This window comes from Apus apus, chromosome Z (genome assembly GCF_020740795.1).
Source record: "Apus apus isolate bApuApu2 chromosome Z, bApuApu2.pri.cur, whole genome shotgun sequence".
NCBI classification, from domain to species: domain Eukaryota; kingdom Metazoa; phylum Chordata; class Aves; order Apodiformes; family Apodidae; genus Apus; species Apus apus.
In genome coordinates, this window is record NC_067312.1 from 52,124,407 (window position 1) to 52,246,302 (window position 121,896).

Below are 121,896 nucleotides of genomic sequence, written 5' to 3' on the forward strand. Positions count from 1 at the left end.
ATGCCTTCCCCAGAGGCAGCAGGGTGTGCTGTGAGGTGCCCCGACGCCTTCGGGGCTGCATGCTGGGGTGCAGGGCTATTTGGGCAAGGACCGAGGGGGAGGACAGGCTGCCATGAAACCCTGCGAGCTGATTGGTGAAGACCCAAGCGACAGGTGCTGGAGCCACCCAATCAGGTTGGCGTTCCAGTTACCGGCACTCCGGCTGAGCCGTTGGTGAGGCTGGAGCGGTCAGCGTCCCTTGGAGCTGAGCTTGTGATTGTGGAGCTTGTTCCTCAGAGATCTTCACCCTCGGCGCCAGAGCCAGTGAAGGCTTCTCCCCGGCCCTGCCAGCTGCAGGCAGCCGGGGCACCAGGAGGCACGCTCGCAGCAGCAGAGGTGAGCTGGCAGGGGAAACCTCGCCCTGGGGAGCTGGGAGGGTTTCCTTCTGCAGGGACTTGGGCATTTCCTTGCCCCCTGCCCAGGCCAGCCCATCACCAGGGCCTCTCTTCCTTTTCTAGGGTGACACCGGCCTCTACAGAGCTGTTGGGAGGGAGCAGCTCAACATGCCCACCTCCCCCCCCCCCCCAGCCCAGGGGGAGCAGGGCTATGGAGCTGGACAACGGCTGTCCCATCTGCCTGGGCAGCCGAGAGGGCACCAGCTACGTGCTGCCGTGCCTGCACCAGTTTTGTTACAGCTGCATCCTGCACTGGGCCCGCAGCAAGCCCGAGTGCCCCCTCTGCAAGAGGAGGATCTGCTCCATTGTGCACTCGGTGCAGGCGGATGACAACTTTGAGGAGCACGTCATCTCGCCCCCTGCATCTCCATCAGCTGGCCACCGCCAATCAGGAGGAGATCCTGGCCGTCCAGCTGCCACAGCCCTGCAGCATCAGGACAAGAGCCTGCGGGGCTGGTGCCCGGGGCTCCTCCAGGTGACCTGCAGCCCGACATCTGGGCAACTCTTTTCCAGCAACGCCCAGCTCTCCTGCCGACCCTTATGCCCTGGATCCTGGAGGAGCTGGAATTGTCCATGCAGAACGAGCGTTCTGTGGCAGAGGCGGTGGAGGATTTTGTTGTGCCCCTTCTGGTCCTCTTCAGGCTGGAGGAAGGCACACTGAACCAGCTCTTGGGGGCCTCCCTCCAAAACATCAGGGCGACATTTTTGGAATCAGCTGTTCAGGCCGACATGGAACGGGCCATCAGGGAGGCCTGCCAGCTGCTGGGCCTGCAGAGTCGCCCTCCTGCCGAGAGGCGGGAGCGTCCTGCTGCCTCCCGAAGGCATCCTCCTCTCAGCAGGCCCCGTGCAAGAAGAGCACGAAGACGCTCAGCCCCTCCGCGCTCCCCTCCCGCTGTGCCAGCCCAGGCACAGCCGGTAGAGTCGGGGCCCAGGGCTCCAGTGGGTGGCCTCCAGCCCGACACCTGGGCCACCCTGTTTGACGACCACCCAGCCCTCCTGCAGCGCATTATGCCCTGGGTCCACCAGCAGCTGGGGCAGATCTTTGCGGAGCACCCTTCCGTTGCCGTCACCCTGGGGGAGCTCGTCATGTGTGTCCTGGGCCTCTCCGGGCTGGACCAAGAGGCCCTGCTCCGGCTGCTGCAGGACAGCCTCCAGGATCGCGCTGCCAGGTTTGTTGAAGACCTCCTCGACGTGGCTGTGCAGCGCTGCGGCAGGGAAGCTCACCAGCTGCTGGGCCTGCAGGGCCGCGGGGCTGCCGAGAGGCGGGAGCGTCCTGCTGCCTCCCCAAGGGGGCCTCCTGACTCCGGTCCAGGCCCCTCCAGCAGCCCTGCTGGAGCCCCTGAAGAGGAGCGTCCCACCACCTCCACTGCTGCTCTTCAGGGGTGTCCCAGAAGCACCACCAGCGTCCCCATTCCCGCCCGTGGGGAGCAGGAAGAGCAAGTCGAGGATCCGGAGGAAGCTGTGCCCGGTCCCTCGACTCCCAGCCAGGGCAGGGACTGCTCCCCTGGGATGCCACGGCGAGCCCCGAAGAGGAGAGCCAGCAGTCCCCAGGACTCCTCCCAGCCCCCCAAGAGGCCACCCCGCCAGCAGCAGTAGAACGAGTCAGGCTGGCTGGGTTGGGCTTTCTCTGGCTGTCACCTCTCCCTCTGCTGCTGCTGCTGCTGCTGCTGCTGTTCCAGCAAGCTGTTTTCTTGCCAGAGAATATCATCATCCGTCAAGACAGGTGGCCTTGCCCTGCCCCCCTGAGTAGAACTGACGCAGCTCCTCCAAGGCTTTTCTGGACTCACCGGGACCCTGGACTCAAACACCCCATCTGCTGCTGGGTCCAGTTTGGGACTTTTCTGTGCGGAGGCAGGGATGGGTACTGCCCACTGCACCAGCCTCCAGTGGTACCCTGCCAAGGCAGCACGCCCAAGAACTTCAGCAAGGGGAAGCACAAAGTCCTGTACCTGTGGAGGGATGACGCCAGGCACCAGCACTTGCAGAGGGCTGCCCAGATAGAAAGGAGCTCTGCAGACAGAGCCCTGGAGGTCGCGGTGGGTACCAAGCGGATCCCCAGCCAATGACCTGCCCTTGCCACAGGGAAAACTAACGGTGTCCTGGGCTGCATTCAGAAGACTTTGGCCAGCCAGACGAGGAAAACAAGTGAGCTGGAGCTGTTAGGCTGGTGAGGAGAAGCTGAGATCCATGTTGAAAAAGGCCTGAAGGGAGGAGGCTGAGAAGAAGATGGAGCCAGGCTCTTTCCAGTGGTGTATGGTGACAGGAGAATGGAAACTGAAGAGGAGTCTGGACCTGATCCTGGGTAAGTGATCCTTCTGAATACCATAATTATGCTTCATAGAAATACAGAAGACACTTCTCATGAAAAAATTCAAAAGTACCTACGGGAATGCAACCAACCCCAGTCTATTTAGCAACTTTTCAAAAGCTATTCAGCTTATAATGTTGTGTTTCAGAAATCACAGACTTGGTCCCTATGAGTGAAGTATTTAGCCAGCAGTGGTACACCCCTTCCTGCCTTCACGTTGTCTCATCTCCAGTCTCCACCAATTAGGAAGCAAGTGAAACCTGGGAGAGCTTGCCCGTGAGCAAGAAGAAGAGGAGGAGGGAGGCAGCAATGAGGACATGATCCCTCTCATCTTCACCTGGCCCACCGGCTCCTGCACTGCTGATCTGGGGTGAGTCCTGCTGCCACGTCCCATGGCCGGGCAAGAGAGGTTCCCAGCCATGCCCCTGCCACCCTGTGTGTGGCTCTGCCCGAGGCTGGGGGGCAGCAGGGCCTGATGCTGGTTCTCCTCTCTTCCTGCAGCTCCCGGCTGCCGGGCACCCTGCAGGGTAAGACGTGGGGAGGCTGCAGGCGCAGCCGGACGGGGAAGCACAGCTCCCAGCAGGGGAGAGGTGCCCCTCTGGCTGCGGCAGCTCTTGGGCAGCGGTGCCTGGCGAGAGAGAAGGGGCAGCTGGGGGCTCAGCCAACTCTCTGGCTGTCCGTGCCTGGTGCACAGGAGAGCAGAAGGAGCCAAGGGAGCCACGGCACCTGCCTGCCACTGCTCGGAGGCTTGGAGAAGGAGCTCAGCTGCTGCCATGCCGTGTCTCTCTGGTCTGGGCTCTGTCCCCCCAAGCACTGCTCCTGCAACCCAGCAGCAGAGGTATCACTGCTCACCTTCTTCCCCTCCTTCTCTCTTGCCCAGTGGAGGACCTTCAGCGACAGGAGCCTGGAGAGGCTGTTGGAGGACCAGGCAGAGGTGAGCATGGCTGCCTTTCACCTTCCTTGGGCTGGTACGGGTGCCAGGGAGGAGCAGTGAGAGGGATCAGCTTGTGCAGGAGGGGAGGGAGGTTCCTGTGGTGCCATTCGTGGAGCAGAGAGGGTTGGGGAGCCACCAGGAACACCAGCATATCCAGGCTGCTGGTGCTGAGAAGAAACCCGCTGTGTGGGGCAGGGAGCCTGGGAGGACAGAGGGTCCCAGCTGTGCCAGACTCAGGCTGCTGGTGCTGGTTGCCCTTACTGCTGCAGGGCTGCTCTCTAAGCACAGCCTGGTTCTTGCAGGCTGATCCCAAGGAAGGGCCTGAGACATCCCCATCCAGCAGCAGAGGGGGACTTCTCCGTGTACCAGGTGAGTTTTGGAAAGAAAGGCAACCTCCTGCAAGCAGCTGAGCTGCACTCACTTGTCTCCTGAGTGTTGCCATGCAGGTTGAGCAGCCCAAGGCACAAGGAGGAGGAAGGAGACCCTCTGAGCAGCAGCCACTGGACCTGGTTCTGCGGGACACAGCTTGGAGGAGGGCAGGATGATGAGGGCTGGGAGAGGCTGTCCTGCTGTCATATTGGCTCTCAGGAGCCTCTGAGCCAGAGCCACAGCTCCAGCCACTGGCTCCCTGCCTGTGCTTCTGCAGTGCTCAACACAGAGCTGCAGGCAGGGCAGGTTCCAGGAGTGTTGGCCTGGTGGTCTCCATTGATGGACTCTGAACGGTTTTCCTTTGCAGCAGGAGAGAGCAGCAGCAGCAGGAGGAAGAGCAGGGGGCTGCCCTGGCCCTTTGCTCTGCAGCAGAGCCCGTCCACTGCCCAGGCTGCAGGGCAGGCGGGCTCTGGCTGCAGCAGGGCACTCTTTGGGCAGCCCGCGGCAGCGCTCTGTGGGGAGAATGACGTGCTGCCCCAGCCAGGTCAGCCAGCCTGGACGGGGGGTCCCCACCCTCCCTCTGCCTGCTCCACAGGCAGCGTCCCCAGCGCGGATGGGGGATTGGGTTCTCCAACCCCAGCAAGGAGCCAGGTCTGGAGCAGCGCTCTGGCCACTGCTGTTGGAAGGCAGCTGCTCAGCCAAGTCACTGTCCTCCTGCCTCTGCTGCAGGAGCTGCTGGACGTCCTGCAGTAGCAAGGACCGACGGAGGAGGGGATATTCAGCAGAGCTGCCAGCGGGATGGAGCCGTGGGAGCTGCGGGAGGCTCTGGACCATGGCGAAGACGTGGACCTGAGACAGCCTGTGCTGCTCTTGGCCGTCATCATGAAGGGGAGCACTTCTGACCTGCAGCTGGAGGAGCTCCTGGCTGGGCTGGAGTATGCAAAGGATCAGGTGGAGCCCTTGGCCTTGCAGGTCACTGAGAAAGGACACTGTCTAGAGCAGTTTCTGGATGCAGCCTTCCTGGCCCATCAGAGCTTGACGGCTCAGAGCTGTCTGGAGGCCTCTTGCCTTGAGCAAAGGAATGCTAGTGGGATAGAACCTGGAAGAGCAGACACCACCACTGTCTTCTGAGCAGCAGGCAAGGGTCAGGATCGGGAAGGGCTGGTTGGTCCATTTTCAGGGAGCTGGCTTGAGACTAAGGCTTTGAGGTGTGCAGGTGAAGCTGCTGGTGGAGTTTCTGGTGGAGAACTGCAGGGATTTCTTTGGAGAAAAGACAGGTGCAGCTGAGGAGTGTCCAGCCCCCATGGAGAGATCCAGCGGTCAGGGAATGGACTGAGGGTTGTCACAAGTTGAGACACCAGGAACCTCAGCCCATCTTGTCCTGTGGCCTCTGCTTGGCAGCTGCCCCTCGGGGCAGGAAGGTTTTGCTCTGGAAGATGAGGGGAAGCCTGCAGATAGGGCACCAGAGGGCTGAAATTAGAAGTGGTGTAGGGCTTTGGGTGGGTTTTGCTGAAGCTGTTGCTTACTGCCAAGAAGTCCCTTTGCTGCACATGCTTTTTTCTTTCTAGATGTGCCATTGGAAGAACCAAGTGTCCCTGCAGGCACAGAAGACCGAGCATCAGGCAGAAGCTTTACCACCTGCACCCCTCTCTCTGCTTGGTGTCCACAAGGAAGCAGGGGGGAGAACCAGTGGTGGAGCCTGACATGCCAGAGGTGTGTCAGGTCCCCAGACCCTGTGACAGCATGTTTGGTGTGGGAGGGGAGTTTCTGAGGAGGCCAAGTTGCTGCTGTGCCTCTGCCTGGCAGCAGAGCTGCTGTGTATCCGGGTTCTTCTTTCACCCTCCTAGGATGATCCAGGGTAAGGAAAACTGGCACTGCACTTTCTGCAGTGCGCTAGGCCTGGCTTTCATCAAACCCAATGTCCACAGAACACCTAAAGAGTCAGAAGGGAGCAGCTGTCAACTTCAGAGGGGTTTTGCTCAGGCCCTACTTGGCCAGATCATCTTCAAGTTCATTTTTTGGGGGGGGCCTCACACGAAACCGAGCAAAATGTGGCTGATGCAAACCAGCCAAAGGGGGTCTCCTCAGGAGAGCTAAAGCTGCCATTGGGCAAACAGGCACTTACAGCCCAGGTTCTCTCTTGCCACCTTCCAACTCCAACATTTCTGTCATAGGCACCTCCAGCTTTTCCTCCAACCACCCACAAGAGCACAGCAACCTCCCAGGGGTGCCCAGAAAACCTGGGGAGCCTTTCAGAGGACAGCAGGTAAAATCCTCTCCCTTTAGCTAAAATCAGAACAGACTCCAGGGGATCGTGACTTCCCCAAACTAATATCATGGCAGAGTGGAGGCTCTCCCCAGGACAACAGAAGAAACGGAAAGAGAAAACCAGCATGGGGAGGGTAGAGACAAAGCCTTGTGGAGCAGAAAAGAAGCAAGAAAGAAGTTCTTGGCATTGGACCAAGGAAAAGATGCGGGAAGTGCACGTGAGTACCAGGCTCTGCTGCCCACCTTCCCCAACCTTCCCCACTGCTCCAAGTGAGTCCAAGTCACTGGCAAAAGGCATCAAGGAGCAACGCTGCTGAACAGGGCTTGGCAAGAGCCCCATGGCAGCTACTCCAGGGCTCCCCATCGGGCCCTGCTGCATGGCACAGGGGCACTGGGCATCTCTGCACTCACACAGCTCTCCAAGGAAATTCCCATGGGGAATTTCAACCCCTGTGGTTCCATGATTCTATGATCAGGCGCCAGATCCCACCTGCAGCCAGTGCCAGCAGTAGCTCTCTCTTTGGGGTCACCAACAATTCCTTGTCAATTCTGTTCCCCCAAGGAAGGGGAGCCAAGTCCTGCCTCTTCCTGTTTGTGTGGGTTCATCAAAGCTTTCTGATGCTGTCGTTGCAGGTGCCATTTTACTGTTGCTGCTTGACCTGCTGTGATGCCTGGGCTCCCACAGTTGCTGTTCACAATAAAAGGGTGTTTTCTTTCTTCTGACTGTGGGTGCCGTGGATATTGTGGAGTGGGGAGCTGTTGACTGGTGATGAACCCTAGGGAAGGAGTTTGGGATGGTTCCTTGTCCCAGCATCCTTTCCAGCAGGCATCACGGCTGAGTTCAGAGGCTTCAGGAGTCAAGCCAAAGCCCACAGTCGCACATAATGTCTGAGGCTGAAAGGAGCCTGTGGAGGTCTTCTGCTCCAGCTGTTGTTCCAAAAGTGGGCTCTGTCACCTGGTGAGGAAAAAGCCCATCCACAGTTCTGTGCAGAGAAGGGAGCTAGGTGCTATTCCACAAATCTAGCTCAGCTTCTCAAAACCTAAGTACTACTTTTATACACAGAAACACATAAAACGACTTGAGTTCTGTTGTATCACTCACACACATGATTGGTTAACTAGTTCTTCTCTTACATTTGAAGTGACAGTGCTTAAAAATTGGCCTAGGCATGCTCAAAGAGTAGGGGGCTTTTTGTTACTAGGGGTCCCCCTTGCCTATGAGTGGGTATTCTAGTATGTTAATAGGACACTAATATGCTGACGATACGGTAACTGGGTGTGTCCCACTAGTCAGTGTTTTCTACCTTGTGCTCAAGGCTATAGCCAAGGTAAGTTGTGGGGAGTACTCCTCTCCGTCCCTTTCATGGGTCTTGCAGGTTCCTGTCTCAAGGATGGGCTGTTGACTACCTGGGATGTAGTTTTCCCTAAATCTTGCTGTTTCAGTGTAAATAAAATCTCTCTTTTTATTCTACAATGTCTTTGTTCTCTTTCTTGTGATTTTTCCCCAAATTTTTTAGCCTGCAGGGCTATGATCTCGTTGGTATCACTGGGACGTGGTGGGATGGCTCCTATGACTGGAGCATCAGAATGGAGGGCTACAAACTCTTTAGGAAGGACAGACAGGGGAGACAGGGTGGGGGTGTTGCCCTCTATGTCAAAGACCAGCTGGAGTGCATCCCTGGGGATGGATGAGGAGCCAACTGAGAGCGTATGGGTTAAGATCAAGGGGAAGAAAGGCCAAGGTGACATCACAGAGGAGGCTCCTAGAGTGCGAGGATGACAACTTCCTTTTCCAAGTAATGGAGGAACCAACAAGAGAGGTGTTATGCTGGACCCCATCCTCACGAGTGAGGAAGGGCTGGTGAGGTATATTAAGCTCAAGGGCAGCCTAGGTTATAGTGACCACGAAATGGTGGAGTTCAAGGTCCTTAGGGCAGCAAGGAGGGCTCACAGCAAGCTTACTACCCTTGACTTCAGAAGGGCAGATTTCAGCCTCTTCAGGGATCTGCTTGCGAGAGTGTCTTGAGATAACATCCTGGTGGGAAGAGGGTCCCATGAAAGCTGGCTGATATTTAAGGATCACCTTCTCCAGGCCCAAGGGCAATGAATCCCTATTAAGAGAAAGTCAGGTAGAAACTCCAGCAGGCTGGTGTGGATGAGCAAGCAGATCCTCAAAAAGCTCAAACTGAAGAAGAAAGCACACGGGGTGGAAGCTAGGGCAGGTATGCTGGCAGGATTACAGAGAGGTTGTCTGAGCAGCTAGGGATGAGGTGAGGAGACACAAACCCCTGCGAGAATTAAATCTCGCCAGGGATGTTAAAAACAATAAGAAAAGGTTCTTTAGGTATGTTGGGGAGAAAAGGACATTCAACGAGAGTGTAGGCCCTCTCCTGAAGGAAATGGGTGAGGTAGCAACCCAGGATATTGAGAAGGCTGAGGTTCTCAAGGACTTCTTTGCTTCAGTCTTCTCTGGCAAGTGCTCCAGCCTCAACACAAAGGCTACAACAGGTGAAAGCAGGGACTGGGAGAGTGAATCACCCCCCACTGTAGGAGTAGAGCAGGTTCGTGACCATCTAAAGAACCTGAAGGTGCATAAATCTAATTTTTTTTCCCATTCCCCCAAATACTTATTTCCATTGATAAATGACATAAACACCTCCCCTCATACCACAAAGGTTTCAACCATGTCACCTGTTTAATTGCAGCACGTCTCACAGTCATGGATCACCTGTGCAACAGTGTCCATGGTTAAATCCACCCCTCCTCGGTCATGAGCCCATTTGTATGTTACATCTCTGCCCTGATGACCTGAAGTGTCATGGGCCCATCGAGCCAGAAAGAGCTCACGCTTATGTTCCCAGTCTGAGGCTCTTTGGAACACTTGAGCAGCCTCATCAGCTCGTTGGTTGTGTTGATGTTCCTCAGGGGCTCGACTCAGAGGCACGTGTGCATCTACATGACACACTTTCACCACCAGTTTCTCTATCCAAGCCGCAATGTCTTTCCACAGCTCAGCACCATGTTAATGAGCTATTAACCTACTAAAATTCACACCCACAGGCTGGAGGGAGCCCTGCTAACAGCAAGCCCCTTACTCTTTGAGCAGGTGCAGTGAGATTCCTGAGCGCTGCCACTTGAAATGGAAGTGAGGAATGAGTTGACCAATCGTGCGTACTAGTGGTAAAACAATGTTAGAGATAAATGTTCTTTCTCATGTTTTTGCATATAAAAGGAGCACTTGTGTTTTGGGAAACAGAGCTGGCTTTGTGGAATACCCCGCGGCTCCCTGTACTGTGGCAAAATGGATATTAAAGCAATTACCTCAACTCTGTGGGTTGGCTTCTTGCACACTAGGTGACAGATACCACTCTTGGGACAATACTCTGGGTCAAGGCCTCTGCTCCAGCAGGATCGCCTGGAGCTGGGCATCCAGCCCTGTGTCAGCCAGCTTGTGAGTATCTCCAAGCATGGAGACTCTACAGCCCTCCTGGGCTGCCTGTATCAGTGCTCTGGCATCCTCACAGTAAAGATGTGTTTCCTGATGTTCAGAGGGAATCTCCTGTGTTTCAGGTGATGCCCATCACCTCTTGTCCTGTCCCTACACACCACTGAAAAGAGCTTTGGACCCTCCCTTCGGGTGTTTATATGCATTGAGATCCCCCTCAGCTTTCTCTTTTCCAGGCTGAACATTCCCAGCCCTCTCAGCCTTTCCTCATGTGACACCCTCCAGCCTCTTCATCAACTTGGTGGTCCTGTGAGGCGACTTTCTGCAGTATGTCCGTGTCTGTCTTGCACTGAGGAGCCCAGAACTGCACACAATGCTCCCCTCACCAGTGCTGCATAGAGTGCAAGCAGGACCTCCCTTCACCTCCTGGCAATACTTTGTCTACAGCAGCCCACAGTACCATATTCCTTCTTTGAAGCAAGGACACACTGCTGGCTCATGAGCAACTTGGTGTCCAACAGGGCCCCTGGGTCCTTTTCTGCAAAGTGGTTTTCCAGGTCAGTGGCCCCAGCAAGTACTTGTGCCTGGGATTGTTCCTTCCTCTGTGCAGGACTGTCCCTTGTGGAACTGCAGGAAGCTCCTGTCAGCCCACTTCTCCATCTTGTCCAGGTCCCTCTGGATGGCAGCAAAAGCCTCTGCCATTACCAGCCACTTCTCCCATTTTTGTGTCACCAGCAGACTTTTGTGTCATCCCGGGTTTAGTCAGCAGAGGAGTGGCTGAATGCTTCATCCCAAGATGGGTCCAGCAACCATTGATACTCTGTGCGAGGCAGAGCCACATGTCCCCTGGGTCTCTTTTAAAGGCCCCTCCACACATTGCGGGAGAAGCATCCTGACTGCTGGTAGCCTCTGGGACAGCATCAGCTCGTGACATTCTGGTGTCAGAAGTGGGATGCGAGGGTGTATTAGAGCCTGCCACACCACCCTCTCAATTGCTACATTGCTAAATTAATAATTGGGAAAGCAAACAAATAAAGAAATTGAACAATCGGGGTCAAAATGAGTACCAATGCTGAAGCTGCTTGTGCAGAAGATGCCACTCGTGCAGAAAATACCAAGGTTCAGGAAAGGCCATCTTCATCATCCTCTCAGTTCAAGGAGGACCTGCACAAATGCACGTTCGTGCACCCCTTCTGGGAACACCTTAAAAAGCCTAAGAATATTCCAGCCAGGGAGCATTATACGTCTGTTGGTGATGCATACATGAGGGGAGACAATCGCATTGTAGAAGACCTCATGGTTCTGCAAAGTGGTACATTTGTGTCTAAAGAGATTAACAGCCAAATTAAAAAACATGGAACTGGTTTCTTTTATGCCCACAGTTGCTTCACTCTGGCCACTGTCATGTGGCGAGATAAGGAAGAGCAGCAGTGAGAAAATGAAGAGCTGCAGTGAGAAAATAAAGTGCTACAAAAGCAGTTAAAGGAGAAAGAGACTGGTACCACTCCTCTTTTTCTGCAGGAGGAATGTGGGGAATTTGATGAGGATTCCTTAGATTCCACCAGCCAGGACCTTGAAATCTCAGGTGACCTTAAGATACTCAAAAAATGAAAGCCTGCAAGCACAAAGCAAGCTCCCTTCCCCAAGCAGCCAGTTAAGAAACGTGTGCATCTTCATCCCAACATGGAATTACTCCATCCTTCCATTTCAGAATCAAAGTGGTGGCCACCAGAGCAGCAAGTCCCCACACAGAACCTCTCTCTCCCCTCTCCAGCTGATAGTGAGCCAAAGGGCACAGCAGCCAAGACAAGGGCACTGCGTGAGTTTGTTACTGAAAAGTTTAAATAACTGGGAAAAAAAATTCAACCAGCTCTCCACAGGTGTGGAAGGAACTTCAGCCCACTCATCTTCTTACTATAGCTCTGAGGATGAGGAGGAAGGGAGAGTGGAGCATAAACAGTTACGCCCCCGACATCATGCTGATGACATTTATGAACCTGGTACCTGGCAGAGAAGCAAAGTGAATATAATAACTCCATGTACCCCACTGGAATTGTCACAATTAAAACAACAATATTGCAAGTTGCCAACAGTGACTGATACTGAAGATGTCATTAGGGTGTCTGCCACTGGAGGTGACAGCATTCAGCTTTCTGAGCTAGTGGCATCAGGGTATTGGGGACCAGGAGCTGTTCTTACCATGGGCAACTACTCTGGTTCCTGGTCTCTTACAAAAGAGCTGCCTATAATGCTGGTTTTATTGTCCCTGGTTTAAGGGTAGAACCTACTAACTTTAGTGGAGATGTCTTCCAAATCACAGAAAATGTCCACAAGACCAGTGTAACACAAATGACTCAGGATCATGTATTTGTTCCCCACAGAGCTGTGCGCGTGTCTGTGCAGGAGATCATCAGCAGGTGAGTGAGAAGGAAATTGAGAAGTGTTGCATCTGTCCAATGCTATGGTACCTCCACGTTTCAAAGGGATTTTCTCACTTGAAGGGAGGAATCAGCCAATTCAGGGAAATGCAAGAAACATCAAAAAAAGTCAAACAAATACATGCCTGTTATCTGAATACACTCGGCCACTCAGGCAAAGACAGGTTAGATTTCTTCCAAAATAAAAGCTTGAGATATTCAATGTCAGTCAGTCTGTATATTTCTTATAACATTATGGAATTCTTTCCCTAATACTGATTTTCTAAACACAGAGGTTTAAAAAGGAAAATCATAATGGGTGACAACATAACGGGTGATGTCATAATAGGTGACATCATAAAGGGAGACGTCATCATGAGTGACACTGTAAAGGGAGATGTTGTAATAGGTGATATCATAATGGAAGTTGTCCTCATGGCTGACATAATGGCGCAATGGTCCCTTGGTATGGAGGACACATGGTCTGCCTGTCCTTTGGAACGTGCCTGCTTCAGAAACGCACACCGCTTAAGAAAGCTTGTGCTTCCTCTTAGCTACTTGGTGGGGACAGGCCTCTGATTTTATGCATCACATCTGTTGGGATCTGACAATGCCCATCTTGCCATTTTATTCCTACAAACTGAATCTCCTGTGCAGGACCCTTGACCTCACTAGGTTTTGCAGAAATCTCAGAAGGATTTGGATTGTTTTCTTGCCTTTCTCAAAGACTTCTTCTGTGTCTCCCCATCCAGCAATGTCATCAGCATATTGCAGGTGTTGCAGAGATTCACTCTGTTCCAGTGCAGTCTGGATCACACCATGCCGGAGGGCAGGAGCTGTGTTTCCACCCCTGGGCAGTCATTTCCAGATGCACTGAATGCCTCTCCAAGTGCAGTGTAGGGAGCAGAAAATAAACAAACACACAGGTAGTGTCACGGTTTGACTCAGGACTGGCAATAAAAGCAGAAACAACAATGCTCTTGATCCCCTTCCCCAACCACCAAGGTAGGGAAGAAGCGAGAAAATGAGGGATAAAGCCTCTCTGGATTGAAAACTATAGTACTACACAACTTTAATTAAACACTCGTGACAAAAGAAAATCTGTACAATTATATACAAATGTTTTTAGAAGAGTGCAAAACCGTATCACCTCCCCCCACCCCCAGCAACTCCCACAGCATCTCCTGAGCTGTGAACAGTCCCAAAATGTCCTGGAGCTGCCAGAGAGAGCGGCAGAGCAGACAGGAGCTGAGGGGAGAGTGATGAGGGTCAAAGGATGCACAGCCCAGGGGTCGACGGTGCTGGATGGACGGAGTCCTCCCCGGATGACGCCCATGGACGGAAGAGGAGGGCTGAAGAAGCAGGGAGGAAGTTGTCTTCTGTGATCTCTGACCTTCCTCTGAGCTTACATAGATACATGGAATGGAATATCTCTGGCCAGTTTTGCTGGCTGTCTAATTCAGCCTCCTATGGGGGGTCATAGATCACCCCATAGTGAAGATGTGACCTTGAAGACCCAGCAATTACAAAAACATTCCAGCATTAGCAGCCTTAGTTGTAAGGCTCTTGACTAGTTAAAAGAAAGCTTCCTGAAGGAAAAAAAAAAAACAATAAAAGGAAAATTGGCTTCATCCTGACTCAAACCAGGACATTCCACCCCTTATTCCATACCATGTATTACATACAGTCTCTGCATTTTACCAACTGTCAAATTAAGGATTCTCCCCCAGAGTCAAGTTGCCTTGAGGTACAAATTGTACTTCACCATCCTCCGTCATCACACACCGGGTATGTCCAGGTCCCTGAGCAAAAGCAACACCCCAGACAGGTTTGCCTTTGCCTGAAGCAGGGTAAACCCAAACACTTTTACCCAACAGGGTTCTTTCACATACCACAGGGACTTTATCCCCATCTGCAGTGTGTAAAAGGTCTGACTGAGCAGGACCAGCCCGATTGATGGATCCCCTGGTATTAACTAACCAGGTGGCCTTTGCCAAATTTTTGTCCCAGCTTTTGGAAGTTCCACCACCCATTGCCTTCAGGGTAGCTTTTAATAGACCATTGTGCCTTTCAGTCTTCCCTGAGGCTGGTGCATGGTACCAGCTTAAGTGCAGCACACGTCTCACAGTCGTGGATCACCTGTGCAATAGTGTCCATGGTTAAGTCCACCCCTCGGTCACGAGCCCATCTGTCTGTCGCATCTCTGCCCTGATGACCCAGTGTCACCTGCTTGGTGTTCCGAGAAGGAGCACGTAGATGTGATCCTGATGAAGCGCTAGTATGAGTGCCATCAACACCTGCCCCCCTCACAGCCCTGTTCTGCCTGTCCTGAGGGTTTCATGCTCAGATGTTCCTCTTCATCCCTGGTCCTACCAGTCACACCAAGAACCGCTTCTACTAGATGGGGACAGAGGAGGTCTCTTGTCCAGCGACTGGCTCAGGGCAGGGTCAGCAATGAACACAGACCTGACTGCTCTGGGTCGCGGCCACTCACTCAGGTCTTGAAGGCTGACCTTTGGGCTCAGGGACCCCACAGTCTGTCTGGGCAACCCACCCGAGTACTTCCTGATGCTCACAAGGCTTTTGGTTTGGATTCTTTGTCTCCAGCCTGAACCACTCTAGTTTCAGGAGGTGCCACCACCTCTCTCCCTCCCACCAGGCAGTGCTGGGAAGAGCCTTGATGCCTTCCCCAGAGGCAGCAGGGTGTGCTGTGAGGTGCCCCGACGCCTTCGGGGCTGCATGCTGGGGTGCAGGGCTATTTGGGCAAGGACCGAGGGGGAGGACAGGCTGCCATGAAACCCTGCGAGCTGATTGGTGAAGACCCCAGCGACAGGTGCTGGAGCCACCCAATCAGGTTGGCGTTCCAGTTACCGGCACTCCGGCTGAGCCGTTGGTGAGGCTGGAGCGGTCAGCGTCCCTTGGAGCTGAGCTTGCGATTGTGGAGCTTGTTCCTCAGAGATCTTCACCCTCGGCGCCAGAGCCAGTGAAGGCTTCTCCCCGGCCCTGCCAGCTGCAGGCAGCCGGGGCACCAGGAGGCACGCTCGCAGCAGCAGAGGTGAGCTGGCAGGGGAAACCTCGCCCTGGGGAGCTGGGAGGGTTTCCTTCTGCAGGGACTTGGGCATTTCCTTGCCCCCTGCCCAGGCCAGCCCATCACCAGGGCCTCTCTTCCTTTTCTAGGGTGACACCGGCCTCTACAGAGCTGTTGGGAGGGAGCAGCTCAACATGCCCACCTCCCCCCCCCCCCCAGCCCAGGGGAGCAGGGCTATGGAGCTGGACAACGGCTGTCCCATCTGCCTGGGCAGCCGAGAGGGCACCAGCTACGTGCTGCCGTGCCTGCACCAGTTTTGTTACAGCTGCATCCTGCACTGGGCCCGCAGCAAGCCCGAGTGCCCCCTCTGCAAGAGGAGGATCTGCTCCATTGTGCACTCGGTGCAGGCGGATGACAACTTTGAGGAGCACGTCATCTCACCCCCTGCATCTCCATCAGCTGGCCACCGCCAATCAGGAGGAGATCCTGGCCGTCCAGCTGCCCACAGCCCTGCAGCATCAGGACAAGAGCCTGCGGGGCTGGTGCCCGGGGCTCCTCCAGGTGACCTGCAGCCCGACATCTGGGCAACTCTTTTCCAGCAACGCCCAGCTCTCCTGCCGACCCTTATGCCCTGGATCCTGGAGGAGCTGGAATTGTCCATGCAGAACGAGCGTTCTGTGGCAGAGGCGGTGGAGGATTTTGTTGTGCCCCTTCTGGTCCTCTTCAGGCTGGAGGAAGGCACACTGAACCAGCTCTTGGGGGCCTCCCTCCAAAACATCAGGGCGACATTTTTGGAATCAGCTGTTCAGGCCGACATGGAACGGGCCATCAGGGAGGCCTGCCAGCTGCTGGGCCTGCAGAGTCGCCCTCCTGCCGAGAGGCGGGAGCGTCCTGCTGCCTCCCGAAGGCATCCTCCTCTCAGCAGGCCCCGTGCAAGAAGAGCACGAAGACGCTCAGCCCCTCCGCGCTCCCCTCCCGCTGTGCCAGCCCAGGCACAGCCGGTAGAGTCGGGGCCCAGGGCTCCAGTGGGTGGCCTCCAGCCCGACACCTGGGCCACCCTGTTTGACGACCACCCAGCCCTCCTGCAGCGCATTATGCCCTGGGTCCACCAGCAGCTGGGGCAGATCTTTGCGGAGCACCCTTCCGTTGCCGTCACCCTGGGGGAGCTCGTCATGTGTGTCCTGGGCCTCTCCGGGCTGGACCAAGAGGCCCTGCTCCGGCTGCTGCAGGACAGCCTCCAGGATCGCGCTGCCAGGTTTGTTGAAGACCTCCTCGACGTGGCTGTGCAGCGCTGCGGCAGGGAAGCTCACCAGCTGCTGGGCCTGCAGGGCCGCGGGGCTGCCGAGAGGCGGGAGCGTCCTGCTGCCCTCCCCAAGGGGGCCTCCTGACTCCGGTCCAGGCCCCTCCAGCAGCCCTGCTGGAGCCCCTGAAGAGGAGCGTCCCACCACCTCCACTGCTGCTCTTCAGGGGTGTCCCAGAAGCACCACCAGCGTCCCCATTCCCGCCCGTGGGGAGCAGGAAGAGCAAGTCGAGGATCCGGAGGAAGCTGTGCCCGGTCCCTCGACTCCCAGCCAGGGCAGGGACTGCTCCCCTGGGATGCCACGGCGAGCCCCGAAGAGGAGAGCCAGCAGTCCCCAGGACTCCTCGCAGCCCCCCAAGAGGCCACCCCCGCCAGCAGCAGTAGAACGAGTCAGGCTGGCTGGGTTGGGCTTTCTCTGGCTGTCATCTCTCCCTCTGCTGCTGCTGCTGCTGCTGCTGCTGTTCCAGCAAGCTGTTTTCTTGCCAGAGAATATCATCATCCGTCAAGACAGGTGGCCTTGCCCTGCCCCCCTGAGTAGAACTGACGCAGCTCCTCCAAGGCTTTTCTGGACTCACCGGGACCCTGGACTCAAACACCCCATCTGCTGCTGGGTCCAGTTTGGGACTTTTCTGTGCGGAGGCAGGGATGGGTACTGCCCACTGCACCAGCCTCCAGTGGTACCCTGCCAAGGCAGCACGCCCAAGAACTTCAGCAAGGGGAAGCACAAAGTCCTGTACCTGTGCAGGGATGACGCCAGGCACCAGCACTTGCAGAGGGCTGCCCAGATAGAAAGGAGCTCTGCAGACAGAGCCCTGGAGGTCGCGGTGGGTACCAAGCGGATCCCCAGCCAATGACCTGCCCTTGCCACAGGGAAAACTAACGGTGTCCTGGGCTGCATTCAGAAGACTTTGGCCAGCCAGACGAGGAAAACAAGTGAGCTGGAGCTGTTAGGCTGGTGAGGAGAAGCTGAGATCCATGTTGAAAAAGGCCTGAAGGGAGGAGGCTGAGAAGAAGATGGAGCCAGGCTCTTTCCAGTGGTGTATGGTGACAGGAGAATGGAAACTGAAGAGGAGTCTGGACCTGATCCTGGGTAAGTGATCCTTCTGAATACCATAATTATGCTTCATAGAAATACAGAAGACACTTCTCATGAAAAAATTCAAAAGTACCTACGGGAATGCAACCAACCCCAGTCTATTTAGCAACTTTTCAAAAGCTATTCAGCTTATAATGTTGTGTTTCAGAAATCACAGACTTGGTCCCTATGAGTGAAGTATTTAGCCAGCAGTGGTACACCCCTTCCTGCCTTCACGTTGTCTCATCTCCAGTCTCCACCAATTAGGAAGCAAGTGAAACCTGGGAGAGCTTGCCCGTGAGCAAGAAGAAGAGGAGGAGGGAGGCAGCAATGAGGACATGATCCCTCTCATCTTCACCTGGCCCACCGGCTCCTGCACTGCTGATCTGGGGTGAGTCCTGCTGCCACGTCCCATGGCCGGGCAAGAGAGGTTCCCAGCCATGCCCCTGCCACCCTGTGTGTGGCTCTGCCCGAGGCTGGGGGGCAGCAGGGCCTGATGCTGGTTCTCCTCTCTTCCTGCAGCTCCCGGCTGCCGGGCACCCTGCAGGGTAAGACGTGGGGAGGCTGCAGGCGCAGCCGGACGGGGAAGCACAGCTCCCAGCAGGGGAGAGGTGCCCCTCTGGCTGCGGCAGCTCTTGGGCAGCGGTGCCTGGCGAGAGAGAAGGGGCAGCTGGGGGCTCAGCCAACTCTCTGGCTGTCCGTGCCTGGTGCACAGGAGAGCAGAAGGAGCCAAGGGAGCCACGGCACCTGCCTGCCACTGCTCGGAGGCTTGGAGAAGGAGCTCAGCTGCTGCCATGCCGTGTCTCTCTGGTCTGGGCTCTGTCCCCCCAAGCACTGCTCCTGCAACCCAGCAGCAGAGGTATCACTGCTCACCTTCTTCCCCTCCTTCTCTCTTGCCCAGTGGAGGACCTTCAGCGACAGGAGCCTGGAGAGGCTGTTGGAGGACCAGGCAGAGGTGAGCATGGCTGCCTTTCACCTTCCTTGGGCTGGTACGGGTGCCAGGGAGGAGCAGTGAGAGGGATCAGCTTGTGCAGGAGGGGAGGGAGGTTCCTGTGGTGCCATTCGTGGAGCAGAGAGGGTTGGGGAGCCACCAGGAACACCAGCATATCCAGGCTGCTGGTGCTGAGAAGAAACCCGCTGTGTGGGGCAGGGAGCCTGGGAGGACAGAGGGTCCCAGCTGTGCCAGACTCAGGCTGCTGGTGCTGGTTGCCCTTACTGCTGCAGGGCTGCTCTCTAAGCACAGCCTGGTTCTTGCAGGCTGATCCCAAGGAAGGGCCTGAGACATCCCCCATCCAGCAGCAGAGGGGGACTTCTCCGTGTACCAGGTGAGTTTTGGAAAGAAAGGCAACCTCCTGCAAGCAGCTGAGCTGCACTCACTTGTCTCCTGAGTGTTGCCATGCAGGTTGAGCAGCCCAAGGCACAAGGAGGAGGAAGGAGACCCTCTGAGCAGCAGCCACTGGACCTGGTTCTGCGGGACACAGCTTGGAGGAGGGCAGGATGATGAGGGCTGGGAGAGGCTGTCCTGCTGTCATATTGGCTCTCAGGAGCCTCTGAGCCAGAGCCACAGCTCCAGCCACTGGCTCCCTGCCTGTGCTTCTGCAGTGCTCAACACAGAGCTGCAGGCAGGGCAGGTTCCAGGAGTGTTGGCCTGGTGGTCTCCATTGATGGACTCTGAACGGTTTTCCTTTGCAGCAGGAGAGAGCAGCAGCAGCAGGAGGAAGAGCAGGGGGCTGCCCTGGCCCTTTGCTCTGCAGCAGAGCCCGTCCACTGCCCAGGCTGCAGGGCAGGCGGGCTCTGGCTGCAGCAGGGCACTCTTTGGGCAGCCCGCGGCAGCGCTCTGTGGGGGAGAATGACGTGCTGCCCCAGCCAGGTCAGCCAGCCTGGACGGGGGGTCCCCACCCTCCCTCTGCCTGCTCCACAGGCAGCGTCCCCAGCGCGGATGGGGGATTGGGTTCTCCAACCCCAGCAAGGAGCCAGGTCTGGAGCAGCGCTCTGGCCACTGCTGTTGGAAGGCAGCTGCTCAGCCAAGTCACTGTCCTCCTGCCTCTGCTGCAGGAGCTGCTGGACGTCCTGCAGTAGCAAGGACCGACGGAGGAGGGGATATTCAGCAGAGCTGCCAGCGGGATGGAGCCGTGGGAGCTGCGGGAGGCTCTGGACCATGGCGAAGACGTGGACCTGAGACAGCCTGTGCTGCTCTTGGCCGTCATCATGAAGGGGAGCACTTCTGACCTGCAGCTGGAGGAGCTCCTGGCTGGGCTGGAGTATGCAAAGGATCAGGTGGAGCCCTTGGCCTTGCAGGTCACTGAGAAAGGACACTGTCTAGAGCAGTTTCTGGATGCAGCCTTCCTGGCCCATCAGAGCTTGACGGCTCAGAGCTGTCTGGAGGCCTCTTGCTTTGAGCAAAGGAATGCTAGTGGGATAGAACCTGGAAGAGCAGACACCACCACTGTCTTCTGAGCAGCAGGCAAGCGTCAGGATCGGGAAGGGCTGGTTGGTCCATTTTCAGGGAGCTGGCTTGAGACTAAGGCTTTGAGGTGTGCAGGTGAAGCTGCTGGTGGAGTTTCTGGTGGAGAACTGCAGGGATTTCTTTGGAGAAAAGACAGGTGCAGCTGAGGAGTGTCCAGCCCCCATGGAGAGATCCAGCGGTCAGGGAATGGACTGAGGGTTGTCACAAGTTGAGACACCAGGAACCTCAGCCCATCTTGTCCTGTGGCCTCTGCTTGGCAGCTGCCCCTCGGGGCAGGAAGGTTTTGCTCTGGAAGATGAGGGGAAGCCTGCAGATAGGGCACCAGAGGGCTGAAATTAGAAGTGGTGTAGGGCTTTGGGTGGGTTTTGCTGAAGCTGTTGCTTACTGCCAAGAAGTCCCTTTGCTGCACATGCTTTTTTCTTTCTAGATGTGCCATTGGAAGAACCAAGTGTCCCTGCAGGCACAGAAGACCGAGCATCAGGCAGAAGCTTTACCACCTGCACCCCTCTCTCTGCTTGGTGTCCACAAGGAAGCGGGGGGAGAACCAGTGGTGGAGCCTGACATGCCAGAGGTGTGTCAGGTCCCCAGACCCTGTGACAGCATGTTTGGTGTGGGAGGGGAGTTTCTGAGGAGGCCAAGCTGCTGCTGTGCCTCTGCCTGGCAGCAGAGCTGCTGTGTATCCGGGTTCTTCTTTCACCCTCCTAGGATGATCCAGGGTAAGGAAAACTGGCACTGCACTTTCTGCAGTGCGCTAGGCCTGGCTTTCATCAAACCCAATGTCCACAGAACACCTAAAGAGTCAGAAGGGAGCAGCTGTCAACTTCAGAGGGGTTTTGCTCAGGCCCTACTTGGCCAGATCATCTTCAAGTTCATTTTTTGGGGGGGGCCTCACACGAAACCGAGCAAAATGTGGCTGATGCAAACCAGCCAAAGGGGTCTCCTCAGGAGAGCTAAAGCTGCCATTGGGCAAACAGGCACTTACAGCCCAGGTTCTCTCTTGCCACCTTCCAACTCCAACATTTCTGTCATAGGCACCTCCAGCTTTTCCTCCAACCACCCACAAGAGCACAGCAACCTCCCAGGGGTGCCCAGAAAACCTGGGGAGCCTTTCAGAGGACAGCAGGTAAAATCCTCTCCCTTTAGCTAAAATCAGAACAGACTCCAGGGGATCGTGACTTCCCCAAACTAATATCATGGCAGAGTGGAGGCTCTCCCCAGGACAACAGAAGAAACGGAAAGAGAAAACCAGCATGGGGAGGGTAGAGACAAAGCCTTGTGGAGCAGAAAAGAAGCAAGAAAGAAGTTCTTGGCATTGGACCAAGGAAAAGATGCGGGAAGTGCACGTGAGTACCAGGCTCTGCTGCCCACCTTCCCCAACCTTCCCCACTGCTCCAAGTGAGTCCAAGTCACTGGCAAAAGGCATCAAGGAGCAACGCTGCTGAACAGGGCTTGGCAAGAGCCCCATGGCAGCTACTCCAGGGCTCCCCATCGGGCCCTGCTGCATGGCACAGGGGCACTGGGCATCTCTGCACTCACACAGCTCTCCAAGGAAATTCCCATGGGGAATTTCAACCCCTGTGGTTCCATGATTCTATGATCAGGCGCCAGATCCCACCTGCAGCCAGTGCCAGCAGTAGCTCTCTCTTTGGGGTCACCAACAATTCCTTGTCAATTCTGTTCCCCCAAGGAAGGGGAACCAAGTCCTGCCTCTTCCTGTTTGTGTGGGTTCATCAAAGCTTTCTGATGCTGTCGTTGCAGGTGCCATTTTACTGTTGCTGCTTGACCTGCTGTGATGCCTGGGCTCCCACAGTTGCTGTTCACAATAAAAGGGTGTTTTCTTTCTTCTGACTGTGGGTGCCGTGGATATTGTGGAGTGGGGAGCTGTTGACTGGTGATGAACCCTAGGGAAGGAGTTTGGGATGGTTCCTTGTCCCAGCATCCTTTCCAGCAGGCATCACGGCTGAGTTCAGAGGCTTCAGGAGTCAAGCCAAAGCCCACAGTCGCACATAATGTCTGAGGCTGAAAGGAGCCTGTGGAGGTCTTCTGCTCCAGCTGTTGTTCCAAAAGTGGGCTCTGTCACCTGGTGAGGAAAAAGCCCATCCACAGTTCTGTGCAGAGAAGGGAGCTAGGTGCTATTCCGCAAATCTAGCTCAGCTTCTCAAAACCTAAGTACTACTTTTATACACAGAAACACATAAAACGACTTGAGTTCTGTTGTATCACTCACACACATGATTGGTTAACTAGTTCTTCTCTTACATTTGAAGTGACAGTGCTTAAAAATTGGCCTAGGCATGCTCAAAGAGTAGGGGGCTTTTTGTTACTAGGGGTCCCCCTTGCCTATGAGTGGGTATTCTAGTATGTTAATAGGACACTAATATGCTGACGATACGGTAACTGGGTGTGTCCCACTAGTCAGTGTTTTCTACCTTGTGCTCAAGGCTATAGCCAAGGTAAGTTGTGGGGAGTACTCCTCTCCGTCCCTTTCATGGGTCTTGCAGGTTCCTGTCTCAAGGATGGGCTGTTGACTACCTGGGATGTAGTTTTCTCTAAATCTTGCTGTTTCAGTGTAAATAAAATCTCTCTTTTTATTCTACAATGTCTTTGTTCTCTTTCTTGTGATTTTTCCCCAAATTTTTTAGCCTGCAGGGCTATGATCTCGTTGGTATCACTGGGACGTGGTGGGATGGCTCCTATGACTGGAGCATCAGAATGGAGGGCTACAAACTCTTTAGGAAGGACAGACAGGGGAGACAGGGTGGGGGTGTTGCCCTCTATGTCAAAGACCAGCTGGAGTGCATCCCTGGGGATGGATGAGGAGCCAACTGAGAGCGTATGGGTTAAGATCAAGGGGAAGAAAGGCCAAGGTGACATCACAGAGGAGGCTCCTAGAGTGCGAGGATGACAACTTCCTTTTCCAAGTAATGGACGAACCAACAAGAGAGGTGCTATGCTGGACCCCATCCTCACGAATGAGGAAGGGCTGGTGAGGAATATTAAGCTCAAGGGCAGCCTAGGTTATAGTGACCACGAAATGGTGGAGTTCAAGGTCCTTAGGGCAGCAAGGAGGGCTCACAGCAAGCTTACTACCCTTGACTTCAGAAGGGCAGAATTCAGCCTCTTCAGGGATCTGCTTGCGAGAGTATCTTGAGATAACATCCTGGTGGGAAGAGGGTCCCATGAAAGCTGGCTGATATTTAAGGATCACCTTCTCCAGGCCCAAGGGCAATGAATCCCTATTAAGAGAAAGTCAGGTAGAAACTCCAGCAGGCTGGTGTGGATGAGCAAGCAGATCCTCAAAAAGCTCAAACTGAAGAAGAAAGCACACGGGGTGGAAGCTAGGGCAGGTATGCTGGCAGGATTACAGAGAGGTTGTCTGAGCAGCTAGGGATGAGGTGAGGAGACACAAACCCCTGCGAGAATTAAATCTCGCCAGGGATGTTAAAAACAATAAGAAAAGGTTCTTTAGGTATGTTGGGGAGAAAAGGACATTCAACGAGAGTGTAGGCCCTCTCCTGAAGGAAATGGGTGAGGTAGTAACCCAGGATATTGAGAAGGCTGAGGTTCTCAAGAACTTCTTTGCTTCAGTCTTCTCTGGCAAGTGCTCCAGCCTCAACACAAAGGCTACAACAGGTGAAAGCAGGGACTGGGAGAGTGAATCACCCCCCACTGTAGGAGTAGAGCAGGTTCGTGACCATCTAAAGAACCTGAAGGTGCATAAATCTAAATTTTTTTCCCATTCCCCCAAATACTTATTTCCATTGATAAATGACATAAACACCTCCCCTCATACCACAAAGGTTTCAACCATGTCACCTGTTTAATTGCAGCACGTCTCACAGTCATGGATCACCTGTGCAACAGTGTCCATGGTTAAATCCACCCCTCCTCGGTCATGAGCCCATTTGTATGTTACATCTCTGCCCTGATGACCTGAAGTGTCATGGGCCCATCGAGCCAGAAAGAGCTCACGCTTATGTTCCCAGTCTGAGGCTCTTTGGAACACTTGAGCAGCCTCATCAGCTCGTTGGTTGTGTTGATGTTCCTCAGGGGCTCGACTCAGAGGCACGTGTGCATCTACATGACACACTTTCACCACCAGTTTCTCTATCCAAGCTGCAATGTCTTTCCACAGCTCAGCACCATGTTAATGAGCTATTAACCTACTAAAATTCACACCCACAGGCTGGAGGGACCCCTGCTAACAGCAAGCCCCTTACTCTTTGAGCAGGTGCAGTGAGATTCCTGAGCGCTGCCACTTGAAATGGAAGTGAGGAATGAGTTGACCAATCGTGCGTACTAGTGGTAAAATAATGTTAGAGATAAATGTTCTTTCTCATGTTTTTGCATATAAAAGGAGCACTTGTGTTTTGGGAAACAGAGCTGGCTTTGTGGAATACCCCGCGGCTCCCTGTACTGTGGCAAAATGGATATTAAAGCAATTACCTCAACTCTGTGGGTTGGCTTCTTGCACACTAGGTGACAGATACCACTCTTGGGACAATACTCTGGGTCAAGGCCTCTGCTCCAGCAGGATCGCCTGGAGCTGGGCATCCAGCCCTGTGTCAGCCAGCTTGTGAGTATCTCCAAGCATGGAGACTCTACAGCCCTCCTGGGCTGCCTGTATCAGTGCTCTGGCATCCTCACAGTAAAGATGTGTTTCCTGATGTTCAGAGGGAATCTCCTGTGTTTCAGGTGATGCCCATCACCTCTTGTCCTGTCCCTGCACACCACTGAAAAGAGCTTTGGACCCTCCCTTCGGGTGTTTATATGCATTGAGATCCCCCTCAGCTTTCTCTTTTCCAGGCTGAACATTCCCAGCCCTCTCAGCCTTTCCTCATGTGACACCCTCCAGCCTCTTCATCAACTTGGTGGTCCTGTGAGGCGACTTTCTGCAGTATGTCCGTGTCTGTCTTGCACTGAGGAGCCCAGAACTGCACACAATGCTCCCCTCACCAGTGCTGCATAGAGTGCAAGCAGGACCTCCCTTCACCTCCTGGCAATACTTTGTCTACAGCAGCCCACAGTACCATATTCCTTCTTTGAAGCAAGGACACACTGCTGGCTCATGAGCAACTTGGTGTCCAACAGGGCCCCTGGGTCCTTTTCTGCAAAGTGGTTTTCCAGGTCAGTGGCCCCAGCAAGTACTTGTGCCTGGGATTGTTCCTTCCTCTGTGCAGGACTGTCCCTTGTGGAACTGCAGGAAGCTCCTGTCAGCCCACTTCTCCATCTTGTCCAGGTCCCTCTGGATGGCAGCAAAAGCCTCTGCCATTACCAGCCACTTCTCCCATTTTTGTGTCACCAGCAGACTTTTGTGTCATCCCGGGTTTAGTCAGCAGAGGAGTGGCTGAATGCTTCATCCCAAGATGGGTCCAGCAACCATTGATACTCTGTGCGAGGCAGAGCCACATGTCCCCTGGGTCTCTTTTAAAGGCCCCTCCACACATTGCGGGAGAAGCATCCTGACTGCTGGTAGCCTCTGGGACAGCATCAGCTCGTGACATTCTGGTGTCAGAAGTGGGATGCGAGGGTGTATTAGAGCCTGCCACACCACCCTCTCAATTGCTACATTGCTAAATTAATAATTGGGAAAGGAAACAAATAAAGAAATTGAACAATCGGGGTCAAAATGAGTACCAATGCTGAAGCTGCTTGTGCAGAAGATGCCACTCGTGCAGAAAATACCAAGGTTCAGGAAAGGCCATCTTCATCATCCTCTCAGTTCAAGGAGGACCTGCACAAATGCACGTTCGTGCACCCCTTCTGGGAACACCTTAAAAAGCCTAAGAATATTCCAGCCAGGGAGCATTATACGTCTGTTGGTGATGCATACATGAGGGGAGACAATCGCATTGTAGAAGACCTCATGGTTCTGCAAAGTGGTACATTTGTGTCTAAAGAGATTAACAGCCAAATTAAAAAACATGGAACTGGTTTCTTTTATGCCCACAGTTGCTTCACTCTGGCCACTGTCATGTGGCGAGATAAGGAAGAGCAGCAGTGAGAAAATGAAGAGCTGCAGTGAGAAAATAAAGTGCTACAAAAGCAGTTAAAGGAGAAAGAGACTGGTACCACTCCTCTTTTTCTGCAGGAGGAATGTGGGGAATTTGATGAGGATTCCTTAGATTCCACCAGCCAGGACCTTGAAATCTCAGGTGACCTTAAGATACTCAAAAAATGAAAGCCTGCAAGCACAAAGCAAGCTCCCTTCCCCAAGCAGCCAGTTAAGAAACGTGTGCATCTTCATCCCAACATGGAATTACTCCATCCTTCCATTTCAGAATCAAAGTGGTGGCCACCAGAGCAGCAAGTCCCCACACAGAACCTCTCTCTCCCCTCTCCAGCTGATAGTGAGCCAAAGGGCACAGCAGCCAAGACAAGGGCACTGCGTGAGTTTGTTACTGAAAAGTTTAAATAACTGGGAAAAAAAATTCAACCAGCTCTCCACAGGTGTGGAAGGAACTTCAGCCCACTCATCTTCTTACTATAGCTCTGAGGATGAGGAGGAAGGGAGAGTGGAGCATAAACAGTTACGCCCCGGACATCATGCTGATGACATTTATGAACCTGGTACCTGGCAGAGAAGCAAAGTGAATATAATAACTCCATGTACCCCACTGGAATTGTCACAATTAAAACAACAATATTGCAAGTTGCCAACAGTGACTGATACTGAAGATGTCATTAGGGTGTCTGCCACTGGAGGTGACAGCATTCAGCTTTCTGAGCTAGTGGCATCAGGGTATTGGGGACCAGGAGCTGTTCTTACCATGGGCAACTACTCTGGTTCCTGGTCTCTTACAAAAGAGCTGCCTATAATGCTGGTTTTATTGTCCCTGGTTTAAGGGTAGAACCTACTAACTTTAGTGGAGATGTCTTCCAAATCACAGAAAATGTCCACAAGACCAGTGTAACACAAATGACTCAGGATCATGTATTTGTTCCCCACAGAGCTGTGCGCGTGTCTGTGCAGGAGATCATCAGCAGGTGAGTGAGAAGGAAATTGAGAAGTGTTGCATCTGTCCAATGCTATGGTACCTCCACGTTTCAAAGGGATTTTCTCACTTGAAGGGAGGAATCAGCCAATTCAGGGAAATGCAAGAAACATCAAAAAAAGTCAAACAAATACATGCCTGTTATCTGAATACACTTGGCCACTCAGGCAAAGACAGGTTAGATTTCTTCCAAAATAAAAGCTTGAGATATTCAATGTCAGTCAGTCTGTATATTTCTTATAACATTATGGAATTCTTTCCCTAATACTGATTTTCTAAACACAGAGGTTTAAAAAGGAAAATCATAATGGGTGACAACATAACGGGTGATGTCATAATAGGTGACATCATAAAGGGAGACGTCATCATGAGTGACACTGTAAAGGGAGATGTTGTAATAGGTGATATCATAATGGAAGTTGTCCTCATGGCTGACATAATGGCGCAATGGTCCCTTGGTATGGAGGACACATGGTCTGCCTGTCCTTTGGAACGTGCCTGCTTCAGAAACCCACACCGCTTAAGAAAGCTTGTGCTTCCTCTTAGCTACTTGGTGGGGACAGGCCTCTGATTTTATGCATCACATCTGTTGGGATCTGACAATGCCCATCTTGCCATTTTATTCCTACAAACTGAATCTCCTGTGCAGGACCCTTGACCTCACTAGGTTTTGCAGAAATCTCAGAAGGATTTGGATTGTTTTCTTGCCTTTCTCAAAGACTTCTTCTGTGTCTCCCCATCCAGCAATGTCATCAGCATATTGCAGGTGTTGCAGAGATTCACTCTGTTCCAGTGCAGTCTGGATCACACCATGCCGGAGGGCAGGAGCTGTGTTTCCACCCCTGGGCAGTCATTTCCAGATGCACTGAATGCCTCTCCAAGTGCAGTGTAGGGAGCAGAAAATAAACAAACACACAGGTAGTGTCACGGTTTGACTCAGGACTGGCAATAAAAGCAGAAACAACAATGCTCTTGATCCCCTTCCCCAACCACCAAGGTAGGGAAGAAGCGAGAAAATGAGGGATAAAGCCTCTCTGGATTGAAAACTATAGTACTACACAACTTTAATTAAACACTCATGACAAAAGAAAATCTGTACAATTATATACAAATGTTTTTAGAAGAGTGCAAAACCGTATCACCTCCCCCCACCCCCAGCAACTCCCACAGCATCTCCTGAGCTGTGAACAGTCCCAAAATGTCCTGGAGCTGCCAGAGAGAGCGGCAGAGCAGACAGGAGCTGAGGGGAGAGTGATGAGGGTCAAAGGATGCACAGCCCAGGGGTCGACAGTGCTGGATGGACGGAGTCCTCCCCGGATGACGCCCATGGACGGAAGAGGAGGGCTGAAGAAGCAGGGAGGAAATTGTCTTCTGTGATCTCGGACCTTCCTCTGAGCTTACATAGATACATGGAATGGAATATCTCTGGCCAGTTTTGCTGGCTGTCTAATTCAGCCTCCTATGGGGGGTCATAGATCACCCCATAGTGAAGATGTGACCTTGAAGACCCAGCAATTACAAAAACATTCCAGCATTAGCAGCCTTAGTTGTAAGGCTCTTGACTAGTTAAAAGAAAGCTTCCTGAAGGAAAAAAAAATCAATAAAAGGAAAATTGGCTTCATCCTGACTCAAACCAGGACATTCCACCCCTTATTCCATACCATGTATTACATACAGTCTCTGCATTTTACCAACTGTCAAATTAAGGATTCTCCCCCAGAGTCAAGTTGCCTTGAGGTACACATTGTACTTCACCATCCTCCGTCATCACACACCAGGTATGTCCAGGTCCCTGAGCAAAAGCAACACCCCAGACAGGTTTGCCTTTGCCTGAAGCAGGGTAAACCCAAACACTTTTACCCAACAGGGTTCTTTCACATACCACAGGGACTTTATCCCCATCTGCAGTGTGTAAAAGGTCTGACTGAGCAGGACCAGCCCGATTGATGGATCCCCTGGTATTAACTAACCAGGTGGCCATTGCCAAATTTTTGTCCCAGCTTTTGGAAGTTCCACCACCATTGCCTTCAGGGTAGCGTTTAATAGACCATTGTGCCTTTCAGTCTTCCCTGAGGCTGGTGCATGGTACCAGCTTAAGTGCAGCACACGTCTCACAGTCGTGGATCACCTGTGCAATAGTGTCCATGGTTAAGTCCACCCCTCGGTCACGAGCCCATCTGTCTGTCGCATCTCTGCCCTGATGACCCAAAGTGTCACCTGCTTGGTGTTCCGAGAAGGAGCACGTAGATGTGATCCTGATGAAGCGCTAGTATGAGTGCCATCAACACCTGCCCCCCTCACAGCCCTGTTCTGCCTGTCCTGAGGGTTTCATGCTCAGATGTTCCTCTTCATCCCTGGTCCTACCAGTCACACCAAGAACCGCTTCTACTAGATGGGGACAGAGGAGGGTCTCTTGTCCAGCGACTGGCTCAGGGCAGGGTCAGCAATGAACACAGACCTGACTGCTCTGGGTCGCGGCCACTCACTCAGGTCTTGAAGGCTGACCTTTGGGCTCAGGGACCCCACAGTCTGTCTGGGCAACCCACCCGAGTACTTCCTGATGCTCACAAGGCTTTTGGTTTGGATTCTTTGTCTCCAGCCTGAACCACTCTAGTTTCAGGAGGTGCCACCACCTCTCTCCCTCCCACCAGGCAGTGCTGGGAAGAGCCTTGATGCCTTCCCCAGAGGCAGCAGGGTGTGCTGTGAGGTGCCCCGACGCCTTCGGGGCTGCATGCTGGGGTGCAGGGCTATTTGGGCAAGGACCGAGGGGGAGGACAGGCTGCCATGAAACCCTGCGAGCTGATTGGTGAAGACCCAAGCGACAGGTGCTGGAGCCACCCAATCAGGTTGGCGTTCCAGTTACCGGCACTCCGGCTGAGCCGTTGGTGAGGCTGGAGCGGTCAGCGTCCCTTGGAGCTGAGCTTGCGATTGTGGAGCTTGTTCCTCAGAGATCTTCACCCTCGGCGCCAGAGCCAGTGAAGGCTTCTCCCCGGCCCTGCCAGCTGCAGGCAGCCGGGGCACCAGGAGGCACGCTCGCAGCAGCAGAGGTGAGCTGGCAGGGGAAACCTCGCCCTGGGGAGCTGGGAGGGTTTCCTTCTGCAGGGACTTGGGCATTTCCTTGCCCCCTGCCCAGGCCAGCCCATCACCAGGGCCTCTCTTCCTTTTCTAGGGTGACACCGGCCTCTACAGAGCTGTTGGGAGGGAGCAGCTCAACATGCCCACCTCCCCCCCCCCCCAGCCCAGGGGGAGCAGGGCTATGGAGCTGGACAACGGCTGTCCCATCTGCCTGGGCAGCCGAGAGGGCACCAGCTACGTGCTGCCGTGCCTGCACCAGTTTTGTTACAGCTGCATCCTGCACTGGGCCCGCAGCAAGCCCGAGTGCCCCCTCTGCAAGAGGAGGATCTGCTCCATTGTGCACTCGGTGCAGGCGGATGACAACTTTGAGGAGCACGTCATCTCGCCCCCCTGCATCTCCATCAGCTGGCCACCGCCAATCAGGAGGAGATCCTGGCCGTCCAGCTGCCCACAGCCCTGCAGCATCAGGACAAGAGCCTGCGGGGCTGGTGCCCGGGGCTCCTCCAGGTGACCTGCAGCCCGACATCTGGGCAACTCTTTTCCAGCAACGCCCAGCTCTCCTGCCGACCCTTATGCCCTGGATCCTGGAGGAGCTGGAATTGTCCATGCAGAACGAGCGTTCTGTGGCAGAGGCGGTGGAGGATTTTGTTGTGCCCCTTCTGGTCCTCTTCAGGCTGGAGGAAGGCACACTGAACCAGCTCTTGGGGGCCTCCCTCCAAAACATCAGGGCGACATTTTTGGAATCAGCTGTTCAGGCCGACATGGAACGGGCCATCAGGGAGGCCTGCCAGCTGCTGGGCCTGCAGAGTCGCCCTCCTGCCGAGAGGCGGGAGCGTCCTGCTGCCTCCCGAAGGCATCCTCCTCTCAGCAGGCCCCGTGCAAGAAGAGCACGAAGACGCTCAGCCCCTCCGCGCTCCCCTCCCGCTGTGCCAGCCCAGGCACAGCCGGTAGAGTCGGGGCCCAGGGCTCCAGTGGGTGGCCTCCAGCCCGACACCTGGGCCACCCTGTTTGACGACCACCCAGCCCTCCTGCAGCGCATTATGCCCTGGGTCCACCAGCAGCTGGGGCAGATCTTTGCGGAGCACCCTTCCGTTGCCGTCACCCTGGGGGAGCTCGTCATGTGTGTCCTGGGCCTCTCCGGGCTGGACCAAGAGGCCCTGCTCCGGCTGCTGCAGGACAGCCTCCAGGATCGCGCTGCCAGGTTTGTTGAAGACCTCCTCGACGTGGCTGTGCAGCGCTGCGGCAGGGAAGCTCACCAGCTGCTGGGCCTGCAGGGCCGCGGGGCTGCCGAGAGGCGGGAGCGTCCTGCTGCCTCCCCAAGGGGGCCTCCTGACTCCGGTCCAGGCCCCTCCAGCAGCCCTGCTGGAGCCCCTGAAGAGGAGCGTCCCACCACCTCCACTGCTGCTCTTCAGGGGTGTCCCAGAAGCACCACCAGCGTCCCCATTCCCGCCCGTGGGGAGCAGGAAGAGCAGGTCGAGGATCCGGAGGAAGCTGTGCCCGGTCCCTCGACTCCCAGCCAGGGCAGGGACTGCTCCCCTGGGAGGCCACGGCGAGCCCCGAAGAGGAGAGCCAGCAGTCCCCAGGACTCCTCCCAGCCCCCCAAGAGGCCACCCCGCCAGCAGCAGTAGAACGAGTCAGGCTGGCTGGGTTGGGCTTTCTCTGGCTGTCATCTCTCCCTCTGCTGCTGCTGCTGCTGCTGCTGCTGTTCCAGCAAGCTGTTTTCTTGCCAGAGAATATCATCATCCGTCAAGACAGGTGGCCTTGCCCTGCCCCCCTGAGTAGAACTGACGCAGCTCCTCCAAGGCTTTTCTGGACTCACCGGGACCCTGGACTCAAACACCCCATCTGCTGCTGGGTCCAGTTTGGGACTTTTCTGTGCGGAGGCAGGGATGGGTACTGCCCACTGCACCAGCCTCCAGTGGTACCCTGCCAAGGCAGCACGCCCAAGAACTTCAGCAAGGGGAAGCACAAAGTCCTGTACCTGTGCAGGGATGACGCCAGGCACCAGCACTTGCAGAGGGCTGCCCAGATAGAAAGGAGCTCTGCAGACAGAGCCCTGGAGGTCGCGGTGGGTACCAAGCGGATCCCCAGCCAATGACCTGCCCTTGCCACAGGGAAAACTAACGGTGTCCTGGGCTGCATTCAGAAGACTTTGGCCAGCCAGACGAGGAAAACAAGTGAGCTGGAGCTGTTAGGCTGGTGAGGAGAAGCTGAGATCCATGTTGAAAAAGGCCTGAAGGGAGGAGGCTGAGAAGAAGATGGAGCCAGGCTCTTTCCAGTGGTGTATGGTGACAGGAGAATGGAAACTGAAGAGGAGTCTGGACCTGATCCTGGGTAAGTGATCCTTCTGAATACCGTAATTATGCTTCATAGAAATACAGAAGACACTTCTCATGAAAAAATTCAAAAGTACCTACGGGAATGCAACCAACCCCAGTCTATTTAGCAACTTTTCAAAAGCTATTCAGCTTATAATGTTGTGTTTCAGAAATCACAGACTTGGTCCCTATGGGTGAAGTATTTAGCCAGCAGTGGTACACCCCTTCCTGCCTTCACGTTGTCTCATCTCCAGTCTCCACCAATTAGGAAGCAAGTGAAACCTGGGAGAGCTTGCCCGTGAGCAAGAAGAAGAGGAGGAGGGAGGCAGCAATGAGGACATGATCCCTCTCATCTTCACCTGGCCCACCGGCTCCTGCACTGCTGATCTGGGGTGAGTCCTGCTGCCACGTCCCATGGCCGGGCAAGAGAGGTTCCCAGCCATGCCCCTGCCACCCTGTGTGTGGCTCTGCCCGAGGCTGGGGGGCAGCAGGGCCTGATGCTGGTTCTCCTCTCTTCCTGCAGCTCCCGGCTGCTGGGCACCCTGCAGGGTAAGACGTGGGGAGGCTGCAGGCGCAGCCGGACGGGGAAGCACAGCTCCCAGCAGGGGAGAGGTGCCCCTCTGGCTGCGGCAGCTCTTGGGCAGCGGTGCCTGGCGAGAGAGAAGGGGCAGCTGGGGGCTCAGCCAACTCTCTGGCTGTCCGTGCCTGGTGCACAGGAGAGCAGAAGGAGCCAAGGGAGCCACGGCACCTGCCTGCCACTGCTCGGAGGCTTGGAGAAGGAGCTCAGCTGCTGCCATGCCGTGTCTCTCTGGTCTGGGCTCTGTCCCCCCAAGCACTGCTCCTGCAACCCAGCAGCAGAGGTATCACTGCTCACCTTCTTCCCCTCCTTCTCTCTTGCCCAGTGGAGGACCTTCAGCGACAGGAGCCTGGAGAGGCTGTTGGAGGACCAGGCAGAGGTGAGCATGGCTGCCTTTCACCTTCCTTGGGCTGGTACGGGTGCCAGGGAGGAGCAGTGAGAGGGATCAGCTTGTGCAGGAGGGGAGGGAGGTTCCTGTGGTGCCATTCGTGGAGCAGAGAGGGTTGGGGAGCCACCAGGAACACCAGCATATCCAGGCTGCTGGTGCTGAGAAGAAACCCGCTGTGTGGGGCAGGGAGCCTGGGAGGACAGAGGGTCCCAGCTGTGCCAGACTCAGGCTGCTGGTGCTGGTTGCCCTTACTGCTGCAGGGCTGCTCTCTAAGCACAGCCTGGTTCTTGCAGGCTGATCCCAAGGAAGGGCCTGAGACATCCCCATCCAGCAGCAGAGGGGGACTTCTCCGTGTACCAGGTGAGTTTTGGAAAGAAAGGCAACCTCCTGCAAGCAGCTGAGCTGCACTCACTTGTCTCCTGAGTGTTGCCATGCAGGTTGAGCAGCCCAAGGCACAAGGAGGAGGAAGGAGACCCTCTGAGCAGCAGCCACTGGACCTGGTTCTGCGGGACACAGCTTGGAGGAGGGCAGGATGATGAGGGCTGGGAGAGGCTGTCCTGCTGTCATATTGGCTCTCAGGAGCCTCTGAGCCAGAGCCACAGCTCCAGCCACTGGCTCCCTGCCTGTGCTTCTGCAGTGCTCAACACAGAGCTGCAGGCAGGGCAGGTTCCAGGAGTGTTGGCCTGGTGGTCTCCATTGATGGACTCTGAACGGTTTTCCTTTGCAGCAGGAGAGAGCAGCAGCAGCAGGAGGAAGAGCAGGGGGCTGCCCTGGCCCTTTGCTCTGCAGCAGAGCCCGTCCACTGCCCAGGCTGCAGGGCAGGCGGGCTCTGGCTGCAGCAGGGCACTCTTTGGGCAGCCCGCGGCAGCGCTCTGTGGGGAGAATGACGTGCTGCCCCAGCCAGGTCAGCCAGCCTGGACGGGGGGTCCCCACCCTCCCTCTGCCTGCTCCACAGGCAGCGTCCCCAGCGCGGATGGGGGATTGGGTTCTCCAACCCCAGCAAGGAGCCAGGTCTGGAGCAGCGCTCTGGCCACTGCTGTTGGAAGGCAGCTGCTCAGCCAAGTCACTGTCCTCCTGCCTCTGCTGCAGGAGCTGCTGGACGTCCTGCAGTAGCAAGGACCGACGGAGGAGGGGATATTCAGCAGAGCTGCCAGCGGGATGGAGCCGTGGGAGCTGCGGGAGGCTCTGGACCATGGCGAAGACGTGGACCTGAGACAGCCTGTGCTGCTCTTGGCCGTCATCATGAAGGGGAGCACTTCTGACCTGCAGCTGGAGGAGCTCCTGGCTGGGCTGGAGTATGCAAAGGATCAGGTGGAGCCCTTGGCCTTGCAGGTCACTGAGAAAGGACACTGTCTAGAGCAGTTTCTGGATGCAGCCTTCCTGGCCCATCAGAGCTTGACGGCTCAGAGCTGTCTGGAGGCCTCTTGCCTTGAGCAAAGGAATGCTAGTGGGATAGAACCTGGAAGAGCAGACACCACCACTGTCTTCTGAGCAGCAGGCAAGCGTCAGGATCGGGAAGGGCTGGTTGGTCCATTTTCAGGGAGCTGGCTTGAGACTAAGGCTTTGAGGTGTGCAGGTGAAGCTGCTGGTGGAGTTTCTGGTGGAGAACTGCAGGGATTTCTTTGGAGAAAAGACAGGTGCAGCTGAGGAGTGTCCAGCCCCCATGGAGAGATCCAGCGGTCAGGGAATGGACTGAGGGTTGTCACAAGTTGAGACACCAGGAACCTCAGCCCATCTTGTCCTGTGGCCTCTGCTTGGCAGCTGCCCCTCGGGGCAGGAAGGTTTTGCTCTGGAAGATGAGGGGAAGCCTGCAGATAGGGCACCAGAGGGCTGAAATTAGAAGTGGTGTAGGGCTTTGGGTGGGTTTTGCTGAAGCTGTTGCTTACTGCCAAGAAGTCCCTTTGCTGCACATGCTTTTTTCTTTCTAGATGTGCCATTGGAAGAACCAAGTGTCCCTGCAGGCACAGAAGACCGAGCATCAGGCAGAAGCTTTACCACCTGCACCCCTCTCTCTGCTTGGTGTCCACAAGGAAGCGGGGGGAGAACCAGTGGTGGAGCCTGACATGCCAGAGGTGTGTCAGGTCCCCAGACCCTGTGACAGCATGTTTGGTGTGGGAGGGGAGTTTCTGAGGAGGCCAAGCTGCTGCTGTGCCTCTGCCTGGCAGCAGAGCTGCTGTGTATCCGGGTTCTTCTTTCACCCTCCTAGGATGATCCAGGGTAAGGAAAACTGGCACTGCACTTTCTGCAGTGCGCTAGGCCTGGCTTTCATCAAACCCAATGTCCACAGAACACCTAAAGAGTCAGAAGGGAGCAGCTGTCAACTTCAGAGGGGTTTTGCTCAGGCCCTACTTGGCCAGATCATCTTCAAGTTCATTTTTTGGGGGGGGCCTCACACGAAACCGAGCAAAATGTGGCTGATGCAAACCAGCCAAAGGGGTCTCCTCAGGAGAGCTAAAGCTGCCATTGGGCAAACAGGCACTTACAGCCCAGGTTCTCTCTTGCCACCTTCCAACTCCAACATTTCTGTCATAGGCACCTCCAGCTTTTCCTCCAACCACCCACAAGAGCACAGCAACCTCCCAGGGGTGCCCAGAAAACCTGGGGAGCCTTTCAGAGGACAGCAGGTAAAATCCTCTCCCTTTAGCTAAAATCAGAACAGACTCCAGGGGATCGTGACTTCCCCAAACTAATATCATGGCAGAGTGGAGGCTCTCCCCAGGACAACAGAAGAAACGGAAAGAGAAAACCAGCATGGGGAGGGTAGAGACAAAGCCTTGTGGAGCAGAAAAGAAGCAAGAAAGAAGTTCTTGGCATTGGACCAAGGAAAAGATGCGGGAAGTGCACGTGAGTACCAGGCTCTGCTGCCCACCTTCCCCAACCTTCCCCACTGCTCCAAGTGAGTCCAAGTCACTGGCAAAAGGCATCAAGGAGCAACGCTGCTGAACAGGGCTTGGCAAGAGCCCCATGGCAGCTACTCCAGGGCTCCCCATCGGGCCCTGCTGCATGGCACAGGGGCACTGGGCATCTCTGCACTCACACAGCTCTCCAAGGAAATTCCCATGGGGAATTTCAACCCCTGTGGTTCCATGATTCTATGATCAGGCGCCAGATCCCACCTGCAGCCAGTGCCAGCAGTAGCTCTCTCTTTGGGGTCACCAACAATTCCTTGTCAATTCTGTTCCCCCAAGGAAGGGGAACCAAGTCCTGCCTCTTCCTGTTTGTGTGGGTTCATCAAAGCTTTCTGATGCTGTCGTTGCAGGTGCCATTTTACTGTTGCTGCTTGACCTGCTGTGATGCCTGGGCTCCCACAGTTGCTGTTCACAATAAAAGGGTGTTTTCTTTCTTCTGACTGTGGGTGCCGTGGATATTGTGGAGTGGGGAGCTGTTGACTGGTGATGAACCCTAGGGAAGGAGTTTGGGATGGTTCCTTGTCCCAGCATCCTTTCCAGCAGGCATCACGGCTGAGTTCAGAGGCTTCAGGAGTCAAGCCAAAGCCCACAGTCGCACATAATGTCTGAGGCTGAAAGGAGCCTGTGGAGGTCTTCTGCTCCAGCTGTTGTTCCAAAAGTGGGCTCTGTCACCTGGTGAGGAAAAAGCCCATCCACAGTTCTGTGCAGAGAAGGGAGCTAGGTGCTATTCCACAAATCTAGCTCAGCTTCTCAAAACCTAAGTACTACTTTTATACACAGAAACACATAAAACGACTTGAGTTCTGTTGTATCACTCACACACATGATTGGTTAACTAGTTCTTCTCTTACATTTGAAGTGACAGTGCTTAAAAATTGGCCTAGGCATGCTCAAAGAGTAGGGGGCTTTTTGTTACTAGGGGTCCCCCTTGCCTATGAGTGGGTATTCTAGTATGTTAATAGGACACTAATATGCTGACGATACGGTAACTGGGTGTGTCCCACTAGTCAGTGTTTTCTACCTTGTGCTCAAGGCTATAGCCAAGGTAAGTTGTGGGGAGTACTCCTCTCCGTCCCTTTCATGGGTCTTGCAGGTTCCTGTCTCAAGGATGGGCTGTTGACTACCTGGGATGTAGTTTTCTCTAAATCTTGCTGTTTCAGTGTAAATAAAATCTCTCTTTTTATTCTACAATGTCTTTGTTCTCTTTCTTGTGATTTTTCCCCAAATTTTTTAGCCTGCAGGGCTATGATCTCGTTGGTATCACTGGGACGTGGTGGGATGGCTCCTATGACTGGAGCATCAGAATGGAGGGCTACAAACTCTTTAGGAAGGACAGACAGGGGAGACAGGGTGGGGGTGTTGCCCTCTATGTCAAAGACCAGCTGGAGTGCATCCCTGGGGATGGATGAGGAGCCAACTGAGAGCGTATGGGTTAAGATCAAGGGGAAGAAAGGCCAAGGTGACATCACAGAGGAGGCTCCTAGAGTGCGAGGATGACAACTTCCTTTTCCAAGTAATGGACGAACCAACAAGAGAGGTGCTATGCTGGACCCCATCCTCACGAATGAGGAAGGGCTGGTGAGGAATATTAAGCTCAAGGGCAGCCTAGGTTATAGTGACCACGAAATGGTGGAGTTCAAGGTCCTTAGGGCAGCAAGGAGGGCTCACAGCAAGCTTACTACCCTTGACTTCAGAAGGGCAGATTTCAGCCTCTTCAGGGATCTGCTTGCGAGAGTGTCTTGAGATAACATCCTGGTGGGAAGAGGGTCCCATGAAAGCTGGCTGATATTTAAGGATCACCTTCTCCAGGCCCAAGGGCAATGAATCCCTATTAAGAGAAAGTCAGGTAGAAACTCCAGCAGGCTGGTGTGGATGAGCAAGCAGATCCTCAAAAAGCTCAAACTGAAGAAGAAAGCACACGGGGTGGAAGCTAGGGCAGGTATGCTGGCAGGATTACAGAGAGGTTGTCTGAGCAGCTAGGGATGAGGTGAGGAGACACAAACCCCTGCGAGAATTAAATCTCGCCAGGGATGTTAAAAACAATAAGAAAAGGTTCTTTAGGTATGTTGGGGAGAAAAGGACATTCAACGAGAGTGTAGGCCCTCTCCTGAAGGAAATGGGTGAGGTAGTAACCCAGGATATTGAGAAGGCTGAGGTTCTCAAGGACTTCTTTGCTTCAGTCTTCTCTGGCAAGTGCTCCAGCCTCAACACAAAGGCTACAACAGGTGAAAGCAGGGACTGGGAGAGTGAATCACCCCCCACTGTAGGAGTAGAGCAGGTTCGTGACCATCTAAAGAACCTGAAGGTGCATAAATCTAAATTTTTTTCCCATTCCCCCAAATACTTATTTCCATTGATAAATGACATAAACACCTCCCCTCATACCACAAAGGTTTCAACCATGTCACCTGTTTAATTGCAGCACGTCTCACAGTCATGGATCACCTGTGCAACAGTGTCCATGGTTAAATCCACCCCTCCTCGGACATGAGCCCATTTGTATGTTACATCTCTGCCCTGATGACCTGAAGTGTCATGGGCCCATCGAGCCAGAAAGAGCTCACGCTTATGTTCCCAGTCTGAGGCTCTTTGGAACACTTGAGCAGCTTCATCAGCTCGTTGGTTGTGTTGATGTTCCTCAGGGGCTCGACTCAGAGGCACGTGTGCATCTACATGACACACTTTCACCACCAGTTTCCCTATCCGAGCCGCAATGTCTTTCCACAGCTCAGCAACACAAACAGGTTTACCTTTTTGCTGCCAGTTGTTCTGCTGCCACTGCTTTAGCCAACCCCACAAGGCATTTGCTGCCATCCATGAGTCAGTGTAGGGACAGAGTCTTGGCCACCCCTCTCCCTCAACAATGTCCAAAGCCAGCTGGATGGCTTTTACCTCTGCAAACTGACTTGATTCACCTTCTCTTTCAGCTGCTTATGCAACTAGTTGTGTAGGACTCCACATGGCAGCTTTCCGCTTCCAGCGGTTCCCTACAAGATGGTGAAAAGAACAAATTGTTTCTCAGTCTTTGGTAAGCAAAGAAAGGAATGAGACTTGCCTGACTTCAGTCACAGGCAGTGGGCATGTTTTTGCATCAAGAGGAAGAAATTTCCCATAAAAGGAATATAAACAGTATCACTTAGCTAAGCTGATAGATAACCAGTGCTTTTGCCAGCATCTGAATGACAAGTAAAGAAAACTTTTCTTACCAGCTTGTTTGGTTTTCCATTGGTATGAATGTCCTGTTGTCAGTGGAGTCATTCTGCCTCTCTGCATCACTCCCAGGAAGGTTGCATGGGTAACTCAGGTCTGTCAGTTGCACCTATGTAGATGTTCCCTTGAAGCTCCCCACCCACAGGGTGGCCCTGGGGACTGTGTGCCTGGACACACAGCTAAAGCCTCCTTTGCACATCCTGCACGTCCCAGATCTCCTGCTCTGTAGCTTCTCAGCTTTGCAGCTCTCTTCAGGTCTGTGAGGGAAAGGGAATCAGACATGGGATCTTCGAACACGGTGTGCTTGCTGACTGGATGGCCAGTTAATTGTTACAAGAGAAATAAGTCAGTTCTGCTCGGCTGGTTCCTATGCTCAGAAGGACCATAAGCAGCACAACAGAAAGTTCTACCAAAGGAAAGGACTCATCCTTTGAAGTGGCAGTGTCAGTGTAACCGAAGCAGCTAAGCCATGTCTCCGTGTGCTCCTGAATACAATACATTCAGTACAAGGTAAACATTTCTCCAGCATTTCGCTCCCATTGTCATCTGTTTTCTCCAATAGGTACAAAAAGCCTTATTGGGTTGACCCATATTTCCTGATGATCATGTTTTTTAAGCTTAGTCACACAAACTTCAGGGGATGTTCTTGTTGTAGAAGGTAAAGGCTGAGAAAGGACACTCTCCCAGGTTTCACTTGCTTCCTAATTGGTGGAGACTGGAGATGAGACAACGTGAAGGCAGGAAGGGGTGTACCACTGCTGGCTAAATACTTCACTCATAGGGACCAAGTCTGTAATTTCTGAAACACAACATTATAAGCTGAATAGCTTTTGAAAAGTTGCTTAATAGACTGGGGTTGGTTGCATTCCCGTAGGTACTTTTGAATTTTTTCATGAGAAGTGTCTTCTGTATTTCTATGAAGCATAATTATGGTATTCAGAAGGATCACTTACCCAGGATCAGGTCCAGACTCCTCTTCAGTTTCCATTCTCCTGTCACCATACACCACTGGAAAGAGCCTGGCTCCATCTTCTTCTCAGCCTCCTCCCTTCAGGCCTTTTTCAACATGGATCTCAGCTTCTCCTCACCAGCCTAACAGCTCCAGCTCACTTGTTTTCCTCGTCTGGCTGGCCAAAGTCTTCTGAATGCAGCCCAGGACACCGTTAGTTTTCCCTGTGGCAAGGGCAGGTCATTGGCTGGGGATCCGCTTGGTACCCACCGCGACCTCCAGGGCTCTGTCTGCAGAGCTCCTTTCTATCTGGGCAGCTCTCTGCAAGTGCTGGTGCCTGGCGTCATCCCTCCACAGGTACAGGACTTTGTGCTTCCCCTTGCTGAAGTTCTTGGGCGTGCTGCCTTGGCAGGGTACCACTGGAGGCTGGTGCAGTGGGCAGTACCCATCCCTGCCTCTGCACAGAAAAGTCCCAAACTGGACCCAGCAGCAGATGGGGTGTTTGAGTCCAGGGTCCCGGTGAGTCCAGAAAAGCCTTGGAGGAGCTGCGTCAGTTCTACTCAGGGGGGCAGGGCAAGGCCACCTGTCTTGACGGATGATGATATTCTCTGGCAAGAAAACAGCTTGCTGGAACAGCAGCAGCAGCAGCAGCAGCAGCAGAGGGAGAGGTGACAGCCAGAGAAAGCCCAACCCAGCCAGCCTGACTAGTTCTACTGCTGCTGGCGGGGTGGCCTCTTGGGGGGCTGCGAGGAGTCCTGGGGACTGCTGGCTCTCCTCTTCGGGGCTCGCCGTGGCGTCCCAGGGGAGCAGTCCCTGCCCTGGCTGGGAGTCGAGGGACCGGGCACAGCTTCCTCCGGATCCTCGACCTGCTCTTCCTGCTCCCCACGGGCGGGAATGGGGACGCTGGTGGTGCTTCTGGGACACCCCTGAAGAGCAGCAGTGGAGGTGGTGGGACGCTCCTCTTCAGGGGCTCCAGCAAGGCTGCTGGAGGGGCCTGGACCGGAGTCAGGAGGCCCCCTTGGGGAGGCAGCAGGACGCTCCCGCCTCTCGGCAGCACAACAGCCCTGCAGGCCCAGCAGCTGATGGGTCCCCCTGATGCCCCGTTGCATGGCAGCCTCAACAGTTGGGTGCAAAGATGTCAGCACGAGGTTTTGGAGGGAGGCCTCCAGGAGCTGGTTCAATGTGTCTTCATCCAGCCTGAAGAGGACCAGAAGGGGCACAGCAAGATCCTCCACCACCTCTGCCACAAAATGCTGGTTCTGAATGGACAATTCCAGCTCCTCAGGGATCCAGGGCATAATAGCACTGCACCCCAGCATGCACTATGCTGATCATAATATTATGTTTAAAAACAAGCTTTAATTAAAACTACAACTTAGTGCCATCATAATTTTCTAAGGATCCTCAAAATATTGTTTCTCTTATAGTTTCAGGTAACAACAGCTTTCGGTTTTGTACGAATAGTGACATCTCAGTAGGGTACCCAGTAGGCTTATCCATCTAGAAAATGACTGTGTCATGCTAGTGCAGGTTTTTGACTCAGACCACATCCTGCCTTATGCAGTATGAGAAATGCTACAACAGCCAACAGCAAAGCCTCAGATAGACTCCTCAGGGAAGCACATTTTACTTACGTTCTTGCAAGAGGGGGTGACCCACAAAGCAAGCACACCGGCGGGACACTCAGCCCACCTTTTTATTCCCTAATCCTGACCCAATTCTCCCCCCTTGGTTTCCCCATTGGCTGGGTACTCCAAGGTTCACAGCCCATCCAGTATGCCTAGCATAACCACCTGATGTCCTGTCCCTCTTTACTTGCTACCATACCCTGCCTATAAGGCTGGCTCCATCTTCTTTGTTTCTCCCCTTTCATTGTAGGGTTGTACAACCTTCTTTCCTTGGGTTGAGTACTTGACCAACTTGCTAATCACTCTTCTGGTATGAATCGGGGGTTTTTTGCCCAAATGTTGAAATATTGCCACACAAGCCTTTGGATACATTTCACTTCTAAGAAATTGTGTTCTCTGCAGTAATACCTAATGGAAGACAGCTGTAGCTTCTGCAAAAATAGTATTAAGTCTTCTCATCATTTCCTTCCTTTTTCTTTTCATCATTGTATTGCTTTTTGCATTTTATGGCATGGTTTTACCTGATGCTTCTAGAGCAGATAAAATTATATTACATTCTCCTTTCCAGGAGATTTCATCATCTTCCAGAAGACATACTTTCTCTGGCAGGGGAGTAGGATCTACTGGAGGTAAGATTGGATAAAACCATCCCTTTCTGCTTGCCTAACCAAGAATCTGACCACCCAGTTAGAAAACTATTCCAGAATTCTCAGCTACCTCTTCTGCTAAGGTTCTAAGTCCTTGAAGAGCATTTGCTGTGGTACCATCTGGTGCTGTATAATTGGGTATGAAGGTATGACATCTATTCCCTAACATTACACATACTCGTCCTTTTTCAGCTAAATCATTTCTAGGGCTATTCGGGTTTCCCAAGCCATTCTACTAGTAGCCTCTAACTGTTCTGGAATCCCCTTTACTGCATCTCTGGTAAAATTGCTAAACCTTTGCTGATTATAATAAATGTAATTCATCCAATCCACATTCTTCTTCACTGTTACCCACCAAAATTAAAAATATTCAAACCCTGCTGCTATTTGGTTTCTCACCTTACGCTCATCTAGAACTCACCTAGGAACTCCAATTGAATCAATGTATATTCACGCATCAAATGATACTCCTAAACTTCTCTTAATCCTTGTGTTTGAGATTGAGGGCTCTTTTTCAAATGCCAGGGTGAATGGAACTGTCAAATGAACAACAGCACATGTGCCTCTTCCATTTGCAGGCAATACAGATTGCAAGATTTTCCCTCAGCAGCACCACCACAGATCTGCCCTGGGGATTTATAGTGAAGCGTAGTTCCCTGCATCATTCTCAGTGATATCCAAGGAACTAACACACAATTCAAATTTGCCTGAAAACTTGGTATCCTTTACCTCCTGTTGTGAAAGACAAGCTGTATGGTTACCAGTCATGGAGGAGAAAACTCATGATATCTTTAGTTTGCAGGGCAGGAAATAGCAGTTAGAGAGACTTGCAGATTTTGCTTACCCCATGCAGCCTTTTCTTGGTACAGGGCAGTCATACACCACATCCCTTGTGGATCTTTTGTCCATCCCAGTGGGAAGAGAACAATATGTGCCATGGGTATCTCCGAGGCACAAGCATAACAATTGCTCCAATTTTAACTCTGTACTCTCTGTTTAACCCATTCCACCCAGGCATTGGTATCTCCATACCCTGTTTCAATTTCAAAAGTTTGTTTCAAATCTTCTACATCCTTTAAACTTGGGTTTCCATACTCCTATTTTAAACCGACCCACCATATCAGCGCCAGTTACATCTGCCCCAAGTCCATAAATAAAATTAACTTCTTTATCAGCCCTCCAGATAGCGATTGCTATAGGGTTACACTGCAAATGCTGACAGTTTGGATCAGTTGTTCCCTTGAAATTTATGAAGTTGTTTCTTCAGAGCCTCTCCTTGACCTCCTATCCATCCCTGAAAAGTAATTGTCCACCACACATTACTCCATCCAGGACACAGCCATCCCCTATGCACTTGTGTAATGCTTCAGGGCACAAATACTTTTTTTCACTACTGACAAGCATCTAACTGTATAGCTTGTGGTGTGTTTCCCTCGTTTACATTTACCCACTGCTTGATTGGGTATCCTGCAGATCCCCTCTACTTGTCATCAGCTCTCAAGTCTTTTCCTTGACTCTTCATCAGGCTGAAAAATAGCACTAGTGTTATCATGAGTACTGCCATTATCTGCTCTTCTTTCATTTCCCAAAACCTGCGTTTTTCTAAACAACAACAAAAAATTAGTCCAATATGAATAATAACAGTTGCAACCCCCACTCCCAAGAGTTCATGAGTTAACCTCTAAACTTAAATGTGTGCAGGTTGCTGCTTCTTCAGTGTGAGGTGCAAGGGATTGTTGGTGGGACCTATATCCCACTGTTGAGTTGCAGCTGGAGGATCCACTGGTCCCGTGAGTTGAGTGTAATGACTCCAGCCTCTCTCAACCATCCTCACTGCTGTGTCAGTAGTGAGCAACACTTGGAACAGACCTTCTCATCTGGCTGCAGCTTGGTTTCCTCCTAGGATTTAATCAGGACTCACTTTCCTGCTTTGATTGCATGCACTGCAAATGCTGGAGGAGGAGTGTGAGCAAGGAGGCCTTTATTTCTAAAGCTGCTGCTATCCATGAACAGCTCCACCTGGGCCTTTTCCCAAGGGTGTATCCTGCCGGTCTGGCCAGCTAGAATATACCTGCTCAACTGTTTGCAAACAGGCATGAGTTAACTTTTCTTTCCCTGTCCCCCCACCATCTCTTCCCCCTCCTCCCCCACCTCCCCCTGCTGCCACTGGTAACAAAGTTGTCAGGTTTAACTTTCCATTCAATGACCCCCTGTTCTACAAAGACAGCTTGACAGCTTGATAAGGTGTTATCGTACTGCATGACAGCCAGTGGTGTCCCTCTTGTTCTAGTACAGCAGTTACTGCTGCACAAATACATGTTGACCCATAGTTTGTTTTCATGCAAGCAAGCAGGCCAGCCCTCACCCGATCTTTTTTCTGTTATTTCAAACCCGATTGCACAGCTTTTGCTCTCCCTGGTACTTCAGTGACCCATGCATAAAAAGGGTTAACAGCATCTTCACATCCTTCAGGACAGAGTTCAGGTTCCTTTTTTTTTTTTTTTTTAGTCAATCTGTAAAAAATACTTAGGCCTCCATGATGTTTTCTTAAAACAAAAAAAAGTCAACAAATATGTTTATGTATTTATTTATTAATAATTTGAGCCCTTATTTTGGTCAAGAGATCCTTCCTGAAAAACGGTAACAGGCATTTAGAGATACATAAAAATTCATGAGTAAAGGCCCATTTTCCCAACTTACACCAGAAGGGTTGGAAAAAGGGCTTAACCTCTTTTCCCTGTCACACCAACAACTCGCATAAAAAACTTCTTTAAAGGACTCTTACAAAAATTTAAAACAGAATAACTATTTTCCGTATCTACAAAAATATTAACCCTGTCCTTCCCCAGCTTTATTATAACAAGGTGCTCTTCTGGGGAATTTAATTCTGTCCCCAGTTCCTGTCACTCTGAGTCCCCACCTCCAGCTATTGTCACTATTTCAGAGATAGGATCTCATTAAGACCTAGAGGCACCCTTTTCTGCCAGGGATTGGGGACAATCCCTTTTCCAACATCTTTCTTGTTTACAATATGCACACGGATTTAACCCTAATAGGGCTTGATTTCAGCAGTGCCTCATAGGCAATGATCCCACACGTCTCACTCTGCCCTGGCCTCTGCTATTTGCTTGCAATACTTCTTGTTATCAAGGGCTGACTGATACATAGACAGCATGTCAAACATTTTCCAGTTATCTTCAGAGGCCAAATATATCATTTTTTTAACAGGCTCGCATAGTCTTTCAAAGGAGATTGAAAATTGTTTGTCAGACTGTGTTTAAACTCATAGACACATTTGTTTGTCTTGTTTTGCAGGTCCCATTCTGAACCCCATACAAAATTAATTGCTGACATGACTTCAGTCTGTCCAGGTCCCTCCCAGAGTCAGGATTCCAGTCAGGGTTCACCCTGTGCATAACATGGTTAATGTCATCTTGTGGATATTTATGCTCCAATTTTTTAGCTTTTCCCAACTCCTTTCTTTTCCTCATTACTGAAGAGGATTTCTAAAATGCATGGATGTTCTCCCAGGTGGGGTTATGAATTATCATCATCTTGAGTAGCTCCAACACTTTCTCCAGATCAGCCCCACAAGACTGTTTTGAATTTAACAGGTCTGATGCTTTAAGAGAGACATGCACATCAACAGGTTGTCCCTCCACTCTGACTGCTTGCCTTAAAGGGCCGTGAACAGCAGGACACTGTCCTCTCATTCTCCCAGCCACCAGCCTGGAATCTGTATCCTCCAGAGGCCCACTCACCCCCCTTTCACTACCCCTTGTATTACCAGGGCTGAGAGGGAGAGCTGAGGGGTCCAACAACAGCACATTTTCTACATTCTTATCCCCTTTCACGAACTTAAGAACAACCTTCCTTACTAACAACTTACATTTCCTTACATACAAGGAGATGACAAGTAGAATGCCTGCAAACATCTGGTACTTTAATTCCAACTGGCTTTATAAAGCTGCTTTTTCAGATTCTACAGGACAGCTGTAGGTGGCAAACCGCTTCAAAATCTCACTTTGGTTAACCCACACAATACAAGAAAACTAAAGATGATTGAACCTGAACAACATCAGATCTTGGAGGGAAAGAGATCATCACAAAAGTAAAATTCAAGAGGAATATTATCTACTTGTCTTTTCCTGCAGCCTGAAAATATGGGAAAAATTGGTTGGACTTAAATAACCAAAACATGATAGGAGGGATGATGGGATCAAGTATACCCTGGTGAAGTTTGCTGATGTCACCAAACTGAGTGTGGAAGAGGACAGCTCTGGAAAGGAGGGCCACTCTGCAAGATGATCTGGAAAGGCTGGAAAAGTTAGCCAAGAAGAACTTTATTAAGTTCAACATGGACAAGTGTATGTCTTGCACCTGGGAAAACATAACTCAGGAGTGCAGCACAGGCTGGGATCCAGCTGGCTGGAGACCAGCTCTGTGGAAAGGGGCCTGGAGGTCTTGGTGGATAACTGGCTCAGTATGAGTCACCACTGTTCTGCAGTGGCAAAGAAAGACAACAGGATGCTGGGCTGCATCAACAAGGTCATCACCAGGAGAGATGAAGAAGCCATTGTCCAGCTCTACTCAGCATTTGTCAGGCCACACCTGGAATATTGTGTGCAGTTTTTGTCCCTGCTATGCAAAAAAGATGTGGACAGGCTGGAGAGGGTCCAAAGAAGGGCTACAAAGATGATTAAAAGGCTGGGAAGCCTGTTGTATGAGGAAAGGCTGAGAGAGCTGGGTTTGTTCAGCTTGAAGAAAAGGCTTAGGGGAGACTTCATCACCATGATCCAGTATTTAATGGATGGCTACCAAGAAGATGGAGACTCCCTTTTTACAAGGAGTCATATGAAAAAGATGAGGGGTACAAGTTACTCCTGGGGATATTCCCACTGGACAAGAGGAAAATTTTTCAGAGTGAGAACAATCAGCCACCAGAATAATCTCCCCAGGGAAGTGATGGGTTCCCCAACACTGGACACTTTTAAGATGTGGCTGAACAGGGTCCTGGGCAGTTGTGTTCAGACAATGTTTTTGCCAAGAAAGATTGGACCAAATGATCCCTGAGGTCCCTTCCAACCTGGTATTCTACGATGGTCACAGTATACTCACTTTTATTTACTCAGGAATAAACTAGTTGCTGGAAGATGTCATTCTTGAAAGTAGAAAAATCAGACAGAAACATAGAATCGTCAAGGTTAGAAAAGACCTTCAAGATCATCAACTCCAACCATCCATCCTACAACCCTTAACCACTAAACCATCTTAAGAAACACCATGTCTACCCCTTTTTTGAACATATCCAGGGATGGTGCCTCTACCACCTCCCTGGGCAGCCTGTTCCAATGCTTCACCACTCTTTCTGTGAAGAAATATTTTCTAATAGCCAAGATGTCCCTAGTAAACCCATGTTTGGTCATACACACACACAAAAAAGGAAAACACTCTGAATCCTGGTAGCCTGTGGGTAAACAAACCGATCTGTAATCATAACCTGGACATGACGCAATATGCACAAATAGCAGGAATCCAAATGCAGTATGGATGCTACACACCCTTTCTGAACTATCTGACATTAGTCACCAAAATAGAACCATATAAAGAAAGAGAACATTTATGACTTTTTGCCTAGCCCAAAGCCATAATAACCAGAAGGATTTTCTTTGTTTCCGGCTTTGTTGTGGATATTTCAGTGTGAAGATCTGATCAATACTGAAAGTGTTGCACTTGTTCTCTTGTAGGGTAACTGTACATTTCGATATGGCAGCACTTCTTGAGTGTTTAATTATCAAGAAAGTTCTTTGCTCTGTATTTCACTTGCTACTTTTTAATCTTTATCTTAATTTGAAATGCAATGCATGTATTGCAACACTTGTTACATGAAGAAACCAGAAGCATGAAAGAAAATAAACATCTTGTAAATTCCAGAGTAGTTGCTACTTAACTTCATTTCTTAATTACATTAATGTGATCAGAAGTGTGCAATGTCAGCACAAATGAATTACTTGTGTGGAATAATATACACTTACCAAATTCCAGCTGTTAATTATGTCTCCGTGGAGATAATATCTTTTTACTAATTCTCTAATTGCAAATCAGTACCTTTATTTCAAGAGATGCAGAACCAAGTGGAAGCAGATGTGAAATTCAAATAATAACATTTTAAGATCTGCAATTCCAGAGAGAAGTTTCAAGAAATTTCTCTTTCACTACTGTCCCTCCATCCCTATGTTTGGCAAAAAAACAAAACAAAACCAACAAACACCCCCCCAAAAAAACCCCCAAAAAAACAACCATCCCAACCAACCAAACCCAACAAAAACAACATAACAACAACAAAAACCCAACCAGAAACCAACAGACTAGAAGCCATACCTCCAGTCAGAGCTCTGAAAAGCTGAAGCCTAATTCCTCAAAAGGCTGTGTGAAAATGATGCAGAACAGGGACCAGGAGTGCTGCAGGTGCAGGTCCACCTTCCTAGTGGAAGCACTGGCAGAACAGAAATTAGGAAGATGCTAGACTTCTGGGCAATGAGAGCGGTAATAAACTGAAACTCTGTTTTTTTCAGGGTAAAAATTAACCCTTGTATAAAGGGTCCCAAACATGCCCTTCCTAGAAACAGCAATCGTTCGGTCTAGCAGCCCTCTGAAAAACCCTGGTACTAGCCAGTCAAGAAATGGGATACTTCCCAGGCTCAAGCTGCAAAGTTCCTCTGAAAAAAAACTGAATTGGATGGGATGGGATGAATTCTGAGCAGAGACGGGAGAACAGCACTAGGGATGTAAAAAAAGAAGTGCTTCCAGTTGCCCAAGCCAGAAGAAGGAGCATGCCATCCTTTCCTCACAGGCTGATGGCAATGCTGCAGGAACTTGTACCAGGAAGAAATTATAATTGAACTCTGTATTCATAGTAGAACAGCTTTGTTCCCAGGAGATATATATACACACACACACTTACCTTGAGCAAGCTGCATGATCATTACCCAACGCAAATACTTCTTTTGCAACAGAAAGAGAAAATGAGGCTTCCTAAAGTGAATGTGCAGCCAAGAGAATGGTTTAAATAGTCCATAAAACCAGATAAAAAACTTAATGTGAAAATCCAATCCATCTTCAGCTCATCAAGATAGTTAACTCATGAAGATAACTGCCTCCATTCTGCCCTCGAAATTAGTGACTGCAGGTGGGTGTGTAAAATGTACTACAAACGTATGACTACAAAGTCAGTCAAGAATAAAATACTATTGAAGACAGATATTCCTACATATGTAGAATGTTGCCTTTCCTGCTCCTACTGCAATTTGCAATGTAGCATCACCACCCCTCACATAAGAACATCCCTTAACATTCTGAGCAAGGTGTAGCGTTTTCCTTCTTGGTATTTGATATAGGAACCAGAAGATCATAAAAACATTCATTGTAAATCTCAAAAAATGCTCTGGTGCTCTGATGCTGGGCTTCAACAAGGTGCTACCCAAGTGTTTCCCACATGCAACAGGGCACTGCACAGGTAATTTGTAATGAAAAGTAGATAAAGGGTTTCTCTTTCCTCCCTGTACCCTGCATATAAAAAGAGACGATAGGAAGAGGTCCATCTCCCAAATTATTACAAGCAATAGCGTAAAACGTGACTAGCTCCTCACATCTTCACACCTCTCCCAAAACTGCGTAACATTGCCTTTCCCACGTTCAACAGGAGCTTACCATTTCAATTCTAATTTCGGGCCACCCTCTGCACAGAAAGCACGTCGGGACCTCTGCTGTCCAAGCTGAGAACGCGTCCGTGCACCCGGGAAAGACACCCACCGACAAAACACACGCGATCCGGCTTGCTCAGCGTCAGCCTTGGCGAGCCGCGGGCTCGGTGCCCTTCCACAGGGGCCAGCTGGGAAAGTCAGAGCCCAGCCTGCACAGAGAGCGGCTGAAACTCCACGGCGATGGGGACGGACAGAGGCTCCCGGACCTGAGGCGGGCTGAGGAAGCAGAGGCACCCGTCTGCCCGCGGCGGCAGCTCGGCTCCGCGGCCCCTGCGCGGGCACAGCGCTGCAGCTCGGCCCGGCAGGGCTGACTGGCCTCCCCTGCCTCCTCCCTGCGCGGGGCCGGGAACAGCCCCAACCAGCACGGCTCCTCGGAGACGCTGCCGCCGCCGCCGCGCATCCCGCGCCTGCGAGGAGGCGGCAGGGAGCCGCGGGGCGGGCCAGCGCAAGGCAGCGCTCCGCCGGCTCCCTTCCTTCCTTCCTCCCTTCCTTCCTTCTTCCCCGCCCCGGCTCCCCCGGCCCGGCCCTCCCGGCGTCCCCGCCCGCCGGTGCGTGCTGAGGTCAGGCCGGGCGGCGCGGCAGGCGCGGGGGCTGCGCTCGCGAGAGCCCGGGGCGGCCGGAGCGCGGGGGCCCGGAGCGCGGGGCCGCCGGCACTCGGGGCTGCGGCGGGGCCCGCTCCGCGGCTGGCAGCCGAAGCGAGGCGTGTGCGCGGCGGGGGCGGCCGGCCTGCCCTGCCCCGCCGCCCTGCTCCTCCATGCCGGCGGCGAGCGGGGCTGGCGCGCAGGGCGCCGGGGGCAGCAGGCTGCGCTGAAGGGCCGCGGCCGGCAAGGAACGATGGCCAAATGGCTGAACAAGTACTTCAGCCTGGGCAACAGCAAGACCAAGAGCCCCCCGCAGCCCCCACGGCCCGACTACCGAGAGAAACGCAACGGCACCGGCGGCGCGCCCCGCCCCGACGGGCCCGCGCACCTCCACCTCCAGCACCACACCTCGCCCGGCTTCCCGCACGGCCGCCTGCGCGACGAGACCAGCGACCTGCTCCGCGCCTACCGCGCCCAGAAGGACCGCGACTTCGAGGACCCCTACAGCGGGCCGGGCTCGTCGCTGCGCAAGCTGCGCGCCATGTGCCGCCCGGACTACTCGGCGCCCGAGGAGCTGGGCGAGGCGGCCGCCAGGGCGTTCTCCTCCTCGTCGTGCTGCGCCGCGGCCCCCGCCGGCTCCCCCCGCCTCTTCCGCAGCCACAGCGAGCGGCGCCCGGCCACGCCGCCCGGCGCCAGGCGCGTCTCCCCCAAGCACCGGCTCATCAAGGTGGAGAGCGGCGGCGACGGCGCGGGCAGAAAGCTCGGCAAGGGCGGCAGGCAGCCGGCCTCCTCCGTCCCCTCTGCCGCCAAAGATAAAGTAAGTTTCGCGCCCGTTCCCGCCCCTGTAGGCAGGGGAGTAGGGCTGGGGCTGCGTCAGCCTCTGGAAGGGTGTTTGGTGAGGGGAGCAGCTCCTGCCCCCCGGCCTGGCCCTTGTTGCTGTCCTAGGCAGGCCGGGCAGGGGCAGAGCTGGCTGACGGTGTGCGCTGCCCTCCGGCCTTTCGGACTCGCCTCCCGTCTGGTGGGCAGGTGGGCAGGTGTGCCTGGTCCTGCGCCGGGGCACGGTGCCCTGCCAGGCTGTGGGGGATTGCCTGCGGAGCCCCGGGGTCGCTTGAGCAGCCATGTCCGCGACCCGAAGTTGTGGCCTCAGCCCGTGGCGTGTGATGTGGCCTGGTCATACACACAAAATGAAAAATAAATTAAAAAAAAAAAAATCTCATGCTGTCCCGAATCGGACTGCCTGTTTTTAAGGGGACAGCTTGTCATATGTTGAGTAATTACTTCTTTGCCCCCTAGTTCGTAAGTCCTGTGTTTCATCAGCATCACAACTTGATGATTGTGTTTCCAGCTGGCAGGTACCTGAAGCAGACTCTATAGCTACTGTCTCAGTTGCAGGTGTTCTCCTGTCTTTTACTAGTCATTCACTGTTAACAAAATACTGTAGACACAGCAGTAGAAAGTGCTGGGCTTGGGAGCTCGGTTTGCAGTTGGGAATAAAGTTAATTGTTTTGCAAGCATAGCACATATTCCCCCCCATCCCCCATCTGTTGGTCCTGTGAGTGCAGTTTATGTTTTTCATGTATTGGAAATTACTGTTTCTCTGTTTTGTAAATTGGCACTGGGGCAATGGAGTCAAACTCGGGCACAGGAAGTTCCACCTTAGTGTGAAGAACTTACTTACTGTGAGGGTTACAGAGCGCTGGAACAGGCTGCCCAGAGAGGTTGTGGAGTCTCCTCTGGAGACTTTCAGGACCTGTCTGGATGCCTTTCTGAGTGAGCTGCCCTAGTTGGTGGTTTGTTGGGATTTTTTTTTTGCCCTGCTCTGGCTGGGGGGATTTGACTCGATGATCTTCTGAGGTCCTTTCCAACCCCGAATATTCTGTGATTCACAACTTCACAGTTGTCAGATCACAGGAATTCTAAGGATGTGCTGAATGTTACCAATTTAAATGATCAGTGTGTACGTGCTTAAATATGTAACATGATTGTGTTGAGTGGTGACACATTCCATGACAACTTGATAAATTATATCCTGTCCAGGTGAAATTCCAAGTAAATCAGCTTGCAATGGTGATGACACAATATCGAAGTCTAGAATTTATTATATAGTAATTTTAGGTGTAGTTCCTGACTTGAAGCAAACTATTTCGTGGAAGGGAATGATTCAAAGCTAGTCTCCCGATGTTAGTCTCAGTAGTTTATTTCAGTTGCCTGTGTTGATATCTTGTATCTGCTCTTTGGCAAGTATTTTCAGCAACTTCATATTTCAGAGAAGATAACTACTTAGGTAAAATGCTTCCAAGTGCAACTGTAACTATTTTTCTGTTATTTAGTTTGTTTTAATAGGGCGTGTTTATTTTTTAAATTATCTTCCAGTTTTAGACCCCACCAAAGCAATTTTTGAGCAGAAACTACAACTGTTATGAGGTTCCCTTTTATCTTGTGTTATCATAAATCTCGCTGCTGCTCTCAAGCCTTTGTTGCAGGCCCTAAAACTTCTTTCAAATGAGCAGCCCAAATTTTTTTTTCCCAAAACATACAGAACACGTCATAGTCACATTCTTTCTGGTTTTGGGAGAGAGAACTGTTTGTGACAAGCAGGAAATTCTAACATACCTGAGAAATAAAATTCTCCATACACCTCAAAAGGTGTATCTGCCCTCATCTGCAGCAGAATTTTGTTTTCAGGAGCTTGCTTTTTGTTAAATTGTATTATTTATTCTCTGTAATGGAAATGAAATTTCTCTTCCTTCCCAGCCCTGAAGTTTAAAGCCCAACAGGTGAATCTAGGAAGCAGTGTTCATAGTGGTCAGGCAGAGAAGTACTTCTCTCCTGCACCTGTCACTCACTGAGAAGTAAAAATGGGGAATATTGAGTGTGTCTAGTTCAGTGGCAAAAAAGCAAGTGGAAATAAACTTATGTAGGAAGGATGTAACAGAGGGGATAGTAAAAACGGTACAAAAAAACCCTAGAGATCTGACATTTGGAAGAGTTGATACACGTGGTAAAAACAGAGGGGAGCAAAATCTGTGAGTAACATAGCTTAAGCTGTTAAGTACCTTAGGAAAGAAAAAAGATCTAGTTGCCATATAGGTCTGTCATCTTAGAAATATGTTGGTGTTTAACAACCCAGTAGTGTTCACTGAAGGTCTGTGTTCCATTCCAGCACCTCTAGGTTTTTTTCTTTCTCATAGAAGGACAGAGTGCTGTTTTCCTTAATGTCTTAGCTGGAAAGTATGTTTTTCAACAAATTCAGTGAGAAATTTTCTAACTTTTGTCTGGGCGTCAGTAAAGAGTTGACTGAAGAACTCACTTGTGTTTTAAACTTGAAAGAGTTACTAGAATGGGAAGGAGATTTAAGAAGATGCTTGTTTGGTGTGGCTACTTATAAAGGACAAATGACAAAGTATGAATAATGACAGGTTATTTGAAATTCCCAGGAAAAAAATAATGGACTAGCTGATTCAGAGAGTAAAGGAGATGAAGATTATATGCAATGGCAGTCATGATTCTATTTTGCAAGATTCTGGGCATAGGTTGTAAAAGTAACCACAGAGATGGAATGAATCTGGGGTTCAGGAACCTTTGATGTGTAGAGGTAGAATTGCCGACTAAAGTTGAAGCAGACAAAGCCAAATTGCCATACAACTTTAATGGTGAAGTGACTAACCTTTATAACAGATGCCTAAGGGAGAATAACCACTGCCAGCTGTCTTTGAGTTCAAATCTGTGGGTGGGTTTTTTAATTTAAGTAATACAATCAGGCAAGTTTGAGGGCCTTCACAGTGATGCTTATCTTCAAACACGGGAGAGCAGCCTATGTTAGAATTGGTGGCAGAAGCAGGTCAGTTACTCCAGTATGGAGGATAAGAAATTACTGGCTTCCGTCTGCAGTGTTGGCCTGGTGGATGTTAACTGCTAAGCTCTCCTGTGGCAGCCAAAGGCATGTAGGCAAGCAAGTGTCCGTATGCCAGAACAACATGGCATCTACTGTATTTTGTAAGAATAAATGCAAGACTTGGCTTAACATCAGCTTGACAGACAAATCACTTGGTGAACTTGTGGTCTAAAAGAATGAGTTTAAGTCTTCCTGAGCGATTTTCCTCTCTCTGGCATCGTGTGGGATATGTAAAACCATGAAAGTAGTCATAGTTAAAGGGGATGGTGTTTATGTGAAAGGATTTTTGATGTATTTTCTCACCTGTTACACTTCTTTGAACCTTAGCATTTCTCTGCCTGGCTTTGCAGCTGAAGAACCTGGGATACCACACAAAGAGCAACTGTATCCAACTCCATGGCAGGAAGTTTTTTAGGATTTGAAAGCTGGGATTGTATCATACTTGTCCTTTAAAAGATAATTACTTAATAATAAGCAGCAATATGCATTTTCTCTATGCAGTGGAGGTAGAACTGTGCAGCAGTTCTGGCTTTTGAGTGCAGAATACACTGCAAGTTGCAAGATTAATTTCCACAGGACAGGACATATCGGAAATATCAGAATAGTTCAGTTCTTCACAGGCAGAGCTGATTCAGTGCAAAAGCATGCAAATGTTGTGAGGCAGCAGCAATCAGCCAGGAAACTGTTCAGGGCAGAATAGTTGCTGACTTGATATGCAAGGGTCTGAAAGCAATCAGAATTCTATGCTTGTATAAGGAATAAAAAACCCAAACACTTTTGTTTCCATAGGATCCACCTCAGAAGTGTGTGGTGCAGAGATGTCTGCTAGCTAAGCATGAGAGCAAAACCTGCTTGACTTGAAAGCTTTTCTCCCATTACATAACAAATAAGTACTTTTCTGACATTGCAATGGACAATGGAAATGCTGTTTGAACTTTTAAGGTCTTGTATAAATGTGCTTAGGTTCTGTGGAACGTTATTAATATCCGTATATAATTACATTTTTTTAAAGATACACTGAGAAGATGTTTGTCTTATTTCTATATATAGAAGGTCTAATTTTTATTTGATCTACCAAGTGAGAACAAGTCAGGTGTATTTTATAGAATCTTGCAGCTGCAATTATGAGGTTCACTGAGAAAACACTTGAAAGATGTCAAAGCAGTGTTTGGATTATTTATATAAAAGTATATAGTTTTTGGAGATTCTAAACTACAGATGCAGCTCTGTGTCTTATTCCTATGTTTAATCCATTGCATCAGGGTGTCAGGCTGACACTCTTTACACTTGCTTCTACTCTGAAGGACGTCATCTCTACATGTCATTCTCATTGGAATATTGGTCTGCTGTTGAGTCAAAGGTCTGAAGAAAAAGATGCCAGTGGCTGCTTGTCTTGTGAACCTGCATTAATAGCTTGGGCAAGGCCACACACAAAGGCAGCAAGCTGCATTTTTTCCATGTATCTCGTGTTGCTATAGTGCAGCTCTAATGCAGCCAGAAGTGCATTTTTCTACATAGGTCAGTCTCATGACTAAGGAACTATCGCAGTCTTTTGAATGGGAAGATAGTAGGTTATTACCTGAGCCTGAGGAGTCTTAGTGACTTCCTGGCTGTTTGAAGTGGTGCAGTAGGCTGTTCAGTTACAAGTATGCCTGGCATGTGCAGTATATTTTAAGACCTTGCAACAGTCTCTGCTCTGGAAACCACCTAATTTTCAGACTCTTGGACACAGAGAAATCCAAGCAGAGAAAGGTCACCAGGAAGGTGTATGAAGCAGTTGGACCCATGGAGTCTGAGGTGGGGAGTGGTAGTGTTCTGGAATAGTGTATCGTATCTATACAGTAAGCAGATCCAAACCTATTAAAGTGGGTATCTCAGTTACTGGATTCCAGTGAGAAGATTGAGTTGCTCCTTCTGAACTGAGATGTACTTACTGAACTATTTACTGGGAGACTGTAACTGAACATGTTCCACATGACCTTATTCTGAAAAAGGCTAATACTGCAGTACAGTTGCCTGTAAAGGAACTGGGCAGGGTGGTAGACTTTGTCCTCTTTCCACCCCTTTCTCTGCAACCCATCTATCTAATGTCTGTGAACCATGCTCACTTGGTCTCCAGTGAGAGAAAACAGGTGCTACTCCTTTATATGTACCTTCTCTTGCTTCACAGGAAAGCATGCAAGATGAACATGTTTCAGTTCTGGGCTGTCTTCCCAAATCTGAGAGATGCACACTGATACTAGGAACTGAGCAGTCACGTATTTCATTTCTGGAATCATTGCATAGTACAAAGTGCTTGTTCATTTTGAAGTATGAGTGTGAGGGGTACAGATTATTAGGTATGAGGTTAAAAGTTCTAGACAAAATCTCAGAAGGGACATATTTTTCTTTTTGAAAGCTTCTGTGTTTGTCTTTGGTTTTCCTTGCATTGTCCAGCTGTAATCTGTTTGCATCTGGAGTTAGAGACACCTATTGATGTTGTGCCCCTGTCCTATTCCTGAACAACAGTAATTAATATATATATATTTTTCTGAATCCTCAGCCTGTGTTCTGAGCATTCTGTAGTATGAGCAGTGGCTGGTATGTGTGTCAGGAGAAGAGTTAGTCTGAGCTTGGTGCTGTAATTTTTGTATCCCCATCAAAGTCACATTTTGAAATAGCTACCAAAAGACATTTGTTAATGACTGAAATTGACACCAGAGGGTTAGGCTTTACTGGAAGAACAGAATCACAGAACTGCAGAGTGGTTGAGGTTGGAAGGGACCTCGGGAGATAATTTTGTCCATCCATGCCCTGCTCTAGCAGGGCCATGTACAGCCAGTTGCCCAGGACCATGTCCAGACAGCTTCTGAATATGTGCTAGGGTGGAGACTCCACCACCCCTCTGGGCAACCTGTGCCAGTGCTTAGTCACCGTAAGAGTGAAAAAGTGTTTCCTGATGTTCAGAGGGAACCTTGTGTGTTTCAGTGTGTGCCTTTTGCCTCTGGTCCTGTTACTGAGCACCACTGAAAAGAGCCTAGCTCTGTCCTCTTTGTGCCCTCTCTGGAGATATTTATACACACTGGTAAGATTCGCCCTGACCTTTCTCTTCTCCAGACTGAATGGTTCCATCCCACTCAGCCCTTCCTCATACGTTAGGTGATCCATTCCTTTCATTATCTTTGTGGCCCTTTGCTAGACTCTGTCCAAAATGCCCATGTCTCTTTTGTACTGGTGATCCCAGATCTGGACACAGCAATCTAGTTGTGGCTTCACCAGTACTAAGAAGAGGGGAAGAGTCGCTTCCCTCAATCTATTGGCAATGCTTTGCCTAATGCAGACCAGGATGCCATTCACCTTCTTTGCAGCAAGGGCACATTGCTGGCTCATACTCAACTTGGTGTCCACCAGAACACCCACGTCCTTTTCCACCAAGCTGTTTTCCAGCTGAGTGGTCCCCAGCATATGCTCGTGCTTGGGATTGCTCCTCCCCTGGTGCAGGACTTTATTGAACTTCATGAGGTTCATGTTGGCCCATCTCACCATGCTTTAAGAGGTTCCTCTGTATGGTAGTACAGCTCTTGTGTATCTCAGCCACAATTCTGTTTGGTGTTTTCTGCAAAGACTACCCTTCTGAAGTTCAAATCTCTGCTCTTCTGAGATGTTTAAAGATCAATTTTGATCTTGGAAGATTAAAAAAAATAAATAAATAACTCAAAGGAACAGAAGTTAGTCTTAAATCTTCAAAGAAAAGTCACAAGTGTCTTAAATGTATTTTTAAAGATCAGTATGTAAAATCTGAACGAGATACAAATCCTGGGAGTCATTTTTTTACTGCAAGGATTAGACAAAAGGTAGATAAGGATCAGAAGCATGCAACCTAGGAGAAATTAGAACTGCCAAATGCTCCAAGTTTATAATAGGAATGTTGAGAGCTGCCTAGAATACTTGTTGCGCTCTGTTTTGAGAAGAACAAGTCTTACTAAGGCTGCAGAAATATGCCTTTCCCCCCTTGGCCCCCCCCCCCCCCCCCCCCCCCCGCCTTTTTCATTCTTGTTATGAAGCTCACAGGAAAGTTCCAGGAGGGAACTCAGACAGGTTTTTGGCTGTGGGATGCAGCTACCAACTGTTGCATATAACACTCTGCAAATCAATGCATGGGCTCTACAGGATTGTGATGCCATGTGTATTATATAGTCTGGGTTCAGACTGACAGGTTTTCCCGCTGTCCTTCAAGGATTAATACTCAAGGGAAGTATTGGAGCGAACATGGGTGCTGTTGAGTTGGGATTGCTGTCACCATGCGTCTGAGGGTGTTTGGTGGTATATGTGTCTGCTAAGTACTGAAGCCTTAACTGCTGATTTGGCACCAGAGAAGCTGAATTGTGGCATATAGAGAGGAGATTTCAAGTCCAGAGGGAATCTCAGTTGGAGTCCTGAGCTGTGGTGTAGGGATCCTGGCTCATCAGGGATTGAGGTTTCTCCTGTAATTGTTTTTCACTGGCTCATTCTGTACTGAGTGTTTGCCTATGATGTTTGTCTGCTCCATGGAACAGGCTTGAGTAAAGCTGAACACCAGACTGTAGAGTGGGGAGTTCTGGAGTGACTTTCCAACAAGGTTAAGGCAATGCAGCAAGTCCGGAGCTGTGCAAGGGAACAAGCTAATCATAGAGAGTTTTCCACCACCATTGTGTTACTGGAAAATTGTCAGGAGGGGTTATGATTGCTCACTCTTTGGCACTAAGTCTAGAGAAGCTCTTTGGTAACAGGCAGCTATCATATCTGGCATGATATATCCACACTGTTGTACTGGTATTCTAGCTGCGGTATAGTATCATAGAGTGGCTTTCTTGCATCTGGAAAGCTTGTACAAAGAGGATTCTACCACTCTAAAGTCAGAGCACTTCAGTGTGCAGGAGGAGTCAACATGCTCCTGTTGGTAAAGGGAAGGTAGAATGGCATACAGACAATTTGCAATGGTGGCTGGAGGTGAGACTGAAATACCCTGACTTAAGAGGTGGCCAGCTGTGTACAGACCTGTGCAGAACAGTAGGGTGCTGGTCATTTCTCTATATGGTGTTATAGCCTGCAGCTTCACAGCTTGGCCCCTCTGAGCTGGCAAAAGGGTGCACCTGTTCTCTGCTCAGCTCTCTCGTGCAGAAAGGGGAGCCATGTGGCCACTGCTTAGCAGGTTGGAGCTGTATCTTTGAGAGGTCAGATGGGCTGCAGGGTTGTGCCTGGAAGGATATCACTGCATATCTTTCAGGTCCTAGCACTGGCATGCCTATTAAAAGCTTGCCTCGTGTGTTTCACAGTTGGGTATCTATCTCTTGCTTCTTGTACGTGTGTTTACTACTCAATCTTTCCATCTGTTGATTGCTATGAAGATCTATACTCAAAAAAAGCCAGTTGTGGAAGAGAGGGAAGTAATCTGTTGTTTTTACATGTCCTTGCTGATTCGATAGTGATGATTTTGACCTGGTTCCAGCAGCTGACAGCTTCATGGAGACAGAAGAGAAGGATGCGTGCTGTAAATGCAATTCATGCTCTTTCAGTATCTGTAGTGTGTAATCTGACATATGAAGACCCTGGAGCATTCCTTTCAAATTTAAATTTTACATCGGTGAACAAATACTAGCTTACTGGAAGAAGTATTAAGCAAACAAATAATAATACTAATAGTAGTAGTGAGATATGTCCATATGACTACGCTTTATTTGTCATTGTGTTTTTATACTCATCCAATAATTCTAATTAGTTTTCAGATTGATAAAACTAGTAAGTGTAGGAGACAAGGAGAGGTGGTATGTTGTTTAACCTCAAAGGTAGTAGCAATCTTCGTATGGCTAAATTTTGGATGAGCTTAAATTTGATAGGGAAACTAAAAAAAAAACAAAACCTAAAAATGAATTTGGTGTTGGAGATTGCATGGGTGGCAAAAGAAGGCAGGTGAAAAGAGTTAAAATGCCAACAGCAGATTTATTGCCTTACAGGTTCTGAGTTTAAATACAAGTTAAAACTACATGGTGGATACCACATATTGCCTGTGGAAGGGCTTTTTAAAATTGTGTAGAGTCTAGAGCAGTCCATCATCGTAGCACTTGCAGGTCTTCCATCTTCATGGGAACCATGATATCTGTGAATGGAATCCAGATGCCTACTTAATCGCATTCTCTGTCTTTATGGTATAAGCATCTTCTGCCTGATCTGAAACTGTTGCTGTAGTCTACTAGTTTTATTATGTAAATTTAGGTTTTCTGGTTACCTATGTTGAAATTATTTGTGAAATTCTGAATCTTCATATGCATGTACATATAAAAAAATATGACAACTATATAAAAGATATAGTTATCATTATTGCGTGTTAATTTATCTACATGAATATCCATATTGCTGAGAAAGAGGTTGTAAACCTATCTTTGGAGGCTTTCATACTTGTGTGGGCCAGACCCTGAACAACTTGGTCTTACTTTTGTATTACCCCTGCTTTGAACAAAAGATAAGTTTAACTGTCTTCAGAGATTTCACAGAACCTAAGTCTTAAGGTAACTCTGATATTCAAAAACTGCCCAAGGGTTGCCAGGAGACTTAGTTAATATAGTGCATTCCTGCAAGGATATTGATGCAGGATCTGAGGTACAGCTCTGTCAAGCTGGGTTGCTTTTCCCCATTCTGTAGATGAATCTGTGCAGTAAGTGTATGTGGAGTTAGTCTTGACAGTAGTCTCTAAAGCATTCAAGCATATCTTCTTCTGCATAAGCATGAAAGAATGAATAGGGGTTTGTTCCAATAAAGTGCATGTGTATACAGTTGGGCATGGCTGGGTGAGTCAATGGGAGAGAATGATATTGTGAGGACACTAAAGTAAGGTTGAATAGTGGTGCTGATCTGCGAGAAGAATTAATTATACTTCCTTCTGTAGGTTGTCCTCTTGAATTCTCACATGGGTGTATACAGGAGACAATAAGCATAGCTTAAACAGCCTTACACAATTCTGTTTCAACAGTTGGTCTTCCATAAATTCAGCTTTCTTACTACTGCATTATAGCAGAGGTATTGTCTGCAGTCTTTCCTTCAAAAGTGCTCAGATAAGAGGTCTGTATTACACTTTTTTACAAATCCAACTTAAAGGAAACTTGCAAGGGAACTGTTAGCATTAGGACTGCTCTAATGTAATGTATATGTGGAAGAGAAACCTAGACAGAATAAGGTTATGCAGTTTGATGTAATTTAAAGGGCATTTTCACTCTAAATGAGAAATTAAGCCCAGTAAGAACATGTATTGCAACTTATATAAATAGCTTTTAGTCAGATTAATAAGGAAAAAGGATCTAGAATGGAAAAAGGTGCATCTTTATGTCTCTTTCTAACAGTCAAGTTTCTTAGTAAACCCCTGGTTTGCAATCAGATCTTGTGGTGGCCAGTTTGCCATTGTATTTACTTGAATCACAGAAGAAATACCTATTCTTTAGTTTTTTTACATGCTTCTTTGCTCCCTTAGTTCACAGACAGTCTTTGGGATAGGAGAGATGTTTGTGTCTCTAAATGTCTTTGTACATGTCCTTGCCTACCAGCAGCTGGTTGTAGTGCTGATTCTCACACATTCATGCAGAACACTTCCCCATGGCAAAGAATATGGTTTGACTTCTCCTTTTCTTTTCCTTGTCATTGTGATTGTATCCTTGACGAGCACTGTGCTAGGCACTGTGTTTAAGTGGAGGAAGTAATGTGAGACCTGGGAGTTGAAACAGCGTATGCGGGTGTCCCGGGTTCAGCTAGGATAAAGTTAATTTTCACATGGAACTGGGAGGGGACACAGTCAGGACAGCTGACCCAAACTAGCCAAGAGGTAATTTTATACATTGTAATGTCATTCTTGGTATATAAACTGGGGGAGTTGACCAGGGATGGGTGGAATAATGGCTTGGGTACTGGGCATTGGATTCCATGTGGTAAACAACTGCACTGTGCATCACTCACTTCATATATTCTTTTATTAGTGTTATTGTTATTACAATTTCTTACCTCCTTGTGTTGTCCCATTAAACTGTACTTATCTCAACCCACAAATTTAACCTTTTCTTCCAATTCTCCTCCACATCCCACCAGAGTGGGGGAAGGAGTGAGCAAGCAGCCGTGTGGTACTTAGTTTAGGCTGTGCCTGAGCCATGACAGGTGGATTCTGTTGATAGGAAAGGGACTGTGGTACAGATCTTCCTGCCTATGTCACTATTTCTGTAAATGTTACTGTAAAACAATCCATTGACAAGGAAACAAGATGTGCTTTGGAACAGTTGTGCATTGTGTATGAAGTGCAGACATTTTTTTTATAAAACGTGTTTCCCAGTGCATGGGAAAAAACCTGAACTTTTTGTTGGACTTTTTTTTTTTGCCACCTGGATTTCTGAAAGGAACAGTACCTTTTGACTGCTTTGTCTGTCCATTCTTCCATAACTCTTGTATCTATTGGCAGATGCTGCAAGGTGTATTTTCAAATTTAAAAGAGTTGAGTGGATAGGTCAAGGAAGGATGTTTTCCTTATTGAGGGGAAAGCAGATAGAAATCTGTTTTTAAACTTGCAACAACAGTATCTGAGTGGCCTGCATTGCCTTGTGTGAAGCAGAGGCACACACGGGGTAACTGCAGTTACTGCCTGGGCAATTTAGGGCATGGAGGAGAGAAATGAGGAGGCAAAGAGACAAGAACTGTTATTTACATATCAGTTCATAAGCAGTTAGGTCCTGTCCCTGTGAGTGTGTGAACCTGCAGAAGCTGCAAAGAGCAAGTAGTCTTCTCTGAAAATTAAGCCTTATATATGCAGGAGTAGCTTTTGAAACCCTGCTACTAAATACTGGCATGCTTTTTTTTTTTTTCCTCAATACTTTGCTACCTGTCCACATCTTGCCTGAGGAATTTAGGAACTACCTTTTCCAGTTTGTGCTTCTGTTACATTTTAGACAAGGAATGTGTCCCTCTCCAGAAAGCAAAGCTATGCATGGGGCCTGATTCAAGTCTTTCCAACACTCAAATTTATGCATGGAAGGAAAGGCACTGTACACAGCTCCATCCGTAGAGTAGACCTCTAGTATAACAACAAATTTCTGATTCATTAGCAAGATACTCCTCTCCCTGGAAGTGTTCAAGGGCAGGTTGGATGAGGCTTTGAGCAACCTGGTCTAGTGGGAGGTGTCCCTGCCCATGGCAGGGGGGTTGGAAGTAGGAGACCTTTAAAGGTCCCTTCCAACCCAAACTATTCTGTGATTCTATTCTATTAAAAATCCTTCTTTTACCCTTCCTGATCCTTTGACTGACCTTTTTGGGAATTCAACCACATACAGATCGCAGCATTTGCAGGTTTTCCAAGGCTTCTGAACTTTATTTTGAAAAAAGGTGGCACTGAGGCTATAGGGGGGATTACTCAACAGGTTCTTGTATTCAGTGCTTCATGTAAGAAAGTGTAAGTGCAAGTCTTTACTCATTTGGAAAACAAATCCAGACCAAACTTCAGAGGCCCTCTTGGTGCAGGCTGAGCTTTGTCCAGGCTTCATCCTCTGACATTTCTGATGTGTAATTGTCTGAGGAAACATTTCTCTAGGGCATGTTTGGGATGTAAGACCTCGAGACAACTCGGAGACAAGGAGAAAAATTAGGTATTTGTCAAAAATGGTTGTTGTAAAAAACAAACAAACCAAAACAAAGCCCCACTTAATATGGAGTGTATTCTACGGTAGCTAGAGTCTTGTGACTATAAATTCTCAGACAGGATGAGGAATTTTCATCACATTGTGTTAAATGTGCTAACCATGGTGTTCTTTGACATAAATTCAGTTTGCAAATGCTCTTCTCTTATCTCTGCTGATGATTACATGTTCTTGTCTGTGATTGCCAGTCACAAAAGCCGAAAGAGGACAGTATAGCCTGACTGTTCTTTTAATAGTTAAATATGTAGTAATAATGTATTTATAATATTAAATAATAAATCTCCCCTTGAAAAAGAGTCTCCCCTAATAATAAAGCTGACAAAGGTTTGGCTGCCAGGAGGTCTTTGGTATTTACTTCATGTTACTTAACATAATTCCTCTTAGATTCTTCCAGAATACTATGTCCTTAATCACAATAGCCAGTAAATCAGTTAAATAACAGAGTTCTACGCTGGAGTTGCTGTTTCAATGATAGATGTTTTGTATTTCCTTTCAGTTCAAAAAGGGTTTATCCCTAAAGACTCAATTTATTTCTGCATGGTAGTTCTCTTTTTGTTTGTTCCTTTTAAAATGTGATTTATAGTCAGGTAGCAGTATCTGAAAAATTATGCATTTAGGTATGGTCTTAGTTTTATTCCTGTGGCTCCAAATGCAAATCATTCTTTTGCATATGCAAATACTAGTTTAAACTTGTAATTAATATATTAATTTATGTAGGTCTTACATGGTATTTTTAAAGACTGTAGAAGAACAAGGACTGTGGATCAGCAGCAAAGCTTGCACCTTAGTTAATGCACATTAGAGAGGTAAACCAGAATCTCAAGCTTGTATTTAATTGACTGTGTGTGGGGGGTGTTGTTGGGTTTTTTGATCTTGTATCCGTTAGCTGACTTTTGAGCTGTAGCTAAGGTTTTGAATTTGTCAACTTGTCTGGTAACTTAGCCGTATTCCTTTTCTTCTGCCTTTGAGCTTTAACAGACAACCTGCTGGGGAGAGGTCCTGTGAGTGTTCCCTAAATCCTTTTTCTTTCTGATCATGGAAGCTCAAACACAAGTTTTATTTACTTTTGATCAGGGCACTTCTTTATGTTTTGGAGTTTCTTTTGCTTGAAGTTAGCTCATCCCTCTCATTTCTATTACTAGATCTACATCATAGAAAATTATATCATGGGGATATCCCGTATGGGATGCCACAGATTGGGCATTTATAGAACAGGAATCAGAAGTTGCAGGAGCTCACAGTTCACTCCAATGATCTTGCATTCTGCTAAGAGATAAGCCACAGGTCTTTAACAATAGCCCTGACAAACACTGCCAATTGAGACGTTAATTTGGAAACCCAGTGGCTGCCTGAGGCCTTCAAAAGATTTGCTGGTAGCTGTGATTCTTTTTGGCAGGCAGGACCCACATGAAAGTGGTTCTGGCAGAGAAAACAGGCAAGTTAACTGTGTTCTGCTCCCGAGGTTGGACCCTGTGTCTGAATGCCCTGTACAAAACGTCAGCATGTTGCCCCTTGTCGGATTGTGTCCGAGGCAGATGTAGCAGTTACAGTATTAGATCCTGAGCAGGCCTGACTAGTTCAGGCTTCTGGGAGGGATACATTGGTAGATGATGGATGGCACCTATCCCTTCTCTTTCCTGTCCTGTGTTTGTCAGTCACTAACATGAAAGATCAATTTGGAGGTCAGTTAAGTTTAGTCATGTGCCTTGGAAGTGCACTTAACCCAAGATGTGGGAAGAGCACAGCATGCAAGCCATAAGCTGGGATCTTCTGGCCTTGGCCTCTGGACCACAGAAAACAAGCGACTGGTTGAGACCAGTTTGCAGTTCAGTGGCAGAAGGGTTGTTGTAAGAGAAAAACGCGACACAAATATCCCCATCTGAAAAAGCAGTGAGCCTTGGGAAACATGAAGGCACTTTGTCACATGGAAAGGTCTGTTCGTACATGCCCATGAGGGATAGATAACAGCATGGTGCTCTACATTTGGATCTTACATGGCATGGAGTTGTTTAGGATCATGATCTGCAGAGCTTACTGCATATGCAAGGGATGTACCTGGGATACTCAGAGGCTTGTGAACAGAACTTGCACATAAGATTGACAAGCTTGTGCTTTATGAAGATGGAATAATAGTTAACATATATGGAAACAGTAACAGTCAATAGGGGAGTCTTCTGATAGCTGAGAGCTACAAAGCTACTTTGAGTAAGGAAAAACAAATACACGTTTCCAGGAAAGTGAAGCAGACTGCACTTTCTCCCAAGTGCTAAAAAGTGGGCTTGGGATTTGTTTGAGGATTTTTGTTTGGGTTGGTTTTTTGTTTTGTTTGGGAGGCTTTTTTTTTTTTGGGGGGGGGGGTGGTTTGGGGGAACCATTTTGCCCAGTCCGACAAATTTGATACATGACCGGATTGAAAACGTAATTATGGAAAGCTGTACAGAATCTCACAGTGCTTGTGACAGTATTAATCATCTGAAGGGTAGGAGTTTACACCCACTGTCCAAACTAAGGGAGGTTTTCACTCCAGGGGTTACTGCAGTGCATGTATTTCCAGCCTCAAATAGGTCTGGGGCAGATTTACAGATAATAATTAATAATAATAGGAATAAATACAATAATGAAATTATGTGAGTTTTAAACTCCTTACATTTTTTTTTTATTATTTCTTTGGTAGAAAGCAGCTTTCGCTTTGTTACTTATAACAAATAGCAAGTTAGTTGCTTTAGTCCGTCTGTTTGTGTACTGTGCAGTAAGCTCTTAAATATGTTACAGTTATGCTTAGAGCAAATGAGTCTTGACTTTTATCTTGTTTGACAGCATTTTGTGTGTGTATTTTTCCTTCTAGTATATTTTTGGCAAATGGAGAAGAAATATCAAATAATTGTCAGACTGCTTTCGGTTTCTTCGTTTAGTAGTACAGTTATGCCAAGGATTGGCAAGTACTACTTGTCAACATTTGTGATAAGAGTGCAGCACAGAGCCCACACTTCCATCCAGCATCTCTTGACAGGATTGCATCAGAAGACTAAATGGATTGAATTTCAGCTTCAGCATTTTTCGAGATAAACCTGTCCTTGTGACTAGGAGAAATTACTGCTGTGTGATACTAATTGTTGGCTTTGTCTTAAGCACGTGCAGCTGCTGTCAGTTGGATTTGCTGGTTGGGCATATGTTGCCAGACATGGCGGAGCAGAATTTTTTCCTTTTGTTTGACTATTTTCTACAATCATAGGGCAGTAGTTTCAGACACTGAGAGAGAGAATATTTTTTTTCCTCTGTTACCATGGTCAGCATGGTGGTTTGTGGTCAAACAGAAACTTCCAGTCACTTTGAAATTTGAGTGGAGGAAAACACAGTTAATTCATAATTAAAACATTGATCCCAGATACTTTTGTATCCCCTATCTGTGACAGGTAAGTAGGCCTTACTGTGTAGGACCTGTGTAGGACAGGTAAGTCTTGCTCTGACACTTATATCTTGTGTGTTCAGTGATAACAAATATGCCCATTCTTTGGAATGTGCTTGTGAGTGATCTGTAGTCCAGAGTTGGGAACTTACATTGAGAATGTGTTGGGGGTTTTTGGTTGACTATTTTTTTTAAATGCTTTTGTGGTTTGTTTTTTTTTTCCTAGTAAACAAAATAAGTAGTATAAAATTGCAGTGTGGCAGTGTTGCAGGACTTGAGTAGTAACTCGGAAGTGTGTTAGCTGTTTTGTTCCCTAATCTTAAAGGAGATCTCTGCCTTTCATAATGCAGTCTTCATTTACTCCATGACATTTGTGAAGGTGTTTGATCTGGTAATGCTTTTGTGTTCTTTTTTTGCTCTGTGTGGTGAAGTACATTGCCAGCAGGAGATAGAACAGATGTAGCTTCATTCTTAAAGCTGACATTGAAATCCAGTTGGTTGTTTGAAAAGATTGAAGTTGTTGGAATAGCTGCTGTGAGTTTTACTGGTGCTGATCTTAAAAATGTAAAGGTATTGGTGGGACATGAAGAGTCTTGGTTGAAAAATCCTTCTTAAATAGCATAGGCATTCAGTGCAGAACCATTTTGGCTTTCCCTCCTTTGAGTGAGGGATTTGATTGGTGATCTCTTGGTGTTGGTTCTCACCCAAGTCGTTTTATGATTCTGTGGAAATTCAGATGCTGAGGCTCTCCTCTGCTTTCTCTTCTTTTGCCCATCCTATGTTACATCTTTGCTGTGTATTAATTCTTATATGAGGATTTTTTTCTTTGCCCTGGTCCCCATGTCAGCTTCTAGGAACAATTCTAAACTCTACCTCTTCAGTAACAGGGATAAATTATTCCTGTTACTTTAATCAGCTGATTGGAAAGCCTATGTAATCAATGGGACTTACGTAACGTAACGTTATTTTGCAGAGGTCAGAGAAGCGTGGTAATGTAGGTAAGATTTTCTAACCTTCAGGGTTTTCTGGTCTCAAATGGAGGAAAAATGCTTGTTCTTCTGACAGATAATTTCTTTTTGCTGCCATTTGTCCCAGTTCAGAAAATACAGGTAAAGACAACGTTCCTTTGAAAGACTGGTATCGGCACAGGTGGTTTCAAGAAACTGAGTTTATTAAACAAGAAGCTTGTTTTGTGTCTTCTCCTTTTCATCTTGACAACTAAAATTACAGGTTTTATTTCCTGCTCTTTATTAATGCTGAGAAAAGAATAGCCTTTGAGTATTTATTTGAAAAAATTTTAGCAATATTTTCAGTTGTAGATAAAAACTCTGAAAAGCAGAGCAGGTGAAGTAGGTGCAAGTGAAAGTGTGCACTTTTTGTTTTGCCTTTTTTTTTTTTTAACTTTTTTTTTTTCCCCTTCTGAATATTGGCAAACTTCTCTGATAAGAATTACACTGGAATGAATGTGCTGACTGATTGCACCTTTCTAATTTGTCCATCCCAATTATTCCATATCTTGTGCTAGTCAGAAATCTTTTGACACAGAGTCTGCTTTTGTGAGTCTTCTGGTCTGAACAGGAGCACACTTCTATTTCAGCATCATTTAGTAACTGATTTGTGGCAGTTGTGTCTTCGTCCTCTGAACTTGGACTGTGCTTTGAAGTTGACATAGGATGCAGCTGTGTGAAACTGTCTTTTTGCTGGTAGTGTTTTACCGTCTTCTAGTTTGCACATTTGACTGGAGATTCCAGTAATAGTTACTTTCTTGTCTTTCAGGTTTTGATAGCTGATGACTACTCAGATCCGTTTGATGCCAAAAGTGAGTTGAACAGAATGGGAAAAGGAGAGAACACTGGCTATATGGAACCATACGAAGCCCAAAGAATAATGACTGGTAAGAAAAGACAATTGCATATGTGAGCTTTAATTGCATAGCAGTTCATGTCGGTATTACAGTTGCTATGGAACAGAAGTGCCCTTTGGCAATGCAAAACCATGATTCTGAAGATGCTTAGGTAGTCAACAGTAAGTGCGGTGGAGACTTTTCATGCGCCTTGATATCTAAAAATGCTGCTCTGGACCTGCCTGTGAATATAGCTGAGTTATACTGTGATGTGGGAAGATGAAAATGTGAGCAATGGGATTTGGGCTGTGTGCTGCCCAGCTTGGCAGTGTAAAGGCTGTCATTTTTGTACATAGTAGGGTTGGCCAAAACAGTATGTTTGTTCACTTAAAAATGGTTGACTGGTTTACTTACGGCCTTTTTTATCTCAACTAGATTAAGACTTCTTGGTCTTCCCTCTGTTGGAGGAGGACAGCAAAGTTACATCTTTGTGTAGCTTCCTTCTTTCCTTGGTTCTGTGATGGTTTTTTGTACCAGTGGTCAGAATGTCACACTTCAGCAATCCTGTGAGCCCTTAACTGCTATTCTTGTTAGTGTCCTTCCTTTTCTGTCCTGTAGGGAGGTGGTTAGTGGTAGTATTGTGGTAGGAGTTTGGACTATTTAAACCTCTTGTCCTGGCATTATGCAACTGTATTGTCCCTGTATTTTCCTTACATTAACTACACCAGTTTCTTACTTGTTGGCTCTGCAGGCTGTAAACTATTTCTGGGTATGGGAACATATGTTCCTAATTTATGACAATTTAAGTCAGTCAACACACATCTTTGTGCAGTTCAGTTGTGCATTTCTTGGATTTGTACAGCAGATCCTCTTTTTCTCATTATGAGGTAAAAGTCACTCTTCTGCCCAGTTAAGTTGATTGTATGCTTTCCTTTTCTATTGGCAGCTCCTGTTTTGGGCCCTCAGAAAAGATTAATCAGTGGGGGAAGATGAGGCTGTTGGATGCAAAGATCCTTTTTTCATGCAAGTGTTCCGATTTTTCTTTTTTTAAATAGCATTTCTGAAGAGAGAGACAGCAAATTACATGTATAGACTATGTTGTTTGGAAGTTTTCAGTGTCTTATAGGGGGACTCTGAGCTTTTATTTCTCATTGATGTAAAGCTGTTCATTCTAGTTGAGTAATTTCTCAGATAAACAAATTAGTCCAAGCAAGTTCTTGTTCTTTGTACAGCAGTGATGAGCATTTGTAATTTTAACTGTGATGCTAACAATGCTTAGATTCTTTCTTCCTGTGTTTAGAATAGGAGCTTTTTCTATCTCCTTTTCCAGGTTAGATGTAATAAATTAGGTGGTTTAGTGGACAATACTGGATGGTTTAGCTAAGTGAGAGACAGTGAATTTGTGTGGTCTTGCTATTGCAAGACACTCTTTTGCCAAATTGCTGTTTAGTGCAGCTGATAAATTGTTAAATCTGCTCTGTTATTATAAAGCAAACCTGAGGAGCTCTCAAAGATGCTAAAGGCACTTTTGAAACTGGGGCTTAATTGCGGTCTAGTTAGCCCTAGAGAGAGAGAATCTGCATATCCCAGAAGAATTTACTTTAGGAGACACAGAAAACAGAACAGCTTTTTGTCCTTGTTTACACAGGTACCCTAAGTCTTGATGAAATTTGTAGACTAGGCATAAGGACTGGTTTGAAATAGGAGCCTAAAGTTTTTGTGCTTCACACTCCTTGAGGTAGTAGAGGATTTGGCAAAAGCAGATGTTCGTATGAAATAAGAACCTATTATTTCATCTAGAGAAGCTGAGCTTACACCTGAATAGAAATGTCTGATTTCTAAAATAACAAATATATCCATTTGAAGCTTATTCTTCCTCCCTGAGAGCTCCATGAGCTCACAGTAGTGATGCAGTTGGTTCTCAGCTGATGTTTAATCTATTAAAAAAAAATAAAAATCATTGAAGTTGATTATTTCAATTAACTACTTGATGATCTGTCTGATTCCATGCTGTCTGTGGCTAGAATTGAGTTCAGCCAGACCTGTAAGTTTCTTCTGTTGATAGTGTCTCCAAAAAATACTCTCTTCCCAGATTTGTCATTGTGTTTGAGAGAAAGCAACCTTTATACCAAGGTTAGGAAAGGCTTGTCCTGAGGCTGAGGTAGAACATGTTGGGAATGAATGCTTGTTTGTAAGATACTTTCATCTTCTGGCAGCCAAACATATCTGCTGACCTTTGCTGATATTCCTAAGTGTCTGTCCTGTCTTCAGGAAGTCCATGCCAGAGGTTCAGAGAAAACACCTGGGAATGTAATTCTTTGTGTGATGTGCAGTGTGAGTCTTACCTTGGGTGAGTGCACCCAAAGCCATAGGAACATTGTTGCATCTTTGCCTTATCCCCAGCCTGTTTAGGGACTGGATGTCCCAAAGCAAATTTAAATGTATGAAGGAAATTCTCTGTGATCTTAGTATCTGGCATACCATATCATCGACTGTATCCATGGAGTGAGATCCTGGCCTGGCTTCTATCATGCATGCAGCTGTGTTTGAAAACGAGTTGAGATAGCTAAGAAGATGCTCATTTCAAAGCATTCTGAGAAGTATGTGGACCAGAGAAAAAAACTAACATGCTAAGAAGGTAACAGTATTGCTGATACTACCTGGATAACCATATCCTAACAAGAAATAAATGAGGAAGGATTGGAGGCAAAGAGAAGAGGAAAGAAGAAACAAAACAAGATAACATTACTGTAACCAGGGTTCCTCAAAAGGCTGCAGTCCTATGTGTTGATTTACATCTGAGCTGTCTAATTCCAGAAAGAACTCTGCTGTCTTGAACCAGCAGTATAAATCCCCACTTCTCCCTTGCAAGGGCCAGACCATGTCACAGTGTATTCTAAGTATGATGTCTGCTGCTTTCTTATGCAGGCTTTTAATTCTTATTTTTTCCCCTAGTGTCACTCTGTAGCTGCTGCAGTAGCTGCAGCAATAATGTGTGGCCCATCACAGAAATAGGCCTGTGCTGCCTTACCAAGCCTGTAACTGAGCATCCTTGCTTGTATCAGGTGTAAGTGGTACTTCATGCTTGAGAGGGAGTACCTGACAGCAGCTGTGACTGGAGCTGCTACGTTGGAACAGAAGTGAATGGCTGAGACACTGTCAGGCCAGAGGGGTGGTACTTACAACATCTAGGCTGTTCCATCATCCATTTTTCTCAGGGAATTCTAGGGGAAGAGAAATTAGATTTCACCTGAGTATTTACTCCCATCAGCCTGCCCTGGATGTCAAATACTGAAAACAGGTCTGTTTATTTTCTGTGGCAGTTCCTTACCTGAGAGGAGGAAAGGTGCCCTCGATTCATGGGTATGGCTGTGCTGGGGAAAAATCCCTTTAAAATCCTTAGTCAGTAAGGCCCTATCCCAGTCATGCCCTGCGAGTTGAAGAGATGGTGCCTTTCCACTTTCTCCTGAACACTGCATGTTGACACAGCTTTTCCGGAATCAAAAGCCAAATTAAGACAGTCTATTCCACAGCCATCCGTGGGCTGGATCATAGAGTTCATCTAAAATTCACCTTTGGAGGAGGATCCAGTTTCAGATTGTCACTCAGACAGGGGTACAGTGTCAGACTTGTTCCTCAAAGAACTATATCCTTTTAAAGGTGTAATAAAGTATACTGGCTACAAGAGTGAGGTAATAGACTGCATCTCTTGTCCTTCTTACCTTGCTGGTTGGCTTTCAAGGGAGCCCCCTACCCCAACTCACAATTTTTTGAGTATAATGTACCTAGTTATATTACATGCTATAATACAAAAATAATTTTGTTTGAGCAATAGTACAATTCAGGTCAATTCAAGTCTCAAACTAATTTGGAACCACATTGTCAAAGATGGCAGGAGAGGGGTGGGTGGCATTCTGTGAGTGGGGAAGTGAAAAGCATTATCTAAGGGGTATGCCTTCCATGAGGTATGTTTGTTGGTAAAAACACTGCTGTCTTTTCCAGATCAGGAGCTGTGTTTTTTGTGCTCTAAAATGGGTAGTGAAGGAGAGTTGGAGCAGGCTAGGCCCTTGAGTTAAGACAGTGGTTTGAAAGTTGAGCTAAGCATGTGTTAAATCAGTGCCTTGATTTTTTTAGAGGCCTAGAAGTGCCTCAGGTCTGTGCTTGGAACTTTGAACGTACACCATGTTTTTACTTGGCTTTTTTTGGCAACACCAAGTACTGTGCCAGGATCATCAAACCCTCCATGGGGTTCTGGCCTGTGTATCATGCATCTGCCTCAGGGATATGATACACAGCAAGAAACCTTTCTACTTGTGTTTCAGGATTCTGTAGACTTCAATGGGTAGCATTTCTGAAAAGAGTTACTTTCCTTGAGAATTAACGTGTCATGTGGTATTCCTCTTGGACCAAATGCTGTGTTGTGAACAGACTTCTGAAGGCTATCAAAACATGACAATAAAATGTGTATTGTGCCTCTCTTCTGTTCAGAGTGACTTTAGAGGCTACTCAGGACTTAATTTTTTTCCTTCCAGACAGTCAAAGGCAGGTATTCAGCAGGAATTCAGTTTTGTTATTGACTGATTTCTCAGAAGAGGCTAGTCACACAGTTGTCCTGGGACTTGGATGTGTTAGATCTTGTAGTTGTGAGACATTGCTGTCTCAGGAGATCAGGAGAACGGCTCATGTGCATTGAGTCAGTCCTGAATCAACACAGCATCGTGCTGCCAGTACCCTTTCAAGACTGGGAAATGTAAGTAAGTCACAAAAGGACTTCTGGCCATAAATGGAAAACTGAATTAAAGTCTCCCAGATGTAGTTAAATCTGAAAAGAATGTGTCCTTCCTCATGCAAGCCTGGTTGTGTATGGCAGACTGATCAAAGGAGTTAAGGTATGTGCTTCAGGCTCGGGTGACTGGTACAGGAGAAGAATCTATGTGCTGGACCTGAAGAGCTGGAAACTATTTCTGGTGATGCTCTGAAGCATTTGGATAATGGCAGAGAGATACATGTTGTCTTGCCTGTGTTGTTCAGTGCAATTATCAATTTGAGTGATGACACACGTGCTATCAGCAAAGATGAACATGAACTAAAGGAAGTGCTTGAAGAGGAAGGGCAGAACCTCCATTCAGAGGGACCTTAATAAATGTTATTTATTATTAAATAAATTCTGTTAACAAGAGCTTTTTTGAGGTTAAAAAAGTGAGATATTAGAGACTTTTCCAAAGGAATATTCACAGCTTTGTTCAAAGGCTCACAACAGTAGTATTGTCCTTCCTTTCTTCTTTTTTGGTGTATTTATCATCCTGTCTTTGTATACATCATCCTGGCTATGCAGTAGAACAGCAGTGAGCAAGTTTAACTAGCTCACACCTAGGATTTTTGTGCTTTTCCTCCCTCCCTGTAGATGCAGAGAGCTGAGCATTGTCTGTAAGTGCAGACAGTGCTAGGAGAACAGCTGCCTTCATGTGCTTCAGTGCTTCTTTCAGGGGACTATGGTAAGAGTCTGTGACTGAATCACAGTGGAATCTCCACTGCATGACAGGCAGCCTAACGAAAGCAGTGCACCTGTCTTAACTGAGACCCCCCCTCGGACATGCTGGGAGCAGTAGTTCTGCCTTGCTGCAAGCTATCACAGAAATGCTGGGAGTGTGGGGAAAACAGCATTCCCATGAACCTGCACCTACTTCAAAAGGTCTCAGGTGCCAGTTTCCCTTGGAACTGGAGAGGCTGTTTTTTTGTTCAGACATGTAACTTCATCTGAATAGTCACTACAGCACATTGGTGGTGAGTCAGTTCATGTAAAATCCTTTACCAGGTGGCCTCTGGCATCTTGCTTGTTGGCACTGAGTTTAGCACTGCAAATAATGTAAAAAGAGCAATGATAATTTATTTGATAAATATTAGGCTGCAAAGATTAGCACACAGAGCATGGGATGTTTAGAAAGAACATTTCTGGCCTATTGATGGTCACTGAGCCTGGCTGTGATATTTAAGCACTGTAGTGGTTGGTTAAAGATTTGCTATCTGCTTGTATTTTGAACATGGCAAACAACTGTAGCCAACACAGAAAAGTCACAGGGTGTTTGTCCACTAAGATCAGCAGCTGGCACAGTTTTCAAAAGACTTCAAGCTTCTTCTCTTGTTCCTGTATTTTTCTGTGCTCCAATTCTAGATTCTGTTTGAGGATCTAACACTAGGCTAGCCATGACTAGAATTCAGCCCAAAATTATAATTTATTCATCATCAGTTCATCTCATATGATATTATGGATTCCTTACTAGAACTCTTATGTTCATAGTCCTGCTGCCAGCTGGTATGAATAAGACTACATGCTGGTCATTATAGCAGAACATGTGTTCAGATTTTTTTTTTAAAAAAAAAAAAAGGTAGGAAAAAGTGCAAGGTAACTCTTCACTGAAGTTTGATGTGTGCGTGCTCTCAATTCATTGTTTGCAGTGTGGAGAGCCACAGGGTGAGACCTGAAGTTCAGTAGCACACAACAGTAAGCTTGAGACTTGTATCAAAATGGCTTTGTTTACATGTTGGGAGTTTTCTAAAGGGCTGCGCTGGAAATCTTGGGGAGATCTTCGTGGAGCTGACAAAGAAGGGGATGTCTGGTGTGTCCTGAATATGCCCATCGTTTGGAGCATAGTGGTAGTGTTACTGTATGTGTTTATAGAGCTCGGCTCTCACCTGCTGTTAGCCCGATTGTAATGCATAATTCCCCGCCACCCAGCAGAGGTGAGGACTTACATTCTGAACAACTGTGTTGCTTCTTTAAAATAAGCTAGAAGTAACGTTAGAAACTTTTGGCCTTCAACATCTATTTCAAGTTGTTTCTTATTTTGTTAGAAATTTGGGCAGAGGTTTTATTCTACAATGATTTAAAGGAAAGAACTTGTCTAGGGACAATTAGAGGGCTTTTTCCTTTGTATTAAGTCTGTTGTGCATGAGTTAAGGCGTGTTAGCAATAATGCTGGCTCTACGTCAGCAACAAGTCCTTTTCTTTAGGTGAAAGTGGCCATTTCAGTGAAGCCACTAGGCGAGGGACACCAGAGCGAGGGATCGTGCTGGTGGACTCCTTCTGCAGTGGCTAAACCAAGGAAGGGAAGCCGAGATATGGAGAGAGAGGAAGGGAGTCAGTCCCAGCCCCTGTCCCTGGGTGGGGAGTGAGAGCTTCTGGCAAGCAGCAGCTCTGACTTGCCGTGGGTGGAGGCAGAGGGACTGACCCCCTCAGGTAGAAGAGCAGCCCCTGGGGAGCACAGCAACCAGGAGCAGCAAACAGGGCCTGGCGTGGCAATTCGCACAGGCAGGGCGTGCGGAGCAGGGCACGGGTCCCCTCTTGGCTCAAGGTAAGATCTCAGCTAGTGATCATCCCTCCCCGAAGAGGACCTAGCCATGGTATCCACTCAGTCAAAAACTGTTGCCAGGAGGACAGTGGCAACCCAAACAGAGGTCCCTCCCAAGAATGCAGCTGTCCAGGTCTCTGTATGCACAGAATGTCTCAGTCGTATCGGTGGAGAGCAGAGAGCACTTGCGTGTGCTGTGACCAGGTGAATGATTTACTCAGCCCAGTGGCTGAGCTGAAAGAGGAGGTGGAAAGATTATGGAGTATCTGGGACTGCGAAGGAGAAATAGATTGGTGGAGTAATACCCTACCATCCTTGAGACAAAACCTCAAGGTGGAGGCTTCACGAGAAGTATAGGATCCTCTGCCTTCCTGTCACCTGGCAGAGGGAGGGGACCTGAGAGAAGAGGGGAACTGGAAGTGGGTCCCTGCTCGAGGCAACAGGCAAACCTGCTCCCGACTTCCCTCACCTTCACATGTGCCCCTACAGAGCAGGTACATGGCCCTGGATCAGGAAAATCAGGTAACTGAGGTTACTGACAAAGGTCCATCCAGGGAGCTGCCGAGGCAGTCTGCCCCATGTGTTAGGACTGCCTCTGCTGAGAACAAAATGAAGGTAATTGTTGTAGGACATTCTCTTTTGAGGGGAACCGAGGGCCCCGTATGCCAGCCAGACCCAACCCTCAGGGAGGTCTGTTGCCTCCCCAGGGCCCAGGTTAGGGATGTTACCGGGAAACTCCCAGGGCTGGTGCAGCCCTCTGGTCACTACCCACTAGTGCTCATGCAGGTGGGCACTGATGAGGTTGCCAAGGCAAGTCCCAGGGCAATGAAAAGGGATTTCAGAGAACTAGGCCGAATGCTTACAGGATCAGGAGCACAGGTGGTCTTTTCCTCAGTACCTTCAGTGGCAGGAAAAGCTGAGAGGACTAGGAAAACACGACTGATTAACGACTGGCTTAGAGGCTGGTGCCGTCAGATGAACTTTGGGTTTGTCAATCATGGAGATGTTGACAGGGCACCAGGTCTGCTATCAAACAGTGGCATAGAGCTATCAACAAGGAGGAAAAGGATTATTGGCCAGGAGTCTGTGGGGCTCATTGAGAGAGCTTTAAACTAGACTTGAAGGGGGTAGGGGACAAAGTGGATGGTTTGATTTCCAGGACACTGGGCCTGCTGGCATTGGATGGGAAGACCCTGTCCCACAGAGGGCAAAGGGCCATAGGGCAGGATTTAGCAGGGCTCACTCACAGAGCTTTAAGCTAGATTCAAAATGGGAGGGGGCTGTAGCTGGGTTTGAACTAGTAGGGCATTGTTCTACTCTTAATGAAGACCAGAAGGCCTCCCAAGGGTGCCACCAGCGTGCTCAGCTCACTCCCTGAAATGCCTGCACACCAATGCACTCAGCATGGGGAATAAACAGAAGGAGTTAGAGGTCTGTGTGAGCTCTAAGGGTTATGATCTGGTGGCAATTAGAGACATGGTGGGACAGCTCACATGACTGGAATGTGGTCATGGATGGCTGTGTCCTTTTTAGGAAAGACAGGTCAGCAAAGCGAGGTGGTGGAGTCGCTCTTTATGTGAGAGAGCAACTAGAATGTACTGAGCTCTGTCCAGGGGCCAGTGAGGAGCAAGTGGAAAAAAGTCTGTGGGTATGAATTAAGGGGCAGGCTGGAATGGGAGATACAGTTGTGGGGGTCTATTACAGACCTCCTGATCAGGATGAGGGAGTTGATGGCGTTTTCTACAGGCAGCTGAAAGCAGCCTTGCAGCTACAGGCCTTGGAACTAAACCTTGCTAGTGAGGTCAAAGGTCGTCTTCAGATACATTGCAGATAGAACTAACACTAGAGGCAATATAGACCCACTGCTGAATGAGGTAGGTGCTCTGGTGACAGAGGATATAAAGAAGGCAGAGGTACTGAATGCTTTCTCTGCCTGTGTCTTTACTGCTGCAGACTCTCCCCAGGAGCCCCAGATCCCTAAAGCCCCAGAAGAAGTCAGGATGAAGGAGGACCTTGCTTTGGTAGATGAGGATTGGGTTAGGGATCAGTTAAGCAATCTGGACATCCATAAATTGATGGGTCCGGATGGAATACACCCATGGGTGCTGAGGGAACTGGCAGAGGTCATTGCTAGGCCACTCTCCACCATCTTTGGTAAGTCATGGGCAACAGGAGAGGTGCTTAAGGACTGGAGGAAAGCAAATGTCACTCCAGTCTATAAGAAGGGCAAGAAGGAGGACCCAGGTAACTATAGACCAGTCAGCCTCACCTCCATCCCTGGAAAGGTGATGAAACAACTTGTTCTTGGCACTATCTCTAGGCATATCAAGGACGAGGGGGTCATTAAGAGCAGTCAGCATAGTTTTACCAAGGGAAAGTCACGTTTGACCAAGTTATAGGCTTCTGTGAAGAAGTAACTAGGTGGATAGATGATGGTAGGGTGGTAGATGTGGTTTATTTTGATTTCAGTAAAGCATTTGACACTGTCTCCCACAGCATCCTCATAGATAAACTGACGAAGTGTGCTCTTGATGGTTGTGTAGTGAGGTGGATAATGAACTGGTTGAAAGGAAGAAGTCAGAGAGTTGTAGTGAATGGAGCAGAATCTAGTTAGAGGTCTGTGACTAGAGGAGTCCCTCAGGGGTCGGCACTGGGACTGATACTATTCAATATTTTCTGAGGCAACAGAGTGTGCCCTCAGCAAGTTTGCTGATGACACTAAACTGGGAGGAGTGGCTGACACACCAGAAGGCTGTGCTGCCATTCAGAGAGACCTGGACAGGCTGGAGAGTTGGGCAGGAAAAAACTTGATGAAATTCAACAGAGGCAAGTGTAGATTCTTGCATCTGGGGAAGAACAACCCCATGTACCAGTACAGGTTGGGGGCTGATCTGCTGGAGAGCAGTGTAGGAGAAAGGGACCTGGGGGTCCTGGTGGACAGGAGGATGACCAGGAGCCAGCAATGGGCCCTTGTAGCCAAGAAGGCCAATGGCATCCTGGGGTGCGTTAGAAAGGGTGTGGTTAGTCAGTCAAGAGAGGTTCTCCTCCCCCTCTGTTCTGCATCGGTGAGGCCGCATCTGGAATAATGTGTCCAGTTCTGGGCCCCTCAGTTCAGGAAGAACAGGGAACTGCTTGAGAGAGTCCAGCACAGAGCCACAAAGATGATGAAGGGAGTGGAACATCTCCCTTATGAGGAAAGGCTGAGGGAGCTGGGTCTCTTTAGCTTGGAGAAGAGGAGACTGAGGGGTGACCTCATCAATGTTTACAAATACGTAAAGGGCGAGTGTCAGGAGGACGGAGCCAGGCTTTTTTCAGTGATGTCTAGTGATAGGACAAGGGGCAGTGGGTGAAACTGGAACATAGGAGGTTCCACAAAAAAACTTCTTTCCTGTGAGAGTGACAGAGCACTGGAACAGGCTGCCCAGAGAGGCTGTGGAGTCTCCTTCCCTGGAGATATTCAGAACCCTCCTGGATGCTTTCCTGTGTGATGTGCTCTAGGGGATCCTGCTCTGGCAGGGGGGTTGGACTAGATGATCTTTCGAGGTCCCTTCCAACCTATAAGATTCTGTGATTCTGTGATCTTCTGTCTGTGCAAAGCATTAGATCTCAGATGTGCTCTAAAACCATTTCACTTTATATCCATGACCAGTTGCCACAGTGATCAGTACTTCTCTCCCTGTCTTCATGGGGCACTTCACACCCCATCAGTGAATGTAAAGAGATAAGGCCAGAATTTATAAGGTCTCGTTTTTCATATTGGGAGAGACTGTGGTGTGTTGTGGCATCTATAACTAGATGCATAACTGAGGATGGAAACCAGCTATGCATAATACAAATAGCATTCCTCTATGTTTAGATTTGTCTCCTCCCCTAAAATAATTTAAGGCATTCTCTCAAGTATTTAATATTATGACAGTGTTTGCTGCTCTGGATAGTGCATAACAATAGATTCTTGAAAATAAAAACCTAACTCTTCATCTCTACTCTGTACATGTGGGTAACTGTAAAACTGGCATCTTCTAGAAAGAGTAACCATCCCTTAAACTTGGTCTGGGGTATGAGTTAGAGTGAGACCCTGTGTCTTGCTACTCAGTGCATCTGTTGCATGCACAGGATTTTCTTGCTTAGTTTCAGTGTACAAACATATTGTCCAGAATGGGTTTAAGCTGTGTTTTAAAGGCCTTTGTTTTGTTTTGTTCTGTTCGTTTTTTTTTACTTTTTTCCCCCTCTTTCAACACTCTTGTCTTGCTCTTGTGACTCTGTATAGTCTGGAAATGGACTAAATGTTGAAACCTGAATCACAAACCTGACTATAAATTGACGTTTTTTAGAACTCTGGCAGCTGTCTTTTTAGAAATACAAAAAAGAGAACTGTGACCCTAGAGTGAGAAGAATTCAGTGAAGTTTGAATTCACTGGAAATCTTGGAAATCTTTTGGTTACCAGGATGTAAGAACTCCTTGTTTTCTCAATTTATATCTTACTGGATTAAGAAATTTACTGCTTCTCTGTTCAAGGTAATTTTCATTACCCTCCCATGTAGCTGCTACCTTCCTCCCCCAGCCCCTGCCCTCTTGTGCCAACTGTGTTGAATTTGAAGATTTCTCACTGCTCCAGCCGTCCAATGAGATAGAAAAGATTAGTATCAGTTCACTGCAAAGTATTCTCCTATGTAGAACATGGTGCATGAGGCAGCTAGGGGAGCTTCTCCCTGTCGTGTATATATTCGTATGAGTTGTGTAAGCCCTTAAACTGGATCAGATAACTTAAGAATGAAACTGTTTTGCATTTTTCTTGAAAGCAGAGTTCTGTAGTCTTTGATTTCTTCGGATTTCATCAGTGTTCTATCCTTTCCATTCCCGGAAAGGGTGAGAGGCAGTGAACATAAACTGAAATGAGAGGTTCCAACTGAATGTAGTGAAAATACTTCTCATTGTGAAGACAGTCAAATGGTAGAGAAGGTTGTCCAGTGAGATTGTGTAGTCCCCATCTTTGGTGTTTTTAAAGACTCGACTTAGGAATCAGAACCTGAGTAACCTCATCTGACCTCTTAGCTGATCCTGCTCTGAATACGAGATTGAACAGGATGACTTCCTAAGATCTTGTTTAACCTAATATATGCTGTGATCCTGCAGGTCATCTATAGCTGTTCTCCAGAAGTGAAAAATGCCTGTGAGAATAGGGATATCCCAGGCTAGCTTATAGGAATCCATGTTTGTTTGGTTTGTTTGGTCTTAGTCCCTTTCCAGCTTTGCCACAATGTCAGGGGTGCTCTCAGTCTTTTAAAATTTAGTCACTGGAAAGACCGGACAGATGCTTGTGAGGCATAAAGAAGCAACGTGCTGAAATAAAACTTGAGCAGGGGCTCATCCATAAAAGTCCCAGTTTTCTGGAGGTAACACTGGATGTACATGCTGAAAGCATGCTGTTGCAGCAGTGTGTGTGATTCCTGCAGCTGTTCACTATCCCTTCTTGGGATGGAGGAGCAGATGGGCTTGCAGTCTGGACTGGGCCTTATGTGCATGCCTGGAATTTCTGTTGGCAGGAATTGTGTGCTTTCGAGCCGCAAATGTGATGGAGGTGTAGGTGACTAATTCGGACTGTGGTCTGCATGGAAGAGGAAAGTAAAACTCTTGCTGTGGGCTCTGCTTGGGAGGAGTGTTACTTTATTCAGTGGAGGATATCAGTGGTACATATTGCTGACTTACCAGTTCAGCTCTCAATCTTCCCAAGTGTCCCAACTGTATTGTTCTTCTGCAGCATTGCTCAAAAGAAGATTGGAGAGAATTTGTTAAATGAAGAGTCAGCAGCTTGGGCGAGACATTGTTGCTGATGAGCTTTACAGGGATTTGTTAATTGGAGCTGGAACAATGAGGCAAAAAGAAAAAAAAGGAGACTGGTGGCACTTCAGAAAAAAGTGAGACAAAAGTCCCATGTCACACTCATATGCCTCTTCTTCAAAGTTATCCTTTGGTTTCCTCTTCTCTTTCCTCTTGTCCTTTTGCAAATAGGCTTCTAGTCAAAGGAATTGTTTGAAGCCCATGTGAAAATGTTTAAAAGCAGCATTTTATTTAATAAGCTATTATCAGGGTGGCAACTCGGAGAATAAATATTTTCCACACTATCCCAGATTTTTATTTTTTTTTTTAAGAAAACTAGTGGACATTACATGCAGCACAAAGTCAGAAGGAATTTCTAGCCTTTTCCCAGCTACCTGTGCTCAAGTCAAAGGTCTTACTGGGAGTCCTTTTTTTCTTTTAACTAGTGAGGGTTTTTTTTTCTCAGATGTATTTTTTCAGGCATCTCTTCATATGACATTGCTCTCCTACTCCAGTCACTTTGTTTTTTTCTTTATACTGTACAGAAATTTAAGCTGAAAGAAGATGGTACAGAAAGTCATGAAGCAAACACAACACTTCTTGAAAGGAATAAGAAAGATACCCTTTCAGCTATGATATTTTGTCGTCTTTGTGTTTTGCTTGCTGGTAAATGGTCAGAATTTTTGCTGGCTGGCTTTGCATCTAAACTCTGCAAGTCTCTAGTGGCAAAACATGAGTGAATGTAGTATGTTTCTGACATTAGCTGTAATGCAATAGCTACAGTTTCTCCTGCATCTTTTTTGGTTTGTAACCTAAACCAGAGCAGTTTTTTAATATTCTTAAAAGTAAATGAAAGTTGAAACAATTCTGTGCCTGCTTGCCACAGAGCCTGAGCATCTTGTCATACCATCGTATCGACATCTTATTGTGGCTTCACAGCAGTGAACTGCACTGTGCATTTTATGTAGACTGGCAACAACATACTGCTTCTCTCCTCTGGTTTCTGACAATGAAGAGCTCCGAAAGTGCTGTTTTGGAGGAACCAAGTACCTATGAAAATTCAGCTGTTCATTACCATTCTGATTGCTAAACTTATTAGAGGTATTTTCTGCAGGAGCAGTCTGACCTTTCAGGATGCGTTCAGGTGAACCTATTCTTGTTTTGGTGTGTGCTGGTGTGCTGACATGGTTATTTTTTCTGTCATGCCTAGCCAAGCAAAGATCTATCTAGGAAGCCTAGAGTGTGTTTTTCCTTGCTGCTGGATAGTGTTGTGCTACTGCGAGTGAATTTGTTCAGCGATATCAATGTGTGCAAAAAGAATATGGAATTTCTGCATTTTCATCTGAGCTTGTTCTTGGCTCTACCTTGTTCGGCTTCATGTGTTGGTGGCTTAGAGTGGGAGAGTTCACATAAAGCTTGGGTTTATGAAACAGGATGTAGGTGTGCAAAACTGCTGCTGTTGTAGGTCAGACTGGCAATTAAGAACAAACTGGGTGAGCTAGGGGGAAATGAGACTTGCCTGGAGGAACTCTGGGCTTCCTTTGAATTCTGAATTAAATTTCTGTGCAGTTGGTAATTTCAAAAGCTATGTGAAGAAGCAATGGGTTTTGTGGCTCTTGTGCTGATGCAGTTCTTGTATGGTCTGTCAGTTGGGCTTTGCTAGGATGGGCTGCAATGTCAGAAGAGTGTAATAGCACAGCTGAGTCCTCGAGTTTTTCCTGAGCAATTCCTATCCACCTCTCCTTCTTCTGTGCCCTCTCCCCCATTCCAGGTAAGGCCATGTGCAAATTTAGTTACATGCAGAGAAAATAATTTGTCTCTGGGTATTTCTCATTGAATTTAAACTTCCAGCCATTGGCGAATTGGTTGAATATTCTTCTCTTGGTTTTAAAAAAATCACTTCTGTTTACATGTATATATCCCATGCAATATCATCTTGAAGGTATAAATATAGTGTGCTGGTTTGCTTTAGTGGGTTTTTGAGGTGGCTCTCTTAAGAAGCGGAGACACTCCACCCAGCTCCAAAACCGGTTAAGGAGCCATTGGAGAGACAAATGAAGCACCTCAGCGATTAACCTATGAAAGAACTGAGATAAGAGCTGAGCAGAGCAGCAGTTGAAGAGGAAGAGCTGAGCTGAAGAGGCAGAGCAGTGCCTGTGGTTCGTGAGGAAGAAGGGGAAGAAGGTGCCCAAGCAGAAATTTCCCTACAACCCACCGCGAGATGGCAGCTGTCCCCCTGCACTCATGGAGGAACGTGGTGGAACATTCCCTGAAGGGGAGGGGTGAACTTGGATTTGCTGTCTGTGGACTTGGATTAATCAGCTTTGGAAGCCCCCGTGGCAGGAGAGTTGACTGTTCCCGAAGCAGCCCGTGACTCTGTGGGAAGCCCAGGCTGGAGCAGCTCCAGACCTCGTGGGAAGGACTCATGAAGGAGAGGTTCGTGGAGGACTCTCTCCCATGGGAGGGACCCCATGGGGAAGCAGGGAAGGACTGTAAGGAATCCTTCTTCCTGAGGAGGAAGGAGCAGCAGGAACCACCAGCCTGTGAACTGACTCTAAACCCCATCCCCTGTCCCCCTGTGCCGCTGGGGGGAAGGAGGGAGAGAAACCAGGAACAAAGTGATTTGGGCCCAGGAAGAAGGGAGGGGTGGGGGTAACATATGCAAGCCCTCCTCTTTGTGTTGTCTGTGTTCTGTGTGTGTGTGATTAGTGTGAAATTAAATTATTATTTTTCTCCAAGTTGAGTCTGTTTTGCCCGGAACCTTAATCGGTGAAGAACCCTCCTTGTCCTTATTCTCAACCCATGAGCTTCTAGTTGGCCTTTGTCCTCCCTATCTCACAGTGTGTGTGTTTGGGGAGGGGAGAGTTGAGTGAGCTGTCACAGGGCTGGTTCTTTGTTGTCTGGTTAGGCCCAAACCACGACATACAGATGAATGTTTACGCTTACTAAAAATCTTTTTGATCAGTGCTTATCTTGGTCAGAGCTTTTGAGTATGCTTTCAGAAAGCAGAGACTCTCACAGGCAGACAAGATTTAAGAAAATACCTTCCTTCTGTGTAAGTGTTGAATCGCATTTAGATCACGAATGGGTTCTTCTTCCCCTTTTTCCCCCTGTCAAGGTGATTCATGGTGAGGGGTGAGATGGTGTGCCTGAAGAAGGCTGGCAATGGTGTTGTGATCATCAGTAGCAGCCATGAGTAGCAAGACTGATCTAACTGCAGGGAATAGTAGTCATACTTGCTGCAAGCATCACTGTTCTGACACTGGAGACCATTAGCTTGTTTAAAATAGCCACCACGTTGGTATCAGAATTTCTTTCAAGGATAATGGATTTTGTTTGTGCTGATCTTGGAAAAAAAATTTGGAACACTGTAATTTATGTCATGGGCTTGTGAGAACCATTGTGCTAACAGGTGTATGTAACACCTGCCTGCACTATTGTTTCCAAGAGCGCATCCATTCCCATTTACCACAAGAAATGAATTATCTTTTATGCAGGTAAAAGCTTCATTGTATGGAATGAGAATCATGGATTTCAATCCAGCTAAAGTCTCTGTTTTGCGTTGTTGTCACTTGAATTGATCCATTTAGCCCATGGAACAATCCTTGAATCCCAAATGTTAGTGCTCCTAATTAGAAGAGTCCAGAAAACCTACAAGCAAACAACTAATGTTGTATTATGGTGCAACTGGCTGTAACAACTCTGGAGTTAGTTGTTGGTGAAGCAGCAGTAAATGTACAGAATCTGGAATGTTTTTCTCCTCTGGATTCTTTTTCTCTTCCTCTAATGAAAAAAAGCATTTCCATTCCTCTTCTTTGTCTTTCTGAGAAATGCTATCTGTGAGTAGTTAAGAAGCATCAAAGCACCTCTAAGTAAAGTTGGCAGAAATTATTAATTTCAAGGTGGCAGTTGTAATGTTTAATCACTGCTTATTTAACAGAAAATTAGGTGTTGAGAGAGAAAGCTTGGTAGAATAAACTTCTGCCTTCAGGGAACTGAAGAAATCGAATTTTTTATTTATTTGCCTCTGCTATAAAAGAAATCTGTCCCCAAAGACAGTTTTCATGTCCTTCAGAAATAGTGCTGGTGTTCATCCAATCCACCAGGATTTAGGTTTTCTTTCCATCTATTTTTTTTTTATCAGTCTCCTTGACTCCATCAGCACCTGCCTCTCCCCACCCTTCAGAGATACCTATACTTCCTCTCTTCTTGGGGAGGTTAAGGCTTGTTTGTTTGCTTTATTTCCGTACATTCTGTTTAATATATTAATATTATTTGATGCTGCTTTATTGGTACTTACCGTAAAGGGACTTCTCTCCTCCGGCCCTTGCTCTCACTGACCTCATACTCTTTCTTTGTGAATGTTGGAATGTAAAGCTGCTTTGTATGCTTCTTCCTAGGGTAATGAGTCATACTTGGACTTCAGTAGGATTTCTGTCATGATGTAGGCTGTCTCAAGATAATACCTTTCATATCAAGAGGTTATGCCAAGCTCTCACACCAAGGCAGGTGAAAAAAATTTCTGTTTTGCATTCCTGGAAAGTTTTTCACTTCTGAGTCACTTGGCTTCTGTTCAGAAGGAAAAATGAGGAAAGACCTTGTAATATGCAGGGTTTCCTGCTGAAAAAATTTGGAATCGTGAGCATTGATAGGCAGTTGCTGTGGTCTCAAAGGAAAACAGCTCTCCCTGCTATTTGAATGTATTGGTGTTCTCTCGTGTCCCAGTGGATGGGGGTATTCAGCTAGACCTGGAAGCAGATGAGGCTGCAGTTTGGCCCTGGGTGGCCAGAGGTGAAATTTGAGCAGAGGTAAAATCTCAGCTTTTGTGGTGAAAAAACTTTATTCTAACACAATGAGAATTCTGCAGCATGAGTTACAAAATGTTTCCACATTATCTTGCCAAGATAGGCGTTAAAAGAAATGTTACTGGTGAGTCTTGGAATAAGTAAGCAGTTGGCTAAGTATTTCTGTCATGTTTATGGAGGAGGAAAGGAAATTGATTCAATGGGAGTAAATGTTCTTGTGTCAGAGTGATGACTTCTTTAGCATCTGTCTTATGCCTCTGGCAAACTGGCAAGTTATTGGTTGATGTGTAGCCTCCCCATATGCCTGGTACAAACTGCTCACTGCCCTTTCATGTGGTTACATGCCAGTTCTGTGGATCTCCATTGGAAGCCTTGAGCAGAGCATGTGGAGAGCAGGGGTTTGGGCTCACTCAGCAACACCTGTTCCATGAAAGAGGGCAAGAACAACTTCAGAAGAAGCTTGGCTTTCTGTGTTCAGAGCTGGCTCTGATGTGGCCTTCAGCTACTACAGCCAGCAAGGACATCAGGATAATGTCTGTAGAGATGCATCAGGCATTCACCAGTACCTCTCAATGTAAGCCTCAGCCTGTTTTCAGTGACAGGTGAGAATGCAAGGAATATGAGTGGCTGGTGTCCACAAACTTTTTCTTTTTTTTTTTTTTCCTTGTTTAAAGAAAGCCAGTTTGTTACAGAAAGCCCTCCGAACACTTTCCAGTGTTTGAATCCACATTTGAAAAGTTGTGCTGCTCATGACTCAGCTCTCACTACCCTAGTTGAAGATGGGAACAAATGCTGTTCCCTCACTGCTGAAACACTCCCTCTCCCTGTGTGGCATTATGTTTATACAAGAGGGAAAGATGCAAGTAGTGGACTGTAGCAAGGGGTTGTTCTTTGCTTGCTCACTGTAATTAAACATCTAAACCTTTCTGATGATGAATGTTTAGTATCTTGTGCCTTGAAAACTCAATACCAGAAAGTTCTGTGTTTTTCAGATTAAGTTGCTAAGATCCTTACAGCTGGAATTACCTAGTAGATTTGAATGATACAAGAGTTCTAAGTGAGAATAGCATCACAGTCGTATTTGCTCTAGGTTGCTTATAGTTTTATAAGCTCTGTAGTTAGATTTGTTTAGTGGTTGCATTTTTAGGTGATTAGCAGGAAGCTAAATGCAGGTCACTAGGATTGTAGTTGTGTATGTGCTGGCTTCTGAGAAGGGGGCATAAGTGAAGCAACCATCTGGAGGACACTTGTAGTCTGAATTCAGAGACAGGGAGCAGGAATTCTTAAAAGCTGATAGCTGTGCTCTGTACAGTTCTATTCCAGCAGTGTTTACATGTTAATGTGTGTTAAATGAATGAATGAACAATCTGCTGAGCTTTCTTCAAATTATATCATTGAATCATAGAATGTTTTGGGTTGGAAGGGACCTTAAAGATAGCAGGGACATGGGCAGGGACCCACTCCCACTAGGTCAGGTTGCTCAAAGCCCGATCTGGTCTGGCCTTAAACACTAAATTAGCTATGTAGCTGAACAAAGAGCACAGATGACCTTGAAAAACCATTGTCCTTTCATTCAAGGGCTTCTTTTCTTTCAACAGCTCTTTGTTGGGTTTAGGACCATTGCCATTTGTGGTTTAGGTTAGGGTGAAACTCCATCCACCGATACAAGAAGTATCACCAACTCTACATTGAGTTTTGCACTGTTGAATGGAGATGGGTGCAACTGCATGTGCTGTGTAAAATCCCAGCAGCAGAATTCTGTCATGTGTCCTGACTTCTGCTCTTACACTTCTGTCCTGGTTTGAGCCAGAACCAATTTTCCTTTTAGACATTTTACTTGTCAGTGAAGTCTCTTCTAAGTGACTGCACCTGCTGAAATTAACAGCATGTTGTTCAGTCAATGTCTGCTCCTAGGATGTATAACACTGGATGTTTATAGTTGTGGCTGGAGAACGGTAAGCAGATAAGTTCTTGCTTAGACTGATTCCTAGAGAAACCAGGGTCACTGCTTGGTTCTGCTCCACTTCTTGTGTGCCAGAAACAAAAGGGGGGAAAAGGGGCCACACTTGCAACCCTCCTGCAGGGAGGAGCAGACAGAACAAGTGACCCAAATGGACCAAATGCAGCATTCTGTCCCTTACGTGTCACACTCTATGTAAAGCTGAGGAATCATGAGGGTCAAGCTCTCTTTGCCCAAGGCTGGTGTCCTGGGAGGACTCCATCTGTTTGTCTGCCTTTGATCCTGATCCGTGTATTCCTGAACCCATGCATTCTGCATGCAGCTCCTGTCTGCTGCTGCCTGCAGGAGCTCAGTCTAGAACTTTCCCAGGGCCTGTCTTAGAGCCTTGTTGGTGACTGGGGGGAGCACGATGGTGGATTTGTACGTATTTTTTCATATTTCATTATTTTCTTTTGCATCATTAATGTTTCACTAAAGCTGTGTAGTTTAGTTTCCAACCTGTAAGTCTCTCCCTTCTTTTTCCTTTCCGTCTGGGAAGGGAGAGGGGTTCATGGCATCCATCATTCATTTAATTGCCAGCTCAGTTCTAAATCCTCAACAGCTTCTCGGGGAGAAAGGGTGTTGATAGTCTTTGTACATTTATTAAAAGTAATTTTCATTGCTAGCTTTTCAAAAGTTGGCCTTGCATGACAGTGCTGTTTCCAGCTTGCTACATTCATGGCTCAGTAGGATAGGGCTTTGGTGGTAAAGAAACTAGCTGAGGAGCTGGTAGGATTGTCATTTAAAATCCTACACCAGTGCTGCAATCTCTAGCTGAAGTGGAAATGAGTCTGCTTTATCAGAACTGCACCTGGTATGTGTGGGTCAGTACTCTTTGGAATCTGATAGACTGGTGAATCAAAACAGCTTTACTATGCTGCAGTCAGTTAGGTTAATGTTTCTGTATCTAACTACATTATAAATCAGTGGGGCATGTGTAGATTGCCATTTTCTGTCTGAGTGGTAAGGAAGCTCATGTGCTGTGAACTCCTTGTGTGTGAAATGTTAAAAAGCTTTCCCAGTAGAGGCTGAAAAAGTCAGTAGATTCATATGACTTAGTACTTTGTCTCCTGGAGAATAAGACTGTTTCTGCATATTGGATGGATGTAGGCAAGCAAAATATGTTCATACTATAATGCAGGAACTTGCCTTTGCTTCCCAACCTGCCCAGTGGAGTCTATGGCTCATTTTCTTTCATCAGACAGGAAAGCAAAAACTCTCTTACCAGTGCTTAACTTCAGGGAACCTTTCTGTATCTGACATTGCTTACACAACTGTTGCAGAGGGACTCCTACATTTAGCTTGTATCCTGTTTCATACAAAGCAATGCTGCAAAGGAGCCATAAAATGGTGTTGAGTTTATTACTACCTGATGACTCCTACAGGTGTGCTTGATTTGAGAAAACAGGTGCTTTTATGTAGTCAGAACTTTTTTTTTTAAGTGCAGCTATGTTGGCTGACCTTTTGTTATTGCATGTTTTAGTTTGAGATTAAGGAAATATCTATTGGCATCTGTACATTGTAGAAGAATCTAGTAGTTTTGTTGTCTGTTGCATCCTCTTGGGAGGAAACCTGCAGAAGCTCACTTGTTGTGTTCTGTAAGCCTGTAATACTGTCTCTTCAAAGTGTCCTTTTATTGCCTTCTTAGCTGTTCTGTTTTCTTGATGATATATCCTCTAATATCTCCAAACGCTGATTTAACTTTTATTAAAATTTGTTTTCCAATATACTAAGTAAAAGAGGAACTTTCAAGCTTTGTAAAAGCAGATGTATGTATGTGCTTGTAAGTCCATATGTGTATACACACGTGTTTTTTTATATGCATGTATGTATATTACTCCTTGTTGCACTTCTTTGCTCTTCCTGGATTTTATTTTTTTCCTGTCAAAACTTTTCTGATTTAGGACCCAATATTTGTAACGTTTGGAATTGGGGTCCCTGAACACGAACCATAAATCAGTACAGTATTACCTTCTCTTTACAAGTAATATTTTCTGTGTAGTCTGATGGTTTGGTCCTGAGGGTAAAAGAAAATTGCTGTTCATAGGCTCCTGTAGTGAAATATATTCACACACCAAAAACCCACCATGTAGTTGAGTTTGGCACTTAAAATGAATGGTTTTGTTTGCTTTGCTTTGTGGTGTTTTTTTTTTTAAAGTCTTTGATTTGGAAAAATCAGAACTTCTGTTCCTCAGAATTGCACACCTCCAGGTGCAGCAGTGACTGGCCTTACAGTACTGAAGGACAGACAGATGCATATCACATTCCTGACTTTGGAAGGAGCAAAACGTTTATCTTTTCTATCTTTTTGATACAGGAGCATTCAAGAGAGTATCAGCTGTGTTCTTTTTAATACAGATTATTCTTAAAACTGGGACTGTTTACAAGGGCTTGTAGCAATAGGACGAGGGGCAATGGCCTTAAACTAGAGCAGGGTAGATTTATGTTAGACATTAGGAAGAAGATATTTACAGTGAAGGTGGTGAAGCATTGGAGCAGGTTGCCCAGAGAGGTTGTAGTGGCCCCATCCCTGGAAATATTCAAGGTCAGGGTTGACGAGGCTCTGAAAGACCTGATTTAGTCAAAAAGGCCCCTGTGCACTGCTGGGGGGGGAGGCTGGACTAGATGACCTTTATATAAAGGTCCCTTCCAACCCCACATATTCTGTGATTCTATGATTTTTCTTGTGATTCACTGCAATTAGTGAAATTCTTGTTTTGTCCTTGCAGGGGTCAGGGTAATAACAGAACAGATGAGTTTGGAAGGGACCTCTTGATATTGTCTAAGGAAAAGCCCTGCTCAAGCAGGGTCAGCTGGAACAGTTTACCCACTGTTATATCTAGTCAGGTCTTAAGTATCTCCACAGAAGGAGACTACAGCCTCTCTGGGCAACCTGTTCAAGTGTTTGACCATTGTTACAGTAAAAATGTGTTCTCTTGTGTTCAGATGGAATTTAGCGTATTCTGATTTGTGCCTTTTGCCTCTTGTTCTGTCTGGGCTCTGCCAATAAAAGTCTGGCTCCATCTTCATTCTATTGCATCAGGTATTTATATGCATTGATAAGGTCCCCACGGAAATTTTATCTTCTTCACACTGACAAGTCCCACCTCTCTTAGCTTCTCCTTATGTGAAAAAAGCTCCGGTCTCATTAACAGCTTCTTGGTTCTTTCCTGGACTTACTCTAATATGTCTGTCTTTTTTGCACTGGGGAGATGAAAAATTTGACCTAGCAGTTCAGATGTGGTTTCACTAATGCTGAATAGAAGGGAAGAATAATTTCATTTGACCTGCTTTCAACACTTTTCCTAATGCAGCCCAGATTATTATTGGCCTTCTTTACCATGAGGGTGCATTGCTGGCTCATATTCAACTTGCTGTCATACAGGACCCCAAGTTCCTTCTCTGCTGAGCTGCATTTTAGCCATTTAGTCTTCAGTTTTCCAGCATCTCGAGGTCATTCTGAATGGCAGCACAGCCATTTGTTCTATCACTCACTCCATCCAATTTTGTGTCAGTAGATGGTGACCCTGTCTCCATCATCATAAAGGTCTTTTCCAACCAGAGTGAGTCTGTGATTTGGCTAGCCAAGACTTGGCAAACTTCAAACAATGGAGATACCTCCCATGACCTACCTGGTGAGCTGTTCTAGGGATGCACTGCACTCTAGGGAAGAAGTTTCCCGCAGTGTCCCACTGGGATCTGTCAAGCTACAGTTCATGTCTTGGTCCTTATTGTATCTTCTGACATTCTGTGAGAAGGGTTTGGCTCTGATTGCCCTTCAGGCTGCTGAGAGCAGCTGTTAAATCCCCTTTGACCTTCTCATCCGACTAACCAAAACCATCTCTCTGTATCATAGGCACCAGGACTGTGCTGTCTTGGTACCTCTGCGCTGGCTCCTTTCTAGTTTTATGAACTAGCTCTCTCCTCACACTCTCCTTGTAGGGAGTATGCAGGCTCAGCACCGTAGGACCCACTTTTTGGTGTCTGTAGCCCCCTTGGGGCCAAGCATAAAGACATGACATCTTGCCCCTCAATCTCCTAGCTGTATTCCTCTTAACAAAGTGCAGTTTTGGTTTGCTGCATTCAGGAGGACAGTACAAAATTCCTTTCTGTGAAGCTTCAACACTTTTACTTTTTGATTAATATAATGTGTCCTAAGCTCTAGTTACCCGTGCTTTTATTTAGTGTTCTTGCTCTAGTTCTACGCATTTTCTGCTGGTGTTCTGCAGAAGTAACTGCAGAGAATCTTTTTATCAACATGTGTAATTATACTGTGAGGGGTTTTTTGTGATCTTTGCATTGCTCTTCTGAATTATCTTCTCTTAAAGAGTTAACTGCATACCCAAATTTCAACATTTTGGAGACTTATGTACAATTGCTTGGAAGTGTGCTCTACACAGGCTGACAGGGATCATGTGCTTCCTGAAATCTGGTTCATGCAAGCTGGGGAATGTGGCTGAAAGCATGAGACTGTGCTGTGGCTGTTAGCTGAAGCAAACTTTTTTTACTTTCAGCCAGTTACCAAATGTAGAGATAGAATTTAAAAGTCTTGTGCAACCTTGCCATGTGTATAATTATGTGCTATTAAGGAATGGATGGAAGTTGAATGTTCTAAAATTACTATTATGCTAAGTCATAGTAGTGATGCTGATGCGTTTTTTCTTTCTTATCACTAGAGTTTCAGAAGCAGGAATGCATGAAATCCCATCAGAAAAACATGCAACTCTATGACACACCCTATGAACCAGAAGGCAGTGGTGTGGAATCCGATTCTGAAAGTGTGGTGAGTCACCATTTACGAGAAAGCAAATTGCCACAGGATGATGACAGGCCTGCAGATGAGTATGATCAGCCATGGGAGTGGAACAAAGTCACCATCCCAGCTCTGGCAGGTAGGTTTCCTAGATCCAAACCAAGAAATTCTCTCACAGTCACAGCATATGTACTTGCCTTTGGAGAATTCAAATATTGCTGCTCTTTTGATATGTATGGGGGGAGAAATCTCTGAAAAGCACGTGGGTAGTCTCAAATGTTCACCTGCTGCAGAAATGTTGAACATTGCACTTTTTGTTTGGTGTTTCAGCTGACCTTTTGTCAACCATCTCAGTATTTGCATCATGTCAGTAAAACTTTCTCCCACTCTTTGTCTACTCAGTGATGAGTTTCTTCTTACTTGGATTATTTTCATGACAACAGCATTTCTATGCATATGAAGAACTTGGGTTTAGATTAATCCTTTTGAACTGCTGAAGTCTCCAACATCAAAACTTGTCAGTGAAGGACATCTGACAAACCATTTTCTGTCTCAGTGACTGTCTGCACTTGGTGCTGGTTGCAGTGCCATTGTTTCTGTTCCGTTGCTTTGCATAAGTGAGGGGAGCTTAGTTCAGTAAGGATGTGATTCTAAAGGCTAGGGCTTTTTCTTTCATAGACACACTGTGTGCCCAGCTGGGTAAGTTTATTTGACCACGTTCCAGTCTGCTCTTGTGGGGTGCTAGAGTTATACGCACTCTGTGGTTTAACTGTCAGTGGCATGTTCTACTGAAAAGCTGTGGCTAGAAGCAGGGTTGTTCCCTTTCTTTTCTAGGAGACAGTTTGGCAGAAAGCTTGGAAAGGAGAGTTAAGTGTGGTGATGTTTGTAGAGATGAGGAGAAAAGGGGAAGAGATGTGGCTCTGGAAGGCAGTGTGGAAGAAGTCTGAGAGCAATGATCAGTAGTCAGTGTACATTTACCCTGGGTAAATCCTGCTTGACAAACCTGTTTGCTTTCTGCATTGAAACTACTAGATCTGTTAATGGAAGGAGAGCTGTGTTTACTTCAGCTTTAAATGTTTTGCTGTGGCACCAGCTGTGTTACCTGGTTTGGCATGCTGTAGCCTAGATGGGTAGACTACTAGATGCCTGAAAACCTGTCAGGATCATTGACCTCAAAGGGTAGTTACAGCTCAGTGATTCATACTCTTCCTGGAGTCTGGTTACAAGTGTGAGTCCTCAGGGGACCAGTTCTGGAACTCTTCCTGTTCAGCATCTTCATCAGTAACCCAGAGGAGGAAGAGAGTTACTGCACTTCACGAAGCGCATGAAGTTCATGAAGAGCTGCCATTTAGACAGACCTGGGCAGGCTGGAGAAATGGGCTGACAAAAAGCTTAGAAAATCCAGCCAAAACAAAGTCAAAGACCTGCATCTGTAGCAGACTAACCCCTGCAGTGATATGGACTGAGGCCTGGCAGACTTGCTGGGTTACAGCTTAGCTGGAAGGGACTTAAGGAGTCCAGGGGAAGATGGACTAGATGTGGCCAGTAGTGCTCTGTGGCAGTGATGATGGCTAGCAGCATCCTGGCCTGTGTGAACTGGGGCATAGCTGGTAGACCAAGCAAAGTGACTGTTCCTCTTCACTTCACACTTCTTGGACAATATGTGTAATGCTGTGTCCGGTATCCTGATGCAAAGTAAGATGTTGATAAATGTTGATGTCAGCATAGAGCCATCAAAATTACAAAAAACTACAGCACTTGACTTGTGATGCTGAGAGAACTGAGCTTGGTTAGCCCGGAGAAGAGAAAGCTTTAGGGGGGATGTAATAGCAGCTTTCCAATGCCTATGAGATCTTAAAGAAGATAGAGTCAGGTTCTTCACAAATGAGTAGATGATTGATGGGAAGATGAGACATAAGTTGAATCAGGAGAGGTTCCGACTTGATATGGGAATTATTTTTTTTGTCTGCAAACACAGTCAAGCATTGGAGCCAGTTTTCCAGGGCGCTTTTGCAGACTTATCCTGTGTGAATTCATGCCTGGATACAGTTCTGAACAACCTGATCTGATTGCATAGCGGACCCTGCCTTGAGCAGGTTTGACTAAATACCTCCCATGGTGCCGTTCTACCTGAATTATTCTATGATTTTGCAATTCTCTTGCACTTCTATTGCCACACTACAGAAATGAGAAGTAACTTCTCTCCACAGTTACACAAGGCTACTGTTCTGTAAACAGAGCTTGTGGTGTGAATACCCTTCTTGGGTGTTTCTGACCTGGTTCCCTAATAGGTAGGTGGGCATGGGTGACAAAAATGTGTTTATCTTGTAGCACATTGGAGCAGAGTAGTGGCAATTTGTTTTGACAGATTCTACCTCTCTGCTTTATTTGTCCTTACATCTTCAGGTTGTGGTTGATTTCCAAGCCAACCAGATTTTTTTAGTATCCATCCTGTGCAATGTGAGTGGGAGCAAGAGACGCATAGATGAACCTGGAGCAGCTGCTTAAAAAGAAACCTCTTGCTCAGTATCACCTTTCCTCTTGTTGTTCCACGGAACAGAAGATGTTGGAGAAAACTGATTTCTACTTCCTAGCAGCATGGTTTGCCTCTGGCGTGTGAGCTGTTAATAATCTTGTGGAGTTCCAGGCTTAGTCACTTTCCCATTAAGCATATGCTGATAGTTCTTTTTGAGCCTGGATCTAAACAAGCATCTAGTCCTGCTGCATTCTGTGCAGGTGAAGTAGTCTCTCTCCCAAAGGAACACAAACACAGACATCTGACCTGCTTCTGTGGCTTCTAGTAAGATACAGTTCTACTGCTGGGTTCTGTCTGCTGGAAACAGGCTTTGGTTCAGGCTTACCTTGTTTTCTTTAACTGCAGTGGCCAAGCTGAGTTCTGCTTGAGCCTTGGCCCTTCTAACTTGCCCCCTGCATAGCTCCACTACATCTTGGTATTCCTCGTAAGTTGCCAACCCCTTTTTCCAAAGGCTGTAAACCTTCCTCTTGTGCCTGAGATACAGCCAAAGCTTTTTGTTTAGCCGGGGTGGTCTTCTTCCCTGTCTGCTTGTTGGCCTGGGGATGGCCTTCTCCTGTGCCCTTAAGAGTTCCTCCTTGAAGTATGACCAGCCTTCCTGGGCTACTTAGCCCTTCAGGACTGTCTCCCAGGGGACACTCAACCATGCTCTGAAACAGGCCAGAGACTGCCCTTCAGAAGTCCAAGGTGGCAGTTCTGCTGGCTTTCCCCCTTGCTTCTCCAGTGATTGTTAACTATCATTTTGTGGTCATTCTGCCCGAGATGACCTCCAACCTTTACATCTCCCACAAGACCTTCTCTGTTAACAAGCAGCAGGTCCAGCAGGGCACTTTCTCTAGCTGGCTTCCTCACCAGCTGTTTCAGGAAGTTGTCTTCCACACACTGCAGGAACCTCCAGGACTGTTCCCTCTCTGCTGGGTTGTATTTCCAGCAGACATCTGGGAAGCTGAAGTCCCCCATGAGAACAAGGGCTGGTGATCACGAAGCCTCTGCCAGCTGCTTATAGAATATTTCATCAGCCTCTACATCCTGGTTGAGGGGGTCTGTAACAAACTCCCACCATGATGTCCACCTTATTGGCCTTCCACTTGATTCTAACCCATGAACACTCAACAGTGTCATTCTCAATGTTAAGTTCTAGGCATTCAAATCTATCCCTAACATGGAGGGCCACCTCACCACCTCTACATCCTTTCCTCTCCCTTCTGAAAAGTTGGTAGCACTGCAGTTGCAGCACTGCAGTTGTGCAAGTCTTCCCACCACGTTTCTGTGATGGCAACTCTGTCACAGTTTTCTTGCTGTACAGTGGCCTCCAGCTCCTTCTGTTTATTGCATTGGTGTAGCTGCACTTCAGCTGGACTAATGGTCCTGCCACCTTTTTGGAGAACAAGCCCTGGTTCCCACCTGACCATGCTCTGACACTTCCCTAGTTACCAACCTTTCACTACCCCTCACGTCTTCACTACCCCATGGATCATCATCCCCTACCTCCATTGAGATAACAGACTGCAAGACCTTGCGAAAACTTTTACCCACCAGCACTAGCATGCAGCTCCCAGGCTCCTCTCTAGTGAGCCTGGTTTCATCCCCATCCCCTTCAAACCTAGTTAAGCTCTTTCAATGAGCCCTGCTAACTCTTTTCCCAGGATCATCCTTCCCCTTCAGGTTAGGCTTCCTCCACCTGTTGCCAGCGTGCTTGGTGTCCTATAGATCAACCCATGATCAAAGAAACCAAAGTCCTTCTGGTTACACCAGTCTTGGAGCCAGGAGTTAACCTGCTGGCTCTTCCTGTTAATCCCATCATCAGTCCCTGCAACTGGTGCAATAGAGGAGAAAACCACTTGTGCTCTTCATCCTTTAACTGCCCTTGGACTTTTGGAAGCAACCTCATCACTACCTACCTGAAGTACCAGTAAGGGGTAGTAAACAGAGGGCTGAACTAGGGTAGGGAGTATTCTCCATATATCCTTAATTCTGGCCCCAGGGAGACAGCTGAATTCCTGAAGTCCCTGCTCCTCTGCCATGATTTCCAGATTTATTGCTGAAGCATGGATAGATGAACCTGTTTATATCAAAACTGGAGGTTTGGATGGGCCAGACTGAAAGTGTGCTACAAGCTGTGAAGTCTGCTCAGGTTGAGGGGGAGTGTGTCTGTACTGTGACTTACAAGTATGGGTCTGGTATCATGTTGACATTAGTGGAGCAAGCAAGATATGTAGCCTTCTTCAGGAACTTCTGCTCTTAACTGCAGAGCTGAAAGACGTGTCTCTGCGTAGCAGAGCTGTACTGCAGCATTTTGACTGTTTAGAGCTTGAGTTCTTTTACAAACAAATTTGGTTCTGTTTCATTGGAGGCTTTGCAGCCAAAGCCGAAATGCATTTTTTGATGGCTTTTATGTGAAGTGGGCAGGTCTTGTTACACCTCCCACTTAGCTGGGCAAACTGGTTTGCCCAGAAGAGCTGAGGCTGGCAAAACAATAGGAGTAAAGTAGCTTTCTGGCATGTAATCTGTCTAGAAGAGGAGACAGCAACACCGAAGAACCCATTCAGCAATGTCAGGCTGACACTGGCTCCCATGTGAGTGTGTGTGAAATTGGGGCTTTCCAGGCTGTCATGTGGGGATAGCAAACTTTTGGGTAAAGAAAATGCCTGTGAAGCCTGTGGAGTAAGTATCTGTCCTTCTAGTGTTGTTTTACAAAGTGACCCACTGTTATGAAGAAGGCCATCTGCTGGTAGTTTTCAGCTCTGATCATGGCCTCCTGGAAGCAGGAAATGTAAATGCCAAACTTGGTCACGTCTGCTGTCTGCAGCAGCTGTTGCACAGAAAGCTGGTGTCTTGGACCCTGGGGAACTTGAAGCAGGGGAGTTCTGACATGCCACCACCAGAAGAGTATGGCACCAGTTACAGGGCAGAGGAAGAGATGCCACATGGAGAGTGAGGAAGGGTCTGATGTGCAGCCAGTTCTATAGCTGTAATGGCTATCTAGACAGAAGTACCCTAGCAATAAAGTACTTTGCACTCCCAGCTGCATAAAGAGAGAGCTTCTGAGCCTTCACTGTATATTCTGCAGCTTTGGTTAAGAGCGGATTTATAGCAGCTGAAACTCAGTCCTGATAACAACATCGTATGTGTTGGTGCCTGACTGGGTATGGAGTTGTCAGTTCAATCTCACTCCATGGATATCCAGTTCAGATTGCTTCTTCTTGCCAATTTAATTCACAAGAAGAAGAAAGAATGCAGGAGTCCAGAGACTTGTCTGAGTTTTTCATACACAGAAAACACTCATAAGGATCTGAAATTTAACTTTGTGCAGTTTTTGGAGAACAGGTCCTACTTCTAACCATTCTGTTGTAAAATATTGCTGTTTACAGTCAGAATTGAGTTTTGTTTGGTTTATGAACTGAACTTTTTGGTGTCTGAAATATGTTGCTTTGTCAGAATCTGTGATTAAATTCACCAGTATCCACAGAGTTCCCAAATTACACCCAGGTGTTTTCCTTACAGTTGAAATAAGAATGCTGTTCATATATGTCACTGGCAAGTACACACGTGCAATTTTTCTCCTTATTATGCTAATCAGCTTTCATTATCCAGTAATGGGGTTAAACCCATTTTAAGAAGTAATCAGTATGTTTCTGCTATGGGTACTTCAGAATATTATTTAGTGCATCTGCCCAATTTTTGCAATAATTTGTGCCTAATTTATCTGAGTAGAGGAGGAATTTGGAAGTGTCCTAAGCCCTATGAGGAAAGCATATAAAAATAACAAAAAATAAATAATAACAAACAAACAAAAGACAACTCCTAAACATTTTCCATATCCAACACGTCTCTGTTCTGTATACAGTGTATTTTTGAACACTACAGTTGTCTTGCTGTTGTACAGCGTAGCTGTAAAAGCCACCAGCTACATGCCGAAGTGGCTGTTATAATCAGTTGAGTTCTAAATGTGTAAGATACACTGTTTTAGGGAGTCCCTTTGATTGTCCTTGTAATGTTTTTTCTGATATTGGTGTTGAAACTCGAGAGCTGATGGTGCTATGTGTTTTTGTGCACATTTGCCTCCTGATACAGTGAAGGCTTTTCCTACAACAAGAACACATCTGCGGTGTTAGTTCTGATGAAGACACAAGCCATAGAAGGCTGCCAGAGTGAGGAAGGGCAGCTCCTTTCACTACTTCTGTCAAATGTTCTATCCTTCCATTTTTATGGAATTCTAGACATATAGAATCTGTAGGTGTAAATGTAGTAAGTATAGAATGAGGATGCCAACTTGATTAGAATGTGCTTTGCTACAGATCTTGCAGTGCTCTAAGAAATTACAGCTTTGCAAAATAAGTCATATTGCTTTTCTTGGAATAATACAGTTTGTGAGAGAAACTGTCAAATGCCATTTTTGTTTTTCATCAGTTTGTACCCTAGTGTTTAAAGACAAAAGCTTTCTGCCAGCACTGTATAAGTGGATTCACTTTTAATTCATTGTTGCTTGCTTGTATTTCTGATGTGATAGGTGTTAGCTTTCTGGATTTGCACCCAAATCACTGTTTGGATGATTCCATGTAAACTGATGCAAACTGGATTCTTGATGTTCTCACTGTTTTGTTTTAATTGTGGCAGGTGACTGAAAGCCTATCTTTGTTACTGGTACTTGTTTAGAAACTGGAATTGGTATAGAAACTGGTACTTGTTTTAGAAACACTTTTACACATCTTTTGCACTTTTACACATTTACATCTTAACGCTAGTGGATGCATGTTTATTCTCCCTTGAAAGTGTGAAACCTCTCTAAGTGCTACAGCTATCTTGGTCCTTGTTAATCTTGCCTGGAGAGGTAATTATTGTGTATCTTGCAGCCCAATTTAATGGAAGTGAGAAACGGCAAGCATCTCCTTCTCCTTCAAATGACCATCGCAGGCAGTTAAGAGCACCTGGAGGAGGCTTTAAACCTATCAAACATGGCAGTCCAGAATTCTGTGGGATCGTGGGAGAGAGAATAGATCCAACTATTCAACTGGAAAAGCAGATGTAAGTAAGCATAGTAATTGCTCTCTAGCTTTTTGCCTCCCCGCTTACAGGAGCAGCAAGCGTACCAGTTTCTGCTGTCCAGCTCTCCCTCTTCAGTATCTCCTGTGTTAGTGATCAAAAAAACCTATTCTTATTAATCCTGCAAGGTGTAAGTAACTTTTGTAGGCGACTTAATAGAGTTAAACTGGAAACTCGTCTCAGAAGCACTGAATTGTATCTGCCAAGTATGTGCAGTTATTTCAGTTTCAACCATCTTGATTACATCACATTAGAGAAATCAGATGTATATCACATATATACCACCTGTGCTTGAAAGCTGCACGAATTCCATATCTCTGTGGCTGCACAGCATGTTTCTAGTACCTCACACATGCCTTGCATTTAGCTGTAATACTGCTCCAGGAAGAGATTGATGAGACCATTTACAGATTTTTCAGAAAATGTTGTTTTACTCTGATAGTGTTAAACTTATTTAGAGGCAATTTTGTCAGATCCAAGCTCAGGTTCTGGGGGAAGTCCCTGGAGTCATTGTCTGGTATCCAAAAGAAGGGCTTCTGTCCTACCTTATTGTTATACTTCTTTGAACCACAAATGAATCTGTCTAAAGGCAGTTTGGTTTGTGTGGTGGAATGACTCACTGTCCTGTATCATAATAAAGGTGCAGCCTTATGGAAAGGGCCAGAATCCCCTCTCACACAAAGCAAGAAAAATCATCTTGTGGAGCAATTTAGAAAGGTTACACCGATGTTTGTAAGCACTGAGAAATTTAATGGATTTACACAGTAAAGTAAGGAACGTAGGTCTTGAATCTCTAAAGGCATTGCCACTCCAGATGCTGTCATTCTAGGTTTAGATGTAGGGTTTATTTTCACAGGAGAGGGCAGGCATAATTTAGCCTGGATATGAGTGTGCTCTTAGTGAGAATACTTTGTGAGAATACCCTAAATGGCAGTGATGTTGGGAGATTAGCAATCCTTTTGCACTTCTGTTCCTCGGTAGGAGAGAATCCCTCCTGTCAATTGCATCTGAGAGAAGGTAGTTCCAGAAATTCCTTTTCCTTTGACATTCCATTTTTGCATGCAGTATTTGGAAACTTAAGCTTGAAACAGAGAACAGTATCATCCACGTGGTGTCATGTTCCATCTAATAAACTTCAACCTATGAACAATCTGCTCATTGGCATATTGTAGACTTACCTTGAACAGAAGAAGCAGCAACCACTATTGTGAAATCACTCACTGATACTGGTAGGTAAATTACTAAAAAGCTATACATTTTACTTTACGATTTAGTTCTCAGATTTGGTTAGTCTCAGCCCACTATACCACCAAAAATACTGCAGAAAGTTGAGCGTTTGTTAATTAAATTTTGACTTATAAATATATTGTGTACTTCCTCTCTTTTAGTGTAACTGCAGTTAAATACAACTGCCATTGATAATAAAAACTGAAAACTGCAGAGCTAGTTTTGCTTTCTTTAATAATTTGACAGTTAATCATGAGATTCTTTTTGTTTCTTCATTGTGCAGGACCAAACCTGAAAAGAGTGCACAATTAACAATGTGTCAGAAAACAGAAGAGCTTACACTTATAGTACCTTAGAGTAACAGTAATCACTCAAACTTCTCAAGCTTTAGTAATGTGAGACCTCACCAAGACGCATGCCAAGCCATTCCATCTTTCTCTACAAAAATTGAGTCTGTTTATTATAGAGATAAGTACAAGATCTAGAGGAAAGGAAGCATGCAAATTGACAAGTGGATTTCTAATAAGTAGGTTAGAAAGTTTCCTGGACAGAAATAAGTGTGATAATGTGATTACGTATCAAGAAAGTACTTCTAGTTGCTCATGATTAAGGAATCTTTAACTATGACCTTAGTAACTAATTGAACCCAGGGGAAGTGAATGAATTTGTTCCATTTCCTCAGTAACAGAGAAGAAAAGAGAATGTGTTCTGCTGTTTCCATTATCCTATTGAAAACAAATCCCTTGCAACCTTCATATACAAGGTCTGATGACTTCCTGTTTTGCTCTCACCAATTAGGAAACAGAGTTGTGAGGTGCATATATGAGCTGTAAAAACTGTTTAGACTTACTATATAATTGATGCAGCTGTCCTGTCTTCAGGGAAGCTGTGGCCACTTAGTGGCCAGCTATTGAGAAAGTAAGGGACATCAGGAAGAACATTCTATAAACCATAGTCTCCTGGGAGGAGATCCTCATAAAGGTCAAATTGTGTGGTTGTGTTTGAATTTTGCTTTCAGGTTGGCATTGTGTGCCTGTGTTTTCCAGGATATGTTAGAAGACATGCGAGTCTTCAGATTTTTACGTCACATACTTTTGCATTGGTGTCTTAACACGAGTTGTCATTTCACTGTTTTGTGATCACGTCATTGACATTTGAATCTTTGACCTTTCTGCCCAAATACCTGTATGTTGGCATTTAAATAATAGACACACCCAGGGCAAACAGGCCCAATACAATTGAAACAGAAAATTAGTGAGGAACTTTAAGCTGATTATAGCACTATGTTTATCTCTAGCTGCAACAGGCGCAATCTGCGTGTCCCATTTACATGGGCATATGATTCACAAGTAATTACAGTTCTGGATACTGCTGTTTACTCTCAGCTGTAGCCAAAACATCTTCCGGGCGTCACTTCTGAATCAGATGTTCTTCCATCAGCAGTTATCTTCATACTTCAGTGTTTTTCCTTCCGACTGTTTTTAAAAAGTGTTCTACTTCCTGGAACCAGCCCTGCATTCTTTTTCCATGAGCCCATTTGTCAACTGGGGGACACCAGATCTGAAGAATATATTAAATACTTGCTTGAGAATATCAGAGTCTAAGGTATCTCCCTGGTTTTGGATAGGCCATCTCTTACTTTGTTTTTTTTTTGGCACCTTGGGGAGAAAAGAAAAATTATTCATAGTTTATAGGAATGATGTTTAGATTTTCCTAGTCCATTTTCTTATTTATGCTTAGAGTCAATACTCTTGCCTTACATGCAGAAGAAAGCCCAGTCTTTAAATTGCTTGTTGAGAAGTGTCCTTCAGCAGTAAATACGTACTATGGGATGAGGTGAACACTGCCTGAAGACATTTGCATGTGTGCCTCCCTTTTATTTGTGAAATGGTGGAGCTGTCAGCCTCCTTTTCTAGACTGTCTTGAATATACAACAGATGAATTGTCCTTCTAGTTTCTCTACGGCAAACTTTGTTTGTAACCAGGCACATAATAATTTTTTAGTTTGAACACCCGTTTTTGTTCAGCATATCTGTCAGATTTTACAATGGAGCTGACATCAGCACAAGGTAGTTAAGAGCATAACTTCTGCCAAAGTGGCCTCTCTGGTCTTTATTCCCTTCCTTTTAGTTGGTATATTTTCCTTAGAATACGTTCAGTAGAGAAATAAAATTAGAACAAATGGAAGAAAACTTTTTTGCACAAGGCCTGTGGTGGTTCCTGGTAATAACAGACAGAGAGCACTTCTGCTGTATGCATTATCTTGCTTATGCAGACATGATAGTGTCACATGGTGCTTCAGAGTGCATCTAGCAATTTCAGGAAGGAAGAGATCTTCCTTAGAGATGCAGTTGACCCAGTGCAGGGCCACGCTTGGGAAGGGACAAAACATTTACTGCTGGACTGTGAGATTTTAATTGCTGATACAGAGCAGCTTATGCTGAGAAGGTTCTTGGTTTGCAGTGGTCAGTTTAGTGAAGGACCCACCTCTCCTCTTCCCATTTCCTTTCTTCACTGAATTGAGCACATGCACTCTACAGAGCCACTGAAGAATTAATTAAAGCACCCTGAGATGTCACAATGACTGGGTTATAGATCTTCACACAGTTATTTTCTTTTTATTTGCTTTTGCTTGTTTTATTTTTGTTCTTTTGTGTTTTATTTGAAATACTGATATAGCACAATAATGAAATGTGTATGTTGTGAATCTACTGCTTGCAAGATATGTTGCTTTGAATGGGAATTTCTTACATAAATATGTACACCAATCCTGTTACATGCTGTCCTGATCTAAGTATTTTCCTTCAGCTGACAGGAACTGCCGGCCTCCACAAATTGTAAAGTTACGTTCAGATCATGCAAGCAATGTGGGTTTTATCCATAATATATTAGATCTTTAATGGTAAATATCACATAGGTATCTTTTTCATACCTTAAAGAAATGAAGTAGTGAAAGGAGTATGTGTTGTAATGTGTTTATATTAAATCTCTCTGCTTTTTCCTAGATGGTATCATGGAGCCATCAGTCGGACAGATGCAGAAAACCTGTTACGTTTATGTAAAGAGTGTAGCTACCTTGTGAGAAATAGTCAAACAAGCAAGCATGACTATTCTCTTTCACTGAAGTAAGTAGCTGTCAGTAAAACATAATTAATGCAATTTATAAGCCATAGCTTCTGTGGGGCAAAAAGAGAAAATGATCCAGTCTGTTTCTGCACTAGTTCAGCTCAAAAGGGCACTCAGAGAGTTAGAGACTGTCAGTCTGCATGATGTATAGTGGCAATCACTGAATTAGAATGTGTCAGTGTTGAATTGTTAAGAAATCTTTAGTCTTCATTTGTTGCCCCTTTAAACACATAATCCTGAGGGTTTTTTTAATTATTTTTTTTCTCCAGCAGCTCCTGCTTCTTCTGCTTCAGGCTGAATAAGCAACTATATTGTTTGGGGATTTTATTTCTTTTGCTATGGGATGAATAGAAGTGCATCTGTTAACCTAGTTTTAAGATTCTGCTCTAGGGCTTTAGAAAAATATTTTTAGGACTATTTTTCAATCTTGATTCCTTTGCTGTTTCTGTTGGTATCTATCCTCCCCCTGTGAGGTAGACAATAGTAGCTTAAGGGAAATGAGTGAATGGAGGCAGCAGGTCTATGCTTGTTGCTGCAGGTGAACCCCTGCTTGCCTACGTCACCTTCCAATGCCTCTATACAATAGCTATGAGGTTCTGGATGTGGAAGGTCAGTCAGTGGATGGTGTGGGTGGTGTGGATGACAGCCCATCTACATTAGAGGTGTCACCACAGTCAGAAAAGCCTAACCCCCATATCACGACCACCTCAACAAGGAAGAAAAAACAGGTTATAGTTGTAGGTGACTCCCTTCTGCAGGGAAAAGAGGATCCAATATGCTGGACAGACCCTCCTCTTAGAGAAGTCTGCTGTGTCCTCAGCTGAGGCCCAGGGTAAGAACATCACTAGGAAGCTTCCTCACCTGGTGTGGCCTTCAGACTATTATCTATTGCTGATCTTCAGCAGTACATACTCTGAGGGCAATCAGGGCCTTGGCACAGTTGGTGAGGGAATCTGGAGGACAGGTTATTTTTTCCTCTCTCCTTCTAGTTGTGGGCAATGAAACTGGAAGAAATGGAGAGAAACAGTCTGTTAATACATGGATCTGTGACTAGTGTCACCACTAGAATTTGGGGTTTTTCAGTAATGGGGTGTTCTACACAGCATCAGGCCTGTTGGTGTTCCATGGGATTCTCCTTTCTTAGAGGGTGAAGAGGATCTTTGCTCCCAAGCTAGAAGGGCTCATTGACAGGCATTTTAAACTAGATGTGAAGAGGGAGGGGGATAATATCAAGCTTACCCATGACAAGCTGTAGGATGACACACCAAGGTTAGAGGGAGAGGTGCTAGCAAGGGCCTTCAGCCTGTTGCTCTCAGACAGGCTGTGTACACTGGAGCACTTCCAAAAGCTTGCAGAGATGACCCAGGGGCCCCTGAGGCAATAGGAGCCATAAGAGTGAAATACCCCAAAAGAATTAAGGTGTTTCTCTAACAGTGTGAGATGGCCAACAGCCCAGCTGAAAGGTTTCTATTCCAATGCATGAGCAACAGACAGAAGGAGCTGGAAGCCACCATGCTACTAGAAAGCTACCACCTAGTTGCCATTACTGACATGTGGTGGGAGGAATGCCAACCAAGTAAGACTCTTTATAATAACGCACTTGTCCCACAGCTGCTGCACAGAACCTGACCATGTGATGCTCTACCAATCCAGTTTCCCTCCCCCTTGCAACACAGAGTGTCAGGAGTGGCATCATAGGATACTATAAAAACATGCTTTGCTCATTTTTCCTTTAACAGGCAGGCTTGGGGTGCATGAGTTCTTCTGTAGGTATGGGATGCCTACAAAAGATGGAGACTTTTAAATGTTGCTGTTTTATATGCATAGTTGATGTTCAAAATAGACCCTTTCAGCATCAAACTTCTGTTTTATTTTACCAGTGCATTTATGATGGTGTGAAATTAAAGGCACTAGCTGTAGAACATCTGGTAGCACACTATAAAGGCACAAGGTACTTATGGGCTATACTTGTTAATAAAGCTGTAGCACAAAATGAAGACTGACCACCCATATGTAATTTACTCTTCTTAAGAGCTTGCAGCCTTGTCAGTTGTTTCATTAACCTACAAAACCTGCACTAGAGTATGGCTCTTGAATGGCTCTGGAGTTGGTAGATGCTACAGTGGAAAAAAATGAGCAGCCTTCTGTGTGAATAATTCCTGAATGCTCATGCTGGTTGGATTTTGCTTCCACTTTTGTTGAAACTTGGCCTAGGTCATTGTCCTGCATCCTTCTCAAATACAGTCTGCTTAGTGTCCCTGCTTAGCACACACTGTATGACCTGTGTTTCTGTGGAATGATATCTCAGGAAACACTGACGCCAATGTTAGAGAATGCAGGCATGTACTGATATGCAACTACTGGCTTTGAAGCTGACTGTACTTTTAACTTTCTTGCATTATTTCACCACATTCATTGCCATGCAAATTGAACCTGATGATAAGAGGTTGTAGGGAATACAGGCAATGGCCTCAAGCCCCACATTTTGTGATTGTTCTAGTCACATCCGGTGGGAGTGACTGCCACATGTTTGGTACCTGTTTCTTAGATGACTTTTGTTTAGAGGTATACTGCCTGTTTCCCAAAAACTGTGCAAATGTCCATGCTTCTGGTACAGTTGCAGTAACTTCTGTTTGGGTTTTCTTTTTCTGCATAAGCTTGCTGGGCAACATGTTATTCTCCACACCTTACTATTTATTCTTTTTTCTTGTCAGAGTATTTTTCTTATCATGAAAGTCAAGGTGTGTCCTGATTGCCAGCCCCATGGTGGTATGTTTTGCAGTAAGAACTGAGAGCTTCATTGCTTGCTTTGCTATAGCTTTGTCTGCCAGAATGGATCAGTGAATCTCAGTTTGGCTTGCTGCTAGGTTCACAGACACAAGAGGTACTTATCAGAGCCAGTAAGGCTCCTTGTGCCCCAAGGCTACCCTCTAAGTCTACCGCAGCAGGCTTTGCTTATTTGGACACTTCCTTTATGCCTTCATCTCATAATTTAATCCTACCACTTCAGTGCATTTATTCAAAAGCTGTATAGCATGACTTAACACAGTGAAGCTGTGACTGAGCTCTGACGTTGTTAATTGAAATGCCAGAATGATCTCAGCAATTCTTCAAGGCTGCATGTTAGCCCATGGGTCTCTAAATCGAGTGCGGTGCAGCCTGATCCACTTCAAGTGATAGTAAGTCCAAGCATGTTTCTCCTCAGGCTCTCCACACTAGTTAGCCAGACACTTCTGTGTACTACACAGCAGATCTTAAGTCATCTGGAGAGGCACAAGAGCAGTAAGAGCTTATATTGTCTGTCAGAAATGAAGGGCTACTGTCTCCTTAGCTATTTCCAGTTCCCTGTCTACTTGAATCATATCTTTCCCTTGTATCTGCAGGCTTGGTGCTTTCTGTCAGTGCCAGGAGATGTACTGCTGGAATGTAAACTAGAGGCAATATGTTCCCCATGGACACAGTTCTGTGAAAACTATGGAGCAAGAGTGTCCTGAAACCCTTTGCTTCATACAGACTTGTTTGGGTTCTGTTTGATTTCCATTGAAGCAAATAGTTCATTCTGTTGGCTTGTTGAAACCAAAAGGAGGGAACTGGGGTTTGGGATCACTGCTGCTGCTGTATGTCCTTGAGCTGATGTGTCTGTTCAAATGGTGAGTTAACTTAAGATTCACAAGGGCACACCCCTGTTTGGATTCCTTACCAGAAGCAAGAGAGAGGAAGAGAGGAGAGCAAAGGCTGGATTTCAACCATAACATCTTTTGGTTTCCCCACCTCTGTAAACTTTCCTTTTGCCTTTCTGCTTTTCTTCCTATGTTCTTCCTAAGAACATTCCACATAGTCGTTAGGTAGGAGAATTGCAAGGTTAGAGCACCAAGTCCTCTGTCAGATATGTGGTCTCATGGCAGACTAAGTGACACCTTAAGGTGGCCTGTATGTATGTTGGTTATGTGAAAACTAACTCCCCCAAAAAGGAATGTTGTCAAATTTGTAAAAGCAGCTGGAGTTGTCTTGAGCTAGGACCCTACACCTGAGTGGCTGGGGGACTGATGTATGGGAGAGAAGGGACTACTGCCCCACAGCTGGGCACAGTAAACTGAGTAAAACCTGCTGGTATAAGACCAGCATTCACAGGCCAAACTGAAGGGATTCATGTTACTACAGGAGAAATAGGATCTGTGCTAGATATGCATTCCCACAATCCAGCTTCATTGAGTATTTTTCTACAGGAACACTAGAGGTGATTCTGGGTGCCCCCTTAAGGCCTGTTTCCTAATTCAGGTATGTTGAAAGGGAAATTCAGGCAGCAACAGAGCCCTGAAGCAGTGGGTATGGGTCTCTGCTGTGACTGTACTTGTGGCTATTCTCTATTCTAGATTAGAATTATTTCACAAGTCAGCTAAATGTGCACACTGTGAGTAAAAACAGTAATGGGCTTTACTTTCTGCTCACATAATTTCTGCACAATCATTGCCACTGGAGGAAGAACAGAGCTGAATTAAGGTGTCTCAATCCTGTGGACTCGAACAGGCATGTGGTTTTCCCTAAATAATGAAAAAGACTTCAAGCAAGGTTTTTTGTCATCATGAAAATGTGGGATTGATCTGTAGAAGAGGTCCTGTTTTCCAAAGCTGGTAACATAGACGTCGGATAGGGTCTGGGTTTTGGATTAACATGGGACTTACCTTTTAGTTGATTTAAAATGCATTGTATGTTCTTGGAAAGTAGCTGCTGTGACATTGTAAAAAAATATGCCTTTCCTGTCAGTTTAATTTATAAAGAGTTAGTGGGATTTTTGATGACTCTCTAAATCATCATTTGAGTGAAAGTATTTAAGAGTATTACTAGTATTACTAGTCTGCTGTTGACCTAAACAGTAATGATAGGGACCTGGCTGTTAGTAGACATCAAGTGTTCTGTCACTTCTGTAGAACTCCCAACAAGCTGAACATCCTTACTACCTTCAAAGCAGTAGGTGGCAATTGATTATAGAGGTGCTGGGCTCAGTAGAGTGATCTTCACACATGTTGGATGCTATTGCAAATGGACACTGCTAGCCCTTGCTGTCAGAGGAAGAGATGTTTATTGCACCATGGAGACAGTGGCTTTCAGATACAGAGTAAGTGTTGTGTATTCTTGAAAAAGAGAGCTGAGACAAGAAAGGCAGCCTCTGAATGTCTCCAGTAAGGAATCACTCATCTCAAGGAAAGTAATTGAGGGGTTTTTTTCCAGAGGAAATTTTAACTTATTTCTTTATTGCTGTAGGTTGGTATGAAACATTACAGGTTTAGGTCAAAGTGACAGCATGTAGTATGAAGGACATTTCAGAATGGGAAAACAGTACAACATGCGTCTCCTACACGGCTAGAATGTTGGGGTTTTTTCTGATGTTAACTGCAAAGTTGTTGGTTTCTTCCCTCTCCCAAGTGACGTTTCATCAAAATGAATGCAGAAAATCTGTTCTGACAAAACAACACTTTATTCAGTGAGAACAGTGTTCAGGAGGCCTGGTTGATTTTTCTGATTGTGAATATGAATGATGCTTCAAGGCTAGCAACATTTTTTTGAAAAAAAATACTAGGTTTGATATCTAGTTATATTTCTTGAACACTCTTGTATCATACTTCAGGCATAAGATCAAAACCAGCACAATCTGATGAGCTCTCTGCACAATTCATTTCCTGTCCTCATTATATTTTGAAAACAGAAGGAACCAGGTGTGGGAAAGCGGTAATTCAAAGTTACTTGGTTTTACAGTTGAGTTGCAAAACATTTTAAATGAGGTGTGACTATTAGTTATGTATCAAGTGTTTCATGCTTGAGATTTCCAAAGTAGTTTGTTGCAGGGATTAGCAACTGCGGCTCTCTCCTGCTCTGTATTTGAAAGTCATGTGAATGGTTGCAATAAGGAAAGGAAGGAGTGAGTATTGTCTGTGGTAGCCCTGTTTTGTCACTGGTTTCCCTCAGTTAAACAAAAACTTGGGAAATAATTATTGCAACATTTGAGGAAACTATACTGACATTCATAATTCATGTAGTAATGATGTCACATGACTTAGGTCAGGTCCCAGCATCTTCTCTTGCAATATGTGTACGTCTCATCTCATCAAGGCACTGGCTGTCATCAGTGTTCACATATGTGAATTTGGGATTGCCATTTAGGTTCTGCTCTTGGAAAACTCTGGGCCTCTCAGGTTCTAATAGCTATTCATGTTGGAAGAGCTGAGAAATCCATAATCCAAAACCAGGACTACTCCCTGTCAGACATGTTCTGCTTGCACTTGTTCAGGTAGACTCCAACAGTTCTTAGAAAACTAAGCAGAAGCTGACTTTCAACCGCCTACACGATGAGGTTTTTTTCTCAGTGCTATTTGAATTTTCAGTTATCTCTCTGCATACTGAAATCAGAGCTTAGACCAAAAGAGTTTGGAGGAGGAGCAGGGAGGAGTACGATTTCCAGGTTCCTGGCTGAACAGTGTCTCTATAATCCTAGTCACTGGTCTAGCAGGAGCAGTGCTGCTAAACAAGTGTAGGTGCATTGTGCCTGCCTAAATACTAGTAAACACTGATTCTTTATGAGTCCAAGCATAACAAAAGAGGGAAGTCTATAAGACAGACTGCAGGAACAAAGGGGGAAGGGGAGGCAGCAGAGAGGATCCTTAGTTTAGATGTGAACTGTTTCAAATACTATACACCTGGAAGGTGTATATAAATGCTATATATATGCATGTATTCAGAGACTATACACCCATGTTATTCAAGGCCTGCTTTCAAGATATTGACCTGACTTTATTCTATTTTAATATGTTCTTCATTCTAGAACATGAAAAGTGTCTGGCTTCATGGTTCTAACTGAAGGTAGTGACAGCTCAGGTTTACTTATAGCACAGAAAGCAGATTACAAATTTCCAGAAATACAATTTTTGGAAACTAAAAAGAGGCAGGAAAGGAGAGAAGAAGGAAAGTATTTGAAAACATAACATTTGCTTTCATCCACCAGTAAGTCTAGAATAATGTTCAATTTAGAGAGTTCTGTACATCTAGAAAAGTAACAGACATAGAAATCAAAACTCAGCCCATCACTAACAGTGGTGATAACTATTTGCTGCAAACACTAGCAATCAGTAAAATTAGTTCATTGACTATTCTTGCCTCTCAGTTCTCCTTTGTGAACAGAAAATCTGCATGCCTGACTTTGCAAAAGTTTGAAGTCAATTTCACACAACTCCCAGTTGCCCCCTCAGCTTTTCCTGAGCCTTCACACAAAATTACTTCTGAGGTCCATTTCTGAGGGCTTTCCATTCAGACTAGTTTTTACTTAATGAAAGTAATTCTGGATTTTTTTAGGATAGCCAAAAAAACTATAGAAATGCATAGGAAGAAATAGATTTGGTTATGATTTTTGTGGAAATATTTCACAAGAAACCACAATAAAATCAACTGTCTTGGCCTGTCACACAGCAACTACTTGGATTTTGTTCTCCTACATTCCCCGACATCATGAAAGAGAGCCTGTTGTGGTGCTGCTCCTCGCTTCTCTGTGCAGAAGCATGAACTAACACTTTGCTTTACTTGCAGGAGCAGTCAAGGTTTTATGCACATGAAACTGATGAAAACCAAAGAGAAATACATCCTGGGTCAGAACAGCCCTCCCTTCGACAGTGTTCCTGAAGTCATCCACTACTACACCACAAAAAAGCTGCCTATCAAAGGAGCAGAACACTTGTCACTGCTCTACCCTGTGGCAGTGCGGACCCTCTAATAACATAGTCTCACCCCTTCCTGTGGCTGGGAGGTGAGAGGTAAGCTGCGTTGCACAGAATTCATTGCCAGAATTCAGTGCTTGAGTCTGTGACAGAGAATTGGCAGCCTTTAGTCTTGGGAACATGGGCACTCTGCAGAGTTGTGCATGGCACTGTGTGTATGGTACTCTTATGCTGCAGCATGCCTCTAGAGCTGTGCTTCTACTTAAGAGAAAAAAAGCCCTTATTTTAGTGCAAGGAAAACAGATGACAGATAATTTATGAGTAGGGAATGTAATTTAAAAGTAGTTTGTTATATATTTTTTATTGGTTTTGGTACACTAATCTCTTAAGGGTTACTGTGTTCATTTACAAGTTTCACCATAGATGCAGGCAGCTAATTCTCTTGGGGGCAGTTACACTGTAATGTTTTCAGTAGTTGAGAATGAGTCATTTTAATAGGTGGCTTGGTATTTATGCGTGAGGGTGGTCAAAGGCTTTTATAAAGCTGTAGTAGGCAAAATCTTCACTTGCTCATTCATCTGGATGAAACAGTTGTCCTAGTGAGGTAGCTGACTAACAAGTGTGTGTCACACTGCCTTTCCGTAAGAAGGCTTTTGCAGCTGTGTAAATGAGAACTGTGCTGTATAGTAGAGCAGAGTTCGTTCTTCTGTTGTACCAAGGCACTCTTAAAACATGGTCCCTCAACACATACCTTCTGACCAGTATTCTTTTTTAGCATGAGCAGACACCCTTTGTTGTATTTTAGTCACTGTCAGCCAGAAGAAGCACTGCAGAAGCTGCTCTGTACCTTAGTCCTACCAACTCAGTGCCCATCCACTTGAGAGATACTTTCTACATGCTCTGTGTGCTCATTGAATGGACTAAGTGAAAAAATTATAATTGTGCAGGAGTTGGAATTGGGGATTCAATAACCTGATAGCCCTTATTTTGTGCCATTTCCCACCTATGTCTAGAATGTTGTGTGTTAACCCCTCAGCTGTTGTAGTAGCAAACTGGTTATATGCAGTTATGTGTTTTACAGACTGCAATAGGACTGTGAAATTGTGTGTTATTTAATTCAGCTTTCTTACCTGCTATTCCCTTTTATGTATGCTTAGAAAGAAGTGCAAATCTGGAAATTGTAATGGAATAACCACTTAACTGCCTGTAAAAGTAGTGCTTATTGTATTGTCTGATCTGACAAGAAACTCAAGGATGTCCCATATAATGTCATTGGTGATGAATGTTCTGCTTCTTTTTAAGCCTGCCTGGTTCTATATATGACATCCAACACAGTTTGAACAGGAGTGGGTCACACAAATGTGAGAGCCCTGTGTCATTCTGTGCAGCAACAGTAGTGGGTCCCTGTCTCACACAGTAGTGGGTCCCTGTCTCACCCAGAATTTGAAGCTGCATTGGACTAGGTTTTTACTGGTTTTCTGAGAAAAGGGTGGCACAATGGAGTAGAAAGAGACAAGATTCCTCTCCAAGTGAAACCAAACATTCCCTTTTTCATGTACTCACCTACATGTGCCTTTTATTTCTCTGAAGTCTTTGAAGAAATCTTAATTCTCCTCTGAAGATCACCCAACTGGCAAGAGCATGTATGCACTTTTAAATTACCATGCCCTTCTCTCACCAGAGTAGGAGTTAATGAAAGTGGCAGAGCTTGCAGAGATTACGAATCAGACTGCATCTGCTGCTGCTTGAGTATTTGCCAGTGTGAGCTCTGGCAACTCCATCATGACCCTTGGGACAGAAACATGTCATATTTCTTCTTTTGTGTGTTGAAGTGCAACATGCATTGGCACTGGTGCTGTTCCATGGACTGTTTTTCTTCTTCTGTAATGGAAGAGTAAGCCCTACTCTCTCTAGCAGAAACTGCCAGCAGAAACCAATGTTACTGTTAACCAAGGCCTTGCCAGGCTTTCTTAAGCACATTGTCTTTAGCTCATGGAGATGATTGTTGTTCTGAATCTTTCTTGTCATGATATCAAAAGTTAGTTGAAGCAAACAGGTGCCACTTTATTGCCACTTTATTGCTGTCTGCAGCTTTTGGGTTGGGATCCCTAGCTTTATACAAATCAGGTCAATATGCATGTTACAAATCTGTATACAGTTTATTACAGCTTTAAGGATTGGATCACGATTCTTGGTTCAGCAAGAGGAAGTAATCTCAACAAATGTTGGTGGTCTGTGGGAGGGGTTTTTTGATTATTTTTTAAAAAGACTTTTAGAAAGTACTCAGTAATTGCAGAATAAATAAAACCAGGATTTCATTTGCACTGTAATGTTGTCTTTGTTTATTTAATTGATTGTATGATATTTTTCCAGTGAAGGAATATTCTTTTCAGACATTTTAATGTACAGTGAAAATGCGGTGTGTTGCAGTGTGTAGTACTGCGTCTAGGTGGAAGATCTCATAGTGATCATGCCTATGCAGCACATTAAAAGTATATTTTAAAAAAATTATAAACCTCTCCCTTTTCTTCCTCCAGCTGTCCATGTGTACTGAGATTGTCCTGAGTAGCTAACGGTTGAAGTGGCCTTTCAGAAAAACTTGTGTTTGTGTGTCTTAACTCTGTAGTGAAGGTAATCCTTAGGCTACAGTCTGGTTTGGAGGTGCTAACTGGAGGCTTCTGTTTTCATGAGTATTTCACAGCATGATGGAAGTCTCCAAGCTGTGAACATCTGTATGATGGGTAGGAGAGTTTTAGTGGCTGAGATTACACCTCACAGCTCCTTCAATAATTGGAAAAAATTGAACATTTGTGGAAGTACAGTCATCACTGTGGGTTCTGTACTCGATAACAGTTTATTCTCTGAAGTGGAAATTAAGTCTTTAGAGCCAGGATGCAAAGTGCAGAGCTTTCTTAAGTGCAAAGGTACAAAGCACATACTTCCAGCTTCTCAAAGAGCGTGGCCTGGGCCTGTGCTCTGAGGAAAAGCAGTTGCTGCTTGGAGGATGACACATTTACATGCTGCTCCTTCCCATCACAGGTTCTCTTGCTGTCAGGAGTCAAGTTGGCAACAGAAACACTGTGAGGTAATGTTGGTGGGGGCTGCAAACGCCATCTTTCATCCAGGCTCTGATTCACCCCTGCTGCACTGCTAAGCTACTCTCCAAGGTACTCAGCTGATCTTCTGTTTCTGTTAGTTATTCATGCTGTCCTCAGGTTGTACCTATGGTGGTGCCTGAGCAGAACAAGCATGGACTTGACACTTTAAAAAATAAATAAATAAATAGAACCCACCCAACACACTGCTGCAGTAGCTTCTTGGAGAGGAGGAAAAACAAAACAAATTATACAGACCTGTCTGCACTTCTGGTCTGAGCAAGAGAAGAGGAGAATGACCAGTGGAGAGTCAACTGTTTTTCATACATTCTTTCCTTTTTAATGATCTGCAGTGATCCCACATAAAATATTGCACATTGCTTCTTTTTATTCCTTCTTACTGGAGTCCCCATGAGAAGGGAAGAAGGAATGAAATTGGCAGCAGCCAAACAAAGTTGTTGGTCTGAAATGAAGAATATTGAAGATGCTGAAAAAGAATGGTCATAGGTTGCAAGGGATGACCATGTATATAGTTCAGTTTTCTGCACCATGTCTGTCTCATTGCACATCTTGGGCCTTGAGCTGACTGTGAGAATCATGTGCCCACAGTTCAGAGTTTGTGTTGACCTCAGTGCTCTGCGCCTTGTAGTTAGCTCAGTGACAAGATTAATCCAAACATTGCCGTTGCTTTCTCAGTTGTCTTTCAGGGTCTCTGGATGATTGCATTTATTGCTGCTGGCAGCTCCAAGACACACATACAGTTGCTTAACTGCAGCTTCACTGGGCTCAGTTTTCTTTTCTAGCTTGGTTTGGGGGAGATTAATATTACTGTGACAATGCACTGGATACCCAGTCTAGGTGATCCTGCTCTGGCAGGGGGGTTGGACTGGATGGTCATTCAAGGTCCCCTCCAACCCCTAACATTCTGTGATTCTGTGATACAGGTAACAGTTAAGCATTGATACCTCTAGTAGTATTTGATAAAAAGGTTAGGCAATCATTAAAATCCTGCTGAGGGCAAGATGTGCCATCAAGGTGTGCTACAGAAATACAATTACTAGGGATAAAATGGATGGATGGAAGATGACATCCAGTGAAGTGGTAGAAAAGATGAGTATGTTTCCCAAAGCTACCAACAAAAAGGAAGCGCCAGTGTTCCCTTGGAATGGTAAGATTCTGACAAATGCATGTTCCTGGATACAGTAAAACAGTGAAACAAATATAAATGGTAGTGTAAACAAGATCGGTTCATGTGGAGATCCCAAGTCTTCCAACAAGTGAAGCTGGAAGTGGCACAGGAAATAACCCTGAGCCCTCTCCAGACTGGTGGTTAGTGCAAGATACCCTATGTATCACCACAGAAGATGTTCTGATCTCCTGGAATGTGAGGCAAAGGAGCCCCAAGACTGAACACTGAGATGTTGGAGCTGCACCCAACCGGGGTCACAAGCTAATTCCACACCTCAAGAAAATAAGACTATTTCTACCTAAGAAAGGCTCCAGGCAGCATCTGCAATAGCAAGAACAGAACAACCACTTACATAAGTGCTCAAGTTGCCTGTACTACACTGGATGTACATAGATGGGATGGAATACCCTCACCCATTATGTGTTGTATGGAGCGGAACAAGGCAATCCAATCAGTTTTCAGAAGCCAAGGCTATGCAATTAGCCGTAGAAATACTTTACAAGGAAAGTGTCCCATAGTGCACATTAACACTTGCTCCCTGATGATGGCCAATGCTGAGTAGGGATGGATAAAACCATGAGAAAAACAAGGATGGGAAGGTTGAGTTAAACCCATTTGGGCCACCAAGGTATGACAACAAGTTGCCTGCAGCAAAGGTAAGTATTCATATGTCAGTGAGTGCACACATCTCAAACAAATAGGCCACAGAAGAATGACAAAACACTAAAGGGGGTCATCACAGCCTTGGTTGCAACAATGAGCCTGGACTGGCAACACAAAGGAGAAAACATCATGGTGCAATGGGCCCATGAGGTGGCAGGCCATAGAGGCTGCCCAGGGAAGTGGTGGAGTCACCATCCCTGGATGTGTTTAAGGGTCACTTGGATGTGGTGTTGGTGGGTATGGTGTAGGGGAGAACTTTGTAGAGAAGGGATGATGGTTGGACTTGGTGATCCCAAGGGTCTTTTCCAACCTGAATGGTTCTGATTCTATGATACGTGTCACTGGGCCAGAGAAAGAGACAGATTTTCCACTAGCAATGACTACCAAGGTCATTCAGGACTGTGACATACGTGCTACAGTAAAGGAAGCCTGGCAGAGAAAATTACCTGTTGCCTACACCTGCAAGAATACGTGAAAAATTGGTGAAGCTTGCTGGCAAGTTGACTATATTAACCCATTCCCTGAGTCTGCCTCCAGGGAACAATGGTCCTAGCCATAGTGGAAAGATTGACAGGATGGTTGGAAGCCTACTTATTTGCACAAGCCATGGAGATGACTGCAACATGCTGATGATTACATGGAATGAATCTGTAGGAAGAGTTACAGTATTGTGTATAAAACAAGGGCTAGATTGTGTGGCAGGTGTTACAGGTTGGGCCTGGCTGAAATTTAACTATAAATGGATAGAAAAGACTAAGGGAACAATTAAAGAGTAAGCAATGTGTTAACTACTATTAAAGCTGCAAAAGTGTGGAGATACTTTTAGGAAGGGCAGACTTTGAATGCCAGGAAGGGAAGAGCCAAATGTGAGACACTGAGAGAAGCTGGATGAACCAGTCAGGAATCTGGCATTCCCTACCAGTCTATAACTGGTATTGTCCAGAGTCACTCAGGAGAGACCTGGAAGAGAATTGCAAGAGAGAGCCAAAATGGATAAAATAAGGGGACAGACTAGAGAAACCTGGGGAGAATGAAGAGAGGCTCAGAAGATAATTCAAGCAAAACCCTGGAGAGAAAACAGGGAATAATACCTTGGGAGAAACAGGGAACTCCCCATTCTTACACCCAGACAACACACAGCAGGGCTGGAACTGCTGACCTGACCCATCTGACTTCTGTCCCAGGCCATATGGTCTCCCACACAGGGCAAGGAAGCTATGTCAAGAACCACTACAGTGACCAACCCAGCTTCTCTCCTGGACTGCACAGTTTGTCCTGTAGTACTGGAAAGTCATGTTACTTCTTACCATCACACATATCTATGACTAGAGTGTTTTGATATCTGACTCCATTTAGTTTCTGTACTGTCAATTCAGTCTTAAACTGCTACAACCAGTCCTGAGTTCCCTGTTACATATTAATTAATTACTGATGTTGTTAATTATTTCCAAGTATAAATGTATGTGATATAAATAAATTAAATTATTATAATAAAAATTATTCTGAATAGTGACTTTGTATGACCAGGATGGACTCGGAGTTGCAGAAGCTACCTATTCTGCTTCCTCCGTGTTTTCAACATGGGAATCATCAGTTCTGTGAAGCTACAGGCCATTTAAACATCTTTGATTGTTGCCATTCATTTATAACCTCCTTTCAGCACAAGTGAAGCAAATTTTCCCCTGGAATCATCTTACTAATTAGTCCCATTAATTAGATCCATTAACAGAGAGAATGGCCTCTTAAGTTTTGCCACCTATCTGTTGTGTCCATACATGGAGGGTATTCTTGTTTTCATTGAATCATAGAGTAATTTATGTTGGAAAAAACCCTTAAGATAATTGAGTCCTACCATTAAGCTAACACTACCAGGTCCATCACTAAACCATTCCCCTAAGTACCACATCCACACATCTTTTGAACACCTCTAGGGATGTTGACTCAACCAGTGCCCTGGGCAGCCTGTTCCAGTGTCTGACAACCCTTTCAGTGAAGAAATTTTTCCTAATATCCAATCTAAGCCTCCCCAGGTGCAACTTGAGGCCATTTCCTCTTGTTCTATTGCTTGTTACTGGGGAGAAGAGGCCAGCAACCATCCTTCCACAGCCTTCTGTCAGATAGTTGTAGAGAGCAACAACATCTCCCCTCTGCCTCCTTTTCCCCAGACTGAACATCCCCACTTTCTTCCAGTGCTCTTTGACTTGTTCTTCTGGACCCTCCACCAGCTTTGTTTCTCTTGTCTCAACATGCTCCACTACCTCAATGTCCTTCTTGTAGTGAGTGGCCCGAAAATGAGCATAGTACTCAAGGTGTGATCTCACCAAGTTACAGGGAGAAAAACACTTACCTAGTACTGCTGGCCACGTAATTCCTGACACAAGCCAGGATATCACTGACCTTCTTGGATGACTGTCATCCAACACCTCCGGGTCTTTTTCTGCCAGGCAGCTCTCCATCCACTCTCCTCCAGGTCTGTAGCATTGCCTGGGGTTGTTGTGACCCAAGTGCACGAACCAGCATTGGCCTTGTTGAACCTCATACAATTGGCCTCAACCCATCAATCCAGCCTGTCCAGATCCCTCTGTAGAGCCTTCCTACCCTCAGGTAGATCAACACTCCTTCCCAACTTGGTGTCATGAGCCCCTCATCCAGATGATTGATGAAGATATTAAAGGGAACTGGCC

The 121,896-nt window shown here is 46.8% G+C and overlaps 1 protein-coding gene across 3 annotated transcripts; it reads left to right on the forward strand.

Moving 5' to 3' along the window:
- Window positions 1-51,074: 51,074 nt before the first annotated feature.
- SHB (SH2 domain containing adaptor protein B) lies at window positions 51,075-120,665 on the forward strand. 3 transcript variants are annotated; one of them, XM_051643111.1, is made up of 6 exons: window positions 51,075-51,902; window positions 69,843-69,960; window positions 94,557-94,772; window positions 102,020-102,191; window positions 106,442-106,561; window positions 117,305-120,665. In XM_051643111.1, exons 1-6 carry the CDS (start codon window positions 51,339-51,341, stop codon window positions 117,417-117,419), a joined length of 1,305 nt encoding a protein of 434 aa, XP_051499071.1. In that variant the 5' UTR covers window positions 51,075-51,338; the 3' UTR covers window positions 117,420-120,665. The 3 variants fall into 3 exon arrangements, with proteins under 3 accessions (XP_051499071.1, XP_051499070.1, XP_051499072.1); XM_051643110.1 differs by lacking the exon at window positions 117,305-120,665 and adding an exon at window positions 114,138-116,595; XM_051643112.1 differs by lacking the exon at window positions 117,305-120,665 and adding an exon at window positions 108,443-108,502.
- The last annotated feature ends 1,231 nt before the right edge of the window (window positions 120,666-121,896 follow it).

What these genes read in the sequence shown, in the direction of transcription:
- SHB (XM_051643110.1), top strand. Translation starts at nt 51,339, where the DNA reads ATGGCCAAATGGCTGAACAAGTACTTCAGCCTGGGCAACAGCAAGACC. An exon ending in CACCATCCCAGCTCTGGCAG is followed by an intron (nt 94,773 to 102,019) that starts GTAGGTTTCCTA and finishes TGTATCTTGCAG; the next exon opens with CCCAATTTAATGGAAGTGAG. An exon ending in ATTCAACTGGAAAAGCAGAT is followed by an intron (nt 102,192 to 106,441) that starts GTAAGTAAGCAT and finishes GCTTTTTCCTAG; the next exon opens with ATGGTATCATGGAGCCATCA.